The sequence below is a fragment of the Cnephaeus nilssonii genome, assembly GCF_951640355.1.
Source record: "Cnephaeus nilssonii genome assembly, chromosome: 10".
Taxonomy (NCBI): domain Eukaryota; kingdom Metazoa; phylum Chordata; class Mammalia; order Chiroptera; family Vespertilionidae; genus Cnephaeus; species Cnephaeus nilssonii.
The window spans coordinates 14,168,795-14,303,533 of NC_137081.1; the positions used below are offsets into that span (position 1 = coordinate 14,168,795).

At 42.0% G+C, this 134,739-nt stretch overlaps 2 protein-coding genes and 1 long non-coding RNA gene across 14 annotated transcripts; 1 reads left to right on the top strand and 2 right to left on the bottom strand.

The window, feature by feature from the left end:
* Positions 1-15,067: 15,067 nt before the first annotated feature.
* Positions 15,068-26,869, bottom strand: LOC307106152. The gene is made up of 4 exons (XR_013814092.1): positions 26,765-26,869; positions 22,916-22,988; positions 16,828-16,977; positions 15,068-15,727 (listed from the first exon to the last, which is right to left on the bottom strand). It is a non-coding gene; the product is annotated as an uncharacterized lncRNA (long non-coding RNA).
* Positions 26,870-27,076: 207 nt separating this feature from the next.
* Positions 27,077-84,437, top strand: CREB1 (cAMP responsive element binding protein 1). Of its 9 annotated transcripts, none has more exons than XR_013814072.1 (10): positions 27,123-27,324; positions 47,793-47,914; positions 54,656-54,802; positions 55,543-55,584; positions 63,595-63,695; positions 66,275-66,417; positions 70,681-70,863; positions 72,738-72,888; positions 78,244-78,805; positions 82,987-84,437. XR_013814072.1 is itself a non-coding variant. In XM_079782007.1 (10 exons), the coding sequence occupies exons 2-9, from the start codon at positions 47,801-47,803 to the stop codon at positions 74,231-74,233; spliced, it is 927 nt and encodes a 308-aa protein (XP_079638133.1). In that variant the 5' UTR covers positions 27,123-27,324; positions 47,793-47,800; the 3' UTR covers positions 74,234-74,246; positions 78,244-78,376. The 9 variants fall into 9 exon arrangements, 7 of the variants coding, with proteins under 7 accessions (XP_079638131.1, XP_079638133.1, XP_079638130.1 ...); XR_013814073.1 differs by lacking the exon at positions 82,987-84,437 and adding an exon at positions 80,122-80,740; XM_079782007.1 differs by lacking the exon at positions 82,987-84,437 and adding an exon at positions 74,188-74,246 and having other exon boundaries at positions 78,244-78,376.
* Positions 55,597-96,116, bottom strand: METTL21A (methyltransferase 21A, HSPA lysine). 4 transcript variants are annotated; one of them, XM_079782013.1, is made up of 4 exons: positions 96,016-96,116; positions 95,014-95,192; positions 93,079-93,190; positions 55,597-56,519 (listed from the first exon to the last, which is right to left on the bottom strand). In XM_079782013.1, the coding sequence occupies exons 2-4, from the start codon at positions 95,158-95,160 to the stop codon at positions 56,407-56,409; spliced, it is 372 nt and encodes a 123-aa protein (XP_079638139.1). In that variant the 5' UTR covers positions 95,161-95,192; positions 96,016-96,116; the 3' UTR covers positions 55,597-56,406. The 4 variants fall into 4 exon arrangements, with proteins under 4 accessions (XP_079638139.1, XP_079638137.1, XP_079638138.1 ...); XM_079782011.1 differs by lacking the exon at positions 55,597-56,519 and adding an exon at positions 85,381-87,627; XM_079782012.1 differs by lacking the exons at positions 55,597-56,519; positions 96,016-96,116 and adding exons at positions 85,381-87,627; positions 95,909-95,941.
* Between the last annotated feature and the right edge of the window lie 38,623 nt (positions 96,117-134,739).

Below are 134,739 nucleotides of genomic sequence, written 5' to 3' on the forward strand. Positions count from 1 at the left end.
CCTTCCAGTCTAGAGCGCCTCTAATATTTCTGGAAAATGCTTGGGAGGCTGGATAAACGTCTCAGCATTTGTCTGCCCTGCTTAGCCTGTCCCTGTAGAAGGACAGCTAGGGACTGTCCAAGCGCCCTGCAGAGATGCAGCACGGCTGGCTGAGTCAGAGGGAAGGCTGGGCCACATCGCCCCCTGGTGCCGGGAAGCGGAGAAACCGTCCCCTGTGGCTACCCCACCCGGAAGGAATCCCTTGACTTTGGAAAACAGTTTATTTAGAGTGAGGTTCCTCGGGGCTTTTAGAATCTACTTTTCTCGTTATTTTAAACCTATGTATTGGGAAATTCTCTAAAATATATTACACAAAAAGAATAACCATACCGAGTTAATACTGCATAAGAGGACATAATAGCATGAAATAAATTATTCATTTCCTTGCCTTGTAAAGAGTACTCGAAAGGCAATGTTAACAATTCTTTCTGGCTGTGAGTCTCAGTTCTTTTACTGTTCCACAGAGTAGACAGAATACCAATATTCCTTTTTTAAAGGGTGAGGGGGTTGTTTTTTTGTCACTGCTGTTGTTTTGGTCTCTTGCCTCCTCTGTTGCTGTCAGTGGTCACGTCTTGATTTTGAGTTGGCCAGTGTGGCTTCCTTTAAAAGCTTCCTTCCCTTTCTCATTTGCTGTGGAAACAGTAACTAGGATACCAAGCTAGTAAGTTTAAGTAACAATGAGGTTTAAAAGGCCCCTATTAAGCTCTCTCTTACAAGAGTGTGAGATTTAAGACAAAACCCGAGTGACTTTGCGCACAGGACCTCCGGTTCCATCTGGAATTTGTGACAGTTTGACATCTATTTGGCTACTTAGAAGCTATTTTTACCTCGTTTCTATTTTTGCTCTGAATAGGTTAGTGTGAAATAGTTGTTTTGGCAAGACGGACTACTGCTGTATTTTTCCAATTTGCCGAAGATTTGAAAAGGGATAAAAGTTCCTCAGTCCTGGGATCAGGAAAAGAGGAAAAGGATGACCTTCCAATGCTTAGGGCAATTTGATATGAAACCAGGGCTGCATGCGCATTAACAGACTATACAAAGGATGGCTTGTCTGCTAACGGAAAACCATACACTATGAGCTGTGTGTACCACGCATACACTAACTGGAAACTATGTTCATTGTTGTGGGGGAAGTACACTTACGTTTTTTCAATGCTGGTCTCTTTGCCCCCAGGGGACAGTTCTGAGATACACGTCACAAGATCCCTCGGGAGGTGCCAGCAGGACCTAGACATCACCACAGCACTGCCCCACTCCTGGTGTGTTTATATGAGCTAGCTAGCTCGCTCTCTCTCTCTCTCTCTCTCTCTCTCTCTCTCTCTCTCTCTCTCTCTCTCCTCAGTCCTTTCTTCTGCTCCCTGTGATCACTTCCCCAAGTCGCTGCACACAAGCCTGGGTCTCAGGCTTTTGCCTTTGACAGAAGCCACCTAAAGACACTGTTGAGTGAGAAAATGGTGTTTAAAGCTGCTGCACCCACCTTGCAACCATGGGGGGGAAGACCAAGAGAACTGCAAACAATTTGCCCCCAAACCATGGCATCGTTGGGTTACAGAACCAACTGCCTCTATACATCTTGTCCCATGAGAATAACCCTCTGATAAGTCACCTGCAGTTCGGTTTTGTGTTATTTGCAGCCCAAAGTCCTTCAGGGGAACGTTGTATTTAGAGCTGAAGGCAGAGGGCTACGTCCTCTGTGTGGGGAAGCCGGGGGGCGGAAGCCAGAGGTCCAGTGTGGGGACAGTGCTGGTCTGAGAGAAGCAGAGACGGAACACATAGACATCCTTGGGTTTAAATTCTTCTGCCAGTGAATTCCTCTTTTTGCCTGAAACTGTTAATGCAGAGTTTCTATCACTTGCAAACAAAAGTCCTAATTTAAGTGAGCTCATTCTTGTTAAAAAAAAAAAAAATGTTGGTGCATGTGTGTATGTATGTTCATGTAAACATGGATAAAATATAAGTAAATGGACTAAGTGGCTACCAGTAGTTAGTAATTCCCTGGGAGTGTAGGACTAGAGAGGAGTAAGAAGGACATATGTATCATTTTCACTTTATAAGTTTATTGATGCTCAAATTGGTTCTAACCAACTTGTATCCTTTGTAATTTTAAGGCTAAAAACTGCCTGGCAGAGAAGCCTGGCTGCTGTGGCCCAGTGGTTGAGCATAAACCAGGTCACCGGTTCGATTCCCAGTCAGGGCACATGCCCAGGGTTGTGGGCTCAATCCCCAGTGTGAGGCGTGCAGGAGGCAGTCGATCCATGATTCTCTCTCATCATTGAAATGTCTATCTCTCCCTCTCCCTTCCTCTCGGAAATCAATAAAAGTATATCTATTTTGTAAAAAACTGCAGAAACTCTGAGATAAAAGTGTTACTTTATGCATTTAAGTTTGACGTATAATGGCAATTAAAAACTAATACACGAGTCATTACAAACCGGAGAACCACTGCTAACGAACACCCAGCGAAGCTCAGACAACCACAAACGCAGCGTCCACATGAGCCCAGTAACAATGTGCCAGAGCGGGGACTGGTCCTTGGAAGTTGTATCCAATCTGCCTGGGACCACAGCCCCCCCAACTACCTCCATACACATTATTCCCATTTTTTCTCCCAAAATCCAACCCAAATAAGCCCACAGTCTGAGTTAAAAACAAACATAAAAGTGTGCTTGCCATGCACATGCGGCTCCAAAGAAAGCTCATCCACTCATCCCTTCCCACCCCAACCCACTTCCAGGCAGAAAAATCCTCAAGTCTGTGCAAATGGCCTGGAGTGCGGAAGGGGGTGGGACGTATACCAGGCCAACTCAAGCACACAGGCTGAGGGATGGAGCCAGGACCAAAGATGGGGTCATAGAAAAGGAACACAGCTGGGCTGACCATGAACCACGTGGAAGATGGAACAAAGCCCACAGCAGTAGGGACACGACATTCTCAGGGTAGGAAGGGGTCAGCATGTGGAGGCCCAGGCGGCTAAAATAAAAGCAGGGGACAGTTCTGCGTGATGGCAGCAGGACCCCAATGGTGGCTGGAGGATGCCAGGAGGGGAATACAGAGAGAGGACCAGCAACACCTCGTGTGAGGCTCGGGGGTGGGAGGCAGCATCTGACGATAGGTGAGACCTGTCTTCCGGGCAGGGATACTGAGGCAGAAATTCAGGGGTACAAACTACATGTGCCGAGTGCTTTAAACTCATGCTTCAAATAATTCTCTCAAAAACCTTGTGAGAAGGCAAGTTTTATCATTGCCGTTTCCCAGACGAGCAAACTAAGGTAGGTAGATGGTAGGTGATTTGCTCAGCCAACTCGAGCTGCTGTAACAGAATCCACAGGCGGGGTGCTTTAAACCAAGGAAACGTATTTCCTCAGCGTCTGGAGACTCGAAGTCCAGGAACGGGGTGCTAGCAGGGTTGGTTTCTGTTGAGGCTCTCCTGGTGGGCAGCAGGCTGCCGTCTTGCTTTGTCCTGGAACAGCCGTTCTTAAGTGGACAGGAGGAGAGAGATCTCTGGTTTCCCTTATTCTTGTAAGAACACCAGCCGAATGGGATTAGGGCACCACCCTTATTCACTTAACCTTTTACCTTCTTCGAGGCCTTATCTCCAAACGCAGCACATTGGGAGTTAGGGCTTCCACATATGAATGGAGGGCGGGGGTAGGAACACGACTCAGTCTCTAAAAGCTAGTTGGTAGCAAACACAGACAGTGTGACTCCAGAGCTTTTTTTTTTTTTTTAATTAAATCTTGATTGTTGAAAGTATTACATATGTCCCCCTTTTCCCCCCATTAACCCATACTAGCCCACCCCTGGCCCCCACCCCAGGCCTTCACCACCCTATTATGTGTCCATGGGTTATGCATATATGCATACAAGTTCTTTGGTTGATCTCTTCCCACCCACCCTCCCCCCGCCTTCCCTCTGAGATTCATCAGTCTGTTCTATGCTTCTGTGTCTCTGGATCTATTTTGTTCATCAGTTTATTTTGCTCATTAGATTCCACGTAGGAGTGAGATCATGTGATACGTTTAGCATAGTGCTCTCCGGGTCCCTCCATGCTGTCTCAAAGGGTAAGAGATCCTTCTTTTTACTGCAGAGCCTAACTCTTTTTGTGTGTGTATTTTTATATTTTATTGAGGTAAAATTTAAATTTTACAGTTAATAAGGTTTGAATAAACGCATATATCTATGTGATCCACATTCCTGGCAAGAACGATAGTGTACTCCTAACCATTGCTCTCTGCCAGACCATGTGCTGGCAGGAGGTAAGGCCACTGAGTCACCCTGGCCCCGGAGATACAGCCCAGATTAGGAGCTATCTCCCCCACATCCCCACATGGGGCTCCCGCCTGCGCCAGCCCTCCTCCACTCTGGTCAGAAAGCACCTCCTCTCTGTTCCCCTCCAGTTTAGAAGCAGCATCGTCTTCCTGCTGCTGCTATTCTTTAGGTTATCTCGCCATCCACTGTTTGGCTTCTCAGCTCTTCCAGCTCCTGTATAAACAGTTATTTGCATTAAATTCCCCATTTCAAATATTCAGCCTGATGTCTCTCTTCCTGGTCACACTTTCATAGTGCACTGATATCTGCCCACTGGTCAGGACTGGCTCAGAAACTGGGGGTGGGGGAGGGTGGGGGGGGGTCCTGGGGTATGGAGGGGGCCCCTCACAGAGGCTGGGAGGTGGCAGACTCGGAGGCAGAGATTTCTCCAAGAGGATGCGAGATCACATAACAGTTGTTCTCCACACCTTGTTGACATCTTGGTGGCCCATCTTGCTAGCAAGTTAGCACTCTCCTCCAGTTCACTCATTGCCCGTGGCTCACCTGGTTTTCAGGGGGACCTCTGAAAGCTGTCAAGACTAGAGACGCTATTAGCGCACGGTTCTTCAGCTAATGTCATGACACTAAGCTACTAATTGGATCTGTCAAATTGCCACATATTTTCAAAAAACACGTTTGTCCAAATGAGGTGGTTGGGGAGATTAACAGGGACCAAGGAGGGCAAGACGGGGCACTCCAACACTGAGGAAACGTCAACAACCTGTGGGTATCGCCTGGGATGCTGCCAACCAGCTGGGGTCAAGGAGCAAGCGGCCGCAGAGGCTGAAAAGAGGCCAAATGCCTGGTCAGCTGTCAGTCCAGTTTCCAGCGGGCTCAGCTCGCTGTGGAAGCCGTATGGAGCGGGCCCCGGGACTCCCGCAGGACGCCCACCTCTAGTTCGGCTGCACAACTATCTTGTCTTCCAAGAGCCTGTGGCTTTAGGAGGGAGGACCGGGAGGCGGACTGCACCCTGGCTCGCTGCCCCACGTCTGGGACTTCTCCAGAACTGCAATGGGCGTGAGTCAAGCCTCCTGGCCTCAGCTCACACCACCTGAGCAGCCAGCTACTGGCCGGTCCTGATTGCAGGCCTAGAAGCCCCTCCTCGGGGGGTTAAAGGGCACCAGACAGTCCCCACTTCTCCTTCGCTCTGTAAGTATAGATCACTTCGGCCAGGTGTGTCATGAAAGGACCAGGCTGCTAATGGGAGAAACGGAATACACACCCCTCCCCCCACAAAAAAAGGAAAAAGGAAGAAAGAATCCTGTTAGTCACAGAGCTTTTCATCTGAACCGCAGAACAGGCTCTTGCTCTCTGAGAAGAATAAAATCGAGTCTTTGCTCTATATTGGCTCCTCAAACAAAAGCAGCTTCCCGGAATGTAACTCTTGGGAATGTGTGAGCTGGATTTAGTTTTCGCTGGGGAAAGGCGGACATTCAAAGGAGAGACAGAGTGGCCTTAAGCCAGTCAAAGAAGTAAATAGCTTCTATTCAAAAGAGGAAAACCCAGGCTGTGGGCAGGTCCCCTCGCGCTGATTCACACCTGCTGAACAAATAGTACCTCCGCCCAAGCGGGACTTTCCCACAGTGGACCTTGGAAAAGGGGGTGAGAAGAGACACTTACTGCAAAGAAAGAATCACAGAAGTTAAAAATTATTATAAGAGAAGGATCTCAGATAAGATAAAATAAAATAAAATAAAATAAAATAAAATAAAATAAAATAAAATAAAATAAAATAAAATAAAATAAAAGACTGCCCAGCCGGTGTGACTCGGTGGTTGAGGGTCAACCAGGAGGCCATGGTCAAGGCACACGCCCAAGTTGTGGGCTCAATCCCCAGTGGGAGGGTGTGCAGGAGGCAGCCAACTAATGATTCTCTCTCATCACTGATGTTTCTATCTCCCTCTACCTTCCTCTCTGAAATCAATAAAAATATATTTAATAATAAAAAAAGGAGAGAGAAGGACCTCAAAGTAGTTGGTTGGAGCTATTTTAAGGGTAAAGAAATACTCTTTGTGGAGAAATGTTTAAGAAAAAAAAAAAAACACAAGGAGTGCATGAGTATCATATGATAGGAACAGAATGTTCTCTTCAAAACAAAAAGCCGTTATGAAATTTATTGTTTCAACATCACGTAAGCCTAATGCATGCCACCTAAGCAGCAGTCCGTGTGATGTAAAAAAATGTGGGCTCCGGCCCAGCTGGCGTGACTCAGTGGTTCAGCGCCAACCTATGAACCAGGAGGTCATGGTTTGATTACCCATCAGGGCATCTGTCCGGGTTTTGGCTCGATCCCCAGTGTGGGGTGTGCAGGTGGCAGCCAATCAGTGATTCTCTCTCATCATTAGTGTTTCTAACTCTCACTCTCTCTCCCTTCTCCTCTGACATCAATAGTAAAATAAAATAAAATGTGGGCTCAGTACCTGACTCTGTCTACTCTTCATCCACCCCATCCCATCTCACCCAGCTCCTGCCTTCAGCACCCGCTTCCTCCATAGTCATCCAGGACTCTTAGGCATCTCTGAGAGAAGAGTGTTCCTCTAAATTATTCATAGTACAGCGCAACTGACTTCCTACCCGTCCCTTCCCAGAAGTATCTGCTATGTAAGAATCCAGTGAAAATGAGCAAGGCTTGAAACAATGAATCACTCCTGGTAAAACTTCAGGCGCTTGTAAAGATTTCCTTGGGGGCAAGGGGTGAGTCTCTTACGCACGCCCTAAATGATACCACTTATTAAAATATTCTATAAACTTGACCTCTTTTAGAGCATTAATTCACATTGTATCGGTGTGAGACCATTATTTTTAAAATGCTGACTTTCCAAAGTTGAGATCGCAACTTTCAATCAAAATAGCCACGTGTCTAAAGAAGGCCAGCAGAAAAATATGTATGAATTTATTTTTGAATCTGTGTTCTCCTCCTCATGTTTGAACTTTTATATCAATAAAGGCATGAGAAAGCCTTTCTAAAACCCTGTTTGATCTTGCCACGCGTCTTTTCTACTGTGTGGGAAATGTTTTCCCCAGATCACACTCTGGTCCTAATAGGGGTAAAATCCCCTGAATGATAGATCTTCTGTCCACACTTACAATGATAAGGGACTGCTACTGTAATATTGACGTTCTCACTCCTGACTGTGGTAGATACTGCGAGACAGCACGATACAACTGCGTGCTGTTCTTCCATGTGACTTTGCCACTCCTCCCATCAATAGATGGCGTCCACTTCCTATCCCCTGGAATCTGAGCTGGCTTTGTGACTCACTTTGACCAAGAGAATCTGGAAGAAGGGACTGAGTGTGGCTTCTAGGCTTAGGCCTTAAGAAGCCTTTGGACTTTCCTTTAGCTCTCGTGGGGCCCCAGGACTTCACTTAAGGAAGTCCAGGTGGCGGAGCAAAGAGGTGCCCCAGCTGACAGCCCCAGACATGTGAGGCCATCCTGCATCCTCCATCCCTAGTCATGACCAGGCAGCACAAGTAGAGCACAGGCAAGCCTTCTCCACTGAGTCTTGCCCAAATTGCAGATCTACAGAATCATGAGCAAATGACTGCTTTAAGCTACTTTGTTTGGGGGTTATTTGCAACCCAGCAGCAGATAACCAAAACATTGACCTCCTACAAAAATTACTAAATTGTGTAAAAGTATCTAGATTTGACACGTAAAAGGTGAGATACTTGACCTCAGAAAGCATAATATGTCTCAATACAAAAATGTAAATGATTAAAGTCTAAATCATGCTCTGAATCAGACTGCTCCCCCAATAGCCATGCTCCCCTTCTTCTATGGTGTGGTCCTGGACCAACATTGTCAACAAAACATGGGAATTTGACCCTGACTGGTTTGGCTCAGTGGATAGAGCGTCGGCCTGCAGACTGAAAGGTCCCAGGTTCAATTCCGGTCAAGGGCATGTACCTTGGTTGCGGGCACATCCCCAGTAGGGGGTGTGCAGGAGGCAGCTGATCAATGTTTCTCTCTCATCGATGTTTCTAACTCTATCCTTCTCCCTTCCTCTCTGTAAAAACTCATTAACATATATTTGAAATTGGGACTCAAAAGAACTGTTGGCCCAGAAAGAAACTCACTACAGACTGATTCATTTGCCTCTCAGCATAACCATTATGGCTTGTCTCATTTTCGGTTCTTATAAGTATATTTCTTGTATCACATGATCTCACACATCTAGGGGAAATAATGAACAACATAAACTGATGAACAAAAACAGACCCGGAGACAGGGGAGCATCGATCAGACTGTCAAACCTCAGAGGGAAGGTAGGGGAGGGTGGGTAGAAGGGGGAGAGATCAACCAAAGGACTTGTATGCATGCATATAAGCCTAACCAGTGGTCACGGACACCAAGGGGGTGGGGGCATACGTGGGGAGGGGTTTGGGATGGGAATGGGGGGATGAGGACAATTATGTGATACCATAATCAATAAAGAAATTTAAAAAATAAATAAAGAGCACCCAGAATTGAAAAAAATAAATAAAAATAAAATATATTTTTAAAAACAAACAAACATGGGAATTTGTTTACAATGCAAATTCTTGGCCTACTATTGAATGAGAAACTCTAGGGGTGGAGCCCAGCAATCTGTATTTCAACGAGTCTTGCAGATGATTCTGGTGCATGCTGAATTTTGAGAAGCACTGTTCTATAGCAATCCAAGTTCTGATGTTTAACTGGTACACCTGGCCACCTGGATAAAGACTAGTTAAGGTGGCTAGTAAAGGCCATGACTAAGTTCTAGCCACATAGAAGCAGAAATGGGAAAATAGTTGCTCCTTTCCCTGTCCCTTTCACTAGAATTCAGATGTGATGGCTAGAGCTCCAGAAACTGAGATCATGAGATGATCCTGGGAAATAAATGTGTGCATAGCTGAGCAACAAGATGGAAGGAGCCTGGGACCCTGACACTATGGACATGCTACATTAGCTCTAGTCTGACTCCCTAACTTTCCGAACGTGGGAGAGACACTTGTATTTGTTTAAACCCCTGATTTTTAAAGTCCTGCCCCTCACTGTTAAATATGATCCTAACTTCTACACCATCCTAATAAAGTAGTCCCCCTTCCCCTCACCTGAGATATTTTAAAAATTAAGAATAAATTTCTTTTCTTTGCTTGTCACAAGATATCTTTTAGATTATTTCCTAGTTACTTCTTTTAACTGTCTCCCTATTTGACTGGAGGCTCCATGAGGGTGGTTTTGCTTTATCATTCAATCCCCAGCATCCAACATACTTGTGCCCTCCCAGTACAGCCTTGGTGAATATTTACTGAATCAAATGGACAAATGGGAAGAGAAATGTAAGCAAACAAAATTTTGTCCAGACAGTCTTTCAGCACTGATAACTCGACCAAGCCTCAAAATAAATCTTTCTTTTACATATTGAACATGCAGTAAAACTATCCCTCCCTTTTTTAATCTGAATATGAAGCAATAATAACAAGAATAACCAATAGTTTTATATGCCTTAACCTGCGCCAAGTACAAATTCCAGTTGAGGGGCATCTTAAAATATACCTGACCAGTACTCCTCAAAACTGTCAAGGTCATCAAAAACAGGGGAGTCTTGGAAACTATCACAGCCAAGGAAGCCTAAGAAGACAAGATACTAAATATAACGTAGCATCCTGGATGGGATCCTAGAACAGAAAAGGACATAAGGTTGAAACTAAGGAAACCCAAATAAACTACAGACTTGAGTTAGCAGTAATAAGTCAATATTGGTTCATCACTTGTAACGAATGTACCATATTAATGTAAGATGTTAATAATAGGGAGACTGGGCATGGGGTGGGGTAGAAGATATAAGTAGTACATGTTCTCTGTACCACCTGCTCACTTTTCCTGTAAATCTAATACTGTCCTGAAAAATAAAGTCTATTAATAAAAGAAATATGCCAAAGACTTACATATATTAACTTCTATTACATATATTCTCATAAAGACTAAGATAGATACCATGATGAGCCCTTTTTTACAGACATAAAAGTGTATACAAAGTTCAGTTTCCCCAAGTCCTGAGGCTTAGAGTTTGTTTTTTTCCTGGATCAAAATTCATTTGATTCAGTCATTTAAATAATGTGTAATGGTTACTGTGCCATCCAGAGACTGAGCTTAGGGAATTCTATGAAGAATTCTGCAAGACTCGTCAAAACTGGGAAGGCAGATAGGGGTGTGTATCTGCCTACTGAAATTTAAAGGGCACAGGCAAACATTGTAGAGTACACAACTCTAAAATGTGTTATATTTATATATTGACAGCACATACATTCCTCCAACAGCTATAAACAACTAAGCTTGACATCTAATTACCAAGAACAGTTATTTAAATATGAAGCCACCAGATGGCACATGTTGTTAAGAACACATAAATCATACATCCTAAGTGACATAGCTGATTCGAGAGTGGATTTGTGTCTGATCCCAGGTACCAAAATAGCTAAGGCTCTATCTCTGAGGGTAATCCCTGGTCCAAACTGAAAGAACACCTCGAAGGAGAAAGATCTCTATGTCACTGCATTCCTTTCTAAAGATACATACTGTAAACTTCCTTAGCCACTATTTTGGCTAGCAGGCCTGAACATTTTCCTTACTGACCACTATTTGGGCTGGTCAAGCTGACATTCCTGGCCCATGCAGTCTGATCACAGAATGTTATGAGTGCTCACTGATAATGTGGTACACCTGGACATAAATAAGCCATGAAATTTTTTTTGCAGAGTGTATTATCTATGGGCTTTGACTTCCATACCCTGAACAGCAATCAGGTTCAATTTAATAAGCTATCTGAAACAATACCCTATGGTTCCTTCAGCTGCCTCACTACTTATCCTTAAAAGTTCCCCTGACCTTCTTTATAGGAAGACTAGAGGCCCGGTGCACGAAATTTGTGCACGGGGGGGGGGGGAGGTTGTCCCTCAGCCCAGCCTGCACCATCTCCAATCTGGGACCCCTCGAGGGCAGTCGGACATGCCTCTCACAATCCAGGACTGCTGGCTCCCAACTGCTCGCCTGCCTGCCTTCCTGATTGCCCCTAACCGCTTCTGCCTGCCAGCCTGATCACCCCCTAACCACTCCCCTGCCAGCCTGATTGATGCCTAACTGCTCCCCTGCCAGACTGGTCACCCCTAACTGTCCTCCCCTGCTGACCTGGTTACCCCTAACTGCCCTCCCCTGCAGGCCTGGTCCCCCCCAACTTCTCTCCCCTGCAGGCCTGGTTCCCCCCAACTGCTCTCCCCTGCAGGCCTGGGTCCCCCCCAACTGCCCTTCCCTGCAGGCCCGGTCGCCCCCAACTTCCCTCCTCTGCTGGCTTGGTCACCCCTAACTGCCTTCCTCTGCAGGCTTGATTGCCCCCAACTGCCCTCCCTTGCAGGCCTGGTCCCTCCAACTGCCCTCCCTTGCTGGCCAGCTTGTGGTGGCCATCTTGTGTCCACATGGGGGCAGTCATCTTTGACCACATGGGGGCAGCCATCTTGTGTGTTGGAGTGATGGTCAATTTGCATATTACTCTTTTATTAGATAGGATAGATGGTGCTGAAAGCAATGATGGGAACCCCTGCCCCTCCCAAAACTGAAGCCAAAGCAAAGGCTTTGATGGCAAAGAAGGCAGTGCTGAAAGGTGTCCACAACTTCCAAGAAAAAAGATACCCATGTCACCCACCTTCTGATGGCCAAAGACACTGCGGCTCTGAAGGCCTAAATATCCTCGGAAGATACCAAAAAAATAAATAAAAATGAATAAATAAATAAATATCCTCAGAAGATCAATTCTGGGAGAAATAAGCTTGACTACTGTGCCATCAGCAAGTTCCCCTTGACTACTCAGTCAGCCAGGAAGCAGATAGAAGATAATACATTGTGTTCATTGTACATGTCAAGGCCCAATAGACACCAGGTCAAACAGGCTTTGAAGAAGCTCTGTGACACTGACGTATCCAAGGTCAACACCCTGATCAGGCCTGATGAACAGAAGAAGGCATATGTTCGACTGACTATGATGCTTTGGATATTGCCAACAAAACTGGGATCATCTAAACTGAGTCCAGCTGCCTAATTCTAAATATAAAAAATTTACACTTAAAAAAAAAAAAAGGTCAGTGTCCTTGGTGGTCCAGGATCTGTCTTTGCTTCAATAGTGTTTGGATGGAACAGACCCAGGGACGCCCCTTCTTCCAGCCTCCAGCCACCCTCCAACCTTATCCAGTCACCACCTCCAGAACCACCTCCGAGACCAGCCAACACACCGGGGTTTTTTCCACCTTAACTCCTTATTGCCGAACAACCATGAGCTCCCAAACTCCTCAGAACTATCCCACCGACGTGGAGGCTGCGGTCAGCCGCCTGGCCAGCCTGCATCTGCGGCCTCCACACCTACCTCTGTCTGGGCTTCTCTTTCCACTGCAATGATGTGGCTCTCGGGGGCCTGGGCGCTTCTTCCAAGAATTGGTGGAGAAGAAGCAGAAGGGCGCTGAGTGGCTCTTAAAGATGCAAAACCAGCTCCATGGCCGCATTCTCTCCAGGACGTGCTGGAGCCTCCCCAGGGTGAGTGGGCAAAATGCAGGACGCCATGGAGGCCGCCCTGGCCTTGGAGAGGAGCCTGACCCAGGCCCTTGTGGAGCTGCCTGCCCTGGTTCTACCGCGCAGACCCTCAGCTCCGTGACTTCCGGGAGAACCACTTCCGGGGTGAGGAGGTGAAACTCATCAAGAAGATGGGCGACACCTGCCTCACCTCCGCAGGGGGCCGGCCCCCAGGCTGGGCTGGGCGAGTGTCCCTTCTAAAGGCTCACCCTCAAGCACGACTAGGAGCCTATGGAGCCCAGAGGCCTTTGAGGGGCCCCTCTGCATCCCCTGGTGTCTGGCTTTCACCTGAGCCTCTTCCCGAAACTGCTAGCCATTCTTTTAACCACCCTGAAACTCTCTCCCCATGCACTGGACCAAATGAAACAATAAAGCTTTTTACAGGAAAAAAAAAAAAAAAAAGTTCAGTTGAAGCATTAGCTCCTTCACAAAGTCTTAACCTGCTCAGTGGGGGCCATTTCTATACACGCCCATGCACCTGTGCTGACATCAGTCATAGGATTTGTCACAACTGAATACAATTCAACAAGCCTTGAGTGAATGCTAATGCAGCACTGCTCTAGGCACATCGGAATCATCAGTGAACAAATCCAAGGTTCCTGCCTGCCCTGGCCACGAGGCTCAGTTGGTTGGTGCGTTGTCCCATACACGAAAAGGTCATGGGTGTGATTCCCAGTTAGGATTGGTTGTGGGTTCGACCCCTGGTTGGGGCAGGTACGGGAGGCATCTGATTGATGTTTCTCTCTCTCTCTCCCCCTTCCTCTCTCTCTAAAAATTCAATATAAATATATCCTTGGGTGAGGGTTTAAAAAAACGCCTACCCTTGGGAGGAAAAACAGATAACAAACTATAATAAATAAGTACATTTTATAGTAGTTATACTGGTAAGTGCTATGGAAAAAGAAAACGTGGAGTGGATTAAGGGGGATTGAATGGACTGGGGTACAGAAGGAGGTTCAGGTGGCTGTATTAATTAGGATGGCCAAGGTAGGTAGGTTTCAGTGAGTACATGAGATTTCAGCAAAGACTTGAAAGAGGTGAGAGAGTTAACTTTATAAATCCCGAAGAAGGAGGCTTTCAGGCAGAGGGAAGACCAAAGACTCTCAGGCAGGAGCAGGCCTAGTGAGATGAGAAACAGCCTGGAAGCCAGTGAGTGGAAAGCAGAATGCTCCAGAGGGCAGAGGAGGGGCCAGTATAAAGACTCTGCCTTTTACTCCTGGGGAGCCATGCTGGGTTTTGAATAGAGGAGACTTACTTTTGCAAGATTCACTGGGGACACTGTGTTGAGAATAAGATTGTAGGGGGGCCAAGACAGAAGCAGAAAAACCTGTCAGGAGGTAATTATAGGTGAGGTTTGAGGAGGCCTCAGGCTAGAGAAGTAGCAGTCGAGGAGGGCAGATGGAGCCAGATTCGAGTCGCAGTCTTCTGGACGGCATGTGGGTGGAACAGACGGAGGGGAGCCGAGGACTCCAGGGATGCTGCCCTGAGAAACGGCTGCAATCGTGACCGGACGTGGGGACGGCCCTGGAAGGAGCAGGTTAGGGTGTGAGGAGCAGGAATTCAGAACAGAACGTGGATGTGGCGGTTGTCTGAAAATATTCTGCTGGCACCTCCTGGGGAGAAGGGACAAGCGTGAGGAGAGTGGGTGTCGGCGGTTTGAAAGAAAATCTGGGATTTAGCAGAAGACATTTTAAAAGTGCTGCGTTTCTCATTTCTCACAATTGATATCACAGGCAACATTATGAGAAAAAAAACACACACACAGAAATCAAAAAGGGATTCTGAAGAACTAGACTCAGTGATTTTAAAAAGCCATCTATTAAATAAGTCTAAACGTTTTTCAATAAATAAAAATAATTTTGGCCCTAGCCAGTTTGGCTCAGTGGATAGAGTGTGGGCCTGAGAACCAAAAAGTCCCGGGTTTGGGTTCGATTCCAGTCAAGGGCATGCATGTACCTCAGTTGCAGGCTCCTCCCCGGCCTAGGCCCTGGTTGGGGCTCATGCAGGAGGCAACCAATCAAAGTGTTTCTCTCACATGGATATTTCCCTCTCTCTTCCGCTCTAAAGAAAAAAAGGAAAAATATTCTTGGGTGAGGATTAAAAATAAAATAAAATAAATAATATTGATGATAAGAAATCATTGTGCAATAGTTTACTAGACCATTTTTTTCTTAGTGACACAAAATTGTCACTAACTGGATGTAATGAAATACAATAAAAATATCAAATACTTACTAATCACTTACCATCAGCCAGGGACAGTGCTAAGTCACATATATGAAACTTTCCATTTCATCCCCATAACAATCCTATGACATAGTTCCCACGCCCGCCCCCACCCCCAATCCCTTTTCCAGAGAAAGCTCAAAACAGCAAAGAAAACTCAAATGTCTTCTGCATGTCCCCAAAACTTTTTGCACTTTGCTATTTTTTCTCCCCTGGAAAAAAATGATCAGCCTCTTATTGAGTAATTCCTCGCCTGTAAGAATTTTAAGAAGGAAATCCTTAGCATGGTCTTCCATGCCTGCTACAAGCCAGGCTGCTCTCTCTCCTTCCAGTCTTTTCTGTCCCGTGTTTTCGATGTTGTTTGGTTCCCTCCGTTCAGGTCAATAAACAGGCATAGAAGGAGGTGCTGAGCTAAAGGGATCAGTAAAACTTTATCCCTGGCCTTGAGGCACTTGAAGTCTAATGGGCTGGACAAGTACATGAATGGGCGATATATTTCATAACACGCGACGGGTGCTCCGCCTGTGGGTGCAGCAAGCGCCGACAGGGAACCGACAGCGTAGGGCAAGCCCTAATGGAAAGAAAGAGAGGATGTTTTTTTAAACCCCTTTGGCTTCGGGCAGCTCTAGTAAACATTCTTGAGCTGCAGCAAGCCACTTAGGCAGTGTTTTGGTGACAGCCTTTTCATACCTTCTGGCACACAGGCCACAAGGGCATGTGCTACTGGACTAAAGACGATAGGCTATAAGCCCTAAAAATGATTCCGTTCTGGCTACCCGGAAAAAGCACAAGAAACTCTGACACACAATTACAAAAGCATTCTCCGGTTCCACTCAAAACGACAATTACAAAAACTACTTAGCACTGTGCCATAGACCAGATAGTAGACAGTGACATTTACAGAGTATTGCACGGGGACGTGTTGGACAGTAACACTGACGGATTCATTGCAGGAATCTCTACAGGGTAATTGTACTGGGGAGGAGGGGATAGGAGGAAGAAAAGGGTGTACTCAGTCCTGGAAAAAGACAAGTCTAGAGAGACTGTGTGAACCCGGAGGAAAAAGCCACCCTGCTAAGAGCCAGGGCTGTGAGCAAACCAAATCCCAGCAAACTCGATTCCATTTCACTGCTGTCTATAACCCTCACGCCCAGTTTGAGAATATGGGTACGCAGGGACCTCTTATCCTATGAGGATCTCAGAAGCAGTTTTCTTCCTGGTCTACAGACGCAAGACCCTAATGCTATAAAATGTGCTGGGGCAGGGGTGGCGTGGACATGTGTGTGCCCTCTGAGTTGTGTTGGCAAGGAAATGCTTCCTGGAAGAAGCAACACTGGAGCTACTGCAGCACACAGAAACCTATACCGAATCACTGTCATTTCTGACAGGTCCCTTTTTTAAAAGCATGTCCAATACCATGCTGCAAGAATTTAGCTGACAGGGCTAGATCTCTTGCTAGAAAAGTCTATACAGAAAAGGGCCACTGGCAATCATGACATTGGGTTCTTCTTCTCACGTGCTGACTAGGGATGGGTACAGATGAAAAGATTTCTTCTCTCCTTCCCCATCACCCAAACAAGTCACCTCTTTCTCAATTCCTTGTAGAAGGAGGACGAGGAGGGGATAAAAGTCTGGGTGGAAGGAGCTCTTGAAAACAGACAGGGTCCTTACCCCCACGCCGTCTTTGGATGTTAGTAATGTAAATGTGTTCGTTGTAGGAGCTACAGTGACTCCGACCTCAGACGCCACCCATGCGTGGAGAGCCCTTCATGATGCAGAAACGGGGGATGCTTGCTGGGACGTGGTTGGAACCGCTGTATCCTGCGGTAACAAGAAGGGCATGAGTCAGCTGTGTTGTTTCCAGTGTCACCAAGACAACACACATGACTGAACAACTAAACAGAGACCAGAAAAGTTTAACCAAGATGCATGTGAGTCCTGGCCAGTGTGGCTCAATTGGTTTTTTGTCCGTGCACCAGAAAGTCACTGGTCGTTTCACGGTTAGGGCACATGCCCGGTTGCAGGTTCAATCCCCAATAGGGGTTGTACAGAAGGCAGCCAATCCGATGTTTCTCTCTCTCTCTCTCTCTATCCCCCCCCCCCCCCCCGTGCTCTCTTTCTAAAAGATTACTAAAAACTTAAAAAAAAAAAGATGCACGTGAACCTCAGCCTTAGGATTGACAGTTAATGACAACTTCCTACTTTTTACTCATACATTGAAAGAAATGTCACTCTTCTGGAGAAGAACTGTGCTTGGGTACTTCTGAAATACCTCCCCTGACAAACTGTATTCTACTTTATCACAGTAAAGCATCAGTTTTTAAGCCCCAAAGACATTCAGTATAAATGTTTTGTTTCCTTTGAATAAGTACAGGGTAGCATGGGTGTAAAGCCTGAAGGAAAAGGAGTAAGAAACTAATAAGACAGTTTTAAAGGCGAGAGAATTCCTATCTTTTTTATATTATTGTTACTATTTGACTAGCAACACTCGCCTAAGAGTAATGCAGTCAAAAAAATGAGAATTTGGACAGGACTGCAAGAATGAAAGCTTGTGAACCTTACAAAGTCTTGGAAAATGCCAATATTTCCTTTGGGTTCTTTCCAGATATTTTATTGAGAGGACAAGCAAAATGGAGGATGAGGAGAATGTTATGAACATGGGGAATGCTGGCCTCCATATGCTTCTGTTCGTTCTATATAAAATTCTCAAAATATAATTGTGGAGGAAAATGTAGCATTGGTCATTTGCTGATTGTTCTAGCACAATAATTCCCCAAATATATTCAGCCCAAAGCCTTACCTTTATATCCCAAATCAGTGCTTCTAAAATTATCTGTGGCAAAGGACCATTTTTAAAATCCTCAACAGAGGATATTCATTGATTTTTAGAGAGAGGGAGAGGCATGGCCTCTAATTCCCTGAACTGCTCTGGGTTTCTAAAGGGCAAACTGACTTCCTTCTTAGTGATATCCCTCCTGCAGGCACTTAGGTATCCACTTCCTCTTCCTGCAAGTCAGTTGCCTTTCCTCCATCCATCCCATCTTCTAAACATGCATTGAATTCTCTCAACTATTTTATCTCCTTTCCTATTTTGCTCCATGAGGGGCTGCTGTACTGGAATCTTATTGCCACTGTAACAAATTGCCACAGACTTCATGGCTTAAGACAACACCAATTTATATGATCTTATAGTTCTGGAGGTCTGAAGTTCCACATCAGTCCAGGAGGCTAAAATCAAGCTGTTGGCAGGAATGCAATACTTGAGGCCATTCCAGGGAAGAAACTGTTTTTTTGCCTTTTTGAGCTCCTAGAGGCTGTCTGCATCCCTTGGCTCATGACCTCATGTTTTGTCTTCAAAGCCAACACTGAAGCATCTTCCAATTTCCCTCTTCCTGCCTCCCTTTTTCCTTATAAGAAACTTTGTGATGCCATTGAACCCACCCAAATAATCCAGGATAATCGACTATCTCAAAATCTTTATCTTAATTATATCTGCAAAGTCCCTTTTACCAAGTAAAATAACATATTTGCAGGTTCCAGGAATTAGAACAGGAGTATCTATGGGGAACCATACTCTATCTACCAAAAGGGTTTATACTTGTCTTATTCCTTTACTGTGAGGTGTCAGGAATGAGCAAAGCAAAAAGCATGTGTTCAATCACCTTGCTTAACCAGAAGCCCAAATAGTACATGTCCTGGTTCCAATCCCTGGGCCTTTTTTGTTGTTGTTGTTAATCCTCACCCAGGGATATTTTTTCCCATTGATTTTTAGAGAATAGAAGGGAGGAAGAGAGACAGAGAGAGAGAGAGATACATTGATTGGTTGCCTCCTGTACATGCTATGACCAGGGACTGGGGCCAGGGATGAGTTTGCAACCCAGGTACATGTCCTTGACCAGAACTGAACCCGAGACCCTTCAGTCTGCAGGCCAATGCTCTAACCACTGAGCAAAACCAGCCAGGGCTCCCTGGGACTTGTATATCTATTTCTGAAATAAATATAATGATAGTGTGGGAATGATAGAAATAAACAAATATTACAAAAGCCTTCAATCCATACACAGGATTAGGATAGGCCCCAAAAATGTTTTCAAAGGCCCTGAGTGCCACTGTTTGGGATAAAAAATGGCAGAGTGGAAATGGAAAGAAAATGAATAAAAGTGAAAAACAGAACAAAGGAACAAGAGAAAAAGTTTTTGAAGGAGGTACATATAATGCATCTATGAAACATGGTTATTACTCAGTAATATGTGTGATAGCCATGAACTAGTAGCCAAGATCAGAGATGGGAACAGAAAGAAGGGGTGTGTGTGTGTGTGTGTGTGTGTGTGTGTGTGTATTTATATATATATATATACACACACACACACACACACACATATATATATATATATAATAAAGGAAGCTAAATTTAGACTCGGAAGTTCTAAATTCAAACCCCAATTCTCAGACTTTCAGCTTGATCTCCCACAAGTTAATCCGGTATCTTGGTTGTATGGCTGAGGAAACTGAAACCCTAAGAAGTTATCTCACTTTAAAGGAGCAGATATAGATAAAAGACCCTAGGGAAACATATCACATAGCAACTGAATGTTAGCTGAATCTGAAGCCAAGAGAGGCACTAATTGAAAACCAGCATTAGGGCGTAGGCAGTGATAACATGAAAACCCAACAACTGGAAGGCAGATTAAAGGCAAATTACCCTTTCCATTTCTAAAAAAAATGGACTAGCCTGGACACAAGAAAAATCACCTTAATGCATGGTTATAATTGAAGATATTCTATAGAAATACAACTTTTATTCATTTGAAACAACTGTACTGAACTGTGCCCTCACAAAGATTGCAACCTAGTGGAGAACTAGACATTAAACAAATAGCAGGAAGTTGTGATAGGCACTTTGATGGGACAAAAACATGAGTTCAAGCACCTAAACCAGACTAGGGTGTTGTTAGGGACCTGGGGCGGGGAAATGGGGGAAAGGGACTTAGGCAAGGCGCTCAGAAGCAATGCCATACCATTCAGAGCTCAGCTAGAGAGTAGGAGCCAGGGAGGCAGAGATGAAGGGGAGCGGTTTGGCAGTGTTTCAAGGAGCCTACTCCTTTGCCTGGGGAGAGTGAAAAGGTATCTTGGAAGCAACTTAGCCTGATTCCTGTGTCATGCATGACAATGGTAGTAAGGCTGATGCAGAAAACAGTACTTGGGTTACTATGGTGCTTTCAGCATGACAGAGTTACATGGATGGAATTATAATTATTTTGCTTTCTTTTCAATGCAAAGCCCTCCCCCCTCCCCGCTTTATATTCCACAACCAGGCAGTGGAGCACCCTGGCTAAGAATGTAAGCTCTGGGGCCAGACTGCCTGCCACATTGCTTCACCCGCTGTGCTTCAGCCTACTCACCTATACAATGCCTCTAAAAGTACTATTTTCCTCATTGAGTTATTATGAGGATTAAATTAGTTAACACATCAGAAATGTTTAGAACAGTACCTGGCACAAAGCAAGCACTCAGTAAATCTTCACTGGTTCCTGCTCCTGGATTTACTGCCAACCACTGGCCTTTTTGAAATTTCTAGACGGAGAAGAGGCCGGCTTTGTTTACGTGGCATTGCTTTCAGTCACAAGAAAGATGAGACTGCAGCTTACCATTTGGTCATCATCAAAATAGAAATTAAAAGCAACCAGAATCTTGCTGATCGGTTCTTCAATTCTCACCCTGAGACGTGGGGAGATCTGAAAGCTTCAAAGAAGTCCTCATCTCGTTCAGCTTACGGTAGTCGCCCTTCTCCACTGGGGGTGTATGCCAAGACCCCCAGTGGAGGCCTCAAACCACAGAGAGTACCAAACCCCATGTGTACTGTTTGTTTCCTATATATAAATACCTATGATAAAGTTTAGTTTATAAAATAGGCAGAAAAAGAGATTAACAACAACAAATAATAATAAAATGAAACAATTATAACAATACACTGTAATGTAAGTTATGTGAATGTGGCAGTAAGTAAAATGAAGGTTACTTGAACACTTGCAAGACCTGTTTGTTTAAGCTAACCAAATGCCAGGAGATCAGAGAGGAGATGGGGTCTTGTAGGCCTAACGTAAGAATTGTGGCTTTTTCTAAATGAGATAGGGAGTTTCTAGAGGTTTTGAACAGAATCATGGGGTGGTTGGCTTTATGTGTTGAAAGGATCACGCTAACCGCTGTACTGAGAACAGAATGAAGGTTAAGGGTGGCTTATATAAAATCCTAGTCAAAGGTGACAGTGGCTGGAACCAAGGTGGTGTCAGTGGAGAAGGGAAGAACAGGATTTGATGACAAATTGGGTGTGGGGAGTAAAAGAGTTGCTGAGTTGGCCTCTGCAGTGGGAATGATGAAGTTGCCATAAACGGAGATAGACAAGGTTGTAGGTAGAGGTTTTTGAGGGGAGGGCAATTAGGAGTTTAGTTTTGGACATAATAAACTATTATTCAACATCCAAGTAGAGATGCTGAGGTACTTGGATATACAAGTGTGGATCTGAGACTAGGGGCTTGTGAGCATATTTATCATATCGAATGCCCTTGACTGAATGCCATTGACTGAATGAGATCACTAAGGGAGAGAGTACAGAACAGGTCCAGGAATCCGGGGACATGCAATATTAAGAGGTCAGTGAGATTGAGAACAGTGACAGGAGTGTAGGACACAGACCAGGAGAGTGAAGTGTCCTGAAACACAGAAGAAACAAATGTAACAAGTGAAGGAAGCCTTCCAGGGAGGAGAGAGTGATCAACTGTGTCAAATGCTGCTCACAGGTCAAGTGAGATGAAGACTGAGATCAAGCCATTGGATTAAGTAACATGGAGAGTTTTGGTGGAATGCTGGGGGCAAGAGCTAGTTAGAACATGAAAGAAAAGGAATTGGGGAAGTAAATAGGGTACTCTTTCAAAGATATTTAGTGTAAGGAGAGCAAAAATTAATGGGGCAGTAGCTAGAAGAGGAAGTGGAAGTAAAGATGGGTTTTGTTGTGGTTCTTATGTGTAAGATTAACTTCAAGAAGCAAATACACTGAGTGGTCAGATTATTTTATATATATATATTGGAGGCCTGGTGCATGAATTCGTACATGGGTGGGGATTGGCCAGCCTGGCCAGGGGGAGGGGACATGGGCGGTTGGCCGGCCTGCCTGCTGGTCGAACTCCTGGTCGAGGGGACAATTTGCATATTAGCCTTTTATTATATAGGATATATACTGAGTGGCCAGATTATTATGCATTCAGAGATCATAATAATCTGGCCAATCAGTGTATATTAACTTACGTGGGAACTGTAACTGGTAAACAGATCAGGAATAGTTGTAACAGATCGGTGCTTCCCTCTTCTCCTTTGAAAAACTATTCGAAAAGTACAATTCAAATCACAAGATTATTTCATGAGCATTGATAACACTGATGCCCAGTTTCTGAGAGTACATGGCACAAAGCAGGTGCTCAACAGATATTTTTAGAATTAAAGAGAAAGGTCACCATGGCCTTGGGGTTAGATAGGAAAGCAAACTGAGTCATGAGAGGTGATGCACCAGAGGAGGCAGGGTTTGTGGAACTTGAGATTGTAGTGAGAGTGAAAGTTAGGTTCAACAGTGGAAGCAAGAGAGAAAAATAACAGGAAAAGGAAGCCCTGGTTAGAGGAAAGTTCTCAAATGTCACTTTCTCCTTGAAGCCTTTTATAATCATCTCATGAGACCGCCACCTTTTCTGGACCTCTCTCAGGCACTTACCTTATACTATGTCAAATTATATCCACGTGCTGTTCTCTACTTTCATCTCCCCAATATTGACCATATTTTTCGACTGAAAAACAGAGTAAAAAAATAAGGTAATTTCTAAGTCCCAGAGACAAAAAATAGATGCTAAAAGTTTGACATTTCTATGGTTTATGGAGATGCTAGAGTAGAATATATGAAATTGGGAGACTAGGTTTCAAATCTGAAGTATATCCAAAATGTTTAATAAGATCAATTGCATTTGAGTGCCTGGATGATTAAATGAACAAGTGAATGAACAAAGTGAAGCGAAAACTGAGGCCAGGAGAGAAGTCAAGGAGAATACGTGATTTAATAACTGAGGCCCTCTGGTCTGACAGGTGGGGCACAGGTGAATGCGGAAAGTGGGTCTGGAGTCAGAAAGCTCCTAGGAAGTTAGCAAAGTCACTAAGACATGAAGAGATGGGACCTAAAGAAAGGTCAGTATGAGTAGAAAGGAAGGATATGAAGCAATTTTAAACTGAAAAATTACCATATTTGGTGGGTGATAAATATAGGCCATGAGTAAATAATTCCAAGGTTTTGGTATCATGTATAGGGCCAGCATAAGAACAGGGAAATGATAAACTCAATTTTGAAATGTACTTGACACAAGGATGAGTTATGCATGTAAAAGCTAGTAATAGTTCCCGGGTTTCGGCACCAAAAAACAAAGCAAAACAAAAAACCAAAAAAATAAAAGCTAGGAATAGGCAACATTTCAATTAACACTTAGTATGTGCCAAACATTGTGTCAAGTATGTTTTCCATGAATGAATTTAATTATCACAATAATTATCACCTATGATGTAGGTGCTATTATCATCTTTATATTACAGATGGGAAAATCGAGGCACAAGAGTGAACAATTTGCTCAAACTCACACAGCTAGTAAGTGGATGAGCCAGGATTTGATTCCAAAAATATTAAGGAACTCATCCTGGGACCACACACATATTATTTATTCATTAAATATTGAATGAGTACCACTGCATTCTAGACATTGTGCTGGTGCTAGGGAAGGAAGGGAAAAGCTGGAGGCAAATATGACAGACATGGTCCCCACCTGCACAGACCTTACATGGGCATTAAACAAGTAATTACAATATGATATATCAGAAAAGAAAATGGTGTTGCAATTAGGTAAGAGTAGGTGACTGAATTCCAGGGGAAGGGAATGGTGTGTGTCAATGACTTGAGGTGAGAGCCTACAGTAGGAGAGAGAGAGAGAGAGAGAGAGAGAGAGAGAGAGAGAGAGAGAGAGAGAGAGAGAGAAAAGAGCCCAGAAAAAAAGAAAAAAGACTAATATAAAAAAGATTAATATGGCTGGAGTGCAGATAGGGAGGCTGGAGAATGACAAGCCCAGATGGTGGAGGGCCTGGTCTCCATGATAAGGAGCTCAGACTGTGTTCAGTAAGCAAAGGGAAGCCACTGAAGGAATTCAAGCAGGGTAGTGACTTGATCAGATTTGTATTTTTAAAATTTACTGTGGCTGCAGCATGGCAACTGAATTGGAGTGAAAGAAGTTTTGTAGGACCTGCATGGTAGTTATGTGCAGCACTTCAAGCAAGAGATGTAGGTGGCTAGACTGGAGCGGGGTGTGGAAAAGTGGCCATAGGAATGGAGAGTGGCCACAATCCCATTTTTTAAGGCACAGGGGTCTAGGTCAGTGGTTGGCAAACTCATTAGTCAACAGAGCCAAATATCAACAGTACAACGATTGAAATTTCTTTCGAGAGCCAAATATTTTAGACTTCTTCTAATGCCACTTCTTCAAAATAGACTCGCCCAGGCCGTGGTATTTTGTGGAAGAGCCACACTCAAGGGGCCAAAGAGCCGCATGTGGCTCTCGAGCCGCAGTTTGCCAACCACGGGTCTAGGTGATTCTGATGTGTGTCAGAGGCATGCTAGGTTTCTGGCTTGAACTCAGTAGATGAACAGGATGCCCTTTACTGATCCCAGGGCTAAGGGAGGAAGGTTTTGGAGGGACTGTACTATACAGGTTGAGTTTGACATGCCCCAGTCATCCAAACGAAACTGTAGCAATGGCAGTTAGAAATAGGAACCTAGAGTTCAAGAGCAAGATCTAGATTTGAGTTACGGGATGGACAGTCTTTGGCAGAGGGTATGTGAAGCTGCTGGAAGAGGATGAGATCACCTAAGAGAGTATACAGGGTGGGACTCAGGAAGAGGACTCAGCTCAGCAGAATGCTGATATTTAAGAGTTGGATAAAGGAGGAGAAGCAGAGGCAAGAGCATATTGGGTTGAAGGTGTGGTCAGTAGTGCCAAATGCTAGAATCAAGTCTTGTAATATGATGACTGAAGCCTGTCTGTGAAGCTGCTTCTGGTGAATGATTGGAATAGAAGCTAGACAGGAAAGGGATAAGTAGTGGGATATGAGACAATGTCCACAGGGTAAGAGACCATTGGAATTACCCGTTGGAGAAGGATTTAAGGAGATAAATCTTATTTATTTTTAGAAATCTTTATTGTTTAAACTATTACATAGGTCCTCCCCCCGCCCCCCATTAATATCTTCCAGCCCCCTCCTGCCCCTCAAGGCCCTCACCACCCCATTGTCTGTGTACATGGTTATGCATATATCTTTTTAAAGAAATGAGAGACTTAAGCATGTTTATTGATTTATTTTTAAAATATATTTTTACTGATTTTAGAAAGGGAGAGAGAGACACACACACAAACACCAATGATGAGAGAGAATCATCTATTGGCTGCCTCCTACATGTCCCACACTGGGGATGATGGAGCCTACAACCAGGGCATGTGCCCTAACCAGGGAATCGAACCCGTGACCTTCTGGTTCATAGGTCGATGCTCAACCACTCAGCCAGGCCGGCCAGGCAAGCATGTTTATATACCAGGCGGGGAAGCCGGTAGACTAGAAAAGGCTGAGTAACAGAAGGAAAGGTGGCTCTTCTTTGGCCCAAAGTCCCCCTGAGAAAGCAGCAGGTGATGGATCAAGAGAACCAAGAAGGGCAACTGTTTCTAACAGGAAGCCAGTAAGGGGCGGAGCTCAGACTTGTACCAGGTAGATGAACAGCATGGCGCCGCTTCCTAAAGGCAGGTTTGCTTTTCAAAGGGCAGAAAGACAATTATGAAAGAGGACTGCAGAGTTCAATACAAAGGAGAAGGAGAAATCAGTATCGTGGCCTTGGGTGACCTCTGAAAGCGCGATTTCAGTAGCTTTGAGGCAACGGAAGTCACACTGGCGGGTTCAGAGTGGGAGTGGGTGGTGAAGGAAAGGGTGCAGCGGGTGCAAACCTCGCTGTAGAAAACCGGCTGCGAAAAGAAAGCGATACAGGAAGGTGCCAGAAAAAAAAAAAAAAAAGGCGGGCAGGTGGGGGCGGGGGGCGGGGAGAAGACATTTCGAAAAATAGTGGAAGAGCAACCTGGGTCAGGGCAGGTCATTGCTCAGAGGCCCTGGATGACCCTGGCTGCCCACGCCGCCGGGCTGAACCCCGCGAGCTGCCACAGGTCCCAGAGCCTCCCCAGCCCCAGCCCACCCCCGAAATAGAACAGTGAGGCCGGCGGCCGCCAGCTTTCTCAAACGGTTCTCGGAGCCGAGACGGAAAACCCTCCCCGCGGGGGCTCCCGAGCCGCGCCGGGGCAGCTCAGCGGCACCGCGTCCCAGCCAGGCCCTGCCCCGGGCCTTGGGGGCGTTGGCAGCTGCCTTCCTCCCCCGCTCGCCTGACTCCCGCACGCGGATGCGGTCCAGACTCAGCGGTGCGTCTCCCGCGTCCCCACAGCGTTCGAAAGTTCCCGGGCCGAGGCCGCCCGCAGCCGCCCTACAGCCCGCCGCTTACCGCCGCAGGGCCAGAGCCGCGCGGGAGTTTCCATCCAGCCGTCCACACCCCCCTGGATTTCCCCAGCCGGCCGCACACAAGCCCCACTTCCTCCTTCACGTTTCCGCCGCCCGGTTTTTAGCCACCGAAACGCGGCGATGGGGCTTAGATCACTCCCCCCCCCCCCCCCGCCACGCGCGGGTCCCAGCCCACCTTCGCCTTCCCACTCCCGGGAGAACCCCTGCGCCTCGCCCGAAGGAAACCGAAGAACTTCGGCAAGTTCCGCCTCCAGCGCGGGGGGGGGCGGGGCCGCTCGAACTCCTCCGGGCCGACTCGGCTGTTTCCGTGCGCGGCCGCTGCGCACTCGGCACTGGGCGGCGCTGGCTGGCTCCCTGGCTGCGGCTCCTCAGTCCGCGGCGGCTGCTGCTGCCTGTGGCCCGGGCGGCTGGGAGAAGCGGAGTGTTGGTGAGTGACGCGGCGGAGGTGTAGTTTGACGCGGTGTGTTACGTGGGGGAGAGAATAAAACTCCAGCGAGATCCGGGCCGCGAACGAAAGCAGTGACGGAGGAGCTTGTACCACCGGTAAGAGGAGCAGGAGGAGGAGGCAGGAGCCCGAGAGAGCCGGGGGGACCGAGGGGGGACGGGGAGGCGCCGGACACCCGCGCTCCGGGCCTTCCCCTCGCAGGAGGGGCCGCGGTAAAGATGGAGCCTCCGCCCGAGCCCCACAACCTCGCCGCCGCTCGCAGCGAACAAAGAATAATGGCGGCGGACTGGAGCCAGCGGCGGCCGGGCGGCAGCGACTCTGCCTGCAGCCAGCGGCGGCGCTCATGGCGGGGGGCGGCGGGCTGCGGGCGGGGTGGCAGCCGGGGACCGGGCTGCGTGCGAGCGGCCGGCCGGCCGCAGCGAGCTGGCGCCCGCGTTCCCGCCGCCGCCACCGGGCCGGGCCGGGCGCGGAGCCGGGAACCGGGAGCCGCCCCGGGGGAGGCCGCCCGCCCGCCCGGCCGGCCGGCACGATCTGGGCTGGCGCTGCTGCCCCCCGCGCCGCCCGCCTCGCCTCGCCCCCGGCCCGGCCGTCCTCCCGGCTGCGCCGCCGGGTGCCCGCGGGGGGTGGCGGCGGAGGAAGGCGGCCGCGGAGGGCAGGGGAGGTGAAGGCGCCTGCCTCCCCGGGAGCCGCCGTGCCTGCCGTGCCCGCTGCGCGCCGAGGAGCGCGGCAACGTCCGAGCCGCTCTTCCCCGCTCTCTTTGTGCAATAAAGTTCGAAACCCACGGTTTCTCCTCGTTCTGTATTTTATTCGTGCCCTTGCCCCCTGCTCCACGCCATGGGGGGAACACTGTTCTTTTCTGCTCTGGGGAAGCCATGAGAGGGCTTGTGCATTTTTAGATCATTTTGACTCCTTTTTCCCCCCCTCACCTCTTTTTTTTTTTTTTTTTAAGGCAGTAGTCATGGAAATGCATTCTTTTTGGGAGGAAGGGGTTGCTAAGAAAAACATTTCTAATAAGTTTGAAACAGTTGGGATCTTGTAAAAGGGAAGCTGGTGTTTTTGAAAAACAGTTTCGCTTTTAACCCTTTTCAATAAGGTAATCACTGGAGATCTATCATTGTGAAACACTTCGTTTTTAGTCGGTGTACTCTTGCTTTACATCACTTTTTTGTGTTTTTTTTTTTTTTTTTTTTGCCAACCATGCCAACGCGTTTGGGTCCTCTGGATCTCTCCACCCCGCCTCCTGCTGCCGTGTTTCCCACACATGTCTGTCTAAACTTAAACATATTGATGAGTACTAATTCTAAAAACAGGCTATTTTAAAATACCCATTATTTGTCTCCCATGCGGTGGGTAACCCCAACCGGAGACTGACCATTGAAGCCACAAGGCTTATTTTTTTCTTTGTTAGGAAAAGGCATGGCAGAAAAGTCATTGACACATTAAAGATTAAAGGATAATTTTTAGAGGACCTGCAGTCTGACCTATTTAGGTTTGTCATACCCTCTTTTAGAAGTTAGAATTTCACTCTGGCCTTAGCTTACAGCAGTTCTACCTCCTAAAGGTTTAGTATAAGAGAGACTTTTGGTTGCCAGCTATTGAAATCTTTTACACTCACTGCTTATTTCCAGATTTACAAGTGTTTAAAAAAAACACACGGAAGTCTTTTAAAAAAACAAAACACATTAGCAATTTGTCATTGTTGAAAAAATTAAGAAAATGCAATAAAGAGTTTTTTCATAAGAACTGAGAAGATGATTTTATTGACAAACACTGAGGAAATTATAGTATTGATGTTATAGATTACTGTTTTTCCTTAAGAAAGATCTTCTGAAACCCAGCATCAGTTGAGTAATGTTTTTCTCCTACAGAGAATATAGGATAACAACTCTTCCTCTGTGAAAATTTAAACTTGATTTATAAATTCATAATCTGTTAATTCTTAGCAATTCCAGGTGAAACTTTTCAAACTTTTGTATTAATTAAATATGTGAACATTCACATGGAGCATGGTACTAAAAATTATACTTCTACCCCCTCTCACGGACCAGTAAAAAAAATCTCAGTTAAATTTGATTAATTTATTAATGGACACATGTATTCAGAAAATGAATGAATCTTTGACACAAATTGACTGAAAAATGTTAAAAGGCACTTATGGGATTTAAAGCTAGTACCCCTTTTGAATGATTTTTTTTTTTCAAGTAAGAGCCTAAGGAAACTTAGAAACCTAATTTATAAAATGGCAACTTCCTTTTTCTGCTTTCTAAAATTTATATTCTTGATTAGATCTGATAAATAGAAAATTTTCTTCAAAGAGAAGTAACTTTATTTTGTCACATTTTAAGACATTGTGTTTTGTTGTTTTGGAATATAATATGGTTATATTAAAACCAAGTACAGGGTGAGGCAAAAATAGGCTTACAGTTGTGAGGTTATAGTAAAACCAAGTATATGGTGGGCAAAAATAGGTTTATAGTTGTGAGTGCAAGAAAGAGTTTATTCTTGTATTATAATTTATTAATTATTGTATTATTATGTCATTTTCCATATGAGTAACAACCTACTTTTGTCCCACATGTATGTATGCCCCACTTCATGTCAGTTTTAAAATATTTTTCCTCTTCTACAGAAGAAAAAATGTTCTTGTAACTTAATGCTTACAATGTATCACTGAAATTTATAATTTCATTTATTCTATAAATACCTTACTAGATTCAGTTATATGCACTTGTTTATATCAGCCTGTAACACAGTCTTATAAGCATATCTTTCTTGATGTACAGTGTCACTTACAGTGATTGCTTTTTAATTGAATAGTTAAGAGCTCAAATCTGAATGTAAGGATATAGTAGATAGGGAATAGAAAAAGTCAAGGATTTTCATTTTCTTATGTGTGAACTCATTTCTACTGCAGTATCACTTGAGACAACAGTTTGTGGTAATTCAGGTATTTAGTTAGCATTCACTGTGACAGAATGTAGTTAGTGGAAAGAGCATTAGGTGTTAGAATCCCTGCTGACACTATTGTCATGTGCCTACCCTCAAGGGAATTTGTGACTTACCCGGAAATTTCTTGATCTTCCTCAGCCTCAGTTTATTTGTTAAATTAGAATAATACCACCTTTTTAATAGGGTCATGAGATAAAGTACTTCCTTAGAGACTCAGGGATACTCATTTTTAGGCTTTATTTTAACTTCCTGGCTGTGGGGCATTGAGCAAGTTTCTTCTCCATACCTCAATTTGCTTGGTCATAAAGGTACAATATCCACCTCATAGAAATGTGGGAATTAAATAAATTAACACATGTAAACTGTTTAAATAAGTTAATACATATTAAATGCCAGGCATTTCACAAGTGCCCAACAGATGTTTTCTATTTTTAAATTATTCATTATTAATATTACTATGTTTAATACACTGGAGTAGAAGCTGCAGCAAATCCAAAGATGAATTACACTGTTTTGTCGCTACCCTAAAGGAACTTTGAGGACGCCATGACTAAGGCAGAATATCAAAAGAAGGAGGGATCATACTTGGTGAAATAATGGAAAAGAGGAATATTACAATTTTATATTTTCAGTTTTATTTTTTAATGTCATTCAGATAATTCATAATTCAAAACAAAATTTATAGAAAAAGTCTGTGTGTGTGTGTCTGTCACCCCCAGCCAATTGCTAATTATTCTCTCAGAGGTATATATTCATACACAAGCAAATAAGTACATACTCTCCCCTCCTTTTATACAAATGATAGTCTACTATATACACTATCATATATCTTGCTTTTTTCCACTTAATACTGCTTAGCAAAAAGAGCTTCATTTTTGTTTTTAACAGTGAGGCATTGCATCATATGAATGTACCTGTATTTATTAACCAGTTAGTGAGCTGATTTTATTTTTAGGTCTTACCTGACCCTTTAAACTAAAGGAATCTATCATTATGCATTTATTTCTTTAAATGGAAGAGAATTCATTTGACTGATAACAGTTTCTGACAGGGAATTGTCATTTGAACTTCCTCATTACCTTGTTAGCTATTAGTGCATGAAAAGGCAAGTAAGCTGTGTAAGAGTTAACTGTGAAAGTGAATTTAGTCAAGAGAGAGATGGATAGAAACAAACATCAATGAGAAAGAAACATTGATAGGCTGCCTCTTGCTCACCCCCTACTGGGAATCGAGCCTCAATCCAGGCATGTGCTCTGACAGGGAATGGAACCTGTGACCTCTTGGTTCCTGGGTTGGTGCTCAATTGCTGAGCCACACCAGCCGGCTCAGCTGGGCAGTCTTTTTTTTTTAAGCAGACTGTTTTCATGGGAAATTATGACCCAGTAATGCCGATTAGGATACTAGCTTTCTTCCTGTACTTATTTTTTACATAGTCATTAACTTATTCTTCAATGATTTTCTAAATTTTTTAGTGTAATTGTCAGTTTTATATTTGACTAGAGGCCCAATCACGAAATTTGTGCAAGAGTAGACCTTCTTTCCCCCGGCTGCCCGCACTGGCTTCCCTCTGGCACCCGGGACCCGGGCTTCCCTCACAGCCCCGGCTTCATCCATAAGGTCGTCTGGAAGGACGTCCGGTCTAATTAGCATATTACACTTTTACTATATAGAATATAGATGCCTAAATAAACAGTTTCACCTATATGATTCTGTACTGAGATTTTGCTGCTTAGATGATCCCACCTCACCCCCAGAAGTCTTTGGTCAACCAATTAGACCAAGTAATACTTCAAATAGAGCACAAAATTAAGTTTCAGCATCTCTATCCTTTTTTTTTTTTTTTTTTTGGCTCTTCTAAGCAGCATTTAACCATAGTACATTTTAAATAAACGTGCTGTTTATCTTTAAAATACATATGCTATACATTTTTTAGTTGATTAAAGTTAGAAAAAAAATGATAACTAATAATCTAGCAGAAGGGACATAGATAAGCTCCCTGTCTCCCAAAAAACAAATCATTAATTGATGCTGTCTTGGTGCATCTCATTCTTTGTGTACTCAAGTTGACAATTACACATGCTGAAGTTTTTAATGTAAAAATATTGCCTTACTATTATTTTGAGGATTTATTGGTGTTTTATGTAAAATACTAATATGTGCTTTTTTTTAAGTGTTTTTTTTATTATTGATTTCAGAGAGAAAGGGGGAGAGAGACACATCAATGATGAGTGAGAATCAATGATTGGCTGCCTCCTGCATGCCCCCTACTGGGAATCGAGCCTGCAACCCGGGCATGTGCCCTTGGCTGGAATTGAACCTGGGAACCTTCAGTCTGCAGGCCGATGCTCTATCCACTGAGCAGCTTGGTCTAGGGCTGATATGTGCTGTTTTTATCTGAAACATTTACAAAGCACTTTTAAAGATTTGGGGGGCTAATTAAAGTTTGTAAAGGCAAAACATTTTTCTTCTGGAACATATATCTGTGTGTTGCCAGGGAATTAAATAATTTCTCAGAATATGGAATCGTTGAATTGCCTTTTGGAGAGGAGGTAAAGATAATGAATTAAAGTAACAAACTGATAAGGAGAAAATGGCTGTTTTCCTCTGCCATTTGATGTGTATGCTAAATCAGTCATTGTATAGAGGTTGCCCTGGTCAACTTTCTGAAGTCTTAAGAAGAAAGTATGGTTTTAAACTTATTCTACACAATTATATCTATAAATGTAGGTTTCTGAGACATTTGAAACTTAGATAAGAAGAGCCATTTATTTTTCTTATTCAGAATGCTTTTCTCCTCTTAATATACAATACACTGAGTGGCCAGATTATTATGCTCTCTGAACGCATAATAATCTGGCCACTCAGAGTGTGTGTGTGTGTGTGTGTGTGTGTGTGTGTGTGTGTGTGTTTTAAAGGCCCAGTGCATGAATTCGTGCATGGATGAGGTTCGGCCAGCCTGGCCAGGGGGAGGGGCCATGAGCAGTTGGCCGGCCTGCCTGCTGGTCGAACTCCTGGTCGAGGGGACAATTTGCATATTAGCCTTTTATTATATAGGATATACACTGAGTGGCCAGATTATTATGCGTTCAGAGATCATAATAATCTGGCCACTCAGTGTATATATGCCCAGGAGAAATAACTCATGTCTTGTGTCCTGTTTGCTTTGTTTTGCATTCTTTGAGATCTGCCAGACATGGATCTGTAAAGATGTGTTGTTATAATTTACCCAGAGTTTTGTTCACTTGTCTACTAGGTTACCAACAGGAAGAGGGGACAAGATTAATCATTCATATTCTGGTGTTTATCCTAACAGAGAAGGAGAAGACAGTTGTCCAGTGATGAAAAATTACCTTTATATATTTAATCTATTCTTGAAGCTAGTTACATGAATATCAACTTTAAAAGAAAACAAACAAACAAAAAAACACCACAGTAGTACTCCTTGAAAAACTTTTAAATGCCTGAGTTGCTTTTTCTCAGGGTTGAGGTAAGGTAATAAAGGAGTTTACCATAAATGAGATGAGCTGCCTAAACCAAGATGAAAAGCACATTAAGAGTTTTCTTCCTGCTGCTGAATTTATCTAGGATCTCTGAAGAATCTAACAAGGGGCAAAGATTTGGGAGTGTAAGAGATGGATGTTGAGGGTGTGTGTGTGTGTGTGTGTGTGTGTTTTCCCAAAAAGAAAGAAGCAAAGGCTGACATTTGGTTGGAGAAGAGAGAATTTAGCAGAAGTTAAAATAGCTAGGTAGTGACCTGGATAGGAGTGGGGGGTGATCCTGAAAGTTGACTTCTGCCAGTAGTAATAGAAAATGTTTTTCGCAAATATTAATGAATCTTCTCTAAAACTAAGATTTAGTTTTTTAATTTTAAGTGTATTCCTAATGAACTAGTTATCTGCATGTGAGTTTCTGGTTATAACTATCTATACTAATAAAAGGGTAATATGCTAATTAGACCAGGAGACCTTCCAGACAAAGCTATGGTGGCGGGGCCAAGGCAGAGGCGGTTAGGGGCAATCAGACCAGGATGGGAGGGCGGTTGGGGGTGATCAGGCCAGCAAGGGGGGGAGTTGGGGGTGAGAAGGCTGGTGGGGGGGTCGTTGGGGTCAAGCAGGCAGGCAGGTGAGCGGTTAGGAGGCAGTGGTCCCAGATTGCGAGAGGAATGTCTAACTGCTGGTTTAGGCCCGATCCCTAAACCAGCAGTAGGACATCCCCCAAGGGGTCCCAGATTGGAGAGGGTACAGGCCGGGATGAGGAACAGCCCCCCCCCCCCCCCCCCCGCACGAATTTCATGCACCGGGCCACTAGTATGACAATATTAGATATAGCTAAAAATGTTTGTAGTTTAGCCAAAGCTGAATACACATTATTTTTTAGGGTCATTATCTCTGTTTGTATTAAGTGATTGGCAGTAGGAGACTGAGAAGTATCTTGTGTGTTTTTTTTCAATCACTGAAGCAAAAATTATTGCTTGTTCTCACTTTGTATTCTTAAACGGGTATTTTTTTTATATAATATCAGCAGCTTTATTGTTTGCTCTGACCAGTAATAGTAATTACTGGTATTACTTTTATCAATCTAGTCCTTTATTCAATGAACATTTTTTGTTTTGATTTTTTTACAGAGAGGAAGGGAGAGGGATAGAGAGAAACATCGATCAGCTGCCTACTGCACACTGCTTACTGGGTATGTGCCCGCAACCAAGGTACATGCTCTTGACTGGAATCGAACCTGGGACCCTTGAGTCCGCAGGCCAACGCTCTATCCAATGAGCCAAACTGGTTAGGGCTCAATGAACATTTATTAAAAAACTTTTTGTAGTTGGTGAAATAATCACAAGAAAATTTATTCAGTTAAGTATTTTTATAGATATTAAATGAAGGATTGCTGTAGTTGCTATTAAATACTAAAGCCTGATTATGTGCCTCCCACCCTCAAGGAACTTAGGTGTAGTGGAAATGATGAAAATAGTGTAAGAGGGAATGATTTATACAGGGCAGAATATCAGTTTTCACTATTGTGTTGAAGGGCTATAGGAGCTTAAAAGAGAAACAGTTTAGTGAGGAAAAGTTTTGTGAGAAAGAATTTAAACAATACTGAAGAACTTAGATAAATAGAGATAAAAGGGTGTGTATTCTAGGCTGTAGCATGGACAACAAAAATGAAGACATGAAAGTAGAATAAACCTAACTTGCTCACAAGTTGGTGAAGAAAGTATTCCATTAACTATAAATCTCTCATTATGAGGAACCTTGCGTGTGAGGCAGGAAGCTTTAAATTTCATATAAGAGGAGGAACAATATAAACAGGAATGACATGATAAATTGGGCTACAACATAGATTTCCTGACTCATAATTCACTCTCCTTCATGGTAGATTATATTGCTGTGTAAACATTGCACATCATAGTTTTTATTAGTTTTATTTAAATATTCACATACCATACAATCTACCAATTTCAAATGTACAATGTATTGGTTTTTAGCATGTTCAAAAAGTTGTGCATCTACCACCACAGTCAGTTTTAGGTTATTTTCATTACTCCCAAAAGAAACTTAGCATCTCATAGCTATCACCCCTCAATCTCTTCATACCCCCAGCACCAGGCAACCACTAAATCTATTTTCTGTCTCTATAGATTTACTTATTCTGGACATTGCATATAAATGGACTTATACAGTAAGTTTTTCATTGTAATAACCATTTTCACTTAGCATAATGCTTTCAAAGTTCATCCAAGTTGTATGTATTAGTACTTCATTTCTTTATATTGCTAAAAATTCCAATTTATGGATACACATTTTATCAATAAATTCATGACATTTAGACTTTGGGGCTATTTATGAATAAAACTGCCATGAATATTCATTTATTGCATATTAGAGGCCTGGTGCATGAAAATTCATACACTGGAGGGGGGCAGTCCCTCAGCCCGGCATGCCCCTTCTCACAGTCCAAGAGCCCTCAGGAGCGGGAGGCAACCCAGCAATCAGGGGAAGGCAATGCTCCCATCACACCTCGGCTGGCCCTGGTTACCTGCACCTCGGGTGTTGGCTGGGCAGCCGCCATCTGCAGCTTGCCTGCACCTCGGGCCGGCCCTGGGCGGCTGGGGGGCTAAGGGCACCTGCCTGCCAACCCCCAACCCCAGACTCCGGCAGGGCTGAGGGGACTGGGCACTGCCATCTTGTGGCTATGGGCACCGCCATCTTTGTGATGGTGTAATGGTCAGTTTGCATATTCCCTCTTTATTAGGATGTTTTTATTTCTCCTGGATACTAGTATATACTTAGGAGTTGTTGAATTATATGGTGACTGTTTAACCATTTGAGGAACTGCCACACTTTGCCAAAGCTACTGTACCTTTTTACATTCCTATCGGCTATGAGGGTCTAAGTTCTTCACATTCACACCAACACTTGTTATTCTTTTTCATTATAGCCATCTTGGTGGGTGAGAAGTGGTATCTCTGTAGTTTGGATTTCTCTAATGACTAATGATGTCTAGAATCTTTTCATGTACTTATTGGCCATTTGTATATATTTGAAGAAATGTCTATTCAGATCCTTTGCCCATTTTTTTTTTTTAAATACATTTTATTGATTTTTTTACAGAGAGGAAGGGAGAGGGATAGAGAGTTAGAAACATGAGAGAGAAACCGATCAGCTGCCTCCTGCACTTCCCCCACTAGGGATGTGCCTGCAACCAAGGTACATGCCCTTGACCGGAATCGAACCTGGGACCCTTCAGTCTGCAGACGGACGCTCTATCCACTGAGCCAAACCGATTAGGGCCCTTTTCCCATTTTTAAATGGGGGTAGTTGTCTTTTTATTGAGTTGTAGTTCTTACTATTCTAGAAACAAGATATATGATTTACGAAATATTCTTTCATTCTGTGAATTGTCTTCTTACTTTTTTTTTCCCAGGTGAGGAAGTAAAGGTTTATCAATTAAGGAAATGGTGCCACACACAGAGTCACAGGTGAGCTCATGCTCAGACACCTGGCTTCCTGGTGGCTTCCATGTGATGGGTGATACAGAGGACTGAAGTGGAGTTAGGGTCCTGGTTGGGGTCACACACTATTGATTGGTCAGTGTTTTCACTTTCTTTTTTTGTTTGTTTGTTTGTTAATCCTCAATGGATATGTTTTCTGTTGATTTTTAGAGAGTGGAGGAGGGAGGGGAAGAATGAAACATCGATGTGAGAGAGATCTGTTGGTTGCTTCCTGCACATGCCCCAACCAGGCCGGGCATCAAACCTGCAACCCAGGTACATGCCCTTGACCAGGAATTGAAACCAGGACCCTTCAGTGCACAGGCCAAGGCTCTGACCAGTGAGCCACACTGACCAGGTCTTCACCTTGATGATGCCCTTTGAGGCACAAAAGTTTGTAATGTTGATGGTTTCCAGTTCATATATTTTTCCTTGTGTTGCTTGTGCTTATGGTGTCCCTATCTTGGGACATCATAAATTCTTATTTAATTATTACAACATTTTCTAAATATCCCTGAAAGCCCAGACAAACAGGACACCATTATTTGATGAAAATAACTAAAGTCACTAATGCATATTTGCCCCAACAGTCCCTTGGCGTATAGCTGTCCCTCAACTCACAAATAAACACCCGCCCTGCGACCACACACTCTCCTTTCGTTCTCTCACACACTATCTTGCAGTCTGCCTTCCCATCGGCAGCCATCTTCAACTCCGCCACTAATGCATGGTTGGACTTGTACCATGTCTCCTCTGGGCTTCCATTTATTCTGTGTCCAGATCCCTTAGTTAGAGTAACTGATGATGTTTCTTTTCATCAGAAACAAAAATCAAGAAATGACAACTTTAAGTGAAACATTTTACGTACTACATTTAAAAATTATTTGTTATGAGAGAATTTATTATGACACTTGTGTGGGTGTAGTGTATGACTCATAAATTCTACTGCATTTGGGGAATTCATTCTTTACAAACTTTTACCATGAAGAGGGTAGTAACTCCTTTGTTTTTACATATAGCTAAATTGAGCCCTGGAGAATTTTAATAATTTATTGCTGCCCTAGCTTGTTTTGTGCAGTGGTTAGAGCATTGGTCCCTGGACTGAGGGGTTGTAGGTTCGATTCTGGTTAAGGGCACATACCTCGGTTGCAGACTTGATGGAAAAATATCTTTGGGTGAGGGTTAACAAAAAAATAAAAATAAAATAATACCAGAATAAACTGTTTTTCCATGCTCAAAACTGTAAACCTTTTGTTCCACCCTATATTTTATTCATTGTTAGCTTGTAAGCTCAATGAGAGAAAGGTTCTTGTCTGCTTCTTTTTAGTTCCCATAGTTTTTAGCAGAACACTTTACATATGTAACAGGCACAGAACATGTATTTGTTTAATGAATGATTCCCTCTTGCAGGGTCACAAATTTCAAAGGATTAAAAACAGTGTCCCTTTAGAGTTGCACAGATTAAAGGAAGTAGAAATATAAATTTCATATAATTAAAATGTACTGAAATTACAGATTTATTTTTTTTAAGACAAGGAAGTTAGGTTCACTATCCATTGCTTAAAAAGTTTTCATACTTTGAATTTTTATTAACTCTGATGCTTTATTAACTCATCCTGTCCCATCTCTGAGACATGAGAAATAACATGAGATTGTATTAATCAAAATGACCTTACCAGAAATCACTACCAGGCTGGTAAAAAATGGTACACCTACCTGAAAGTTTAGACTTGATGCTGATTCTTTTAGCATTAAAAATAAAGTACCTAAATTTGAAGTGAGCCTTTTATCAAAACTGTTCATAAACGCTTTGCTATTGTCTGCATGCCATCTATCATCTTTATATATTAACCATGGCTAATTTTTAAATATAGTCTCAATATATCCTTGGTTCCATGAATGCTTGGGCTTTTTCTAGTAAGAAAGAAATAGTTAAAATGATTAGGATGTTGCTTAATAGTCCATGCAGTTCCATTGCCAAATGCAAAGAACTCTTAACTTTTTTTAATATTGGAGGCTATGTGGTATAGCCCTGAACAGTATTGTAAATTCCTTACAAATCTTTTAACATCTCTAGTTCTTTATCTAAAGTCAGAGCTAAAACCAAAATTCTTGTCTTACGACTCCTACTATAATGTGCTGACTCACTTCAGGAGAACTGAATTTTCAATCTTCCATGTCTAATTTGTAAATAATTAGCCAAGAATATAGCATTTTAAATTAGTTTAAAACAGAACTATTAAAATAATAAATTGTTGATTTTATAAACTTATTTTTCAAAAGCACTTGGACATTGATTCCCATTTGAATCATGATTTTCACAAAGTCCCTCTGGTTTTGTTGAGTAAGTGGAATAGGTCACAACTTCTGTGGGTCTTTACAGTTTCAGCATTGAGGTAGTTTATGAAGCAGAATTTAAAATATGAAGACAGTTTCACTCTTTAGTCAACACAAAAATTGCTTTTCTAAAAGTAACTATGTAGGAGGTGTATCTTTCCTTGAAAAACAGTTCAGCTCCAGAAATCCATTTAGTAGAATTTCATATGTAGAAGTTTATATAGGATCACTTCTTTGAAAGGCTTATGGTGTAAAAATCTGGAAACATAGTTTCAGGTGGGTGTTTGGAAAGAAAGGAGAATGGGAAGAAATGGGATAAAAGGTTATCTAAAATAATTGGGATAAAAGGTTATCTGAAATAATGCATAGTCATGGTTGCAGTAGTCTTACTTGCAGGAAAACAAAGCATATACATTTTGTCAATACTTAAAAAATAACAACTTTGTTTTAAGAAAGTACTAAAGTTTTCTTATTGAAAGGTACTATAGATGAATTAATTAGCCACATATTCTAGGTGGTTGTCATAAATTGTGCAGTACATTTCTATAAATCAAATAACATTTTTCTAATTCACTTATCCTACATAATAAAATGGTAATATGTAAATTACCATCATCCGCTACGCCCACGATTGGGCCAGCAGGAGGCGCAGGGGGCGGGACTCAGGGTGGCCGGGGTAGCTGATTGGGCCAGCAGGACGCTGAGCCATGGCTGCGCCGGAGGCTTTCGGAAGGCCTGGTGCACCAGCGGACAGCCAGCCAGATGGTGCACCAGGTGCATGATTAAATCATGCACTGGTCCTCTAGTATTAAATACTTTCTTTGAGGGGACAGTATCTTTCCTATAGTGCATGCTATACATTTAAAAATAACTTGGTTTATTAAAAATAGCATTCAAATAATTTGGTATTCACAAAATTGCAATAAATTAGAAAATATAAACATTGAACTTAAAGCAGTTTCTCTGAGTTCAATTCAGTAAATGTACATAGGTAATTAATATTATTAAACTAGAGGCCCAGCGCACGATTCAATCGTGCGGGTAGGGTCCCTAGGCCTAGCCTCCTGCGATCAGGGCCATCTTCTGCCTGTTCGCCAGTCACCAGGCCCAATGCTGCCTCCACCGCCGCCACTGAGCTGCCAGGCTGTTGGGATCACCATCTCATCCCCAGCCGCTGCTGCTGGGGCTTGAGGCGCTGACGAAGGGGAGCTGGGCAGGGGATCCGGGTGTGGACAACCAGCTCCCTGCCTCCGATGGCAGCGGAGCTGGGCAGGGGATCCAGGTGCGGACAACCGGCTCCCCGCCTCCGATGGTAGCGGAGCTCGGTGTCCAGGGTGTCCGAGGCAGCTCCCCTCAGCGGCCGCCAATCCAGCCGTTGAGAGGCGGGGGGGGGGGGGGGGGATCGGGAGTCCCGCGCCTCTCAATGGCCGGATATGCCACCCCGAGTCCCACCCCCCAGCCTCCCACCGCCCAATCGTGGGCGTAGCGGAGTGATGGTTATTTGCATATTGCCTTTTTATTATGAAGAATAACACTGAAAAGATTCCCCTTTGCTGTATGCTGCCTTCGTTTTGAGTAGCATTGATACAGGCATTTTAAAAAATATATATTTTATTGATTTTTTACAGAGAGAAAGGAAGGGGGAGAGAGAGCCAGAAACATCGAGAGAGAAATATCAATCAGCTGCCTCCCGCACACCCCCTACTGGGGATGTTCCCGCAACCAAGGTACATGCCCTTGACTGGAATTGAACCTGGGACCCTTGAGTCCATGGGCCGACGCTCTATCCACTGAGCCAAACCGGTCAGGGCGGCATTTTCTATTAATACAAAGAATTTATAAAAATACATAAACACATTTTCAGATTTTATTTGTCTTATAAATGATTAAATCTTACCAATTCAAGTAATAGAGAATTAACTTCATATATAACTTTTCTTGCCTTCCTTTAATACAAGCATGTCAAACTCGCAGCCCACAACGAATATTTTTGCTGCCCAGTCAATATAACGGTATGTAAGAAATGTTTTAATAAAAATTTTGTAACTTAATTTTTACAATATCCTGTTACACATAATTATTAATAACAAACAAACTACTATGTTCGCTAATGACTGATTACTATAATCGTGTTGCAATTCATTTCCCCTACTGGCTTTATGTGCAGGCGTGCCATTTCTCTCCACCAATACTAGCAATGAATATTTTAACAGCCAATTGCCACGTCATTAGTCTTGTACTGACTTGTTTGGTGTGTGCCACAGGAAATATTTCGCTTCCGGAGATCAAGAAAAATAGGTTTATTTGCATTACGCTTATTAATTTGTGCAGTTATTCAGTGTCTGGTAAGTTAATGTTCAAGAAAAAATATTTTTATTAAAATGTTCTATTATTTTATGTTAACGATTACTCATTCAGCCCTTTGTATTCAGCATGTCTCTATCGAAATAAACCTACATTTCTATAAACATTAAAGCTTTTGTTTTTTTGTGGCCCATATAAACTTAAACCTTGTTTATTTGGCCCGTGTTATCCTTTGAGTTTGACATGCTTGCTCTAATATCTAGACTAGATTCTGAGGTATGGGTTTGTTCTTCAATTAAAGGAGAAAGCCCTTGGTAAGAGCACAGAGAAAATTATTTCTGAAAATTATGTCAGAATACTTAGCTTGATAAAGACACCAAGTTTATTTTATTTATTACATTGCCTGTTCTTTTACTGTTTTCCTAAAAATGTATATAACCTCATTTTGTTAAGGTGTGATCAGTATAATCTAATAAAGTTTTTATAGTTGAAGTTGATATGTGTATTGAGTGTGTGTACATTATATAAATACTGATATGTATGTGTATACATAATTTGAATATGTGGTATAACTACCTGATTTCAGTGAAGATACATTGTATTTAATACCAGAAGACTATTATTAGCATCAGAAACCTGGAGCATTATTAAATTTCCAGTATTGACTTTATAAATCTCATTGTGCTAGATTGGACATCCTATATAATAAAGAGCTAATATGCAAATGGTCATCACACCATAATGGCTCAGACACTCAACACTGGGGAGAGAGGAATGGGGACCAGCCAGGCACAAATGAGCTCATGAGAGAGGAATGGGGACCAGCCAGGCTGCAGCCCGGGAGAGGGACAAGCCACCCACCCCACAGTCCCAGGCGCCAGCGGCTGCACCTGCAGCCCAGGAGAGGGACAAGCCACCTGACCCGTAGTCCCGGGTGCCAGCGCCTGTGGCCTGGGTGAAGCCGCCTGCCCACGGTCCCCTGCAGCTGCGGCCGGCCCGAACGAAGCCAACCAGGGTCCCAGGTGCCTGTGACCAGCCAGAGGAGGGAATCCTGGGTCCCGGATGCGGGGCGAGGCAGAGGTGGTTAGGGGTGATCAGGCAGGCAGAGGGGTTGGGGCAATCAGGCAGGCAGGCAGGCAGGCGAGCGGTTAGGAGCCAGCGGTCCCGGATTGTGAGAGGCAGTCGGACATCCCCCGAGGTTCTTCCAGATTAGAGAGGATGCAGGCTGGGCTGAGGGACTCCTCCCCTGCCCCCCCATGCACGAATTTTGTGCACCGGGCCTCTAGTATCCTCCTATATAATAAAATCCTAATATGCAAATCACCAGAACGGAGGAATGACTGGTCACTATGACGTGCACTGACCACCAGGGGGCAGACGCTCAATGCAGGAGCTGACCCCTGGTTGTCAGTGCGCTCCCACAGGGGGAGCGCTGCTCAGCCAGAAGCCGGGCTCACAGCTGGCGAGCGCAGCGGCGGTGGCGGGAGCCTCTCCTGCCTCTGCTTCAGGCAGGTGGACATCCCCTGAGGGATCCTGGACTGTGAGAGGGTGCAGGCTAGGCTGAAGGGACCCTCCCCCTCCCCCCCAGTGCATGAATCCATGCACCGGGCCTCTAGTGATAAAGGTAAATGACAAGTATTTAAGGTTAACAACCAAAAGAAAAATTGTACAAGGAAAAAAGTAATGGCAAAGGCAGTTGTACTACCTGATTTCAGTGGAACTGAAAATCAATTTCTGAACTATTGATTAGTGGAAAGCTGAAGTCTGTTGTTTAGCACCTCAGCGTTTTACCACTTTCTTTAGTAAGTTAATCTTAACACTTTAGAAAATTAATAAAGACATGTTGAAGGTGTTAAGAATGTGTTAGCAAGGCTTTCAAACAGTTATGATACCCTAAAAACGAAATAATAAGTACCAAATAACTGTAGAGAGTATTATGTGTTGCTCATAGATGTTTCTAGGTATACTTCTGCAAAATATATTTGGTGCTACATTTGAGTATGGCAAAATAGTTATTTAAGTTTTAAAGTCATGTGCCCAAATGTGCCTTTTGCTATGGTTACCCTGGGTATTCTAAACTAATGCTTATGTGATTTCCTTAAATCCTTGGACTTTTGAGTTGGTAAGAGTTCAGGAGGAATGTATAGTACACTATGGAATATTATGCAGCTGTAAAAAAGAGGGATCTCACCCACCCTTTGGAACAGCATGGATGGACCTGGAAAGTATTATGCTAAGTGAAATAAGCCAATCAGAGAAAGACAAATATCACATGATTTCGCTTATTTGTGGAATCTAATGAACAAAATGAATTGACCAACAAAATAAGACCCAAAGCATGGAGGCGTGGAACAGACTGACATACCTTGATGTGGTGGTGGGGGGACGGGAAGAGATAACCAAAGAACATATACTTATATGCATAGCCCATGGACACGGGCAATAGGGAAGTGAAGGCCTGGGGGAGGAGTGGTGAGGAGCTGGGAGGAGGAGGGTAAAAGGGGGGAAATGGGAGATATCTGTAATACTATCAACAATAAAAGGTATTTTAAAAATAAAACTTTGCTCCTACCATTTTTCTTATCAGAAAAGTTATCCTTTCCCCCCACAGTTATCAGTACTATATTACAGAGCACATTCTCTTATTTTAAATGTCATGGAAGTGCTCGTTTGACATTTATTGGGATGTTTAATTAAACTACATTTTAAACTTTTAAATATCTACTGTCTTTACTGTGTAAAGTGATACAGCCCTATTCATAAATTTCTTGAAGGCTTCTAAGATAGAAAGGAAAAACTGCTTTATCTTCTCTGAAAATTAGGAGAAGGGGCTATTAAACTATTTAATAACTATAATAGCAGTTAAGACAAGAGCTATGTAATGAGTAAAAGACCCTCTCCAGGTATTCTGGTCTTTTATCATTTTTTTATTGATTTCTGAAAAAGAAAGGGAGAGCGAGAGAGGGATAGAAACATCAATGGTGAGAATCATTGATCTGCTGCCTTCTGCACGCCCCCTGCTGGGAATCAAACCTGGCTGCCGGCCAGTGGTGGTAGGCGCATGTCATAGCAAGCGGTTGAACTTCTGGTCAGTCGAACTCTTGAGGGGACAATTTGCATATTAGCCTTTTATTATATAGGATTGCTTTTAATCAAATGGTTGCGTGAAAGTATAATGAATGATAGCATAGGCAAAAAAAAAAAAAAAGAAGAAGAAAGAAAGAAGGAGGAGGTGTTTGAAATAAAGTCTTAAAAATGGTTGCTGCCAGGCTGGCATTGCTCAGTGCTTGAGCATGGACCTATGAGCCAAGAGGTCACGGTTTGATTCCCAGTCAGGGCACATGCTTAGGTTGTAGGCTCTATCCCCAGTGTGGGGCATTCAGGAGGCAGTTGATCAATAATTCTCTCTCATCATTGATGTTTCTATCTCTCTCTCCCTCTCCTTTCCTCTTTCTGAAACCAATAAAAATGTATTAAAATAAATAAAAATGGTTACTTACACCCTGTCTACAAAGGAAGTACTGTGATGATAAATTTTATTTATCTTCATTTTCATTAAAATGATGGGAGAAGATGGAGAAAAGTTTGTGGATTTCTGCTTTTATTTGGCTTGACTTAGTATTAATTTCAAATGAACTCATTTACCTATTATTATTAAATTGTTGTAATATTGTTATTACTTTCACTTCCATTTTCTCCCAGACGAAAAGTATGTACAACGTTTAAAGCACGTAAATTGTTACTGTTGCTTTCTATTACTTTTGATGTCTTTCTTAAATTCTTTAGTTTAAAAGAGCACAGATCATTAAGTATACAACTCAATAACTATCACAAATGATAAAATTATTTGATAACTTTAAAAAAGAATTATTTTTACTCTTTGGAAATATAGGGTAAACAGGCAAAATTTAAACAAAAATAGTAATTTCATGTAAAAAGTATCTGGGATTTTTAAAAAAATTGTCAACAGGTATCTCAAAATTATTGAAATACAGTTTTTGGTTCATAGTTTCAAAATGTTATCCATGATTTCTGCTACTATTTTTTTTTTTTTACATTGTACAAGTATTCCTGAATCTTTGATCATGGGAAGAGAAAAGTAATATAAAAAGAGGTAAAAGTCAGCATCCTATACATGTCTACCAAATCTTCCTCTGTTTAGAGCTACCACTTATAGTATACTAGAGGCCCGATGCACAAAATTCGAAGCCCTGCACGCCTGCCTCAGCCGGCCCTCACAGCCCCAGCTTCGTTTTCCGGACAGTTGTTCTGCTGTTCGGTCTAATTAGCATATTAACTCTTTATTATATAGGATAACTTCCCATACCTTTTTCTGTGCATATACCTTTACGACAATATTTTTCCTTGTTTTAAACATAAATCGGGTCTATTTTATAGTATGTTCCATGGCTCACTGTTTCACTCTGTTTGGAAAGTTTTATGTCAATACATTATAGATTTTATTTGTATTTACTGCTATAATTTTTTTAAAGGTCCTCCTAATGATAATACTTGTTTCCAGTTCTTTGCTATTATAAAAAATGTCTACAGTGAATATCCTTGAACATATATTTTTGTGAACTAGTCAATACAGTACGATTTTTTTATTGATTAGTACTTTCTCTGTATTCTAGATGTTACTGTGTTAATTATATGTGGCAGATATTTTCTCCCTGTGCACTTGTCTTGATGGCTTTTGCCATGTTTTAAGTAATTATGTAGTTAAGTCAGTTGACCTTTTTCTTTTTTTATCTGTTTTATGGATTCTGAATTTCTAAATTACTTTTATTCCTTCCCAGAGATATTTTCACTTTAATTTTTAACTGTCACTTGTAAAACATTTTTTTATAGAACCCTGTAAATGATGGCAAAATGTATTAGTATGTGATACATTCTGATGGCATGTAGTAAACACTTAAGGAACAGTGACAATTTTGATTTATCAGTTTCAGAGTTACAAAATATATGTAATGAAGTCTGGAAAAGCATTTTGGGTTTTATGTTATTTATACAATCATTGTAGGTAATTTTTACTATTAATAAATTCATTTTGACAAGTAATATGCTAGGCACTGAATGATAACAGTATTCCAGAGGTAAGAAGTAATCCCTTTCATTGTGAATCCTTTACACATGATGGCTTCCCCAGTTATCAGAAACTTCTCTCATCTCTAGGTAGCTGCTGTTGCCATCCAGTTCTGATAACCCAACAAATATACTAAGTCTTTAGCAAAGCAGGGCTCAAAACTAAAAAAAAACATTAGCCTAATTAAGTTATCCACAATTTTGTAATTTAAAATTTCAAAAGTTTTTTATTTTGTGTGTGTGAGTGTGTGTGTATGCATGGTGTTGCATACTATACATAGTGAGAGGAATCAGAACATTAACATTTTCACTGTTTGGAACCTCCAATTTGGCTGTGTGGCTAATTATTCCACCTCTCTATCTTGATAACCCACAACTTGGGCTCTTGAAATTGGGCTGATTTTGCCCTACATCCAGTAATTTCACATGGGAGTAGCTTATAATTTTTCTGTGTTCCCCCCCCCCCACCCCCCTATAATAGGAGGGAATACTCTTATAGGAGGTACCATGAAGCCAGTATCTCATAGACCCTATCATCAACTCATTTCTCTCTACTCTCTCTTCATACCTGATTGGTACAGTTTGAACAATTACAACTTTGCTCTTCTCCCTCCCCTTGTCAGTAGGGGAGATTCATGGAAGAGAGGAATAGTCTAGTTAGAGTAATCTCTCATTGGGAAGAAATGGCAAGGAAAAAGTGTTTTTCTTTTTTGAAGGGACAAACATTTACAGCTCAGCAAATTTGGACAAGTTTTATAATAATTAAGCTACATTATATTTTAACTAGATTTTTTAGTGTATTTGCTAACCTAACCACCACATAATACCTATTAACTTGAAATTTGCCTTTAAAAGCACAAAGCACTGTAGTGCTTGTAACACTCTTCCATATTATTGTAGGTGGCTAAATGACCATGGAATCTGGAGCAGAGAACCAGCAGAGTGGAGATGCAGCTGTAACAGAAGCTGAAAACCAGCAAATGACCGTTCAAGCCCAGCCACAGATTGCCACATTAGCCCAGGTATTAAATACATGGAGAGATTCCAAGTTGCTTCTCGTCTAAGAGGAATATGTTTCAGACAAGAGAATTTCGTTTTTATTACAGAGATATGCATAGAATGAGCACAGACATTCTTAGAATATCACAATTCCTATTTTAGTATTAGACTAATTTTAGAAATGATAGTATTAATTCAGTTGCATCTCAGAAAGAAAGTGATTTGTTAAACACTGATACCCTATTTGTAACAACATGATTCAGACAATCATTAATTGTCTCTCTTAAACAAGGGAAGAAAACCTTATAACTGCTTTTTTTCATATCACGCAAATTTATTTTGAGACATAGGAACGCAGATAATCTGAAAGGCTAAGTTTATATGTGCTTAAACTAAAAATATAGGATAAGTAAATAAATTGACACACAAGTAAATTTCAAGGATGATAGTTTTTATTTCCTGTATATTTTAAATATAATTCGTGATTCTTTTTAAAAAATATATATTTTATTGATTTTTTACAGAGAGGAAGGGAGAGGGATAGAGAATTAGAAACATCGATGAGAGAGAAACATCGATCAGCTGCCTCCTGCACACCCCCCACTGGTGATGTGCCTGCAACCAAGGTACATGCCCTTGACCGGAATTGAACCTGGGACCCCTCAGTCCGAAGACCGACGCTCTATCCACTGAGCCAAACCAGTCAGGGCCATGATTCTTTCATTTTGTCTTTGTCTGAAAGTCTGTCTCTAAGGTTGTATTCTCTCATCCTTATTTTTTGTTCTTAGATATTTTTCCTTAAATAATTTATTTTATTAACAACTGTTTGAACATATATGAGAAAGATTGCTAATATAAACAGCAAATAGCAAAAATAAAAATGCTAGGTAAGAGTATGATATTGCCTGTTTCATGTGAAGTCTCCAGGAGAAAATAATCCTGGCAGAGGCTTTGGGATATCGTACCTCAGCTTCCCAAAGAATTTTAAAGCTTTCCCAGAGGAGTCACTGAGCAAGAATAGCATCTTGGGAAATAGATGGCTAACCATAGATGGTTACCACACTGAGTTAAAGTGTGAGCCAAAAACTGGACTTCCAGCAGGAATATAATTGGGTTGATCTGTGTTCTCCTGAGAGCACCCAGGCCCACTTCCGGCCTTTAGGAATAGAAGACACTTGAGGATGAAGTAAATGTACTCAGATGAGGCAGGTGCAGGAACAAACCAGGAGAACCAGGGCTTTATCAGTACATGGTTGAAAAACATGCACAGATAAGAATCTGGGCTCATCCAAGCATTTGGCCCTCTAGTAAGAAGATACAATGCCACCAGGGATCTTGATGGTGACAGCGCTCAACATGTCTCTCTCTCACATCACACTATTCTTTCAGGCCTGATGTCATTCTGGAAATTCCTTCCCCCTACTGACTTTCTTGAGAAGTTCGTGTTCTTACCAGTAAGATAGTAAAGCATGATTTCCAGTGGTTTCTTGAGCAAGTTTGGGTAAAGAATTCTTGGTAAAGAAATCATTTTTCTTTCAAATTTTGAAAACAAGTCAACTTCTAGTGTTACAGTTTGAAAGACTAAATGCATTTCTTATTTTGTAACTCTGGTATTTTAAAAAATCTCATCTCTGTTCCTAGTGCTTCATTATTTCATTAATCGGTTATTAGGACCTTGATTTGGACACTTTTTCATCCATTGTCCTATGTATTCAGTGGGCCCTTTTGTAGTGAGAACTCATGCTTTCAATTTTTTAAATTATATGGTTGATGGCCTTTTCTCTCTTTTCTCTCTAGGATCCTTGTGATACAGATGTTATACCTATAGAACTGTTTCTCTAATTTTCTCATCTCTTTCCTGTTTTATATCTCTTTGTTCTGTTTTCTGAGAGATTTCCTTAAACTCACATTCTAACCCATCTGTTGAATTTTTTATTTCTTCTGTCATGTTTCTAAGAGTTCCTTTTGTTCTCGGAATAGTCCTTTTGTGTTTTAATAGCATCCTGTTTATGTTTCACAAAGGAAATATTTTTTCTTATATCAGGATATTAATTAGGTTTTAAGTTTTCATCTCTGCACATAGATTTTCCTTTATAGCTTTCCCCCCCCCCTCCATTTGTTCTGCTCTTCATCTTTCATATTAGAATATGATTTGTGGTCATCTGTTCAGATTTAAAAGTAGGAAACCAAAAAGCTGCATTGGAAGCTCTGTGGATATGTTTGGGGCTTATCATAATGAGTTGTGAGCTTCACTTAGGGTGACTGGCAGTATATTTTAGGTCTTTTTTCTGCCCCTTGGCATTGGTCAAGTTCCCCAGAGAAAGCTTCACTAATACTCTGCTTGTATGCTAAAGGCCTACAAGCCAAGTGAGAGAAGACTGAGGTTTGGTACTCCACCTTCAGCAATGCCTGGTATTAGGCCATCAAGTCTAGAGACACTCTCTATCCAGGAAATCTCCACTTCTCTGGCAAAGTGGGATACCTTAGTTGTTCTCTCCACAGGGGGTGAGGAGGGAATTCAATTGCTTCTGAAACAGCCTTCCTTATCCTCAGCCTCTCCTTTCACTCCACCTTCCAGGGTGTCTTAGATACCAAGCCCTTAAGGATTTTATGGTGCAAACCATGCTTTCCCTGCCTCCACCCTATGAGTTGGCTTTCTGAAGCCTTCTAAGTGTAATACCATTCATCCATCTGCTTTCCAGCCTCCAAATTTCTTCTCTTTTTTAATCCTCACCTGAGGGTATTTTTTTCCATTGATTTTCAGGGAGAGTGGAAGGGAGGGGAGAGACAGAGAGAGAGAAACATTGATGTGTGAGAGACACATTGATTGGTTGCCCATCCCCACCCCACCTGACTGGGCTGGGGATCCAGCCTGCAAATGAGGTATGTACCTGCAACCCTTCAATCCACAGGCCGATGCTCCAACCCCTGAGCCAAACCAGCTAGGGCCAGCCTCCAAATTTCTTATTCTTTTCCATTCTCATGCTTGCATGATTATGCCTGTAAAAACAAAATCAGTTTCATGAAATTTAATTGGAGATTCAGGAAGGAGCAAAATTATTCCACACATGTTCAATATGTCATTCTTAGCAAGCAGTCCTCTAGCACTTAAGACTTTTGAAAACAGAGTGGCATGATATTTGAGTTTTAGAAAAGCTAATTCCCATTTGTATATTTTTTGTCCTTTTTATCCCTAATTACAGTTGTTTTCACTTGCTCATCCAAGTCTGTAACACATCATACATTGTCAACATAATTTCCTCTTGTCATTCCGATATCTGCTTTTGTTTCCATTCTTAGTTGTTTTTTTTTGTGTTTTTTTTTTTTAAAGATTTTTTAATTGATTTTGAGAGAGAGCGGAAGGGAGAGGGGGGAGAGAAACATTGATGTGAGAACAAAACATTGATCGGCTGCCTCCTGCACACCCCCTGCCGAGGATTGAGCCACAACCTAGGTGTGTGCCCTGACCAGGAATTGAACCAGCAACCTTTCTGTGCACGGGACGACTCCAAACCAACTGAGTCACTCCGGCCAGTACTTATTGTCAGTCTTTAACCCTTTGCACTCGCTTGCTTTTTTCTCGATTCCTTTATTTTACTCGGGATTTAATTTTTTAAATACCCCAGATTTTACAAAGCGTGGCAGTAGAATAAAAAACTGGAGTTTCTTTTCATACAAACTTATTTATTTGGATTATTTTATATTTCAAATTATTGATACATTCAAAGAATATAAAAAGAGCTGCTACCGATGCTAACCGTGTCGAGTCACACTCGACATCCGAGTGCAAAAGGTTAATACTAGAAAAATATAATAAAATAGTCAAATCCAAGATCAGTGAACAGGAAAAAACATTTCAGCCTAACTAATGAAGGAAGAAAATCTAAAACAATAATGAGATGTCTTAGTTTACTTTTGGAATTTGCAGAAATTTTTTTAAGTGAAAAAGAACATATTGTTGGTTTTGATTATGAGAATGTAAATTTTTATGAACTTAAGAGTTGGATAAAAGGGTAATTGTTGTAGCTTCTTGAAATAGGCAAATTTGAAAACCTAAATATGGCCCTAGCTGGTTTGGTTCAGTGGATAGAGCGTCAGCCTGCGGACTGAAGGATCCTGGTTTTGATTCTGGTCAAGGGCACATGCCTGGGGTTGTGGGCTTGATCCCCAGTAGGGGATGTGCAGGAGGCAGCAAATCAGTGATTTTCTCTCAGAATTGATGTTTCTATCTTTCTTTCCCTCTCCCTTCCTCTCTGAAATCAATAATATATATATAAAACCTAAATATGTAATAATAAGGAATTTATTGAATAAATTATATACTTTAACTATTATGCAGCCATTAAAACAAAGGAGACTGTTAATGGAATGGAAAAATATTTATAGTGGATTCATATGATAAAGTAGATTCCATGATAATGTATTATAAAAATTGAGTGTATGTGTACCTTTAAAATCACCTAGATCTACAGAAAAATTATAAAAAGTGATTAGCTCTGAGTGGTAGGAATATAAGTGTCTTATATTTTATTTTTGTGTATCTGTATTTTATAAACTTAAAATGAGGGGAGCCATTATGTAGAATGGTCAAGGTAGAAAAGGAATTATTCATTGAGTTACTTAGCATGTTATATTCGCCCTAGAGAATAGTCAGAAGAGAACATAATTCAAATATTAGAAGAGCTTTCATATGGAATTGAATTATTCTGAATAACTTAAGACTGTTGTGGTTCAGTGTAGGGAAACGTGTTTGTGTCCATGAGTGTTTATAAACACGTCCCTATGTAACTAGTGGAGGGGTAGTCCATGGACCACATTTTGAGAACCAGATAAAACTGAACAAGAGAGAAAAATGACTAATTAGCAAGGACTTCTAACTGTCCAAAGATGGTTTTAACCTCTACCTTCAACAGAAATCTCCTCCACAGGCTTCACAGTCAAATATCAGATCAATTCTTCCATCTTCCACCACCACCCCAACCACCCAGAAGTTTCTCCTCACTTCTTGTGTTCTCTGGTTCAGTTGATAGCAGAATCTACCATTTCTTACCCAAACATGAAATATATGGATCATCTTTGATTCCTCTCACCTCCTTCAACCAATCATTCATAAAGCCCTTCTGGTCTGCCTCCTAATTTTTATTAAATTGCTTCTCTCATTCCCTACCACATCTAGTACCTTCTTTCTGCCGTCATCATCTCACTTTAACTACTATTTAGGCTTTCTCAATTGGTCTCCTAGCCTCACTTTTTTCTTCCTGTGACATAAATATTTTTCACACCGCACAAGAGAGATCTGTCTAAAATTTAGCAAACCTCACCATAATGTTCAGGAGTTCAAAACCCTTCTATTGCCTTTCCCAATCTCCTCAAGATAAAGTGCAAGTTCTTTAATATGACATATATAAGAGTTTTCATGACTAGCATATTCACTCCTGCCTGCCTCTGTTATTTCATCTCCTCACTTCCTACATTTTAGAGTAAAACACGTCTCCAGTAGTACTGACTGCTTGTCATCCCTCTCTGCCATGTACAGATCGTGCCGTTTCTCTGCTTTTGCCAGAGCTAGCCTCTGCCTGGAATTCTATACTTATAGCAACATGTCTAACTTGTTTTCTTTGTTTCAAATTTATATTCTTCCCTGGTAGCCTCCTCTCTTAGGTGGGATGGGATAGCTCTCAATGTGTTGATTTTTATCTTTTACAAACCTCATTATTTCACTGAATTATATTTATTTGTGTCCTTTTCCCCATTTCTTCACACACATACCCCAATCTATATCTTTCTCATTTTTGTAGCTTCAGTTCTAACATTGTTCTTGGCATATAGGTCCCCAGTAACTGTTTACCAAATGAGCAAATAAAATTCCTACCCCCAAATTTGTGCTAGCATAGGAATAGTTAAGTACAATCTGATAGACATCGAATAAGAGCCCTTTGTACCTACATATTGACTGATTAATAGTGCCTTCTTTTGTGCCTCGGGGAAAAATGGTTTCCCTTATATTTTCTAAACTCTGCTCATTTATTCCTACAAGAGGAAAATAAATCCTTAAAATATCAACTATTACCAGTTTAGTGATTTATTTGGGAGGGGGGGTGGTAGAATTTTTAGATTATTATAACTATTAATACTTTCTCATTAATGAAAGGCATACTTATAATTAGTTTAAGGTAAAACTATGCTGTGTATTATAAAATGTGTATTTGTTACAGACTAGTAGCTAAGTTTTACCCAAGCTTGAAAGCAATTATACTTGAGAACATGATTTATTTAATACATGATATTAAGAAGACTTATGTTTAAGTCTAACATATTGCTTGACTTTCGGTAAATTACTTAATCTCTTTGAGTGCTTGATCTCTTTCTAAAATAAATAGAATCCTGATTACCCAGGCTTGATATTTTTGAAGAGCAAAATGAGAAATTGGGTATGAAAGCAGGTGGGAAAATGTAAAGCCCCATACAAATAAAGTAGTATTTAGTTTTTAAAGGAAGTCTATTATATATTTTGATATTACATTAAAATAGTATTTTGGTTTTTGTCATTTGGGAGCAGTTGAAAAGTGGGGATGGGGAAGGTATTTGAAGTCTTTTTATTTTTTAATAATATTAAATTTAATCATTAGTTTCTTTCACACCAGTGAAATACTTACGTAGCAAAAAGGTCATCATTTTGCTGCTAAATTTTGCTTTATATTGAACATGAGTACTCCCAAGAAGGTATCTGTGATGGTAATTTTTTTCCATGTTCAACACAATAGGTATCTATGCCAGCAGCTCATGCAACATCATCTGCTCCCACCGTAACATTAGTACAACTGCCCAATGGGCAGACAGTTCAAGTCCATGGAGTTATTCAGGCGGCCCAGCCATCAGTTATTCAGTCTCCACAAGTCCAAACAGTTCAGGTATGTGTATAAAAAGTTCTGCATCTATTTTTATAACTGTGATTTATAGTCATATCTCTCTTTCATTAGTTATGAAAATAGGGGCATTATGTAGTTCAGAATTTATTTTACTTTACAATAAAGGAATATGCTGCATCTGTATAGTCACCTTTATAGGAATTCATATACCCAAGAATAGACATAGAAGAAAAAGACTTTCTTAAGCTATAGAAGAAAGAGAATTAATTGGGGGAAATCTTTAATAAGTACATGGGATAAAATGAAAATGTTTGGGAGAGACTGTAAGGCTCATGTACCTCAATTAAGGAAAATTGAGAAATAAAAATTAATATCTTTGTAACTATTTTCTAAACATGCAACTAAAAAAATAAACCCTTGCCAAAAATTAACTAATAACCTTACCTAAGATATTATTTTAATTTAGAGATTACATAAAGCATATGTTTAGGGTTCTAAGTTACAGAATATAACTTTGAAATAATGATATTTCAGAAAGTGCACCTTAAGAGTCAGGGATTATACTACACATTATCTCATTCTTTAGAGAGATTGTTCCTTTGAGTTGGATCCAAAGGAAATAGAGGCATGTAGACCTCTGAAGGTGACTACTCAATTGTAGGGAAAACTTAGAGCAGTATACATCTTTGCGGTGAGCTTATTGAGGAAAAAAAAAAAACTTGAACATTCATTCAAGTAGGCCATAACCCCAGCCTCCCATTTCATATTTTTTTGCTTCACAGTCTTCCTGTAAGGACTTAAAAAGACTTTTCTCCGGAACTCAGGTGAGTCCTAGGTCCTAGATTTGGAGAGAACTATTTTTAGAAAGGAAGGTGAGAAATTTTTCTTTATGTCTTTGTCCTTCTCTGTAAACATGGGATTCAGCTTTGAATAAAAATCTTAGAGATCTTCTAAGTCTAGGCCAAACTTGTTACTTATCCAGCTCTTAGTCTGTGGCTTAATTTCCCTATATGTCTTTTCTTCCTTCCTCTGAATTGAACCCGGCATTGCTTTCAAAGGAAGGAGGGTCATATTATCTCCTGAGGTAACAGATTTATAATTAGGGATAATTGCTAAAATATTGTTCCATGTGATGAACTAGGTATGCCTTTCTTTTTCTTTTTCTTTCTTTCTTTTTTTTTTTAATCCTCACTGAGGATATATTCTCCATTGATTTTCAGATAGAGACCAGGCATGCCTTTTACCAGGTGATCCCAGTTAAGCAAGTTTTTTTTTTTTTTTTTTAATATATTTTATTGATTTTTTTACAGGGAGGAAGGGAGAGGGATAGAGAGCTAGAAACATCGATGATAGAGAAACATCAATCAGCTGCCTCCTGCACACTCCCTACTGGGTATGTGTCCACAACCAAGGTACATGCCCTTGACTGGAATCGAACCTGGGACCCTTCTGTCCACAGGCCAATGTTCTATCCACTGAGCCAAACCGGTTAGGGCCAGTTAAGCAAGTTTTAACTCCTTTCTGTTAGACTGCTTCCTATTCCCCATTTCCCACCCCTTTCCCATTTAAAAAAAAAAAAAGATCAGACCAAACAATTGCCTATTTTTCTTCAGTCATTTCTTATATGGTGTAGCTTTGATTCCTCATCACCATCCTCGTTGTCTTCTTGTGGGTGAGCTTTGGGTTTTCCTTGGGCATGGTAGCCAGACTGATGGGTGTTTATAGAGGGGAGAAGTGCCTCCTTTGTCCTGGGAGCATTCTGTTAACGTTGAAAGGACTTGTTAGATCTTGTCTGTCATATTATACTTTTGTGTATTGAGCTGCTATTAACGCCCCCCGCCCCCCGTACCCCCCTCCCCCGGCTTATCCCCCAACCATGTTTCATTATGTCCTTGTGCTTTTAGCTTGCTTCAACACTTAGTGGGGAAAAAAGGGTGTTTTTCTATGAAATCATTAAATTGTGGGAATTTCCATACTGAAAGATACCTGGAAGGGAATTTTTTACCAAGTAGGAGTCAGTATTGCCCAGTTAAAAATGGAAGAATTTGATATTTCTGTGGAATCACAGTGGATGAGTTATAGTCTCTTATACTTTGCCTCCGTTTTTATTTCATTAATGTTACCTTACATTCTCCACCCTATGCCATTACTAATTCCCTACTCATATCTTCTTCTTGATAATAGTAGAAAGATTCCAAGGCTCACATTAATCTTTTTCTTTTTCACTTAATAGTAGGAGATCTTTCTATAAAGAACACCAAAAAATTACCAAAATTATACCCACAAAATTGTTAAGATTACAGTTTTTGGTAATAATATGCGATATTTGTTTATTCTTGTTTTTAATCTTTACTTTGTGACAACAATAATAATAATAGTTTAGACCTGGGGGTCATGGCCATTAACTGTAGAAATGGGTTCATATTTTCAAGAACACTTTTTTTCCATTAAGGTGAGTTATGCCTATAATTGAAAGCCTGAATTCTAGGAACAGGGACATAAATATAGTATTTTTAAAAAAGGGCCTAAACCATGGAGAATCTGTTACATTTTAATAGTCACTTCAGCTGGTTAACAGTAAGTAGTATTAATAACTGGGAAATAGTTTACCTCAAAAAAGGTGATCCAACAGGAGAGAAATGGTTTCTCAAACTTCTAGATGGGAGAATAGTATTATTCTAGAACAGCATTTACAAAATATACAAGGCACATTTCTCAGGTGTGAGAATAACATATTAGGACTTACGTTTATACTTTTTAATCTAAGAATATCAGAAACTAAGCTGTAGTAATATTCCATTTATTACTTGACGTTGGTACCCTAACTTTATCTTATGTATAAATAAGAGTCAAATCTCACATATTATGTGAGTGACATAAATGTATAGAAGTTAACAGTGGCGTCCTCACTTTTTATTTGTTGGTTTTGGATGCATTTTAAATACAGTGTAATTTAAACATGTCAGAGGATTTGTAAATTACCTTAAATTATTACATTCATTCCTTCAACAAATTTTTATTGATCAGATGTTATGTGCCAGTCACTATTCTAGGTGCTTTGAAAGACAGCAGTGAACAAATAATACTTTCCTATTCTTATGAAGATCACATTTGAGCGAAGAGAAACAATGAAAAAATAAAATATGTCAGGTGAGGATAAGTACTGGGAAGATGATTAAAGCAAGTGAAAGTGGTGGAGAATGACTTGGTGAGAAGGGTGTTCTGTTTTATGTCGGGTGGTCAGGGAACATGGTAAGCAGAAGGCAGTGAAGGAGGCTAGCCCATCTATATACTGTATATAAAAGGCAAATATGCAATGTCCCCTCGGGAATTCAACTGGAGACCAGGAGTTCGATTGCTCGCTATGACATGCACTGACCACCAGGGGGCGGCATGGAATAAAGGAAGGCCCTGGCCAGCAGCTGGAAGGAAGGCCCTGATTGGCCCTGATCACTGGCCAGGCCTAGGGACCCTACTTGTGCATGAATTTCGTGCACCAGGCCTTTAGTACAATAATAAAAGGAAGTCCAGAGGCTCAGAAGTGAGAGTATGGAATAGCGAGGAATAGTGAGAAGATGTAACTCAGAGTGAGTGAGCAAGGGGGAGAGTAGTTGGAGATGGAATTTTTGGTAGAATCTTTACAATACTGTGTAATGTGATGGGAGCAACGATAAAAATCTCTTGTGCAACATAGAGGTTTAGTGGTTATCATATAGCAAAGTGTGTTGGAGTTATCTAATGAAAGGATGAATTACTTTTTTTTTTTTACTTAAGACACGTGTTCTAAAGTTTCTGGTATTTTTAATGATGGCAAGCAAGGATGTGTAAGGGACATATTACCTAATATATTTTTGGAAAGAAAATCTCTTAACTATCCTTTCTGGGAGAAAGTGACATATTAATGCATGAGATAGTAACTAGTTTTTGAAAGAAACTTGTGCTATGGCAGGAGCATTTTGAAAATAAAAGTTTGGAAATATTTTCATACCTTTTTAAAAAAAAACTGCAAACAATAAAAATTTACTGTAAAACTGTACATTTGGCACCTAAAAAGTCAAATCTATATACTTTTAAAACCTGGAAATAGAATTTTTCAGACTATTTAGAAGTCCTCTAGAGTTTCAGTAGGTGTTGAACTTACTGGTTAAAATATGAAACCATAATACCTTTTATTAGCATATAGTAACTGAGAACCAGCAAAATGAAAATATACTAGATTAATCTCATAAAAAGTTTGTATAACTGATAAATAAAAAGAAAAATGATTGTTTTATTAAGTAAGCGCAGCCAAAAATTCACTTATTTTATAACTACATCTCAAGAGGTCTCTTTTTTCAACAATAGCAGATTTTAAATCATATTTCAAAAGCCCAAGCTTAGAATCATATTTTTGAGTCACTGTTACAAATTATTAAATGACTTTTGACAAAGCACATTAAAGCAAATCATTGACTATTAAAAAATGAAATGATTTAAGAAATTTACAGATACATTTTAATATTTATACTTGCTCTATCTCTTTAAAATATTGTTTTATATGTAAAATAACACTTAAAATTTACAAATAAGAAATACATGCTTATGTAAATTTTTCTTATTTATAAGGGAGATCTGCAGATCAAAAGTGCTTGGAAGTTATTGTTCTAGATTTTTATTAAACGTCTTGATCCACTGAATAAAAAACTACCTGAGCCATGAGTGTGAACTCCCCCCAGGAAAAGTATTTAAGTTTCCAGGGGACTATGTATAGTCTGAGAAAGCATATAATATTATCAGTGCTTTGATTTTCACTGATATTTTATTTTGAAATTAAAAAAAAACATCAAAATAGGAAGTTTTCCCCCTCCATATGAATAGGAGGTAAAAGTTTTTAACAAAGTAAAAGAGAGTTGAGAAACTTTACATCTACAAGTGATAGTTTGGCTTTTGAACATGTATCTATCTAACAAAGGGGGAATATGCTAATTGACCGTCACACCCCCACAAGATGGTGCCACCCACAGCCGATAAAGATAGAATATGCTAATTGACTGCCACACCCCTCACAAGATGGCGGCACCCAGTACCCTCATCCAGCTGGAGTCCACCAGTCCCCTCAGGCCCGCCTCATCTAGCCTCAGTCCCCCAGTCCACTCAGCCCCACCTCATCCAGCCAGAGTCCTCCAGTCCCCTCAGCTCCTCAGGGGAAGGCAGTTGAGGACCATCAGGCTGGCAGGGGAGGGCAGTTGGGGATGATCATGCCAGCAGGGGAGCAGTTAGGTGTCAATCAGGCTGGAAGGGGAGCTGTTAGGGGGCTGTCAGGCAGTGTTTAAGAGCCAGCAGTCCTGGATTGTGAGAGGGATGTCCCAAATTAGGGTACAGGCTGAGCTGAGGGACAACCCCGCCCCCCCGTGCATGAATTTCTTGCACCGGGCCTCTAGTTGACTTATAAGTGGCAAAGGTTAAAGACTTATTTAAGGAGCTCCAGAAGGCGTTTATAAGTGGGGTGATACAGGGTGAGGCTCAAAGGAGGTGGTCTATCATTGGAATGAAGTAGTCTATGATATTTAAAATTGGGATGTAATTTTTCATGTGGTTATTTTTAATAGCCTGTTAAGTATATTCAACTATAATTACTAATCTTATCTAATAAAAGGATAATATGCAAATTGACCATCACTCCAACACACAATATGGCTGCCCCCATATGGACACAAGATGGCCACCAAAAGATGGCCAGCAGGGGAGGGCAGTTGTGGGGAGAGAGAAAGAAACATCGATGTGAGTGCAGAACATCAATCGGCTTCCTCCTGCATGTCCCCCCACCAGGGATCGAGCCCACAACCTGGGCATGTGTTCTGACTGGGAAATGAACCTTGAGGTTCATGGGACAATGCCCAAACAACTGAGCTACACCAGCCAGGGCTCATAAAAAGGACTTTTTGACATGATTTTTATTAGTCTCAGAAAGTGGGTCCACTGGGTGTTTTTGTTTTTGTTTGGTTGGTTTTTTGTTTTGTTTTTTAAATATATTTTATTGATTTTTTACAGAGAGGAAGAGAGAGGGATAGAGAGTTAGAAACATCGATGAGAGAGAAACATCGATCAGCTGCCTCTTGCACACCCCCTACTGGGGACGTGCCCGCAACCAAGGTACATGCCCTTGACCGGAATCGAACCTGGGACCCTTGAGTCCGCAGGCCGACGCTCTATCCACTGAGCCAAACCGGTTTCGGCGGTTTTTTATTTTGAGTAGATGATTCATAGCAATTGGCCTCATAGTTCTAAGTAATTACAATATGGTAAGTTAATTCCTTCTGTCTAAATTTACAAAATCTTTTAGATCAGAGGAAGAGTTGTTTTATTCCTCCTACAAAGAGCAATAGATCCACTGAGTTTGAAAAAATTAAAGGCTACATACAAAAAGTAACATTAATTTATTTCATTTTGAAACTGTCACATGGGTGGTTTACGTAACATGTTTTGAAGTTGTTTTCATGACGTTCAACCTGGGAGAGTGTGCCTGAGTCACTGTATATCCTTAAAAAAAGGTTGTAAGGATGAGAGTCAAACAAGGCAGAAAGAATAATAGAAGACCTAAGATTCTGAGAAATATTAATGAAGGTAAACACTTTTGATACAAAATACTGTCCAGTATGAGTTCTGTCTTGTTATTTCTTGAAATTCTGACCTTCTGTTAAGGCCTTTTCACAGCTTCTCATCTGCTCTACCTATGTGAGAAAGTCTGTGCAGACTACACTGAGTGGGCTAGTTACAGCAGGTCCAGATTAGTGAAAAATTGTTCTGTGTGCTCCTTTGGCAGTAACTAGTGTTATTACTCTGCAGAGAATCACAGAGTAAATTCAGCCTTACCCATCTTTTTATCTGTCATTCTGGATTCCTTAAATGTTCCTGTTATATTTTAGGTCTTAAGGACTATACTTATATTTTAAAGTGAGTGCATATCACAAAGCCCTGTCAAAACGAGTGCCTGCACTCTAACTCTTAGGCTCAGACCCTGTACATCAAGCATGTTAAACTTGCAGCCCACAACGAATATTTTTGCAGCCTAGCCAATATAACGGTATGTAAGAAACATTTTAATAAAAATTTCGCAACTTAATTTTCACAATATCCTGTTATACATAATTATTAGTAATGAACTACAACGTTCGCTAATGACTGATTACTATAATAGTGTTGCATTCATTTCCCTTACACGCTTTACGCATAGGCGCACCATTTCTCTCCACTAATACTAGCAGTGAATATTTTAGCAGCCGATTGCCACGTCATTAGTCTTGGACTGACTTGTTTGGCGTGCGCAACAGGAAATATTTTGCTTTTGGAGAACAAGAAAAATAGGCTTATTTGCGTTACACTTATTAGTTTGTACTGTTATTCAGTGTCTGGTAAGTTAATGTTCAAGAAAAAATATTAACTTTTATTAAAATGTTCTATTATTTTGTTAATGATAACTCATTTATTTCAGCCCTTTGTATTCAGCATGTCTTTTTCAAAATAAATCTTCATTTTTATGAAAATTGAAGCTTTTGTTTTTTGTGGCCCATATAAACTTAAACCTTGTTTATTTGGTCCGTGTTAGCCTTTGAGTTTGACATGCTTGATGTACATAGTACTTTTGGGATTTCTCTTGTTCCTCTGAATATGTTTTTTTCTTATTGTTATTGCCATAAATTTTGACTGAGAGCTAACCCACATAGACCCTTTTGCCCTGTTTAAATCTAAATCTCACTCTGACAGCATCGTGCACACCTAGTTCAGGAGAGAGCAGGAGGCTCCTGTTGGAGCAGACTTAGGGAAACTTGGCAGTGTAAATCTGACAGAAAGCTTGCCTAGGTGAATGAACTTCTAGTCTGAAAATGGTCTAAAAACACCTCTGGGTTGCTGCTTCTGAAAAAACTGGTTTGATATTGGAACCAATAGGATTTTGGTGCCAGTAAGGATGTCTAAAACTGAGATGACAAGTACTGACAGTGACTCCACTACTTCCTAGCTTTGTGGCTTGGGTGAGTTACTTCTTTGTGCCTTAGCTTTCCTGTCTATAAAATACATATAATAATCATACTTATTCAGCACCCAATGTTACTGTTTTAGTGAGTATTAAATAATATATGTATTTAGCAGAGCACTTGGCACATAGTAAGGAATACTAGTTGCTACTTTAAATCCCATGTAAAATCTTTATTCAACTTCATTACTCTTCAGTTCAGGGATACTTTCCAGAAATGCACAGTTCTTTAATTTTGAGTTTGCTTAATAAAAATTGTAGATTACCAATTTTGAACCATATCTATATGTAACAGAGCTTCTTCCTAATTTACTAGCTAGCCATCTGGAATGTGTTGGGGTATCACTAATCTTATTTGTACACTTGTAAATATATTTATAAGTGTTTACACAGTAGTTAAAGGAAAGTATTTGTATAGTCACTATATAGACTTATATGACCAAATATTTAGTCATTTTTTCTTACCTTCATGTCAGACACTTTATTTTACTTGGTAAACTTTTTCTAACTGTAAGAAAACAACTGACAGGTACTATTGATGCATTCAGGATTGATTACATGAAGTCCTAGAAGAGATTAAGCTGAATTTGGATATCACAGAAGTGTGGTTTTGACAATTTTTTTTAGGTCCTCTGACTTTTATAAAATAAGTAAATGGGAGGGGAAGGTGATCGGTGTAGGTCTCTCAAAAAGGGATTTTGTTAATCTACTGAAGCATGTATAAGGCTTATGTATGTCCTTTTTTATTTGACTTTTTCTTGAAATTCATAAATATTTTATGGGAATGAAATTTGATTATCAAGATAAAGTTCTTTATTTTCAGATTTCAACTATTGCAGAAAGTGAAGATTCACAGGAGTCAGTGGATAGTGTAACTGATTCCCAAAAACGAAGAGAGATTCTTTCAAGGAGGCCTTCCTACAGGTATGGAATTTAATAGTCAAAAGAACTTAAAATCAGAGATGTCGGGAAAACAATTAGCTGCTCAGCTCAGGATCCAGTAGCTTACTTTCCTTCATCTTGAGTAAAAGAAGTTGGAAGCTTATTGTACAGGATAAGAGCACTTCTTACTCTGAACAGTCCTGGATAAACACTGATTTTTTTTTTTTCTGCTTCTGTTTTTGTAGATTATGCTGGCTACTGCTTTTCTGTTTAAAAGTTGGAAATACACTTAATAAGGTTATAGTATTTTTTAGTTACATATCACTTCTGACACTGTACTATTCATCTACTTAGCAGCACATTTGCCAACCATTTTCTTGTGCAATGGTACTTGGCAGATAACTGTTAACCCTTTGCACACGCTTGCTTTTTTCTCGATTCCTTTATTCTACTCGGGATTTAATTTTTTAAATACCCCAGATTTTACAAAGCGCGGCAGTAGAATAAAAACTGGAGTTTCTTTTCATACAAACTTGTTTATTTGGATTATTTTATATTTCAAATTATTGATACATTCAAAGAGTATAAAAAGAGCTGCTACCAATGCTAACCGTGTCGAGTCACACTCGACATCCGAGTGCAAAAAGTTAATAGTTGTTTCAGGTTGATGCTTTGCTGATATCCCCTAATTTTAGGGGCACCTTACTGTAGTTTTAATATTCAGTTAGAGAAGTTACCTGGTCCATGCCTTGCCTCCAAGATAGACCAAACCATTTTTTTTTTCTATTTAGACTAGAGGCCCGGTGCACGAAATTTGTGCACGGGAAGGGGCGGGTGTCCCTCAGCCCAGCCTGCACCCTCTCCAATCTGAGACTAATGCAGACTGATTTGTTGGAAATTTAAGATGTCAAAAATTACTTGGGTTAGGGTTTTTTTTTTCTCTTATGTCATTATGTTATTAATTTGAAATATGGTAAAATTCATTTGTTTTTGTTTATATTCCATTTTTAGAATTTCCCCCATCCTTGTTGATATTATTTTCATTTGTTTTGAATATGTGAAACATTGGCATGATTCTGAAAGTTTTTTGTACCAAAAATATATACATATACTCATAAGTGTCCCTGCTCACTCATTTCTTCTACACTTTTTTCCCCAACCATCTCCAGTAGATACTAATTTCATCAAACTCTGTCCTCCCCCCCCCTCCCCCGCCCCCCCCCTCTCTTTCTCGAACAGACAGGGAGATACATGTATATTTTCTTATTTCACTTTCATATACTAAAGATACCATGTGTATCCATTATTGGGATGAACCATAATTATTCAACCATACTCCTATGTGTGGACATATAGATTGTTTCCAGTATATGCTGTTACAAACAGTACTACCATGAATACCTTATGCATACATATTTTCATGCTGTTGGAAGTATATCTTAAGGGTAAATTCCTAGGAGACTGCTATGTAAGCATATAGTTTTGTTAGATGTTAACAAATTCCTTCCATAACGGTTATTCTGATTTTATACTCCCAGCATTAGTGTATGAGTGTCTGTTTTCTCACAGCTTTGATCCCCCCCCCCCCCCATCAATGTTTAAGAGTTCTTTATATATCAGGGATATTGGCCCTTTTGTATGTAATATATGTAAACATTTTCTCCTAGTATTGATGATATCTCTTGACTTAATTTTTTATATTCTTTGCCACACAAAATGATTTTTAATTAATTTCATTAATTATTTTTATTAGTTTCTTCTTATACCTGGATTTTTGAATCACAGTGTTTACATTCAGGTTTAAGAAAAATTCATCTGGCCCTAGCTGGTTTGGCTCAGTGGATAGAGCGTCCGCCTGCAGACTAAAGGGTCCTGGGTTCGATTCCAGTTAAGGGCACATGCCCAGGTTGCGGGCTCCATCCCCAGTAGGGGGCGTGCAGGAGGCAGCCAATCCATGATTCTTGCTCATCATGATTCTCTCTCATCGTTGATGTTTCTATCTCTCTCTCTCCCTTCCTCTCTGAAATAAATAAAAATATATTGGGGGGAAAAAGAAAAATTCATCTGTGTTTATCTGGTCCTTGTCTGGTTTCATTTTGACATATAGATCCCTGATCCTTTGTTAGGTTATTCTTTTTATTTATTTTTTTAATATATTTTTATTGATTTCACAGAGGAAGGGAGAGGGAGAGAGGGACAGAAACATCAATGATGAGAATCATCGATCAGCTGCCTCCTGCATGCCCCCCATTGGGGATCGAGCCCGCAATCCAAGCATGTGCCCCCGACCGGAATCGAACCCGGGACACTTCAGTCCACAGGCCGACACTCTATCCACTGAGACAAACCGGGGCTTTAGTTTACTCTTATAAATTTTTATATTTTAAACTTTAGTCCTATGCACTAGCACAGTGGTTCTCAACCATTCTAATGCCGTGACCCCACATATGGTTGGGGGTCACCACAACATGAGGAACTGTATTAAAGGGTCGCGGCATTAGAATGGTTGAGAACCACTGCACTAGCCTCTTCTTCCCAGTTTTCTGACCTTTTCCTATTACTGTATTTTGCTAATACTAGTAAATGTCACTTTTAATTAATATAATTCTCTATTTTTCTAGGAAAATTTTGAATGATTTATCTTCTGATGCACCAGGAGTGCCAAGAATTGAAGAAGAGAAGTCTGAAGAGGAGACTTCAGCACCCGCCATCACCACTGTAACGGTGCCAACGCCGATTTACCAAACTAGCAGTGGACAGTATAGTGAGTAATAGATATTTCTGTTTTGGAAAGTGAGATGAAAAACTAATGTCTGCATTTTCCTTTAAGGAATTATAAAAATGCCAATTCTTTTCTCAGTCTCGCTGTCATTATTATATTTCCTTTACTATTCAATATGCAAAGTTCTGTAACGGCAGTATTTTCTTTTCTTCAGGGTTTTAATTTGGATTGCTCAAGTATGTAAGCCCTTTAGATGGCTCTATGTTTTATGCCGATGCATGGAGAGTCTTAGAAGTTTTTTGAACCACTACTTCAGGTTTTTAAAATATTTTAAAATATATTTTTATTGATTTCAGAGAGGAAGGAAGAGGGAGAGATAGAAACATCAATGATGAAAGAGAATCACTGATCAACTGCCTCCTGCATGCCCCCACAGGGGATCGAGCCCACAACCCAGGCTTGTGCCCTGAATGGAATCGAACCAAATTGTGACCTCCTGGTTCATAGGTTGGCACTTGACCACTGAGACACCGCGGTGGGGCTATTATTTCTTTTAATATGAAAGGAAGTGTAGTGAATTATGATAATGAAAGCATAAGGGTTGCTGAATTACATCCTTTTTGGCTTATAAAAAGCAAAGGTTTTTTTTGCAAAATTCAAAGTTTCCATTTCTATTATAATACTTATCTTTCACCTAAATCTGTTATAAAGTACTTTTGAGTTCTGCTTTTGTTTGATCAAAGGCATTTGTGTGAGTGGTACTTTTTGTTCTTTTTTCCTCAATGTGCCTCATATTGATGATATCTTCCTTTTGATAAGTTCATTAACTTCAGTACTGCCCGTTATGTTTTCTCCCATCCCTTCCTTAATTATAAATTAAATGTACACCTTGAAACTCCTTCCTGCATTAATTTTCTAATGCCCTGGGGAAGCCTATGTCAGGAATATGTATAAAAGTTTGACTCCCAAGTTAATAGTTTTCCAGTTATAACTCAAACTTGGTTTGCATTTCAGCTGGATTAACAACAAATTTGCAAGTAGCAGACTTTTTAGCTCTCTCAAAGCTGAAACTTTTCATAGTAAGTAGAAGGAAGGCATTTTTTTATTAAGTTTCTTGTCCACTCTGTAAATTTAATAAGAGTTCAGTTATCTTTTTCCTCCTTAAGTTCTTTGTTGGCAGAGATAAACAGGTGCTATCTATGTACATGTACGTGTAATTTGTGTTATTCAAGATGTGTATTCTAAGACATAGATACATGACCTTTATTTTTCTCCTGCTTGAGCACACCTGGGGGAGATAGCATGCTCCTCTTAGTGACAGTGATTTGCTTAGTGAAGCGAGTCTGACTTGAACTGGGAAGCATGCTCTTTAGGAAAGAGGGATATCAGAATCTCGAATAGGAAAGCAAAGTTCAGAAAAGTCAATGTTTATGTTTAATTGGGCAAACTGCTCTCCTCCAGCAACTGAGATTACTAGTTTTTAAAGGTTAATGCTTTGAGGTTTTTAAATCTTCATCATTATCTTTATTATTCTGAGTGTACGTATACACATGGCCTTGATGGAACTGATTTAACGTTATGTTCTTGATTGTCATTAAGAACCAATATAATGCCTGCTTACATACACAACATTTATTTGTATTTCTTAACTTATAAAACAAACACATGTTGTGAGAATTCAAGTGGTATAGGTTCATAGTATTAATAAGAAGTAAAATTCTTTTTCATCCCTTCCCAGTAGTAAGAATTTGGTATATATTCTTTCATTCTTTTTCCTTCTATTTATACAGATACTTGTTATCATGTATTTTTATACAAGTGAGAACTACATTATTTATATAGACATTATATACACTAGTTATGTGTATTGTGTCTTTAACAGCTATATTGTGTTTTATTGTATAAATAGAATATTTATTTAAACAGTCTCCCACACACACATACTGATGAACATACAGAACATCTCTAGTGTTTCAAATAATGCTACATGAACATTCTTATATATGTTGTAATGTCTTGGTGAAGTAGCATCCAAAGAGTAGAATTGTTGAATCCTTCCCAGTTGCCCTTCCCAGTGGCTGCACCAATTTTTGTTCCTTCCATAAATTGGTTATGGTTTTTATTAATTCTGTTACTAATTTAATTCATACTTGGTTCACTGTCTCTGGTAATAAAGTCTTGAAAGATTCTATTTTTAGTTAGAAAACATGTGTTTATCCTTTTGAACTTGAATTTTTTTTTTCACTGAACAAAACTATAACCCATATTGTTTTCCTGTTTATTTTGGCTACTGAGAATCTCAGCTAAGTTTATGTTTAATTACATTCTTTCCATCTAGATTTTCTGGTAGGGTTATTCTATACACCTAGAGACACATCAGTCACTTGACTTCTATCTTTTTCTTCTTGTTTTAATGAATTTAGTTTTATTGAAAGCTATCTGAAATCCTTTTGGAATAATTAAGAAATAATTATTGTATAATAAATATTGAGAAAAACCATGTTTGGTAGAATCAGACTTAAGTTTTCAGAGTACTTTCATATACATTATCTCATTTGATTTTTACAACAATTTTACTTTAGTGGCTAGAACCAGATATTTTTATTTTTACAGAAGAGATAACAGATTCAAATAACAGTTTAGTGATGGAAGTTGGACTAGACCCCAGATCTCCTGATATCTAGTTTTCTACTTCTTTCTCCCATCTTGAGTTCATTGGTAGGTAGCCAAGAAAGCTGTATGTGTTAAATACAATAGAATTTGCTTATTAATAAACTCTATATGAAAAATTGTGGTTTGGTTCTCTTAACCTTCTGATTCTTTCAAGTTATCTTGCTATATTAATCTCAGAATAGTTCTTACATATGCCTTTTTTTTTTATCATTGTCAGAAATAAGTAAAACTTACAGGATTAGCTAAAGTGAATGGGCTGTATTTGCCAGTATCTTAATTTCCACAGGTATCATTTGTAAACCAGATGAAAGCCATTAACTGTTATTATTTCTTGATTGAACAATTGATAATCAATTTTCCATATTCAGATGACTCAGGATATTAGTTACTAGAGCTAGCTGACAGTTAATACCAAGTTAATTCCTTTCTAACACACAAAAAGTAACGTGCTTAAGTCAGACATATTGACTTATTTAGTTAAAAATCTGTTACGCAATTTTATATGTAATGTAATTTTTAGTCTCTTTGGAAAACTTGAACTCAAACAGGGAGAGAGTCTAGAAAAGGATCCAACTATCTCAATGCTGGCATCCAAAGGATTGCTTTTTCCAAATAAAATAATGATCTATTTCTTTTCATTAACTTTATCTATCTACCATAAAGGTGAATTCATCTATAATAATTCTATAATAATAAAAGCATAATATGCTAATTAGACCGGATGAAGCCGCCGAGAGAGAGGCTAGCGGCCACCACGGAGGCGGGGGGGGGGGGGGGGGAGGGAGGTGGCCTTCCCCCTTGCACGAATTTTGTGCATCGGGCCTCTAGTTGCTTTTATAAAGTGAAATATCTAATAGCATGAGCCAAAGTTGATTACTTTGAAACAGATGAATGATGTGTGGTTAGTTAGTAAATAATATTTTAAAAAATCCTATATGAGAATATGGATAAGTAACTTAGAAATAGCAGTCAAGTTATTTTTCTCTAGATGATGATCTTAAGCTCTGATTTTAAAATCCATGAGAGACTCTGATAATTAAGTTCCATGGGACATTTCAGTTGTTTCACTGAGTGGACTTTTGTTACGGTTGTGCATTGCTAGCAGGTTAGAGAAAAGAATGTACTACTGAGCTACTTTATTAATTATGCATTAAGACAACCATTTACTGGGTGCCTATTACATGCCCATTATTGCACTAAGAATATGAAAGTAGAGAAGAAAAACCACATTTCCTATCCTCAAGAAATTTAGTGAGATAGCAAATACTAAACAGAATATTAGGTAGGTAGTGCTAGAATAAAGGAAGTATGGATCACAAAATGGTACCTCCTCTAAACCAAAAAACTTCAAAAGGAATTCTAATATTTTCTCATTTAACTACTTTTTAAAAAATTAACAGACATTATTATAAATTATAATGTGGTACATAGAGTGCATTTATATTATAGAAATTGATTGTGGGTTTCCTGAGCAGAAAGGTACTTCAGAGTACCAAATCCTTCTTACCAGTGTTATTTGCTGTTATAATTTCTCCGAGTTTATGTCTCACAAATTACTTTGAATTTAGTGTGTTGTAAAAGTCCTATATGGTAATAATTAAACTTGTAACAATAAAATTCATTGGGTTTTAGTTGCCATTACCCAGGGAGGAGCAATACAACTGGCTAACAATGGTACCGATGGGGTACAGGGCCTGCAAACATTAACCATGACCAACGCAGCCGCCACTCAGCCGGGTACTACCATTCTACAGTATGCACAGACCACTGATGGACAGCAGATCTTAGTGCCCAGCAACCAAGTTGTTGTTCAAGGTAAGTGAATTCAGATTTCACAGGTATGGTACATTCTTTGAAAGCTTGAAATTTTATAAGCTCAGAAAAAGTAAGTATGATACTGTAAAACACTGTTGAAATGTAAATTTTTCTTCATTATAAATAAATTTTCCACTAACTCTTCCATAATTCTAATTAGACCAAAATGTCATGGCATAAAAACAACTATTTTCAGTTTTAAAAATATAACTTCTATTTTTAACACCTCTAGAATTTGGGGATAGGAGAAACGGGGTAGGTTAAATGGAAAGACAATGAAGTCAGGAGTTAGGAAAGCTAGATTGTAGCTTAGATTCTGCATAGATTTGCTATGTGACCTTGAATAAGACTCCGCTTCTCTGGGCTCATTTTTTTTCATGTGTCAAATGAGAGAGTTGTACTGATAAGAAACTGGAGATTCAAATTTCTGATTCTCTGCTGTTTTATTCAAAAGAAATTTACATCATCATTTTCTAAGATTATCATTTTTTGTTTTAATGAAAGCATTGTATTCTGAAAAAGCTTATACCGGTATGTAACTCTGCTGGTTTGTGTAGAAAAGTAGTAGTAAAATCCTTGATGAATTATAGAAATAGCTTTTTTCTGTTTAATTTAATTTAATTTTGTTTTGTTTTCTTCCGATTTGTTTCAGGAATCTTTATGGATAAGAGTTGATCATTTTTCTTTTAAATTATTTTAATATTTTAATATATGGTTTATACCAGATTGGAAATTTGCATATTGAGGAAATAAAACATGTTTCTAAAAATGTTTTTATTAATAATATGTTTTGCCTCTGTTAGGTAATGACAGTTGTGCCCCATCCCCTCATCATGGAAGATAATTTTTGAATAATTCTAAAACCTCAACTAGAGAGAGTCATAATTTATTTAAAGGGCCCTAATGTATTTACAGAATATATTCTGTTACTAAAAAATAATATTTGAAGAAGATAATACTTTGCTTGTTAATGGGAGTAAAACACCTTTTCACTTTACATGCAGGTACTCAAAAATTGTAAAGCAGGATGTCAGTGAATTTGAATTCTGAACGTCAGTTTGAAGATGGTAACATGTTTAGTATATAAATCTTTTCCACTCAAACTACACATTTTAATTGATATTAACAAATATGGATAATTTTATAAAGACCTTCAAATTCTCTCAGATAATGTTAGGTTCCTTATTCTTAGGAGGGCATATTTCTAAGCTGTTTTTAGAAGCAGTTTGACCAGTAGTGATTGTATTTCTTTTCACAAGTAATAGATCATTTAGTTAGAAGAATAACTAATACATTAAGCGATGTTTACAGATGATATAATTGTCATCACTTGGTATATTTTTTCATACTTAGTTTTGTGTCAATTAGAAATTTATAATAGTTGACCATAATGCTTTATTTTTTCTTCTATTTTGCTATTTGATGAAAAAATCATGGTCGTTTTTATGTCGTGGCAAGAGTCTACTTGAAATTTTTTAATATGAATTTACCATATCAAAGGAAGACATTGAGGACTATATCTAGGAAGATGAACCAAGCTGTGCCCTGCTTACCTTTTAGACTTAAGGTTGGTAAGCATGTTAACAGAATAGAACTGCATTCCAATGAAATATAAATTAAAAATCCAGCAGATGTAGGTTAAGACCTCTTTCCCCCAAGGGTCTATACTAATAAATACATTAAGTTGGGAATTATTTCTCAGTAATTATTTCTCAGTAATGCTGATTCTTTCACCATTTTAGTCAGAATCATCTGTTCCTCCCCACCCCCCCTTTTAATCCAAAATGTATGTTTAGATTGATGATTGCATACCTAGTTTTACCAGGGCACAGTGCTTCAGTGTCTTACACCACATTCACCTGTTTTCTTTTCAGCGGCCTCTGGAGATGTACAAACATACCAGATTCGCACAGCACCCACTAGCACCATCGCCCCTGGAGTTGTTATGGCTTCCTCTCCAGCGCTTCCTACACAGCCTGCTGAAGAAGCCGCACGAAAGAGAGAGGTTCGTCTAATGAAGAACAGGTACATATGTTGTATTTACTGAGATTGTTGTAAGTCGGCTATGTCTTCACATTCTTCCAGATGTGTGTCTTTTACATTTGCTGACAATAAGATATTTGTGCTGAATTTTTTTCTGGTAGAATTGATGGATCTTGCTAAAACTTCTTTATTTAATAAACTGCACTTACAAAATGGCTAGCAGTATTATGGATTAATCTTTGATCATAAAGTAGTTTTCTCTCCTGCAATTTCCCATGAAAGGTTTAGTGCACAATTTGCTATATATTCATTATGCTTTAACCAACTGGCTAGTTTATTTAAAAATTGTTTGTTTTTGCCTTAGATGGTTTGGCTCAGTGGATAGAGCATCAGCCTGGGGACTGAAGGGTCCTGGGTTCAATTCTGGTCAAGGGCACATGCTTGGGTTATGGCTCGACCCTCAACAGTGCAAAAGGCAACTGATCAATGATTCTCTCTCATCATGGATGTTTCTGTCTCTTCCTTCCTCTCTGAAATCAATAAAATATATATATATTCCTATTGATTTTAGAGAGGAAGGGAGGGAGAAGGGGAGATAGAAACATCCATGATGAGAGAGAATCATGGATCGGCTGCCCCTGCAAGTCCCCCACTGGGGATCGAGCCCACAACCCGGGCATGTGCCCTTGACCAGAATCGAACCTGGGACCTTTCTTTCAGTTTACAGGCCGACGCTCTATTCACTGAGCCAGACAGGCTAGGGCTAGAAATATATATTTTTTAAAATTTGTTTCTTTTCATGAGCAGTATGTTTCAAGATCAATAGTTTCATGTATGTTATTAAAATTAAATGTTAAATTTTTTTTGTAATACAGTAAATGTATGATGGCTAATCCATGGCTTAATGACTATTACCTTTACTCAAAATAGTAATAGTTTAATACTTAAATATTCTTTGAAAATAGATTGTCTAAGAATACCTTGTAATTGACAAAATCTTAAAATAGAATTAGTCATCAACAATAAAAAGGCTACATATCATAAAGTAAATTCATAGCTGTAAATGATTTTGTCATTAAAAAACATTTTTATTTGCTTATATTTACCTTAGGATTTTAATATTAATAAAATGAAAATGAGGTATATAAAGATAGAAGTTATAAATTGGTGAAAATATGCCTCTGCTGTTCACCCCAACTATCTTCAAATACTATGAATAAATCGAAAGAAACAGAGATTGAACATCAATGATCTGGATTCAAGTCCTGTATCTACCCCTTTTACTGTGATTTTAGAAGAACATATTAACCTTTTAAATCTCAGTTTTCTCTTATAAAACAGGAACCCACAGCCCACCCAGGGTTGCATATTCCAGTATCTAACATAAATGGAATCATACAGTATGTAGCCTTTTGGATCTGGCTTTTTTCATTTAGCAAAATGCATTTAAGTTTCATTAACTAGTGTTGCATGAATCAATAATTGGTTTTATCTCTGATATTTCATTGTATATATGTACTCTGGTTTACCCTGAAGTTCATATTAGTTGTTTCCAGCTTTGGAGGATTATGAATAAAGTTACTATAAATACTTACATACAGGTTTTATATGAACTTTCAGTTCACTTGAGTACATATCTAGGAGTGGTCTGGCTGAGTGGAATAGTAGTATATATTTAACTTTATAAGAAAACAGCCAAACTGTTTTCCAGAATGGCTGTACCATTTTGCATTCCCACCAACAATGTACGAGATCCAATTGTTCTATGTCAAATGTGAAATTGTTTTACATTTAGGCCTATGATCCCTTTTGAGTTAACTTTTGTATAAGGTGTGAGGTGTGTCAAGTTTCATTTTCTGTATATGGACACTCATTTATCTAGCACTATTTGTTACAAAGACTGTCCTTTCTCTATTGCCATTGCACTTTTGTCGAAAATTAACTGACTGTATTTTTGTGGGTCTGTTTCTGGACTATCTAGCTTTTTTCATTGGTCTGTGTCTCCCCTTTCACCAATATCATGCTGTCTGGATTACTATTAGTAAGTTTTGAATTGGATAATGTGAGTCCTCCAACTTTGTTCTTTTATAGAATTGTTTTAGCCATTCTGGTTCCTTTGCATTTTCATATAAATTTTAGAATCAGTTTGTTGATGTCTATGAGAAAGTTTGCTGAGATTTTTATTAGGATTGTGTTGAGTTTATAGGTCAAATTGAGGAGCATCTTAACAATACTGATGCTTTCATTCTATGAACACAATATATACTCCATTTTCCAGCATACAGGACTTTGCTCCTTTTTGGAGATTCCAGGAGAGAGTGTCTCCTTGCCCTTCCAGCTTCTAGTGGCTACCTAACATTCCTTGGCTCATGGCTCCTTCTCCATCTTCAAAGTCATCAGTGTAGCATCTTGCTATGTCTTCCTTTTATAGTCATAGTAGAGGCCCGGTGCACAAAATTCATGTATGGGGGGAGGGGTGTCCCTCAGCCCAGCCTGCACCCTCTCCAATCTGGGACATCCCTCTCACAATCCAAGACTGCTGGCTCCCAACTGCTTGCCTGCCTGCCTTCCTGATTGCCCCTAACCGCTTCTGTCTGCCAGCCTGATCACCCCCTAACCACTCCCCTGACAGCCTGATTGATGCCTAACTGCTCCCCTGACAGCCTGATTGCCCTCCCCTGCAGGCCTGGTCACCCATAACTGCCCTCCCCTGCAGGCCTGTTTCCCCTCCCACAACTGCTCTCACCTGCAGGCCTGAGTCCCCCCCCCAACTGCCCTTCCCTGCAGGCCCGGTTGCCCCCAACTTCCCTCCTCTGCTGGCCTGGTCACCCCTAACTGCCCTCCCCTGCTGGCCTGGTCACCCCTAACTGCCCTCCCCTGCCGGCCTGGTCACCCCTAACTGCCCTCCTCTGCCGGCCTGGTCACCCCTAACTGCCCTCCTCTGCAGGCTTGATTGCCCCCAACTGCCCTCCCTTGCAGGCCTGATCCCTCCCAACTGCTCTCCCCTGCTGGCCATCTTGTGGCGGCCATCTTGTATCCTCATGGAGGCAGGATCTTTGATCACATGGGGGCAGCCATCGTCTGTCTTGGAGTGATGGTCAATTTGCATATTACTCTTCTATTACATAGGATCATCTGCCTCTTTGCCACTTTTAGAGACCCTTCTGATACATTGGCCCCACTCAGATAATAATCCAGGATAATTTTATTTTAAGATCAGCTGATTAACAACCTTAATTCTGTCTGCAACCATACTTCTCCTTTACCATGTCAGATAACATATTCACAGACTAGTGACTTAATAGCTTGCTAAAAAATATTTATTATTTTTAATATCTTAGATTTTTTTTAAAAATTTATTTTTAATCTTGGTAAGAAAACATGAAGTTTTCCATCTTAGCCATTTTTTAAGTATACAGGCTTAATAGTGTTAAGTATATTCACATTATTGTGCAACAGACTTCCAGAACTGTTTCATCTTGCAAAACTTATACTTCATCATAAACAACTTCCCTTATTTCCCCCTCCTTCTCTAGTCCTTGGCAGTCACCATTCTTCTTTCTGTTTTTATGAGTTTGACTACTTTAGATACTTCATAGAAGTGCAGTCATAAAGTATTTGTCTATGACTGCTTATTTTACTTAGCATAATGTCCTCAGGATACATCCATGTTGTAGCGTGTGACAGGATTTCCTTCATTTTTAAGGCTGAATAATATTCCATTGTTTATATATACACCACATTTTTAAAATGTGTTCATCTGTGAATCAATATTTGGGTTGCTTTCCTTCTATCTCTTGGCTATGGTGGGTGAACAATGCTGTTAGGAACATGGGTGTGCAAATGTCTCTTCAGTATCCTTCTCTAAATTCTTTTGGATATATTCCCCAAAGTGGAATTGCTGAGCCATATGATAATACTCTTTTTAATTTTTTGAGGATTTGCCATAGTGTTTTCTATACTGGCTGTGCTATCTTACCTTCTTACCAACAGTGCACAAGTTTTCAAATTTCTTCACATCCCCATCAACACTTGTTATTTGCTTTTGTTTTTTGTTGTTGTTATTGTTGTTGTTTTATAGTAGTCCTAATGGCTGTGAGGGTATTCCTCATTGTAATTTTGATTTACATTTCTCTAATGATTAGATTGATATTGAGCATTTTTTTATATGCTTGTTGGCCATTTGTATATCTTTGGATAAATGTTTATTCAAATCCTTTGCCCGTTTTTTAATCCAGTTATTTTGTTGTTGAGTTGTAGGCGTCCTTTGTATATTCTGAATATTAACTCCATATGATTTGCAAATATTCCCCTATTCTATAGGTAGCTCTTTTACTCTGTTCATTGTGTTCTTTGATGTGCAGAAGTTTTTAAGTTTGATGTAGTCACATTTTCATATTTGCTTACTTTTACTTTGTTGCCTGTGCTTTTGGTGACATAGCCAAGAAATCACTCCTAACCCAGTTGTTTTAAAGCTTTTCCACTGTTTTCTTCTAGACGTTTTGTAGTTTTAGGTCTTAGTGTTTAGGTCTTTAATCCATTTTTATTTAAATTTAGTATATGGTATAAGATAAGGGTCCAACTGTCTTCTTTTGTGTGTTTTCCCAACATCATTTGTTGAAGAGACTTGTGTTAGATTTTTTAAAATGCCTTGAAATAATGAGTTTGTGAGATCTTTCTATTCAAAGCAGGGATGGGGAATGTCCAGCCTGCGGGCCATATAAGGCCCATGAAATCATTTGGTCTGGCCCTGCCAAGGCATTAAGGGTGAGTTAATTAATTATTTGACCAAATATAGCAGGCTAATTGTTAAGTTGATAATTTTGTGTGGCCTGCAAATGATGTTATAAATTATCTAAATAGCCCTTGGCAGAAAAAGGTTCCCCACCCCTGATTTAAAGGATGATTTTTCACACTAAAATTTGCCTTAATCACTTGATAGTTACTGATATTGATAGAATTTCAGGTTTTATACGTATGATGCAGAACATTTTAATAAACATTTAAAAATACAATTTTTAAGGGATTGTTCAGCCCTTTTGGTTGTGGAGTTTTTACATTTGGGGTGTTTTGAATCAAATTTCTGTGGTATACTAAAATTAAATGTTTTATGTAAGGCAATTTCCAATTCATTCTGTATTTCTTTCTTTCTTTTTTTTTTTTTTTATAATTGAATTTTTCTATTTATTAGTTTTCCAAAAGCATAGCTTTTGTGGGTCAAATGGAAAGTTTTCTCTAGTTTTTTCATATCAATAAAACATTCTGTATTTCTTTCAAATGCTAAATTTATAATATATTAAAATAACATGAGCTAACTTTCTAAAAAAGAAATGTATTCCAACCCAAAATAAGTGATACAGAAATGTTACATAACATTTCCTTTTTTGTTGCTTATAGGGAAGCAGCACGAGAGTGTCGTAGAAAGAAGAAAGAATATGTGAAGTGTTTAGAAAACAGAGTGGCAGTGCTTGAAAACCAAAACAAGACACTGATTGAGGAGCTAAAAGCACTTAAGGACCTTTACTGCCACAAATCAGATTAATTTGGGATTTAAATCTCACCTGTTACATTGGACAAAGAACTGGCTTGGCCACAACCAGAAAGACAAAATAAACATTTTATTTTCTAAACATTTCTTTTTTTCTATGCGCAAAACTGCCTGAAAGCAACTACAGAATTTCATTCGTTTGTGCTTTTGCATTAAACTGTGGATGTTCCTACACCTGCCTCCACTTCTCCCTTCAAGAAGTTTTCAGCACCAGGAATCATGAAGAAACTTTTGCAGTTCATCCCCCATCCTCAAGAAGTAATAATTGATTGACTTTGTAAATTGATGGGGGAAATGAGGAAAAGAAAAATTTTTTTAATTTCAAGGTTTGTGCTGAGCGCCTTGATTGCCTTAGGGACAGAATTACCCCAGCCTCTTGAGCTGAAGTAATGTGTGGGCCACATGCATAAAGTAAGTAAGGTGCAATGAAGAAGTGATTGCCAAATTGATGTTTCTACATTTTCATTGTGAATTATGTAAAATCATTAAAAGAAATACCCTCTAAAGAATGGTGTTGAAGAAAGTAAGAATGAATTTGGAGTGCTTTCTATGTACAATCTCTTCAATACTGAAAACATCCTTGATTCTTAAAAACATTCTGTATTAACTACAGCTCTTCTATAGGGCAGTTGTTGCTTCTTAATTTAGTTCTGTATGTGTTCAACATTTTTGAATACATTAAGAGAAGTAACCAACTGAATGAAAAGGCATGGTATTTTAATTTTAAATTAAATTGAAATAAATGTAAGTACAAATTTTGTTTTAGTTAGTTCAAAATTCTTAGTAAAAAGATGCTTTACTCAAACCAGCCCTCTGAGTTATATAGCAAGGTTTTTAAATAAATGTTTTTGTCATCGCCTTCAAAAATATTTATATTGTCACTCATTTACTTAAAAACAATTTCTAATTAAACTGTTCCCATTTGCACTTACATTATACCACCAATAGGAAAGCCTTCAAAATGTTAAGTAAAGCAAAGCGGTGTTTGTTTATAAAATGTGTAGGAAAATACTTATTTTAAATCTTTTCCGTATTAACATACTTTAACAGAGTATCTCTACTGAATTTTTTTAATGCAGTTGTAAGAATATAGCTCTGAAAAGTACACTATTAGATGTGACAGAAAAGTATACTATTAGATGTGACAAGGGAAGTAATTTTCTTCAGACATGTTTGAATGACTGCTGTACTCTACAACATTTAGATTATCATTCTTGCAAAGCATTTGTTTTCTTCTAAAAAGGATAATTATGCTTTTAGTTTCCAGTAGCTATACTAGTATAGTCTTTGTCATTCTATAAAGGAGATACCTTTTTTAACTCCTGACTAGAACAGTCTGTGCTTGTATGTATCATACATTGTTTCCAATACTACTTTTTGTTAATTATTGATTTGATCACTAAGCCTGATAAATCTAAAAATTATTCTTTAATAGAAAAATAAGACTAATAAAAGAAAAATAAAACTAAGGTGGGTTTTAAAAATTGGAGACTGACCTAATGTTAGATATCATTTCTCATTTGAGAAGGTTGTTTCTTTTAGAAGAGAGTCAAGAAAATTAATATTTTATGTTTAGTTATGGGTTATTTTTTAAAGTTTACTTTGTTAATGTGTTAAAATATGCAGATGGGTGTTAATTATTGGGTCCATTTTTAAAAGTAAAATTTTTAATTAATATTTGTAAAAGGTATATTTTTGTTTGTAACAAACCACTGTCTTTTTTCAAGGATGAACAGAGTTTATGAAGGAGCATCATTCTAAGAATTGAGTGATGTAGTGTATTTGGACAATATTCCATATTCTCAAGAAGGCTTTCAAACAATTGTAAAGATTGATGTTTATCCTGCTGAGCTAATGGGGAATGTTATAGTATAAAAATTACTTCTATACCAGTATAGAGATGTCATTTTCCAAAACTGGTTTAACAGAAACCAAGCAAAATCACAAATTTGTTCACCAACTAGAATTCTTTCGTAATTAGTCCAAGTGAACATTTTGAATGTCATAGCTTTATAAATGAAAATTGCCTAGTATTTAGCAAGTTGTAAATGAAAGTTATACGTTTTTCAAAAGTTAGGCTTTCTATTTAATTAGAAATTTGGTGGTCCTCTTAGTCCCTGATGAATCAAGGCAATCACTTCCATATTAGATGGTTGGATTTGTAAGTTATAAAGACCGGGTCCTTTATACCTTGAGGATGATTGCACTGGTTTGAAGTCAGTTACTTAAATGGTGAGATAACAAATGTATTCTGTTGCTAAATCTGTTTTAGACCCTTGGAGAGACTTGAAGATTTCAGTTTATAGAAATTAAGCATCTTTTGTGCAGACCTTTTTTTTTTTTTTTTTAAACAAGAATTGGGGGAAAGGTTAGTTTTTATGCATGCAACTTTGAGAATTTTTGTTAAGAAAATGACATAATGAAAAAAATATTGTAGCCAAGAACATAAATGGCCATCTTACCAGTAATAGTTGTTTTTTTCTCTTCATATTGGCCAAAAGGGAATGGAAATGCTATCATAGGAATTTGTACATATGCTACTGATTTGCCTAGAAAATAGTTTGGTATCACTTTGCAAACATAGGGCCATGTGGCACTTTTATCTATAGGACAGATTAACTAATAAAAATGAAGTGGGAGGGGTTTATTTTTGATATTACTCTTATTAGTTTTCAAGCTTTGATAGTGTTTAACTGAAAAGTGGTTTAGAAAGGGCTAGATCCAATGTGTTCACATTAAAAAATTGATATCAGATGTAATTTTAAGTTCATTCATTTTCAAACTCAAGTACCATATTGGCAACCATAATACTGTCATAGGTGCTCTGTTCTTTCGAATTTCTTGGGGGGGAATGGCATTTGTATGATATATGTGTACATATATATATATACATACAGTATATAATCTGAAGCTCTGAGAGCTCAAGTCAGGAATGCCGAGTATTATAGTATATTGAGGTTAGGTGAAATTTTACATTTTTGCGTGTTCTATTGCATACCTTTTGATAGTTTCTTGGACTGCATTACTCCAGCACTCATGATTGATTTTTGTCTTCTAATTTTCTTCCAAGTGTTTTTTTTTTTTAATTATTATTATTGTTCGTTTTCTTTGGCTTGATACTTTTAAACATGTTACTAGTCACTTGAAAACTCCCTCCACCCCAGAGTATTTGGTTTTTATGCTTTGTCTCTGGCAGCTATAACAGTGGTAAGAACATTTGAAGATAGCTTCTAGAAGGTACCACTCATTTCAGAAATCATCCTGGGGGAGGAATTTTGGTCTTTTCATTTGAGCAGGGATTTTGTCAGAAAAGGTGTTTTGATGGAAGGTCAGCAGCAGTGCTAGTATCTGAAAGCACAATGCCAGCCAGGCCGGCTGTCCAATCAGAAGTCATCTGGCTGAAGTTTCTCTCTGTCTCTCAGGCCTAATCCCTAGTATCATTCTGACCATTCGGGTGACGTGGAATCATACAAAGGCTTAGGAAGAAGTAAGTTTGTTTAAACCAGGATGCTTTTACTTACTTGAAGTGACTTCAATCTAGATTTCTTCTTTTCATTTTTAAGATGTTTTAAATTCTGTGATCAGATACAGTCAGCATAAATTTGTCTCTATTTTGAAGATAAAAAAGGCTGCTTCATTTTGCAGGATTAAATAAAGCTTATATCTTAAAGTTAAGATTTTTTTTCATTAAAGTGTGTTTTAGAAAGTGACTATATACATTTTTAGTTATTTTCAAGAGGCTTTATTTTATTGCCTTAGTAGCCCTGAAGACTGTTGGTATATTGTTTCCCATTGACTTAATACAAAAGTTGTATATTTGTTTGGATTATATTGACATTATATTCTTTGTAAATGTTTGGTATAACTTGCACTTTTAAAAATTACCCGGTTTGGGTATTATCAACTTGAGAAATTCCCTCATCAATTAATTGTCAACTGACTTTTTATGTCTTTCTCCTTTCTTCAAATAATGGGACTTTTTTTAAATGAAAAATTTTCATTGATTAAAGTATTTTAGCACCTACAGTCTAGCCTTATAGTTATAAAAGAAAAATACCAGTAAATTAGATTTGTCTAGCCCCATTAATTAGAAGATGAGGCCTTTATTCTTTTTCATCTTGGATAAATATAGAAAAGCAACTCAAGTGAATAAATATTTCCAATTTTAAATGAGTGTCTTATCCTCACCCCAACATTAATACTGTCTATAAGATGCCAAGATATCCATGGATTTGTCCAGAATGGTAAAAGAATTTTCAAGGCAATTATTGTCATAGTGGAGGCCACATGTAATCATTTGACTAAATTTATTTCACTTAAAATTGGCCTGGTTAACATCAAAGAGATGCTGCCTAAATTTGACTGATTTCAGATGAGGAGGGAGAAAGAAGTGTGCTTAGTAAGCCTTTAGATGAAGAGTGGTGGGATAAAATTTGCTCACTCCGTTGTACAAAGCACAACCAGAACTTGTGAGTGGCTTACTTGAAGTGACTTCATACATCTTGAATACTTTTAATGTTGATGTGTTGACTTTTTTAAGTTGACTGCACAGTCACTGTATGTACTAGGAACTGGTTTCCTTGACTTTCTAGAATCATTGGCTAAGAGAGGCACTAATCCCTGCGGGGTTGAACATATCCTGAAGCTGAGTCAGTATGGAAGAATTTCAAATAAATCAAACAGGGTGCTGCAGTTCCATCTGTCTCATGCTCATGGTAAGTTCTTACTGATTAGTGAATGTAGCTTAAGCCTTTGTATGTGTCCTCAGGGGCAGACTTCAAGAGGGACCAGATAACGTTTGAATGGAGGGATTATATTTCAGGTGTTTTAGCTTGAAATTTATTTTTTAAAAAAATAAAAATGGGGGGGGGGGGGATAGAACAAAGCCTGTGAAGCAAAATTGGTATTATAAAACAGGCAGAGTTGTTTAGCACAGAGAAAATATTGACCTGTCTGCATTCTGGTACTGTGGGTGCAGGTCCTAGCTTGGTATAACGATACATTTTTAATTCTCACCAGCAAGAAAAAGGAAAAGGAACAGTTTTCAGAAAATGTCTTTGAAAAAGGTCAGCAGTAGGAAATTCAAATGCTACCTACTTTATACAGGCATTATTTAATACTTGCCTACAGAAGTATAGCATTTCCAAGCTTCTGTCTGAGAAGCATTTCAGAGATGTGAAAGTAAATCTGAGATAGTTGAAAAATTGGTAAGGACGGGAGAAAATCCCTGCAGATACGATCTTACGTTATTTGACCAAGTGAAATGATCTAGCATTGTGTTTGGGAGGTTTTATTTTCTTATGTTTTTAAAACTGAATCGGTAAATGCTTTATAGACGTATTTTTATCCAGGTGCCACTCCAATTTGTGTGTGTAATAAAATTATTTATATTAAAAGTGGGAAATAATTTGTCAGCATTTTTCTGTGAGTATAGATTAGGGGTGGCAAAGAAGAGTGCTAGTTAGCAGTTTTCCAATGTAAAGTTGTCCCTAACTGATTTGTCCACATGTTGGTTATCATCCCCACCCCAAAAAGGAATTATCCTAACCTGGATGTATCACTTGAAAATTTTTAGAAACAATAATCAGGGAAGTTTCTAGAGAGAAAGGTGTTTGCTTTTTTTTGGTTTTCCTTTGAGGACTGGGGTAACAAATACCTCCCCCAAAAATTATCAGCACAAAACAGGGTATTGATTTTCAACTCTGATGTTGCTATTGGAGTTGAATACTAAATAAAGAACTATAATGAGGAAAATACATTTCTAATACAATTTCCTACATTCTAGAAACATCCCTGTTTTAATTTTTTTACTTAAATCTTTTTGTGCTTTATCTGTGTAAAGAAATAAAATGTACTGAATTATAAAGCATTTTATTAACACTATGTACATAGCTGCTTTGTGTTCAGAATGGTAGCATTGCTTTGTATATTAAAGTGATCCTTGTGAATTTGTGAAATATTGTCATAAAGTGCTTTTTCTTACTGTAATCTTTGTGGTAAAGACTGTCATTGCCCTTTTACACACATTTATGTGCAGTCACATAAAACTTGCTTTTAAAAACTCAAAGTCTCTTTTTTGGGGATGGGGTCTATCTTGTTTTTTGCTAGTCGTGTTAAGCTATATTTTCTTGGACTTACGTTTATTACTTTTGTTAAATGAGCAAAAGTTATGTTAGAATATATCACAAGCTTGTGTTGCAGAGCAGCAGGAAACTAATTCAACAAGAACATATCTTCAGTTAATTTTACTGTCTTCCTAATTTTTAGCACAAGATTTCTTTGTTCAGTAAGATTGAACAGTGCCTATTTGAAGATTCGGAGATGTTACTGCTCTATTGAGACAACCAATGGGAGACATGTGACCAACTATATCTGATGTCATAAAACGCATGTTTGCATTGGAAGAACAATAATGCTAACTTCTCAGGTCCCCTTATAATTCTGAAGTTCTGTGATCATATAAAAGGAGGGAATGTGTTTAATCTGCTCCTTGCTTAAAGCATATGAATAAAAGACTCATACTATTGACTCAGTTTCTGAAAACAGCAGTTGCATTTATTCTAAGTACTTCTAAATTGTCACGATGTGTTTATGAAGCCTGTTAACCTGCCATTGTATTAAAGGAATTATCTGACTTTTTTTTCTTCTTCTACGAAGAGTGGCCACCACATAATTTATTATACAGACAGACATTTTTTAGAGTGAAAAGGTGATGTTAATAGGGACAATGGACATGAATGAACTGAGCTACCTGGCCAGGGCTTCTAGTGCTTTATGAAAATGTAAAACAACCCTATCAGTGCTTTCTTGGTAGAGCATCTAGGCATCTTGAAGCTCTCCACCTCAAATCATTTTACATATATCATTCAAAGAGTGTGTGTGTGTGTGTGTGTGTGTGTGTGTGTGTGTGTGTGTGTAGATATGTATATATTATTTTATTGATTTCAGAAAGGGAGAGAGAAACACCAGTGATGAGAGAATCGTTAATCATTGGTCAGCTGCCTCCTACATGCCCACATTGGGGATCAAGCCCACAACCCGGGCATATACCCTGACTAGGAATTGAACCGTCACCTTCTGGTTCATAGGTCGATGCTCAACCTGAGCCATGCTGGCCAGGCCAAAGTTTAGGGATTTTAAAGCAAAGGAGGTGAATTCCAATTAATACAATGATTTCTAATAGCATGGCTGAATGTGATTGGCCTTTCGTTAGTGCTGACATTGCAGGGCTCTTGTTTTACTTGTTTTAAAATTCCACGTTCATGTACAATACTGGCATTTTGTGGATTTGGTAAACAATGGGTATTTCTATTTCTTGGGCATCTATCAGAATTGTGTTGAACTGATACATCACAGAATACTCAGAACTTTTAATTCACCTTATTTTTAAATATATTTTTATTGATTTTAGAGAGGAAGGGAGGGAGAGAGAGAAACATCAAATATGAGAATCATTGATCGGCTGCCTCCTGCATGCCCCCCACTTGGGTATCAAGCCCATAATCTGGGCATGTGCCCTGACCAGGAATCGAACCTGGGCCCCTTCAGTCCTGCAGGCCAACGCTCTATCCACTAAGCCAAACCGGCTAGGGCTTTAATTCACCTTTATTAAAATAAATCCTCTATTTACAATATGCAGAAAATAATGTAGCAGGTATTTTCATATCCAAGATACTCTTTCAAAGGTTAAAAGGAAGGAGGAGGTCTTGTTTCTGATGTTTTACAAAGAAAATCTATAATATCAAATACCATACTGAGATTATAATGTTCTTGTGGTCTACATTTGTTAAGCTTTTACATCATAAAAAAGGACGGGGGGATGTTGGTTCATCCATCAAGTCTATCAGAGATAATCATGAAACAATGTAGCAATCATTTAACCCAAAGATCAATATCATCTAAATGGAATGTATCTTTTTTTTCACTCAACAAATTTACTACTAGACATTGGGGAGGCAAAAGGCAGAGCATCCGTGGTCCTCAGGAAGCTGACAGTGTTCTGAGGAATCTAAACAAGCAATGACAAGTACACTACGGAAGGAACTTATCCTTGGAGACTAACCTCTCATGGAGGGGTGAGATTTAAAACTTTTTCATTGTCATCCTATGCACTCTGAGGAGGCAGGGAAAGCCTAAGAAAGAACTACAAAAACATTTGAGGAAGGGGCAAGGTGAAGGGAAAAGCTACGGCTTAGACGATAACCTAGTCACAGCACATGGAGGTCCAAGATTTTACATGCTTTCAAAAGTAACTAAAATGTTACTTTTACCGGTTCCTTTGTTCATATACCTACATCTGAAATTAATCCAAAAAGCATGCTATGGAGACTGTAGAAAACTTGCATCCCAATCTCCAACAACCAAAAGTATTTAAGACCAAAACGGGCAGACAAAAGGTTTCAACAGCATTAACAGCTCAGGGAATGTATGTTAAACCTTGTTTTATATTCAAAAATTAGAAAAATGAGATAAACATATATCTCAGAATGTGTTTAAAGTGATTTGCATGATTTAGGCTCTCACTAAAGCAAAACAAGCTCACTGCTTTGAAGATGCCATTACGCCAGCCCTTCATGGTATCAGTGAAAACCGCTAATCAGGAGGGAGCGTATGGGATACAGAAACAACACGAACCAAAGTTCACACTTCCTCTTAATGTTAATTGAGTTTCAGAGTGAGTGAAATAATAACTATAAACTCACAGTAGTTTGTTCCTCGAGAACCTTTGGTTAGACTTTTTGTACAGTAAGCCATTTCATTAAACATGGTTAGATTCCCCCGGCTACGACCTTAATTGACACATTTAATGACAACATTCCTATAAATTACAGCCAACTACAAGCCCTCCCTCTGGTTTCTCTTCTGGGCTTTGTAAACATGTACATCTTTTTCAGGATCATAGTGAACCTTACTCACGGTAAATTGCCTCTCCAGCATCGCTAGGAAGTTGTTATCCCGTTCATAGCGGATTCGGCAAGCTAAAAGAATCACGGAGTGGTTGCCACAGAGATGCACCAAAGTTTGAAGAAGGTCTGTGAATGTTTCTTCTAAATATATGATATCAGCTCCAAGTATCAAGTCAAACTCTCCAGGTGAAAAGCTCCCCAAATCCTGTCCCCAAGTCAGCTCCTTAACCACGGCTTTGGGTTGGATATGCAGAGGTAAGTTGGCTTCAACATTTGATTTAAGAAATTCTAATGCTACTTTTCGATCCGTGATAGTCACCTGAGCACCTAGAACGTGGGACAGAGAGAAAGTAATTTCACATCAGTACAACTAATAGGTCTCGGTCAAGTTAAACGGCAGGGTGGGTGTCTGTAGATACGCCACCAGATGTGCAGATCATGCCCTTCAGGGTGGCTGCCGATTAGAACAATGACCAGTGGCTCCTGCACAGCCTACTGTGAAAGTGAACCTTATAACATGCAGGGTCCCAAGTGACGGCAAGCGGGGGCTTCTTGATTCTGCAGGCAGAGCTGGCCCGCCCTCCAGAGGCGTCTACCTCTACGTTTCGTTCATTAGGGCGCAATCTCAGAGCCAGAAGGCTTCTGGGTGAAACGGAGTCCAACAATGAAAAATCTGGGAGCAAACGATTATGAAGATGACAAGATAGCAGAAACAGGGCAGGGCTACTTTCTGGGATTAAAGCTTTAAAAAGAATCAAGGAGGAGATTAATTGGCTACTAAGAAATTCTAGTCTACTTCTCCTTATGTTGTTATAAAGCAGCTAACCTATATGTATTTATGTTATGAGTGTGTGTGTGTGTGTGTGTATGTGTGCGCGCGCGCAAGCGCACATGTGTGATTATTGAAAAACTAGAGGCCCAGTGCATGATTAAATGCACTGGGCCTAACCTGCCATCCAGGCCATATCCACTGCCCCACAAAGCCTAGCACGCTCCGCGGACACTGCTGGCAGCCTGCTCCCCGCTTTTGATGGCAGGGGGTCCGCTGGTGCCAGAGCGGACACACAGCTCCCCACTTTCAATGGCCGGGGAGCTGGGTGTCTGTCCGCTGGTGCCGGAGCGGACACCCAGCTCCCCGCTTTTGATGGTCGGCGGCGGGATGTGGGCTCGCTGCCCCAGAGGCCCCTTCTGTGCCGCAGCACAGCCATGGCGCAGATGCTGAGCTTGCGCCGCCATTGGCGACGCGAGCTCAGCATCTCGCCGGCCCAATTGGCCACCCCGAGTCCTCCTGGCCAATCGTGGGCATAGTGAAAGTACGGTCAATTTGCATATTACTCTATTATTAGGTAGGATGGTAAACTTAGAAGTTACTAGATTGTGGTGTACTCTCTGGCTCTCAGAAGCATACCCCTGACTTCCCCTTCCTCCTCTCCCTGCCTGCCCCCCCCCTCCCCCAGGCCTTTTACTTTTGCCTTTCTCTTTCCTAATATCCAAGGGCCCTTCTCCTGCCTCTGTAACTTGTTTCCTGAGCCCACGCAGCCCAGCTGGCTCACTTCTACTACCTCTGTAACTTTCCAAATAATCATTCTCTTGCAATTTGAAAAGAAATTACTAGGTTGTATTGAAGTGCTGTAGGTTACAATGTGGGAGCATGTCCTCTAAGTGCTGGGTTTCCACATGCAGTGTATAAAATTAGTGAGGCAATATTTTACTAATCTCTTTCTTGTGGGTTTTCACTGTGAACAAAAGATCCACCAATTTTTTGAACCAATATATGTGAGAGAGGCTGAACCCTTAAAATGAGGCACCACAAAAATTCAGCCCTGAAACGACCCTGTTCATCTACATTAGAACAACAACATGGCATGTATAATCCTGTTTAATTTTGGCCCTAGCAATTCTGGAATTTGAAATTCTGTTTCATTCTTTCCTAAAGTTCCCATTTGCCCCCTTCTTCAGTTTGTTATCTTCACGGGTAATCTCCCCGGATTCCGGAGCTGCTGTGGTAAGCACCATTTCAGAGGCAGCTATACTTAAGGTTTCTTATCTTGAGCTGCAACACTAGGTTAGGACGGTATGTAATTCATTCTGACATTTACAATCCTGAGTGTGAGACTGTGAGCATGTTCCAGTTGTTAGATGTTACAAGCACAGACCTACCGCTTTGTCTATCCATTGCTAGGCAGCGTGCTGCCTGGGAGCGGGAGTCAGTGATCCTTCATCTCTCCTGAAATCACAGCCAGCCTTTCCCAGTTTGACTCAGAACTTTATCTCTGGATTTCTTACATACAGTATATATGCTGATTGATTTCAAAGAGGAAGACGGAGGGAGAGAGAGATAGAAACTTCAATGATGAGAGAATCACTGATAGGCTGCCTCCTGCACGCCCCCTACTGGGTTTCGAGCCTTCAACCTATATGCCCTTGACCAGAATCGAACCCACAACCCTTCAGTCCGCAGGCTGATGCTCTATCCACTGAGCCAAGCTGGCTAGGGCTATCTCTGGATTTCGTGTGTGTGTGTGTGTGTGTGTGTGTGTGTGTGTGTATAAAATTGATTTTTTACAGAGAGGAAGGGAGAGGGAGAAAGAGCTAGAAACATCGATGAGAGAGAAACACTGATCAGCTGCCTCCTGCACACCTCCGACTGAGGATGTGCCCACAACCAAGGTACATGCCCTTGATCAGAATCGAACCTGGGACCTTTCAGTCCGCAGGCCGACGCTCTATCCACTGAGCCAAACCAGTTAGGGCTCTGGATTTCTTAACAGTCACAGAGCACTGTGCTTGCCATATGGGGCGATCTAGTCATTTGCATATCATCTCGGTGTTTATTTCAATAGTTCTTCGATGTAGGCCTCCTCTAATGCCTGTCTCGGGGATTTCTGAGGCTGCTTCTGACCTGCTCGGCGTTCCAGGAGTCTTAATAAGATCCTGAGGACAGCTGACCGTTCCCCTGTAACATCTATCAACTACACAAACATTCGAGTGGCCACCGGACAAAACCCCACCCTCCCAGAGCCTGCATTCAAGTGAGGAAACAGACAATAACAGGCTTTAAAAAAAGAATATCCATGCAGTACGTTAGTGAGAGATATGGACAATAACAGGCTTTAAAAAAAGAATATCCATCCAGTACGTTAGTGAGAGATAAGCACCAAGGAAAAAAATAAATCAGGAAAGAGATGTGAAATGTCAGGCAGTCAGGAAGGCGGGTGTGAAATGTGAGGCGGGGTGGAAGGGGAAGGCCTTGAGAAGACTGAGGCGAGGCCTGAAGGAGGAGTCGCCGAGGGCCCGGGCACAGGCACGTGGGGGAAGGATGTTCCTGGCAGGCAACAGGGCAAGGGCAAAGGCCCGGGGGGGGGGGGGGGGGGGGCGGGGGGGGGAGGAGGAGACGAGAGCGGCTGGAATGAGTGAATGAGGAACAAAGCAGAAGGAGATGAGGTCACGAAAGTAACAGGAAGGGAGGCAGATCACGCAGGGCCTCGTCGGTCCTGTTTTGAAAAGGCTTTGGGCAAAAGCGGTGAAGGGATTAAGCACAAATTGGTAGTTACAAAATAGTCACAGGGATGTAAGAACGGCATAGGAAATATAGTCAGTAATACCTGAGTATATTATTGACTACAATACAGTGAGGAGGCCAACACAATATCCAGGTGGAGGCTGGTGGCTGGCATCTGGCTGAAACCACCCCAGACACCCTCAAGCCACCTGCAGACACGGCCCGCCACCAGGGAGCACTCCCCGACTCGCTCTGTGATAGTCTCTGAAGAGCCTTATCCTGGCGTTCCCGCCCCACAGGTGCAGGTTTCTAGACCAGAAACAAAAATACTCAGAGAGCCAGTCACACTAGTGAAGCATTTACTTTGTGCCAATCAGTGAGCTAACAGATTTCCACACACATCTCATTTGATCATCAGTATGCAATGAGTGCGACTGTTTCCCTGTGTTAGAGGGAAATTGCAGTTTCGAAGTTAAGCAACTTGCCCAAGGTCACTCAGCTAGTGGAAGTTAAAAAGACGTGTCAAAACCGAGTATCCTTCTAAACCTGTGGGCTTCACCACACTGTGTCACTATACCAGCCAGTGAAGTTTGTGTTTGTTTTAATATATATATTTTTTTATTGATTTGAGAGGAAGGGGGAGAGAGAGAGAGAGAGAGAGAGAGAGAGAGAGAGAGAAACATCAATGATGAATCATTGATAGGCTGCCTCCTGGGGATCAAGCCCGCAACCTGGGCATGTGCCCTTGACCGGAATCGAACCTGGGACCCTTCAGTCCACAGGCTGACACTCTATCCACTGTTCCACACTAGCGAGGGCGGCCAGCCAGTGAAGTTTTGCATGAAGCCCTTGTTCCCCGGAGGAAACAGACGCGGCCTCAGCTCCCCTCCGGGTCAACTCCTCTGTTACTAGCAGCAGAGGGACGTCCGTGTCGTGGAAAGAAGAAAACGTGGGCTGCCGTGTCTGACGAGCCTCATTTGAGCCTCAGGGGCCCGAGGATCAGGACTTCAGAGAGTGGCTTAATCTCCTGGGACCCGTTTCATGTGAAAGATGAAACTGAAGAATAATACCTAACACCCACGGGACTGCCTCAGGGCTAACCCCGAAGAACAAAAGGCAGGGTAGCAGCAAGCGCTCGTCAGTGGCCAGGTGTTGTGTCTCCAGACAGAAGCCTACATCGGTTTCCAAGTACTTTACCCACCACCTGCCCAGGCTCCCCATTACATTTTGGAAGGAAAATTTCAACAGAGAAAGGAATACAGAAGAAGAAGATAGGAGGAGGGCAGAAATCAGTGAGGTGTCGGCATCATCCTCACCTGCAGGCTCTCGGGCCAGACCTTCCTGTTAGAACTGCATTCTAACAGGAGCCCCAAGTGACAATATTGAAGTGTGAATATTACACATGGAATCTCAGAAGCTGGTCTATTCCATCATTGCCTAACGCAAACTATATGAGCCAGATGTTATAGAAATAATGATGAATAATGAATAAAGAAAAATCAAATACTAATGAGGCTTAAAAATACTCCAGGCCTAAATTAATGTCTGTATACCAAACAAACAAACAAATGACAAACCTTGATATTAATTCAAAACTGTATACCATTAAAACAATTTTTTAGTAGCAGGGCCAACTTTGCAATAGGGGAAAAAGACTACCTGCTCTAACCACCTCCAGGGTTAAATCCAACAGTGTATGGGAAAGCACCTAAATTGTAAAAAAAACAACTATGTACATGAATAAGACAATTCTCTTTGAAATCAAGTCACCTTCAGATCATACTATCAGCATCATGAAATTGAGGGGGCAAAGCAATCTTCATGAGAAGTGTAAATAACAAGATAAGATGGGGGGGAGGGCAACTTGCAGGGCTCAGTGGTTGAGTGTCGACCTATGAACCAAGAGGTCACTGTTCAATTTCCGGTCAGGGCACATGCCTCAGTTGTGGGCTCGATCCCCAGTGTGAGGAGTGCAGGAGGTGGCTGATCAATGATCCTCTCTCATCACTGGCATTTCTCTCTCTCTCCCTTCCTCTCTGATCAATAAAAATATATTTTGAGAGAGAGAGTGAGGGAGGGAGAAAGAAGAATTTAGCCTTGTTAGATTGGAGTTAAACGCACCAGCGGGTAGGCCATAACTCCTAATAAAGAAATACGGGGGCAGAAAAAGAATCCAGTCTGGGGTGACACACAGTGGGTTTTACATCAAGAAAACAGCAGACGCACCTCTCGACGAGCTCCACTCACAAGGGCTCGAGCTCGCGCGCCACACTCACCCAGCAGGGCAGCCACGATGCCCACCAGCCCCGTTCCAGCACCCAGCTCCACAGCAGAGCGGCCCCTGAGCTCCAGGGCTCCCATCTCCAGGTACGTGGAGAGGACGACAGCCTGCGTCCAAACACAGGGGGTTATGAGGACGTCAACAAGTGCTGGAGTTTCCGGGGGGCTCTGCGCCGGCAGGAGACATCCTCGCACCCCTCTCCCTCTGCCAGGGTCAACGCCCAGGCGAACAGCACGCAGGGAGGTGACCGCCCAGAGCAAGCGCGGCTCAGCGTCCCACAGAGCGGCTGCCCCGGTGACGGGGACGGCAGTGGTCCACGACACCGCCCACAGGACACAGGGTGCTGCCGAATCTGGGACGATTCGTTCCTTAGGTGTCACTGCTCACACTCGAGGCTGCCGAGCCTCCCTGGCATGAACAGTCTCTGTGATTCTGCCGAAGGGCATGTCCAGTTTCTAAACCGAGCTCAAGGCAGCAAGGCCACGCCGCCGCCCAGGAGGAAAAGCGGAGCAGCACCCGAGGCTCCCGGAGCCGCGTGCCTCCCTCTGGGCATCACCCGGCAGGAGCCCTCGCCACGCGTTACTGGGCATCAAAGGGTGAGTGTTAGCCACATGCTGGACACCTGGCCTGTGAGTCAGCATTCGCATACAATGCTACAGGAGCACGGTCCACTGCTGACATGGTTTTAAAATCGTTGGTTTTCATGGCCACTTACTATTGGTCTAGTCAGCATTTGCTCTTATCCGTGAGCACTTAGGAGGTGCACCCATTCCTCGCTAGTGTCTATCTTTACTACTTGGTCTAGGAAAACTTTTCATGTAGTTACCTTAGACTAGGTTCCTTGAAGTATTACTCGGTTAGGACATATTGATTTTTATTTCTAAATGTGCCTCTAACTTCCTTAATACTTCCTACAGGGAAGGGCAGTTGGGGGGGGACCAGGCCTGCAGGGGAGAGCAGTTGTGGGGGGACCAGGCCTGCAAGGAAGGGCAGTTGGGGGCGATCAAGCCTGCAGGGGAGGGCAGTTAGGGGTGACCAGGCTGGCAGAGGAGGGAAGTTGGGGGCGACTGGGCCTGCAGGGAAGGGCAGCTGCGGGGGACCCAGGCCTGTAGGGGAGAGCATTTGGGGAGACCAGGCCTGCAAGGAAGGGCAGTTGGGGGCGATTAAGCCTGCAGGGGAGGACAGTTAGGGGTGACCAGGCCGGCAAAGGAGGGAAGTTGGGGGCAACCGGGCCTGCAGGGAAGGGCAGCTGCAGGGGACCCAGGCCTGCAGGGGAGAGCAGTTGGGGGGACCAGGCCTGCAGGGGAGGGCAGTTGTGGGGGACCAGGACTGCAGGCTTAATGGAGAGAGCATCGGCCTGTAGACTGAAGGGTCCCGGGTTTGATTCCAGTCAGGGGTACATGCCTGGGTTGCGGGCTCGATCCCCAGTAGGGGATGTGCGGGAGGCAGCTGATCAGTGATTCTCATCATTGATGTTTCTCTCTCTCTCTCCCTCTCCCTTCCTCTCTGAAATCAATAAAAAAATATTTTTTAAAAAAGAAAACACATGATCTTCACTTAGGGCTTTGTCATTTTACAATATCCTTTGTGCAGTACTTTAACTTCCCTCAACTTTCCTTTACCCACCCCTAAAATGCAGTCTCTTTTGGGGAAGACGATCAGGAAAGTGAGTCTAGTGGAGAGATTATTTTTGGAGGGGATGGGGTCATGAAGATATTTAAAAAATTGAGCATGGTGATGGTTGCACCACTCTGAATTTACTTTAAAAAAGCAGTTCAATGTACACTTTAGTTGACATGTACAGTATATGAATTATATCTCAACAAAGCTGCTCTTTTATTTCTTTTTAAATAAAGACCAGTCTTGTAATCAATTGCAGATGTTTTCAGAGGCCCCCCACTTCCCCCCCCCCCCCCTAGGATTTGCTTACCGCGTCCCAAACCACGGCTGTGACTCCCAGTTGCCTCCAGTCCTGGTGGATCTGGATGGTGTGGTTTGCGAAGGAGAAGGTGGCAAGAGGCTTGTGGAATTTCTGCAACCCCATTCCCGCCGTCTCCTCATAGGGCACCAGGGCCATTTTCACTGTGCCAGCTCTCTGCTTCCTTTAACCTGTTGGGCAAAAGAATCCTGCGTGCTCTGGCCAGAAAGTGCAGTCTCTCTTCGCAGGCCTGAATGCTTTCTTTAAGGTCGTTTTATGGATTCAAAGGAATAAACAGAGATGTGGAAAGCTTTTGTCGAATTCCTTTTACATGGTTCTTCCGGTCTCATGGGAAGTGAGATGTGGCTCTGAATTCATCCCAAAGGGTGTCTTTGGCAAAAGAACCCAGAACGGCACAACTCCTGCAGGATGCCCTCCACACTTCGCTGTCAGGACTTGGGGGCGGGGGGGGGGGGGGGGGGGGGGGGGCTTGAGGGTGAGCGAGGCGGCAGGGTGTTTCTGCTGTTTTGTTTTGGTCTTGCCTCCACCCCCGCCCCGGTGGTGCGCTCACTGGTGACAGCCACAGACCGCGCCTGCACTGAGACCGGCTCCATGGTCCTACTTTTTGGAGGACGGTGCACGCACTCCCACCTCCCGGAGACTGGCAGGGAGACACGGGCGGCTTCCGAGTCGCTCTCGGAGAGAGCGCGGCCCTAGGTCCTGAACAGACTCGGTCGCCTCCCCGGGGGCCCCCAAACCGGCCGCCGCCCGCCCCTCTACAGCGCCCACAGGCGCGCACTTCCTTCCCGCGGGCCCCGGAGCTCCCGGAATCGGGGTGGAGGTGGGAGGCGGCGGAGGGGTCCACAGGGCCCTTGGGGACCCCAGGCCAAGCGGGACGCCCACCCACCCCGGGGTGCCGGGAGCTGCCTGGAGAAGGGCCAAAGGTGCGCCAGGCCGCCCCGGAGCGGGGCCCGGACACACTGGGTCCCGAGGCGCGGCCTGGCCGCTACTTACCTCCGGAGCGGCCCGCGCGGTGCGCGCTGCGCTCCCCGCCCCCAGCGGCTGCGGAGACGCCGGGGCAGGCGGGCGAAGGGCGGAGACGCCGGGCGGGGGCGGTGCAGGCGGCGGCGGCGGAGGGCGGGCCGGCCCGACACGCGTTTCCGGATTCCCAGCCGCTGGGACAGGTGCCCGCGGTCGCTGGGGGCGCGAGGCCGGCGCGCGCTGCGCTGACCGGGAGGGGCGGGAGGGGCGGGAGGGACGTGGGATGCTGCCTGCGGGGTGGTCGGCCCGCACCCCGGGGCCCAGGGTATTCGGCTACCAAGTCAGTGTCCGCCGCCAGGGCAGCGCTGGCGGAGAGCGAGGTGCACAGGGGCTGGGGACGCTCGGGCGGCCGGTGAGAGGGAGGCCCCCAGCGCGGCCCTGGCTGCGCTCGCGTGCTGCTTCCCCGCTTCTGTGCGCGCGTTCTCGTGTCTCTGGGTGCGGGCATGCCTTGGTTGGACAGGTGGCCGTTGGCAGGTGTAGGACAAGGTTCACACGCGGCACCAATTGAGGTCAGAGCGCAGACGCGTAGCCGACCCTGGGCGCCCGGCCTGGGCTGTCTGTAGAACGGGGGTGCCACTGGGACCCGGCCCCGACCTTGCCCCGGCGGAGGCTGCAGTGAGCACCCCAGGGTGTGAGCACACGGGGAGGGGGGCAGACTCCAGCTTTCCTTTTCTGCTTCGACCCTGACCCCCGGTTCCTTCACCCCACCCGCCGCCGCTCTCACGGAGTCTCACCCGGGCTGAACGTTAGAGGGAATGAACGCGAGTGCTTTTCCACCCCCGGTACTCAGCTCCGGGAACGCCTCCTGCCGTGTGTGGTGTCGCTGGGACCCCGCACGGGTATTTTGAAGAGCTTTCCGGGTGATTCCGGAGCCGCCGCGAGGCCTGACGCACCCCCTCTCCCATCCCGCAGGGGGCGCGCCAGGCCTCTCCCGGTTTCCTTAACGGTCCAGCCGGAGGCTGGGCCTGGGGCGCAACTGAACTTTGAAGGTCTCCAGTGAAGGTCCTTATTTTTTTTAATTTTTTGCTTTGCTGAGTTTCTTTTTATTTATTTTTAATATTTTATGGGGTATCTTTTTGAGAGCTGCTTTAAGTTCACAGCAAAACTGGAGAGATGATGCTGAGATTTCCCATGCACTCCCCCTGCCCCCACACGTGCATAGCCTCCCATTATCAACATCCCCACCAGAGAGGTACATTTGTTACAATCCATGGACCTAACAGACACATTAACACGCCAAGACCAGTTTGCATGAGGGTTCATGCTTGGTGTTGTACATTTTATGAGCTTGGACAACTGTATAATGACGTATACCCACCATTATGTTATCATGCACCGTAGTTTCGCTGCCCTAAAAACCCTCTGTGCTCTGCCTCTTCAGCTCTCTCTCCTCCACAACTCCTGGCAACCACTGATCTTTTTACTCTTTTCATAGTTTTGCCTTTCCCAGAATGTCATATAGTTGTAATCATATATAATACATAGCCTTTTCCAATTGGCTTCGTGAACGTAGTAGTATGCATTTAAGGTTCCTCTATGTCTTTTCATTGTTTAGTAGCTCATTTCTTTTTAGTGCTGAATAACATTTCATTGTGTGGATGTACCACGGTTTATCCACTTACCACATAAAGAGCATATTGGTTGCTTCCAGGTTTCGGCAATTGTGAATAAAGCTGCTATAAACATCCATGCGCAGGCTTTGGTGTGCACCTAAGTTCTTTTACTCCTTTGGGGAGCCACCAGGGAGCATGATTGCTGGATCATATAGTAGGAGTGTTTTTAGTTTTCTAAGAGACTGCCAAACTGTTTCCCAAAGTGCTCATACCGTGTGGCCTTCCCACCAGCAATGAATGAGAGTTCCTGCTGCTCCTCAGCCTCACCAGCATTTGGTGGTGTCAGTGTTTTGGATTTTGGCCGCCTTATTAGGTCTGTAGTGGTATTTCATTGCTGTTTTTATTTTGTTTTCTTAATATATTTTTATTGATTTCAGAGAGGAAGGGAGAGGGAAAGAGAGATAGAAACCTCAATGATGAGAGAGAATCATTGATTGGCTGCCTCCTGCGCTCCCCCCACTGGGGATCCCGCCCACAACCCAGGCATGTGTCCTTAATTGGAATCAAACCCTGGACCCTTCAGTCCACAGACCGATGCTCCATCCACTGAGCCAAACCGGCTAGGGCTACTTTGCAATTCCTTAATGACATATGATATGGAGCATTTTTTTCCAGTATTTGATATGTAATTGACATATAACATTGTATTAGTTTAAGGTGTACAACACAGTGATTTGATATATGCATATGTTGCAAAATTATCACCATAATAAGTTTAGTTAACATCTATCACTCACAGTTACAATTTTTTCCTTGGGCTGAGAACTTTTAAAATCTACTCATAGCAAGTTTCAAATATACAATACAGTATTGTTAACTAGTCACCATTCTATACATTACATCCCCAGAACTTATACCTGGAAGTTTGTACCTATGCTCATCTCCCCCACCCGCCAACCTCCACCACTGACAACCACTAATCTGTTCTCTATTTCTGTTTGATTTTTTGTTTTAGGGGTGTGTGTTTTTTAGATTCCACATATTAGTGAGATCAAACACTATTTGTCATTCTCTAACTTACTTCATTTAACATAATGCCTTCAAGATCATCCATATTGTCACAATCCTTTTTTATGGCTGGAAGTCTGTGTGGTGTGTGTGTGCATGTATGCGCACACGCTTGCACGTGCACTCGTGTGTGTGTGTGTGTGTGTGTATGTGTGTGTCACACACCACATTTTCTTTTTTTTAAAACATATTTTATTGATATTTTTACAGAGAGGAAGAGAGAGGGATAGAGAGTTAGAAACATCGATGAGAGAGACACATCGATCAGCTGGTTTCTGCACACCTCCTACTGGGGATGTGCCTGCAACCAAGGTACATGCCCTTGACCGGAATAGAACCTGGGACCTTTCAGTCCGCAGGCTGATGCTCTATCCACTGAGCCAAACTGGCTAAGGCAACACACACCACATTTTCATCCATTCATCTGTTGATGGAGCTTAGATTGTTTCCGTATCTTGGCTATTGTAAATAATACTGCAGTGAACATAGGGGTGCAGATATCTCTTCGAGATAGTGAATTTATTTCCTTCAGATATATACCTAGAAGTGGGATTGCTGGTCTTATGTTAATTCTGTTTTTAATATTTTTTAAATCTTTATCTGAGGATATGTTTTATTGATTTTTAGAGAGAGGGGAAAGGAGAGAGAGAAGAAGAAAGAGGGAGAGAAAGATTGATCAGTTGCCTCCCTTATCTACCTTGACTGGGGATAGAACCCACAATCTAGGTATGTGCCCTGACCAGAAATCAAACCTGCAATCTTTTGGCGTACAGGATTATGCTCCAACCAACTGAGCCACCTGGGAGTCATGCTGGGGCACAATTTAAAAGTAAATTATTTTTGATTGTTTGAGGTATCTCCATACTGGTTTCCATAGTAGTTGTACCAATTTACATTTCCACCAATAGTGCACAAAGATTCCCTTTTCTCCACACCCTCACCAACACTGTTTTCACTTGTCTTTTTTATGATAACCACTCTAACAGGCATGAGGTGACAGCTCATTGTGATTTTGGTTTGCATTTCCCTGGTGATTAGTGATGTTGATAACCTTTTCGGGTACCTTTTTCGTGTATCTGTTAAGCACCATTTCACGTACCAAATGGTTTGGACCATTTTAAAATCTGATTGTCTTCATATGACTGAATTTTAAGAGTTCTTTGTACATATTGGATAACAGTCCTTTATCAGATGTGTATTTTGCAGATGGTTCCTCCCAGGGTGGTGTGCCTTTTGTCTGTTCTTTCACTCATACCACACTTGATTGCTGTAGCTTCATAGGAAGACTGAGGTCAGGTAGTATCAGTCCTCCAACTTGATTCTTCGCATTTGATGTTACCATTTTTTTCTTTTTCTTTTTTTATTGTTTAACGTATTACATATAGTAGTACATATATCTCCTTTTTCCCCCCCATTGATGTTACCATTTTTTCTTTATTGATCTTCTTTCTCTTTCCTTTTTCTCTCCTAGTATTGTCTTTCTCTTACCTCCTCTACCTCTCTGTGCTGCTTATCCCTCTCAACTTTCTTTTTTTTAACCTCTCTTTTTCTTATTTTTCCCTCGTTTTGTCCTTTTCCTTTGGGGAGCCATCCTGGGACACAAGAATAAAGTATGTGCTTTGGAGCCAGAGAAAAAGCAAATTTTAATATCGCCTCTGACAGTTTAATTGGGATGACTTTGGGTAATTACTAAACCTTCCTGGATCCCAGGTCCCTCACCCACCAAGCCTGGCTCAGGGATTCTGGCCCCCCCCCCCTCCTCCATCCTTCTCCCCGTCTCCATTGCTTCTGCTGAAATCATCCATAGGACTTTATAAGACAAAACCTTCCCAGCCTCTCCAGCATTCTACAAACGTAGGACATTTGCCTCATCGTATTTACTTGCAGTTTATCTGGAAAGTTATTTACTTTTTCTCAACCATAATAGGCAAGCATGTCCTGAGTCCAGCAGAGGTTCTAACTGCCTGTACCAATTGGCTCCGGGAGCAGCAAATAGAATGCTTAGAAACATATGCAGCTTGTATGGCAGTGTAGACACTGAGTGGAGCTCTGTTTTTATCAAGATAAACCAAGAATAGCCCGTGGTTCCCTGTGAATACTTGAAAATAAAATTTTTAATCCTCAAAAAAAGCTGGGTATAAGATAGATTGTATTATTCAATCACGCAGTCCACCTTCTCCATGGGCCTTGGTGTCCCTGCCTGAGGAAGGGAGATCTCCCCGTCCTGTTGAGGTTAGGCTTGGCCATGTGACTTTCTTTGGCCAATGGCATGTGGGTGGAAATGACCTCTGTCTCCTCTGAGCAGTAACATGAGGTGTCGGGCAAAGCGGAGTCATTGCTCCTTTTCCCTGTGCCCAAGAGCTGCGTGTCCCAGATCGGGGTATTCCCTGACCCTGGGCCCCCAGCTGCAGAGCTGCAGCTGACCTGTGACATACGTGAGCCGTGAGAGACAGGTAAACCTTTGTCGAGGTAACCATTGAGGTTTGGGCGTCACCACTGCAGGATGACTCAGCAGGGGCTGACAGAACACAGATGTGAAAGAAATGTCAAAAACCAGGCAGAAGTTTTCGGGATGGGTGGCTTTGTTTAGCTTCTCGGCGAAGGAGACTCATTTTCGGAGCTCGGCCTCGTTCATCATGACTCCTCATTGCCCTACACCTGGGCCCCCAGGGCCAGCATCGGCCTAAGACTACTGACCACCTTTATCCAGCTGTGATTCTAAGGCTTGAAGACAGTTCACAGTCTTGCTGGGATGTGGGAAAAGGTAGGCTCACCCTTTGTGTTATCTGTCATTCCCAAGTCCAGCTTAATCGTAACGTACCAGTCTGTAAATGATGTGCTTTTTCCTTTAGCAGGGGCACAGGGCTTCTCCCCTGCTCCTCGCCTGGACCCAGACAACTGAAAAGGGGGCGGGAGGGGGCATCTCCATCCTCGTGTTTTCCCTGGGCACCCTCGGGCTATTGGACTCCCCCTACCTCCTCAGCCCTGAAGGGGGAGCAGGCTTTAGGGTGGCGGTAGACTATAAAGAGTGCACCCAGAACCTTTGGTGGATAGCTTTCTATTTTTATCCCCCAGCTAAACTGGCCTTTCCCCAATCATATGGCACCTCACCAGAGCAAAATGGTAGAAGGCACATATTCTCTCCCTCCTGCCTTCTGGATCCAGTCTATGTCTGAGGTCACAGTAGAAGCAGCCGCCTTGGTACAAGGTGACCCCACCCTCGGCCAGGGGTGGGTTCCTAACCCAGGCTGGGTAAATCAGTTTCTCCGCAGAGTGAGAATTCAGAGCGGCTGTTGGACATCTGTTGTTGATATGATCTTTATTAGCCCAACATCGATTTCCATTGTGTTGGTAGCATTTCTCTTCGGCTCATGGTCAAAAGCTCAGTATCTGGGGCCCAAGAGTCTACGTCACTCACATCCCAGCTCTGCAACTCCCTAGCTGTGAGGCCTTGTGGGTAAGACACGCTCACCTGTGCCTCCATTTCCCCATCTATAAGATGGGGATAATGTGCCTTAGCTGGTTTTGCTCAGTGGATAGTGTCAGCTTGCAGACTGAAGGGTTCCAGGTTCAATTCCTGTCAAAGACACATGCTTGGGTCACAGGCTCGATCCCCAGTAGGGGGTGTGCAGGAGGCAGCCAATCAATGATTCTCATCACTGATGTTTCTCTCTCTCTCTCTCCCTTCCTCTCTGAAACCATAAAAATATATTTAAATAAATAAATAAGAAGGGGATAATGTGCTGACTAAATTAGTACACAGATAGTAAACCGAGGTTGAAATGAGTTACTTTATCTAAAGTGCTTAAGACGGTGCCCAGCAAACAGTAAACGTCCTGCAGCAGGAGCTCTTCCTGTTAGGTGTTTGGGTGGGGCTGCCCTCAGCCCGGGCTCCAGTCCCAGGTGCATGTCACAGGCCTGGCCAATGAGCATTTCCTTGTCTCTGGCCCCCGGTGGTTCCGAAGTGGGCAATGTGACCAAAGCTGGGCTTACCCGCCATCCATCCCGAGACTCGCTGGGACTCTCAGAGAACCCGAGTGTCCGGGAAGGATAGAAGCCAGCGTTCCTGTAGGTCACCTTGTCCCAAGAGGGCTGAACCAGCAGCGAGCGGAGCCGGCACAGGTGCAAGTGGAGGGAGAAGCGGCCTCCTTCGTGCCCTGTGAGCACCTGGACCCAGCTGGCTGGGGATGTTTAGTTATTTGAACCATTAAACTCCCTAATGAGCTTAAGCCGGCCTGCGCTGCTTTTACTGTCCCCTGATTCTGATTCCTTCCGTCTGGACTGGTCCCTGAACGGAGGGGATGGGAAGTGGCTGTGTGCGAGTCCCTCCGTGTGCTGAGTATGGGACAGAGCAGCCGGAGCAGAGGGGCCGCGCTCCAGGTGGCTCCTGTCCCGAGCCTTTCGTGGCTGCACCTGGGCTCCCAGGACCTATGGGACACCGTGTAACCCGATCATAAACTTCCCTTTCTTGCTTAAGCTGGCTTGCATGCCTGATTTAGGCAACCAGAATTCTAACGGCCAGTATGTTTTCTGTTGTTTGTCCTTAGGAAGTAATGAAGACAAACACAAATATTCTGTAAGGTCCTTGTATATAATTTGGTGATGGCGAACTTTCTATCATATTTGCCAAACAGCAACTTTGATCCTAAGAGATGGGCCTGTGTTTGAACGACAAATGTCTCCTCTTCAGACTCACTGTCAGCAGATAACTTGAGCTAACACAGCAGATAACTTGAGTTGGAAGCATGAGTTGGCTGCACCTTTCCTGTCTGTTCTAGAATGAAGAACCGGCCCCTTCTCGTCCCCCCAGCACCTCCACACACCCAGCCTGGGAGTTCTGTCCCCTCCCCAGTCCTGAAGAGGCTTGTCCCCAACCTGTTCCTTCAATGACTTCTTTTTGCCAAACAACTCCAAGAGTCCCGTTATCTCAAAATTCGGGGTTTTAAGAGGGGTGCATGCTTACTGCCTTTGGGTTTGTGGGAGAGGAACAACCTTTCTACCCTCAAGGTTCTCCTGGCTGATCTAATAATCACACAGACATGAGACAGAGCAGCAAGAGAAAATAACCAAGTTTAATACATGCATATGGATGGGAACCTTACATACACGAGAGAGTCAGAGACCTCCCCCCCACACACACACATGCACAAGAGGTTCAGAGATAGCAAGGGGGGCTGAGGTGTAGAAGACATCTCAAGATCTCAAGTTAGGGATGAGGTTGGGTGCTTTAGGGACCACAAAGGATCATTGCAGGATGATAAGAACAGATGCTTAGTAAATAGACGTTTTTGTGCCGTATAGATTAGTCACGGCTCCTAATTTAAGGTCTAAGTACTTAAGAGAGAAATTTCTTGAGCCTGCGGCTAATGTGCATTTAGCTCAAAACAGCCTTCATGCAACGGGGGCACATCTTGGGGTTCCTCGTCCTGAACCCCCACTGGTTCTCACTGCTGTCTGCCTTCTGCTCTCTGGCCCTACTGAGATAATACCTCACAGCTACTTCTGGCCAATGCCTTGGTCCCAGATACCAGGCTTCTCTGCGGCCTTGGACTTAAAGAGGGCCTTAAGTTATGGGGGCTTTTGTGCAGGGTGTTGGGGCACCAGCCTCTGGTCTTGCCCCTCTCTGTCGCCTCCACTCTGCCTCTCAGCTCCCCTGGTTACTGCAGCTCCTCAGAAAGCTGGCCTTTTCTTCCTACCCTCTTGCCTGCTTACCAGCTTTCCTGCAACTTCAGCTTCAGTGTATTCAAAAGTACCATCTCCACCCCGGCTGGTGTGGCTCAGTTGGTTGGAGCGTCATCCCATACACTGAAAGGTTGTAGGGTTGATTCCCAGTCAGGACACACGCCTAAACTGTAGGTTCAATCCAGTCAGGGCACCTATGGGAAGGCAATTGATCAATGTTTCTCTCTCTCTCTCTCTCTCTCTCTCTCTCTCTCTCTCTCTCTCTCTCTCTCTCTTCCCCTCTAAATGCAATAAGTATGTCCTCTGGTGAGGATTAAAAAAACAAAAAAACTATCACTTCCACTCAAGCCCAGGGCTCTGCTGAGCAGCCACCGGGGTGCAGTGGAAGAATGGGGAGTTTGAGATTACACAACTTGACCCCCAGCCCCACTTCTGCTCGTCCCTAATCAGGAAACCCTGGGCAAGTCACTGCAACTCCTTCACCGTATCTGTTTCCTTATCTGTAAATGGGAGTCAGAGGGCTGATTCCACCCCGTCGACATCCTTTCCTGCCTGTATGACCGCAACTAGTGAATTCTGTGCTGTGTTTCTGTGCCTCACTGTCGTCATCTGCAAAACAAGGGTCTTACCACTGTCAACGTAAGAAGTGTCCCAGCCTGCAGAGGATTTTTATGAATTTATTTGAGCCAAACTGACGACAATGGCCAGGAAGCACAATCTCAATGGATTGAGAAAACACTCCCGAGAATGGCAGTTTATTTTCACATTAGAATAAAAGGAGAAGGGTTACATGAAATCTATTGGTGGTAGATTAAGAGAGGAAGGAGAGCGGGGAATCTCAGGGACTGGGTAGAGAGTAAAATGGTGGGTACAGGATAGTTCATTTACGGCACAGACAGGTGGTATGCGGGGAAGCAGACAACAATGAGGGGTTCTGTGTGACCTCAGGCTCTGGTGCTCTGAGGGGTCTGGAAAAGCAGATTCCTCTGACATTTCAATGGTGATGTTATCTTAGATGCAAAAAGGCAACAGGCAGGCTCACTGAAGGCAGAGATGGACCTTCGTCCAGGAAGCGATGGGCCTAGGACGTGACTTCCTGCCCTGCCTCATGCTTAGTTAGGAATTTCTGTGTGCAGACCATCACCCGTGGTTACCTTCGGCCTCTGAGTTCGTAAGGCTGCCATGCAGGCCTCCCCCGAGCTTGTCAGGTTTGGGACGTGGCCCCTTCTTTACCCACACGTGACCCTGCCGGGCTCAATGTCAGGAGGAGGGAGGTTGTCACACGCTCAGTGCTTAGACCAGTGCTGGGCGCACAGGGAGCATTTACTAAATGATTGCTGTTGCTTAATTCCTCGTTGTTGTCTGCTGCTCTAGCTTTTTCCGGTCAGCAAGACTTGTAACCTCCCTGCCTTTCAGTGACTATATTTTTCTTTTTAAAAATTAATTCTTTTAATCCTCACCTGAAGATATGTTTTTATTGATTTTTAGAGAGAGGAGGAGGAGGAGGAGGAGGAAGAGGAGGAGGAGGAGGAGGAGAGAGAGAGAGAGAGAGAGAGAGAGAGAGAGAGAGAGAGAGAGAGAGAGAGAGAAACATGGGTCAGTTGCTTTCCACGCGTGCCCCAACCCGGGGAATCAAACTCTCAACCTAAGTATATGCCCTGAATGGGAATCGAACCTGCCACCTTTTTTTGTGCACAGGACGCCGCTCCACAAATGGAGCCACCCAGCCAGGGCTCAGGACCCATATTTTTCAGTCTGTTCACTCACGCTCAGGTGGCTGTGGTGACCAAAGTGTCTTCAAAGGACTGGCTTTGATAGTCATCCCCCACCCCCCGCCCCCTGGGAGAGTCCCGATTGCCCCTCTACTCAGCCTTCTCCTGACTCCTCCACGGCCCAGGCCGCTCGCTCTGGGGCCTGCCTCCGGCCAGAGGATGCTGTGAAGGACTTGCATGCTGCTCAGCCCATGAAGTCAGTGCATGTGTGGCCTGGGGCTGCCATAGCAAAGCACCACAAACCGAGCGGCCTATAAAACACACACCCATGCTCACAGGTGTGGAAGCTGGGGGTCTGAAGTCAGGGCGCAGGCAGGGCCATCCTGCCGGCAGGGATTCGAGGGAAGAACCGCTCCCTGCCTCTTCCAGCTTCTGGCTGTCCTTGGCACTCGGCTTGTGGCCACGTGACCCAAGCTCGGCCTCCATCCTCACGTGGCGGTCTTCTCCCTGCGTGTCTGCCTCTCCAACCTCCCGCTCTTTATTAGGACGCTAGTCATTGGATTCAGGGCCCCTCCTAATCCAGTGTGACCTCTTCTCTACTTCATTACATCCACAAAGACCCGATTTCCAAGTGAGGTCGCATTCACAGGTACCGGGTGTCAGGACTTCAACATGCCGTGTCAGGGGACATAATTCAGCCCACAGCAGTTAGCAACCAAAGCAGAAAGGAAAAATAAACGAGGGCAACATTTTAATGAAAATACCTTCTTTAAAACAAACAAACAAACAAACAAACTATGGCTTTGCTTTAAATTAACCATTTTAAAGTGGAAACCAGAGTAGGATAGTAGTTGGGAGCATGGGCCACTGAATCATATAGCACATGAGTTTAAATCCTGCAAAGATCACTTTCTTGCCTTTTGTAAAAACAAGAGTAATGCCCATGTCATTGGACAGTTGGGAGGTGGTGTTGGTAAATGAGCAAGCAGGCAGCACAGAGTTTGTGTTCTGATTGGGCTCCTGGAGGCTGGTGCCTGGGGCGGGGGGGGGGGGGCGGGGGGTGTCACTTAACCTCATTCAGCCACAGTGTCCCACCCATCTGTAAGATTCGAAGGCTCTTGGAATTTACCTCGGAGGCTTGCTGTGAGCCGTCAGTCATTGAAACAATCTCTGTAAAGGAAGATTTTTTTTTTGGGGGGGGGGAGGGGGGGCATGCCTGTGTTCTGGCCAGTAGGATGGCGGCCATAATGCCCCTGCCTGAAAGCCCTCCTCCCCGAGAGGTGCACCAGCTGGAGGCGCCGGGTCCCCGCGTCACTGGATTGTGACATGAGCAAGAAACAACCCTTCGTTGGGGTAAGCCACTGAGATTTGGAGCTTGTTCCCTGTCGCAGTGTAGCCTGGCCTGTCTTCGCTAACACACAAGGGCAGGTCCTCGGATGCAGTGGAAGGAGAGGGCTCTAAGGGAGCGGCGTTGGAAAGATTAGAAATTTAAAAGATTAAAAGGGTTAGGGTAGGTCGGAGAGGGGAAGGCAGTCCAAACAAGGGAATAGAAAATGCAAATACCTGCAGGCAGAAGAGAGAACCCATCCAGAGAGCAGCCGTGAGCCAGGGGAACTCAAACCCAGGACTGGAGCTTTGGAAGTACCCATGTCTGCATTATCACTACCAAGTCTTCTGTGTGAGTCCAGGAAACCTAGGGAACCCCAGGGGCGAGGCCGACTGCCCTTGCTGACACTAATGTGCAGCCAAAGAGGTATTGTCCTCGGGACATTCAAGAACCTTAAGGTCCCCCTGACCCGTTTGGCTCAGTGGATAGAGCGTCGGCCTGCGGACTCAAGGGTCCCAGGTTCAATTCCAGTCAAGGGCATGTACCTTGGTTGCAGGCACATCCCCAGTAGGGGGTGTGCAGGAGGCAGCTGGTCGATGTTTCTAACTCTCTCTCCCTCTCCCTTCCTCTCTGTAAAAAATCAATAAAATACATATTTTTTTAAAAAAAGAAGAAGCTTAAGGCATAAAGCTCAGTTGGTGCCACAGAAAGGGAACCATATATCGCCGCCTGGCATAACTCTTCACCACCCTTTCCCTAAGTTCTCCTCTAGCTTCTCAATGTCAGCGCTCTCATAGACCTCCCTCCCTGAGGACAGGCCAGAGCCGCCCAGGACTGCCCGGAGGGACCGTGCGGCACCAACAGCAGCCTTTGGACTCCCTGCTTGGCCAGCGCCCTCAGGCTCTCGCAGCTGCCTGGCAGCTGCTGCCCAGGCTCCCGCTCAGCGGCACCGCAGAAGCAGCAGCGTGGGCACACGTGTCCAGGCTCGGGTTCTGGTGGGGTTTGCAGTCACAGCCGTGCTCTTCAGAGAAGTGCTGAGTAAATGTTTGTTGATGAACGTGTGGGGGTGTTCAGAACCAGTCACTCCAAGCTATGCCTCAGTGGTATACAGATTACTCTGAGCTAAGGGCAATTTTAGCTTCAAATGTTAGATCAACCTCTGCCCCTCCCTTTCTGTCACCACCTGGAAGAACCCTGGTGCTTTGCCCATAATAAGAGATGAGCAGAGAGAACTTCTTTTGACCTCTCTGTAGGGCAGGACAAAGTTCTGTTTGTTCAGCCTCTGCTCTTCTTCCCACAATGACCCTTTGGAACCCCCAAGGCACCTTCCTTCATCCCCAGCTCAGGATGTCTTATGTGCCCATGTTCCCTTTCTGTCTCTGCATGTGGGGTCTCTGGCTCTCACGTATGTGGGTTTCCCATACATATGTATGTGTTAAAACGTGGTTATTTTCTCTTGCTGATCTGTCTCATCTCATATAAATGATCGGACCAGCCAGAGGAGCCTTGAGGGCAGAGGGAAGTTTGTTCCTCCTCCCCAAAGGCCGAGATTCGGTGCCATCACACCAAATTACTGCCACCTCACTGTAAGAGTTTTTAAGTTCAAATTCCACGTATTCGATGCCTTTGAGTCAACAATGCTGAAGAATTAGTCATCACTTGCATTTTTTTTGTACATGTTTCATTAAGCTGGGGGGTCAGTAAAATCCGCAGGTGTGCTATCCATTTGGGCAAGAAGCTATTGACTGTTCATCTTTTGATGCTGCCAAGAAAAGGGATGGCGTTGTTACCTGTTCAAAGTCCATGTGCCTGATGCTTCAAGAGGCCAAAACCCAAAATGTCAAAGGTTTGGAGTAAGGGAAGGGTTATTGATTCTCAAGGCGCCAACCGAGAAGATGGGAGCCCTAGTGGTACCTCAAATTCATCTTCAGAAAGTACAGCGTTCAGGCTTCTTTTATGCCCTGGGAAAGAGAAATGGGAGTGGTAAGAGGTGATCGGCCAAAGCAGACATCCGGGTGCCCCCGGGGTCTGAGGAAGATTGTCCTAATCGATGTGAGTCAAAACAAGTTCCTGTAAATCTTTGCTAACCGGTTCATACTTCCTTCATCTCCTCGAGCTACAAGCAGAATTCCTGTAACGATTAGCCTGTCTATATGCCAGACTGAGCGGAAGCCGTGAGCCTGAAGGCCAAGGGAACAAAGCAGGCTTCAACAAGATGCAGGGTTCAAGCATTTCGTTGTCTCAGAGCCTTTGCATACCCGGCATGTTAATTTGTGTGTAACTAGAAAAGTGTGTTTCCTGTTAAGTAAGTCAGACCAAAAGATACCATCAAAAAGAGAGCAGTAAATTATCAATTAAAAATGCTAGCTTTTAGTTCTAAAACAACTCATGTACGTACAGCAGGGCCCCTCCTCAGGTGACACAGGGCATTTGGAGTTCAGCTTTTCCGATGAGATGATGGGAGTGGATGCCTATGCAGGTGAGACTAGGGAGGATGCAGCCCTGAGGGGCCAGGCAGACAGATTTGGGCTGGGGATATATTTTGTTTGTTCCACACCAACTTGGCCCTAATTGTGTTTTGTTTGTTTAGTTTTATTGTCAACTTTTAAAGAGTAGGAAGATGTCAGATAAAAATCAAGATACCTGGCTTTCCTTGAAATTTTGAAATATCTGGGGAAAGTGGGTCTAAATGCCCACAAATGGAGGCAGAAGAAAGCAAAACAGGGAATCACTGGGACTGGATCAAGAACAAAATGGAAAGCCAGGCCAGTGTTGCTCAATGGTTGAACATCAACCTATGAACCAGGAGGTCACGGTTCGATTCCCAGTCAGGGCACATGCCAAGTTGCAGGCTCAATCCCCAGGAAGGAGCGTGCAGGAGGCAGTCGATCAATGATTCTCTCTCATCATTGATATTTCTATCTTTCTCCCTCTCCCTTCCTCTCTGAAATCAATAAAAATATATACACATATTTTTTAAAGAGTAAAATGGAGAGACACTTCTTTTACATTGGTGGGTATGGGATAGTTTATAATGGACATTTATAGCACAGCGAGATGGTATGGAGGAAGTAAGATAGCAGTGAGGGGGTCTGTGTTCTGCTCTGGTGCAGCTAGCCTGCCTGGAGGGGTCTGGGAAAGGAGAAACACTGACATTTCAAAGGTATATATCTTAGATGCAAAAAGACAGTAGACAGGCTCACTTACGGTAAAGATTGACCTTTGTAGGGGGGAAAAATTTGACCTTTGTCTAGGAAGCTACAGGCCTCGGATGTGACCACCCGCCATGAATTGCTTTTAGTTAGGAATTTTTATGGTCAGACCATCCTTTATGGTGACCTAAGTTTCTCCCCTCCCCTGAGCTTGTCAGGTTTAGTATATGCCCTCTCCTCCTTTTTTAAAGACTAGTTTATTGACTTTTAGAGAGAGAGAAAGAATCAATGTGAGAGCGCAACATTGATGGGCTGCCTTCTGCATGCCCCCCACCAGGGATCAAGCCAACAACCTGGGCATGTGACTTTGACCAAGAATCAAATCAGCTACCTCCCGGTGCACTGGATGACACCCAACCAACTGAGCCACACTGGCCAGGGTTGTGGCCCCTTTTTTGTGCCGACTTCCCTGAGAGCAGGAGCAGCCTGAGGTCAGTGAGGTGGCCAAGGAAGGCCACTCTTTTATTACTTAATGTGTGTTTATTGACTCGAGAAGAGAGAGGAAGAGAGATAGAAAATCGATGAGAGCAAAACATCATTCGCCTGCACATTTTCCGAGGGGCCTTCTTGATTCCCGATTTAGTCGTGATACCACTGGCAGGCAAATTAGCCCACACCTGCACAGGGTTGTATCACTCCGTAGTTCTCCAAGAGATCAACTATTGAAAGATCCTTAATAGGAAATGTTTTCAGAAGGGTGTATGGAGAATCAGACGGGCTAAATATAGACCTGTATTTGCAGAACTGAATAAGCAGAAAGGAAACCTGAACAGAAAGAGCTGAATGGAGAAACTTTCTCCTAAAACAGGTTTGTTTGTTTGTTTGTTTGTTTGTTTGTTTGTTTGTTTTTAGCAGGTGTGAATGTTCATTTTGCTGTATGTGTGAATTTCTGGAACACTAGAGTTACCTGTAATTTTTTAAAAATCTGCTAATGATTGTAGGGAGCGGCTATAGGGTTAAGCCTCGGACTGACCTGCTTGCAAAGCCAAAAACAAGTCCCAGCTTAGAGGGCACAGCCCTCTTAGCATAATTAAGCTTGATCTTGTGACTGCTCCCTAGATCTTTCCTGGGTAGCTAATGGGCTATGGGAGGTGCAGCAAGTGCTGCCAAAACAAGTGAAACTCACAAGAACATTGTAACTATGGTGACCACTACCTTGTTTACCTCTGACTATAAAATAAAGGCTCAGCTTGCCGTCTGGATCTGTTCTGTGGTCTCAGCCAGGCACAGAAGGTCCACCTAGACCCAGCTTATTCTCTTTTCTGTCTTGTCTTCATCCTTCGCCGGCCCTCCCTCAGGCTTGCCGAACCCTTGGCTGTGCTGGCACGGCACAAATGATGCTACAGGTACTTCTGATGCAGTCGTATTATGGAAGAACCTGAAGCAGTACCCACTTTCATTAGAGGTAAACCCACTTGGTTGCCTTATAGACTTGGAAATGATCAAATAGAACAGAGACTTTTTGCAATAGAAATTTTAAATTTAAGACATTTTAAAGAGTAAGATTTAAAGAGAAATACACAGCTGGCCGTTCTAACGTTCCTTCTTGCACAATGATTTTTCCTCCGGGCTCCCCCACTTTAGAGCTTACTGCTCTCAGGTGTTTGTAGGAAAATGGGTTGTCTCCTGTCCTGGCAGGAGGGTTGTTTCCACAGTTTTAGGGAGGCAGACTTCCTCCACCACTGACCAGATGGTGAATAGACCAGCACTTTCTGTGGGGTGCCATAGAGGGCACTTTAAGCTGCTGTTTCGTAAACAGAATGCAGTGCCCTCTAACACACCTTTATTTATTCTATTTACTTTTTGGAGATGTTGGTTGTGACTCAATAAATTTATTTTTATGTGCCACTAATCGGCCCCCAAAAGTGGGTCTAGCCCTAACTAGTTTGGCTCAGTGGATAAAGCGTCGGCCTGCAGACTCAAGGGTCCCAGGTTCATTCCGGTCAAGGGCATGTACCTTGGTTGCGGGCACATCCCCAGTAGGGGGTGTGCAGGAGGCAGCTGATTGATGTTTCTCTCTCATTCATGTTTCTAACTCTCTATCCCTCTCCCTTCCTCTCTGTAAAAAAATCAATAAAATATATATTTTTAAAAAGTGGGTCTAAATCATAGTTCATTTGCTATGAGAAAGTATGCGTTCAATTTTTTGTTTTAGAAAAAAAAAGTATTTGGAAAATTTATCAAAAACAATGTATACATGTTCATTAGCATTTTTATGGGGAATAATCAGATGGTACAGTGTAGGCCAACCAAGTAAGTCAAACAATGTAGACATAAAGATAAATAAGAAGAAAATATCTCCGAACAGAGTCAGGAATGGGGCTCCATGGGGATGCTTGCTTATTGAGATGCAGGAGAAATAAAATGGGTGAAGGAGGAGGAAAAGGAAGCACACTGAGAGGAGAGGAGACAGTAATTTCAAGAAAAGCTGTGGGCCAATTATCACCTTCCTTTTACACTTAAGCTTCACTCTGGTGTTCTACTGCAATATCCAATCTTACCGAAGTAGACCGAAATTTGATTCGGAGGGATGGTGACCCAATCTTATTTTGTCTTGATGACATTTTGGGAGGAGCTGAGTATCTCCAGGAAATAATACCAGCATTTTACAATGAAAGTCTAATTGGAATGTGAATAAAAGTGCTATTGGCTAAGGGCCTGTATCCACTGCTTATGTCTTATTTGAAAATCTGACCCAAATATCTGACAAAGACGAATATCTTCCATCTTGTCATTTTTTCCCCCACAGTTATGCCATCTGGCTCATTTTACCAGAAGAAAACTTGGCACCCACATTCAACCAGAATGGCCAGCAGTTCTCAAAACATCTTATTTTCTCTTTGCCAAAAACGAAGTAACAACTGATTTCAAAGTGTAAGTACTTAAGTAAAACAAATGACTTGAGGGTGGCATTTTTTTGAGAAAATAGGATTGGAAGAGCATTTTGGTGTCATCAGATATCTCAAATCATGTTCTCAAGTATAACCTAATTTATATTTCTTTGTGTTGGTCCCTGAATTTTTAATGTAATTTAACAAATACCTTTTGAACTCCTGCTACGTGAAATGGAATGAGCTAAGCACTAAAAGGTGGGTTGTAAAGGCGGAAATGACTCTAACTCTGTAAGAGTTAGATTTCCGTGGCTTAATCCAGTAGAAGTTAAGTTCACGCCTACTTACCAGCTCAACGATGCTGTTCTAGGTCAGCAGACACATTGTTGTACCTGGAGATCCAGGGATAGGGCTCCTTCCATCTTTATTTTTTTAAATAGATTTTTATTGATTTCAGAGAGGAAGGGAGAGGGGGAGAGAGATAGAAACATCAATGATGAGAGAGAATCATTGATCGTCTGCCTCCTGCACGCCCCACACTGGGGATTGAGCCAGCAACCCGGACATGTGCCCTGACCGAAAATCAAACCGTGATCTCCTGGTTCATAGTTCGAAGCTCAGCCTCTGAGCCACACGGCAGGGCGGGCTCCTTCCATCTGGAGTTACTGCCATGCTCCTTTGCTTGGCAGATTCTTCTTCCTCAAGCTGCTGAAGACGTGGAAGGGTAAAGAAGGCAGTGCATGCTTCTTAAAACACCCAGACCAGAGGTGACACCCATCACTCCCACTTACATTCAACTGCTAACAGCAAGTCACTTAGGCACATGTAACTTGGATGTATGACATGTCGGCCAATGTAGTCCCTGGCGGGGCCGCACTTTCCTGCAACAACTTGACCCTCGGGAAGGGAGAGAACACACTTGAGGTCTCTGTCCACATTGTGTAAGGTGTGTAGCTTCTACCTGCAGAGAACCTTCGCCAGAGCAGGGGAAAAAAGTTCACAGGAGAGAAATATTATGGAAGAGGTGGCGTTTGAGATGATCCTCGATTGACAGAACTGCCAGACAGGTTGGTAAGAGGGGCTGTCCGATGGCGTGAGGGCACTGACAAGGCATGGAGGTGGGGAGGGAACGTTGAGTACCTAGTTTTCCTGGAACGAAGCTTTGCATCGGGGAGAGAGCAAGCGTGAAACGTCACTGTTGTGTAAAGCCTTGATTGTCAGGAGAAAGTGAATCCCATGCCTCCGTTATCACGATTGTCATGCATTCTGAACACTGGGCCCCGAACAATGACAGCATTCATCCCTGACAAGTAACAGACAAGACATTCAGTAGGAAGGGGTTTCATTTTCCGATAGCAACAATAATGACCGCATCATATTGCATGTACAGGCCGTGATAGATTTCAGAATTTTGCGTTTGTTCCCCTGTGTCTTGATATTTGGGAAATGCAATCTACACATTCCCACTGCAGTCTTTCTCCTTCTCCCAGGCTTATCTCACATAGTTATCTAGAGATGCCAGGGGAAGCCTGACGCACTGACTCCACAGCCAGGGGTGCCTCCTCTCGGGAGGGACAGAGGACCCTCCCAGGGCTGTGAACTCTGAATGCCGACACCAAACCCTGCACATTCCACAAATGTGATCTCCTTCTCCTTCAGCAGACCATGTGGCCACAATATTAGGGCCAACAATGGCCTGCGATTCAGACCAGAAATTTAACAGGCATCAATGAATATCTGTTTAGAAATATTCAGGTGCAAAGAGACAGGAAGGGCATATACAACAGCATGGGGAGCCTTAGGAAGGGACCTGGCCTAGAAAGTGACCTTTTTCTGAAGGTGTGTAGGTTTCTGTGAATTGTGACTTTGTTCTGTGAATTGTGACTTTGATGTCTATTTCTCCAAGTCAGTGGTGGCTTTAAAATATACCCAGGTAGAACACTTAAGAAATTCTGATTGTAAGTGGGGTCGGACCATTTGCATTGTGCTGATATATCGCTGTTGTCTTCCCATTTTGGAACAGGGTAGGAAAGAAAGAAAGAAATAGATTTCAGAGAAATGCTGCCTTCGTCTCTGCCACAGAAGTCTTATTTTAGGTGCTTTGACCTTACCTGGTACCTTCTTATTCTTTCCATTCCATTTAATGTAATGCAGTTTTGCAAAACTGTTTTTAAGCCATTGTTACTTTGGTTTAAAATAGTCGATGTAGGCATGATACAGAGTTTAGTTATACAGAGCTCTTAATATTATATATTTAATCTTATTGGCTTCATAAAATAAAAATTATAAGTAATAACTTTCACAATAATCAATTTTTTATAAATTCACATTCAAGACAATTTTCCACTATAACATTAACAAAAATTTTAAAAGATAATATTTAAAGTTGGTGAGGATATTGTGAGATGGACATTCTCATTTACTGATGCTATTAATTTAAATAAGAACAAACTTTCTGAAAAGCACAGACCTAGGTTGTGGGTTCACTCCCCAGTTGGGGTGCATAGGGGAGGCAACCGATTGATCTTTTGCACATTGATGTTTCTCTTGCTCTCCCTCTCCCTCCCTCTACCTCCCTCCCCCTCTCTCTCTCTCTAAAATTAATAAACATATCCTCAGTGAGAACAACAACAACAACAAAAAACTTGGTTAGTATCCTGGCTGTGTCTCATTTTTCTCATTTGAAAAGTGGGGATAATAACCCTTCTCTCAAAAGATTTGAAAGGGTTTGAAATGTGCTAACAAATCGGAAGGCCTTCCCATGTCGGCTGGCATGGAGTACCTGCTTCATAAATTATCGTTTTCTCAGTAATCCAACACTCGCTCAGCATGTTGCTGGGTTGCGCTGGACCACCGGTTTGCAGGCGCTGGGTCTAGACCCCCATCCTGAGCCCTGCAGCTGGAAGTAGAGGGGGACTTTTGTGAGGACTGAGCCACTTCAGCTTTGAGACTTGGGACAAGGGGTCAGGTGGGACCTTGGTGCAGCAGCACGTGTGGCCCGGCCTTCGGGGTTCTCCGGACCATGCTGAGGGAACCAGGCGGCACAGGGAATCAAGCAGGGCACAGGCGAACCTGAGCAAATGCTTTTCCTTTGTGCCTGCTTACTCACCTGCCCACCAGACTTTCTTCCTCCTCCTCTCCCTTCAGAAAACAGCAATACAGATTACGTGACAGGTCCATGCTTGGCGTCGGAGTTTGAATAGTAAATAAGCTATTGGGTCTAATTTTAAAAAAACACACAATTTTTTTTTTTTGTATTGATTTCAGAGAGGAAGGGAGAGAGAGATAGAAACATCAATGATGAGAGAGAATCATTGATCGGCTGCCTCCTGCATGCCTCACACTGGGGATCGAGCCCGAAACCCGGGCATGTGCCCTGACCAGGAATTGAACCATGATCTCCTGGTTCATAAGTCAACGCTCAACATTGAGCCAACGTCGGCCAGACTTGGCCACAATTAAAAAAGAAAGAGTTGAAAGCAGTGGGCATTTTAAAGCTGGGAGGGACATGGCCACACCTGCATTTCAGACAGCAGCCTCTGGGGAAAGGATTTCCAGGGTTGGTGGTGGAACGACTGGAGCCTGGGAGAGCAGCGGAGGACCTTTCATGGTCCAGACCTGGGTAGCTGAGGGTGGGATGAGCTCAGAGAAACAGGAAGGAGGTGTGACGGCGCCTGGGAATTCAGGCGTGGTTCTTTGTTCCTGAGTATATAACGGTGGACACTGTCCCCCTGGGAATCCTGGGCATTTCCCAGCTTGGCATGTGGTTAATATTGCCCAGAGAGATCATGTGATTCAAGAGTCAGGATCACATTGACTGCTTGTGATGGTTACCCTGTAGAACTCTGGGATGGGGTTCTCTGCCCCTTCCTCCTCCCCTCCCGCTCTTTCTTTTATTTATTTTTTTCTTTTCTTCTTCTTCTTGAACAGTAGCATTGATTCTCTTGAATACTGTCATTCATATTCAAAGTTGCAATTCTCTTAAAGCCAATTAGAGAAAGTACTGATTCAGGGAATATCTCTAGAAATTCAGTAACTTTCTATTTATCTTTCTTTTATCTCCATTCCATGAAATTTCCCAGCAGTGATATCATTCTCCAGAAATGCATCCTGGGTGAAACCTTTTTGCATCTCCCCAGTTGAGAAAAACAGTTGTAGTGAATGCTTGCTTTGTATCAATGCCATTGACATGTGACTTCTGGAGAATGCGTCATAAGGGATGAAAAAAAAACAAGGCTACCCTGAAATTCAGGTGCTGGGGTCACACAGGGTACTTTCCAGTGAGGGACTGTGAGGCATACCACACTCTTGGCACAATTCAAATTTTCACTCAACAGAGTAACATAGTTCTTTATGTCATTGGCTTTGTGAAATGTGGAAATTATTGAATGCCATAGGCCAAGAATTTCTTCTAAATTAATCATGAATGGCCTTCAGTAAATAATGTTGCTTGTTAAAATCACCCTTCGTATTACAATTTACAAACCATCAAATTCCTTGTTTTTGTCCTTTGTTATTTCATTTACTGCTTCAAGTTTAGATAAATTGTAATTCCTCTGAAGATGTCATAACTGCTTGTTTCTGTTTTCTGCTGCTTTGCTATGACTTGATTTATATTTTTATTATTAAATCTATCTAAAGCTTTTTTGTATAATATAAATTAAATTGTTTTTCAATATTGCTAGCAACCAGAAATAAATCCAGAAGGAGTTTTACTTCTCCATAAAGTAGATAATTTGCATATTTTTTAAAGTACTAAACACAGTATAAATGTGAGGGAATTTAAGCCAAAGGGAAAATTTTTAAAAATATATATATTTTTCATTGCTTCCAGAGAGAGGAAGGGAGAGGGAGAGAGAGATGGAAACATCAATGATGAGAATCATTGATCAGCTGCCTCTTGCATGCCTTCTACTAGGGATTGAGCCCTCACCCTGGGTATGTACCCTGACTGGGACTTGAACTGTGACCTCCTGGTTCATGGGTTGACACTCAACCACTGAGCCATACCAGCCAGGCCAGAGGAAAAAATGTTTTGCCTTGGAAAATATTTCAAGTACAGTAGTCCCATAACTAATTTTCTTTTGAGGTACGTTTGGATAGGATCCAGGAAAACTACTCTTTTGTAAAACAGATGAATGTTTTATCCTGAAAACTTGGTCCACTTAAGAAACAAATTAACTACCAAGCACTTATTTAAGTGTCTGTGTTAGTTACTGCGGCACAAATTACACTCAATAGACGTTTCATGCTAAGAAAAGCCATGACATATATAAGATGAGTGCCTTCCTTGTGATTATTCTCTTCAGGAGCTAGAAAATAACTACTTAGAAAGATTACGCATGAGGGTAATTGTTCTTTAATGGAGAAAAACTAGGGAAATAATTATAAGAATGAAGAAGATATTTCCTAACCATCTGGCACTTAAACAAAAAGGGGAAACTAGTATTTTTTCAGAAAGACTTGGAAGTAATACCACAAGACAATCGTACACACACAAAAGAACTTTCCAAGAAGAAATCAGAGATTATGATATGTTAACGTTCTTTCTAGAGCCATCAGCAAGATGTGTTTTACTATTTCGGTCAATCACCTTTAGTTGACATTCCTACATAGCCAAGGTGGAAGGACACACCCAAATCTGATGTCAGTAATTGGAAGCAGGCGATGTCAACAGAAAGACATTTCCTGCTGGAGGGTGGGCAGAGTGGCAGTGGAGAAAAAGCAATTTTTGAATTTCTTATTTTGTTTAGTGCACTGAAAAAATATTAGTAAGCTAATAAAGGTCTATATCTATGAGCCTACATAGGCTTAATTCAGTTAACATTTCATTGATGTTCTCTTCTGCTAGAGTGGTGGTTATTCTTAAGTCTGTCGATATCAGCCCCTGCACTATGCCTATTGGAGGTCTCCAGCCCTGCCTCAGAGGAGCTGCTGAGCTGGGCAGATGTCAGATGGCTCCTCATTCTTTGTCATTCATCACATCATTCAAGAAGCGGAGTCTGTGTCCCTTCCCTTCAGCCTGGGCAGGTTCCGTGACTGCCCTGATCAATAGGGTACATGGCAGGAGCAGTTTCAGTGCCTAGGTCTTCATAGGCTGGCCGCTTCCACTTTTTGTCTCTTGGAAGGTTCACTCTCGAAGCCCTGAGCCATCCTGCTGTGAGGTCACCAAGCTAGCCCCACGGAGCGGTCCCACGGAGCGGTCCTGTGGAGAAACCGAGGCCTAACCAGCACCCAGCTGTTCTAGCCACCCTGGTCCAAGTGTCTAATCTGTGAGTGAGGAAGTCATCACGTGACCCCTGCCTCAGAAGCCATGTGACTACACCGCCAGCACAGTGGTTAGACAGTCATATATTTGACAATATTTTCAGTACCCACCTGGTACCATACATAGTTACTACAGTATTATTGACTGTATTCCCTCTGCTATACTTTATATCCCCGTGAGTGTTTCATAACTAACAATTGAATTGAGGTTTTTAACAAGCCTCCCAAGCCCAGAAAATATGAATCATCAGTCCTTCATCACGCATTTTTCTTTTACTTTCTATTCTTGAGATTAAGATTCTAGATCCTAGAGTTATCCAAAATAGTATTCTATCTAGTTATCTATCGCCAGAGACATCTTTCATCATTTGTCTACAGAAACCTCTTTGATTAGTCCCGCCCCCACCCCTCCAAATTGGCACAATAGGCATAACGAGAAGCAGGATCTCAAGTCAGAGATTCATAGAAAATCCTTCTTACTACTTTGTATGTTGGTGGGAATTTATATCTATCTTTTCTTGTTAGTGAAAGCATTTAAAGGTAGGAGCGTACCTCTTTGGTTATGAGGAATTTCTTGCCTTTTTCAAAAAACTAGGTTCAAGTTTTATTTGATATTGTATTAAGTAATGTTTAGTTTTTAGTTCTAAATATAAGCAGTAACCCTTAGCCATAGAAAATTATAAAAACCCAAGAAAGAAGGGGAAATTCCAATTTGGAGAATGGTGAGCCAGCTGCTTTATGGATGCCTTTTAAAAAAAAAAGTGCCTTTAAGAACTTATGACAGTGGAACTGGGGCGGGGGGGGGGGGGGCTGCGAGGGGGAAGGGGCGATAGCAGGGCACTCCAAAGGTGGAAGCAGTGGTGTGGAAATGAAAATATTCAACATGGTTCACAGTGTTATCAGAGAAAAGTGTGGATGGTCTTTCTCCATTGCTTGTGGGAGTGGGGTTCTTGGGGTACCGCTGGGAAAAGCTTTTCCGGAGGCCCCCACCAGGGGGCAAGATATAGTAGAAAGCTTTGTTTTCGTGGAATTACATCCCTGTGTCTCTAAAGCCCCATTTCCCTTAGTCCGGTCCTGGAAGATGTGCAGCCGGGGGTTCAGGAGCTAAAAGAAAAGCCGGTGCTCAAGGTTTTCTTTCCGTGCTGGAAACGGATCCGCACGGCATCAGGCTCGTCACAGCCCATCAGTCCCTTGTGTGGGGCCCACGTGGCCATGAGCTATGTGGGCGAATGCAGAGGCTCAAGAGAGCAGGCTCCTGCAACAAGAGTCCCAAGAGTCCTGAAAACACGAGTGCGAGCTTCGTTGTTTAGGAGATTAAATATCTCGAGTCTTCCTGAGCTTGCAGGAGCCATGCCTACCCTGGCCAATAACCTGTTCCCAGGTGTGACTGACAGACAAGTCACCTGGACTTTACTGGGCATGTTTCTATTTTCCCCCATCCAGTCCCTTCCCCCAGAGATCCCGGAGGAATAGATCGGCGGCCGCCTGGGGAGTGTTACACAGCAGCCTCCAGGCAAAACCGCACAAATGACTATAATATCTGGCCTTCCTTTGCTCCTTTCCAGTTATTTATAAGTAGGTTATTTGCTGGGTTCATGGAATGAAGATGGACACAGATAAGGCCAGCAGTGAGCTGGGATGAGATTTTGGAGATCATGAGTGTTAGTCTAATGAATTGGGCATTTATATTCTGCAGGAAGTGAAAATCCAAGTTTCACATTTGTCCTTAAAATCTCAGCTTCCCGAACAGCACATAGAAGCACAATGTCATATTTGAGACTCACTATTTGTTCATTTCCTGTGAGACGTTTTTGAATATAAAATTGGAGGAAAGACTTGTATTTAAGTTCCTTCCTGATTTTTGTTTTCCCGATGGGAAGAGGGAAAGTTATACACTTATCTTCTACAATTGGACACAAGCAGAATTCCACATCTGTGCCCAAGTATAAAACACTGTCACAGAAACAGCACTGTAATTACAAACACAGAAAAAATACTATGTTGCTAGAAGAGCACATTTACAATCAGCAAAGATCCTTTGCATTGTTATCTAAAACCTGAGAAGCTCATAGTTTTGATTGTTTGTCCAGTAAGGTGGAAGAACTTTTTAATTTTAAATCTTGGATTTAGTTTTTCTTTGTCTAAGGCCTGATCCATTGCCAGTGGTGAGTCAGAGGACATGTCTGAACTAGTCCATGTGTCGTTATCTGTGTCATGTCTTATCTTCCTTGGACGGCCAGGACTGTTTCTTATTCACCTACTTATTTCACAAGAACCTAGCAAAGTGTCCCTATATAAAACGTTTGCTGAGTTATATAAAAAGGTTTCCACTATCTGTCAAAAGTGTAAGTCAACAAATAGCATTTTGTGATGTGGATATGGATGTGAACGTTAGGCTGGTGGTTAGAATCATAAGGCCACAAGTAACCCGGAAGTTTCCTTAACCCTTTTCTTAGACTGGGAGGAAGAGCTCAATGAAAACTATTAGCTGAAGGGGAAAGAAATTCTGGTAAAGATATCTTTTCAAAATAGTAATAGAAAAGCAAAAACTTCTACTGACAGAAAGTGGCTATCATTAACTAAAAAGACTGAATAACAGAAGCAATATCACTGAGCCCACTCCCCAAAACCCTAAAAAGAAAAGAAAAGAAGTTGGCCAGTGAATAACCTACCAGGAGTGTGGGGATAAGGAACGCTACATATACCTTTTGAAAAATGTCATCCTGAGTGAGAAGGTTTAAGGAGTCTTCTCACTTTTCATTGCTACCCCACCCTCCTCAGAGGTGCTATATGGATTTCTGTAGGTGTTTCTGTAGGCCAGACACATGGCAATCTAAAGAAGAGAGCATGACAAGTTGGGCAGGAAGTATCCTTCATAAAAGTTGTCATTGACACCAGCCCAAAGAGAAGAAAGGCCCTTGTCCTAGGTATGTTTTTGCAGGAGATAAGTGGGTGTTGTAATAAACTAAGGAAACAGAAGGGATTCTTGGAACTCTTCCTCTCTGGGGTTCCTGGACATTCTTTATCTTTTCATCATTGTTATATATTCCCTGAACTACTCCATAGCACTGGATTAGACGTGTCATAAAACACAGCTCTTAAAGACACAGATTAATGATGGTCAGGGTCTGAGTAGTGGAGTACATGGGGAGATATAGGTCAAAGGATATAAACTTCCTGTTATAAGGTGAATAAGTTCTGGGGACTTAATGTACAGCCTCTATGCGGTCTCCATTTTCCATCCTTGATTATCAGGGTTCTCTCCGGCTAGTCTTCAGTTGATTTTTTTAGAGTGGTTTTCTGTATTTTAGTTGTATTTCCAGTTTGGTTCTGGGAGAGTGTCAGTGTCTAGTTATATATTTTTATTTTATTTTTTATTGATTTCAGAGAAAGGAAGGGAGAGGGAAACAGAGAAACATCTATCGGCTGCCTCCTGGACGCCCCCTTCTGGGGATCAAGCCCACAACCTGGGCATGTGCCTGACCGGGAATTGAACTGGAGACTTCCTGGTGCATGGACAATACTCAACCAACCGAGTCACACCAGCCGAGCTCTAAGTATGTTTTTTAATTTACTGTCAAACTAACTATGACCATAAATTGAAGTGCCATCATTAGAGGACATATTTCTGATCAAATAAAGCCACAAATTCAAGTCATCCAGTCAAGCCATAACACACTCTTTTTCGTTTTTATAGTCATAGGAAGCAATAAATGACAAGCGCTATCATGCAATAAAGCTGTTATCAGTCTGTGAGAAAAGCCCCTTATATTAGTAGTTACATTATAACTACACCAACCTAATAAATTCAGATGCCTTTTATATGTTAGACTATTTTCCCATTTCATTCCTACCGTCCCTGCATGAATCACACTGGTTCATCTGTTATAGTTTAGAAGATTCTGGCCAAGGGTCAACATAAACGTAAGTGATAGCACATGTACACCCATTTCTGAAATAACAGGAAGATTTATGATCATAAGGCAGTGATGCGTGTGGGAATTTCAGTAGCCGTGGAGTTGAGACGCGGAGGAATTGGAATGAGAAGGTTAGACCCACCTACTGAGCTAAGAGAAGGAGATTTTAAAGAGAACCACTGGATCAAGATTCTGGCTGAAAAGGGAGAACTTGACTCACTGAAGGTTTCAGATCAGTGCTAGCCTGGATGCCAAGGTTTGCCCAACGACACCTGAGGGCCTTCGGCACTGGGTAGCTTCTGCTGTGAAATGAGTACTAACTCCTTCTCCTCTCCTTAGGGGACCCTCTGAAAGCACTGAGGTGACAGGTGACAAAAGCTGGTGTGGCTCAGCGGTTGAGTGTTGACCCAGGAACCAAGATATTGTCAGTTTGATTCCCAGTCAGGGCATATGCCTGGGTGGCAGGCTCAATCCCTGGTGGGGGCCGTGCAGGAGGCAGCCAATCAGTTACTTCCTCTCTCATGGATGTTTCTATCTCTCCATCCCTCTCCCTTCCTCTCTCTCTAAAAACCAATAAAAATGTATTTTTTAAAAAGAACTTACAAAAATCTTGGTGATGTCCTACACAGCAAGAAACAAATTGTGTGTGTGTGTGTGTGTGTGTGTGTGTGTGTGTGTGTGTGTGTAAAAAGATAATTCCTGCCCTAACTGGTTTGGCTCAGTGGATCGAGCTTCAGCCTGTGGACTGAAAGGTCCCGGGTTCGATTCTGGTCAAGGGCATGTACCTTGGTTGCGGGCACATCCCCAGTAGCGGGTGTGCAGGAGGCAGCTGATTGATGTTTCTCTCTCATCCATGTTTCTAACTCTCTATCCCTATCCCTTCCTCTCTGTAAAAAAATCAATAAAATATATATATTTTAAAAAAGATAATTCCTATCATGGCTCCCTGTTGAGGTGTCATATAATTGAGGAAAACTCATTTTTAGGGATGAAGATAAAAATCAGAACCTAACAATCGTCGGTGGGTTGTGCTTATCTGTACTCAGCCCCGCTCTACTTTCAATTTGCTATCACCAATGTGGAGAATGTGGGTGCAAATGCCAGAGATCTCAGGCACAAGAGTGGCCACTGGCATGGAGAAGCACCGGTGAGGGTGCCCCATTAAGGTAGGTTTCATTTTTCCTTCGTGTGCTCTTTGCCTAGGTTCAGGGCGGGACTTTTTGTGAGGGAAGAAGCTCAATTCATTTCCCTCTTCTGGTAACTAGGCAACCATGGCACATACTTTACAAATTATGTCTTATAGGGCTGAAGCTGCACTTAAGAATTAATCATAAGAAAAATCTTGGAAAAGATACAGAAAGTAAATCTAGTTTTCTGTTTGTCGTTATGAAGCGTGGTGCTTACTTCTTAAGAATCACATAATGGTTTGGTGTGGAGGGTGGTGAGTACAGTCCAGAGTAACTTTCTAGCTCTTTTGCCCACCTCAGCACACATGAGGGATGATGTTCTTAGAGCAGTTCTGCTAGTAAATAATTTAAGGAAGTTTGATCATGTTATCGAACAGGAAGAGCCTTGGATTTATTTTCAAAGGTGAAAAAGTGAAAACCTTTCATGCTCTAATTCTTGTTAATGACTAATCTCTGTGACTCTCCTCAACATAGATGGCAACACACCAGGTGAGCTAATAATACAGCATGAGACACTCTTGTCTAGAAAACTTTTGAGACTCAAAATCCAGCTGAGGCCGCTCTTCCCACTTCAGAGTTGCAAGCGTTCTGCAGAGCTGTTCCCACTCCAAACAGTAGGATTTCTGGATAACTCCCCCAGTCCCGACAGGAAATACTACCTAGGTGCCAAACTAGAAGATGGAACTCAAGACTAGAGCAATATGTGTATGAGATGATGTCAAAGAAGTGCTGGGGGTCCTACATCCAATCACAGGTCGGAGTGACCGTGGGCTGGCGTTTTAGTATGGTACAAGGATGAAGGCCATGACAGAGGGCTCACTCCAGGTAAGTAGCTGGAACCAAGACCTCTGCGTAAGAACAGAATCCTGGAAATACTGACCCTCTGTGACCAGAGCGTCAGACAGACCACATCCTTGGCCTAAAGGAAGTTTGTGCCTTGGGCACTTGGTGCATAAGAAGTCATTTCCTTTGAGAAATGAAGACTCCCTGCAAAGAACTTATATGCATATATGGACACAGACAATAATGTGGTGAAGGTTTGGGGGTAAGTGTGGGGCGGGGGGGGCGTAAGAGGGGGTTCAATGGCGGGGGGAAGGGGACATCTGTAATACTTTCAACAATAAAGACAAATTAAAAACAACTGTAAAAATTTTCAAATTAAGTTGGAAAGAAATTATATGGATTTAATAATAAAAGGCATAAGGTATAGAGAGACATTTTTGCAGGACAAGAAATTAAATAATTCCAATAATGGTTATTTCTGAATGGATAAAAAAGGTTTATAAAAGGTTGTAAAAAAAAAAAAGGTATAAGGTCTAAATTTGTCCTGTCCACATGGCATGAGAATACCGAGCCCAGATATTAATATAAAATAGATTTTGAATAGAAGGAACCCCTGAGAGCTGTGACAGAAGCAAACGCAAAATCTCTCTCAGCAACACTTCAATGACTCAAGGCCCCTTGCTAAAGATGTGCTCACAATTAAAAATTATAGACTTCATGAGAAAACCGCGAGGGTCAGGACAGTATAAATGGGAGAATTAGCACCCCAAGAAGTTGAGATAATAGTAAATAAAACAACCAAGTGACAAGAAAATAAAACACAAGGAGGAAAAGATGAAAGGAATTGGGTTGCTTAGTAAAAGAAAGAGATGTTAGAATATGACATAAATGGACATATATTCCTCCAAAGTCACTAATTCATAATGGATTCAAATTGAAATCAAAGAATTGAAAGTAAACTTGACATTTTTTATTGTTATACTTTAGAAAAAATTATCTGTAGGGTTTATGGAAACTTGGTTATGAGATTCTCATAAGATTATATTTAAAAGCACCTGATGGGTTTAGTTTAGGTCATAAATGCATAAACATTTCACTGACTTTTCAGCTGCTATATGAATAAATTACTTTCATAGAAATGTTTTTCTAGTTTTTAATTTTTTTCTAATTATAAAAATAATCTTTATTATTTGAGGCAAATTCTGCAATCTGGAAAAATTAATAGTCTCACTATCCTGAAAGGCGATTAGCATTTTAGTATGTTCCCTTCCAGTTCTTGCTGAGCAATGTGTCCTTATGGGGCTGAACTTATACTGAAATACCATGTAGTATATTCTTTATTTTATAAATATAACATGTCATAATCATTTCCCCATAGCCTTAAAACTTGTTAGAAACAAAACTTAAGTGGTTACATAATATTTTCTCATGGATATATCATGTATTTCATATTGCATATTTCAATTGCTTCAATTTTTCATTGCTATAACTCTGCAAGAAATATTTGTACATGTCTTTTTATATGTCCTTAGGCATATAAGGACTATATCTAGGATTTTTTTAAAATCAAGCTTTATCTTCTACAATTTATGTTTTTAAATATATTTTATTTTAATTCAACAAAATTTGTTGAGTATCTACTACATGCCAGACAGCTTTTCCCTATAAACCTATGATGTTGTTTTTTCCTCTCATTGTCAAAATCATTATATGTTGCCCTGACTGGTTTGGCTCAGTGGATAAAGCATTGGCCTATGGACTGAAGGGTCCCAGGTTCAATTCCGGTCAAGGGCATGTACCTTGGTTGTGGGCACATCCCCAGTAAAGGGTGTGCAGAAGGCAGCTAATCGATGTTTCTCTCTCATCGAAGTTTCTAACTCTCTATCCCTCTCCCTTCCTCTCTGTAAAAAAAGCAATCCTAGCTAATAAAAGAGTAATATGCAAATTGACCACCACTCCAACACACAAGATGGCCACCCCCATGTGGTCAAAGATGGCTTCCCCCATGTGGACACAAGATGACCGCCAGAAGATGGCCTGCAGGGGAGGGCAGTTGTGGCCAGTTAGGGGTGACCAGGCCAGTAGAGGAGGGCAGTTGTGGGAGACCAGGCCAGCAAGGGAGGGCAGTTGGGGGGGGACCCAGGCCTGCAGGGGAGGGAAGTTGGGGGGGGGGGGGGTACCAGGACTGCAGGGGAGGGCAGTTGGTGGGGACCAGGCCTGCAGGGGAGGGCAGTTTTGGGGGCGACCAAACCAGCAGGGGAGAGCAGTTAGGGGCAATCGGGCTGACTGGGGAGCAGTTAGGCATTGATCAGGCTGGCAGGGGAGTGGTTAGGGGGTGATCAGGCTGGCAGGCAGAAGCGGTTAGGGGCAATCAGGCAGAGGCAGGCGAGCGGTTGGGAGCCAGCAGTCCTGGATTGTGAGAGGGATGTCCAACTGTCCAGCTAAACGCATGGTCAGACATACCTCAACTGGTCCCAGATTGAAGAGGGTGCAGGCTTGGCTGAGGGACCCCTCCCCGCCCTGTGCATGAAATTCGTGCACTGGGCCTCTAGTAAAATATATTTAACAACAAAAAAAAATCATTACATGCACTATAGAACATTTGGTGTGTGTGTGTGTGTGTGTGTGTGTGTGTGTGTGTGTGTGTAAAAGAGGAAGCATAGAAATGAGGGAATTCAGCTGTCTTCTTATTCAGTTTATAGGATCTAAACCAGCAAATAGAAAACTACAATTAGAAGAGCATTTGCTGGGCACTTACAACATTTGCAAAACAAATTTGCTGGTTAGATGCAAAGATGACCGAGTGTTGGTTTATTTCATTTGACCTTAAAAATATGTTTGCAGTGACCCAGCAAGGCAAATCAGACTACCTCCTTCCCAGACTTTCTTCTCCTATAATTCTAGGATTTGATGACAACTTTTGTAGCTACATTTTGACAATTATGTTAGCTTACCAAAATGTCTACTCAACCAAAACCCACCTATTAGAGCCACAAGCTCCATCTCTTATATATTTCAACTGAGAGAAACAACACTGACCCTGTGATCAAATGAACCAAATTTACTCCACAGCAACCATTTTTTAAAAAATAAAAAAATTAATGTCTTTTGCACCAGGTGGGGCCGGCTCTATTGCCAAATTCTGTCAAAAGATGAGGCAATGAATGTATGTCAAAAGGTAATTTAAAGCAATAGAAATCTATGGAATAGCTAATCACTATGTTGTATACCTGAAGCTAATATAATATTGTAGGTCAACTATAATTGAAAAATAAGAATACTCCACAAGGGAAAAAGATATAGAAATTACTGCAATTTAGGACTTAAATACTGTAATGTTCCTTAACAATGTTCAATGGTGAGGAAGAGGAAACTCAAAATGAATAACAGGAAAACGACAAGCTGGTTTTCATTCTTCAGGAATAGTTTCTCTTCTGTTTCCACCACTAGCCTGTGACGACTCAAAGATCTAAGAAATGGCTGGAATCAGAAGCCACGAGGGTAGATGCTGACCCCATGTCTCCGAGCCCGGGCAAGTCCATACAAAGTGAGGCTTGCTGGAGACCGGTGGATGCCTTTTCGGCAGATTTCTGAAGATGGCAGCTTCTTTACTCTCTGTTTCGGGGCCAGAACCCTGGAAGGTGCAGAGACAAATAGGGCGTGTGCTGTCTCCTCCTTACCTCCTCTGTCTCGTATGTTTATGGGGTGTTTCTCCTGTTTCAAAACCCGATTAATTGGACTCTCACAATGTGTTCACTTTTTCCTTGGAGTCAGTATGCACCTTTCAAACCCATACCCACTTTCCCTGTGCACTAAAATGGAGAGAATATGGAGTTGGGGGCAGGCAAGACCAGGTTTTAAGCCCTGAACAAGTGGCCTGTGCCTCACTTTCCTCATCTGAAAAATGGGAAAACAGTGAGCTCCTCGAGGAAGGATAATTTCACATGAAGCTCACTTGGCACAGTGCTTGGCACACAATAATTGAGCGGCTGCTTAGTAAGGAAGAGACTGAGCTTGGGGCCAGGCTGCCAGGATTTGAGAGCTGGCTGTCACTAACAGCTGTGTGGCCTTGGGCAGGCCACTTCAACTCTGTGCCTCAATTTCCTCATCCCTAAAATGGGAATAAAGAGAGCACCTGCTTTGTGGGGAGATGTGAAGAAAGAATGAGTTAATACGTGGACAGCACTAAGAATGGCGCCTGGCACACGATAAGTCCTCAATAAAAATCTTAGCCATTCCCTATAATAAAAATTAGCAAATTATTTTTCCCATCTCATAAGGTTGTTGGGAGATTTATATAAAACAACCCATAAAAGTACATAAGAAAGCTTCTAGTTCATATTAAGTACTCAAAGTTAGATTAATACTTTGGTGATTATTCTATGATTATTGGTATTTTACTATATTGCATAGTTATGTAGTATAAGACAGATTTTTACATTTCTACCAACAGTGCTGTGTTATTAGTAATTAATTAGATGCTATCATGAGTTGGTATAAACCAGGGGTGGACAACGTCTGGTCCATGGCTGTATAAGGCCCGAGAAATCATTTGGTCTGACCCTGTCAAGGCAACCGCAGGCCATACCCGAAATTCAATAAATCTAGGAGATTCTTCATAGCAACATGAATTTATAATAAGTGAATTATATTAAGCGAATGATGCTATATATACCCAGATGGACTTTGGCAGAAAAAAAGGTTCCCCACCCCTGGTATAAACAGTGTTTTTCATATATGCCTGAGAAAAGATCTGAACTGAAAAGAGTTACAATAATATAATGAAAGAAAACACAACATGGATTAGCCTCTCTTGAAATGCCTTATTTTACTGCTTCCCGGCTCTGTAATACAGACTTTCTGAGTTTTCAACGTTTTACCGTTTGAGTGAGTGAAAGATCTATTTGTTTCCTTCAGTGATTTGAGTCAGGCCCTGGTAATCAGCTAAAGTGAGCTCGGGCACTTTGAAACAGAGTCTGTTGACAGAAATATATTTGGCATCACCGGGGGAATTTCAAACTAGGGACAAACAATGTCATGCTCCCTCAAGCCCAAGATGACAGTATTATTATGGAGTACAAATGTGCCTAAAAAAGTTGTGTGCTATCATTTCTATACTGAACACAGGGTCATGTCAGTGTCTAGTTAGCAGTTACTAAGATTAAGCTCTAGTTTTGCGAATTGGTGAAAATCAGTTCCCTCCCTTCCCTCATCCCGGAGGCATATCTGACTCACTCATCCTGGAAGATGTGGGGTCACACGAGGTTTTCTTTTGGTCTTGCCTCGGTATTTCTGGTGCAGAAAATCTCCTAATGGTGCAATTAAACTAAAAGTCTAAGAATTCAGAAACCGATCAGCCTGGGAAGAACGCGTGTGGCTCTGGGTCTTCTACAAGAACTCTGTGTTTTTCTAAGTGAAGAAGTAACACAGGAGCCCTTAGTGCTGAATAGCCCGACTTTGTCACCTTGCCTGGGTTTCAGGTTTTCCGAAGGCCTTTCCGAGGCCAAGAGGAAATAATAAACTAAACCAATCCAAAAGCAGAAAGAAAAAGAAGAGAAAAAGAAATTCCAAAAGAGGCTTACTAAATTTGTGGGGTTTTTTTTGTTTGTTTTTTTTTTTAAATAAGAGTTTGGGCCCTCGCTGGTTTGGCTCAGTGGATAGAGCATCGGCCTGTGGACTGAAGGGTCCCAGGTTCGATTCCAGTCAAGGGCACATGACAGAGTTGCAGGCTCGGTCCCCACTGTCGGGCGTGCAGGAGGCAGCCGATCAATGATTCTCTCTCATCATTGATGTTTCTCTCTCTTTCCCTCTCCATTCCTCTCTGAAATCAATAAAAATACATTAAAAAAAAAAAGAGTTTGGGCCAAACTGATGACATATGCCCAAAAGCAAGATATCAAATGCTCCTCTGTGGTATATTTTATTTTATTATTATTATTTTTTAAATCCTCACCCGAGGGTATTTTTCCATTGATATTTTTAGAGAGAGTGGAAGACAGAGGAAAAGACAGAGAGAAATATCGATGTGAGAGAAACACATCGATTGGTTGCCTAGGGCCCTGGTGGGAAAGAGCCTGCAACTGAGGTACGTGCCCTTGACCGGAATCGAACCCCTGGATCCTTAGGTCCACAGGCCAACGCTTAATCCATTGAGCCAAACTGTCTAGGGCTGTGGTATATTTGATTTTATTTTTTAATATATTTTATTGATTTTTTACAAAGAGGAAGGGAGAGGGATAGAGAACTGGAAACATCGAGGGAGAAACATCAATCAGCTGCCTCCTGCACACCCCCTACTGGGGATGTGCCAGCAACCAAGGTGCATGCCCTTGACTGTAATTGAACCTGGGACCCTTCAATCCGAAGGCTGACACTATCCACTGAGCCAAACCAGTTAGGGCTGTGGTATATTTTAAATGTCAATATCTAGTAAGTAAACAATTCAACCCACACATGCCCACACAAACACATTTAGTTTAATATAATTACACTATCCCCAAGGTGATTAGCGATTTATTACTATTATTATTATTACTTGTTAGTCTTCACCCGAAGATGGTTTTTCCATTGATTTTTAGAGAGAGTGACACAGAGAAGGAAACATCAATGTGAGAGAGACACATCAATTGGTTGCCTTCCACACCTGCCCTGACCCAGAATAGGGATTGAGCCTACAATTGAGGTACATGTCCTTGACTGGAATTTAACTTTCGACCCTTCAATTCGAGGTCTCACACTCTAACCACTGAGCAATTGGCCAGGGCATTAGGGGATTTATTAAAAATATTGGTCCATAGTTCATGACAGATGTGACCCAGTAATGAGATGGTAAGTCATGAATTAAGTTGGACAGTGATACTGTCTTTCTTCAACCCTCCAACCCTTCCCGTAGCTATAGGTACAGTCTGGTGCATTGAGGCTTTTGGTGACAACGAGGACGCAGGCCAGTGGCCCTCCTCTTGTTCCCCTTCGTAGGCCCGTCTCTGAGTGTCCAGCTCATAGAAGTACCACTGCCTGACTTTGTAATGTCCACTCTCGCCTGTGGTCGAGTGAGTGAGTCAGCCCAAGAGCCTAGGCTGAACTGGCACACTTACTTATGGCATTATTTTTGTTTATGTTTCTAAAAATTTTTCATGTATTGATTTTTTTTAGAAAGAGAGAGAGAGAGAGACATCAGTTTGTTGTTCCACTTATTTATGAATTCATTGATTGATTCTTGTATGTGCCCTGACTGGGGATTGAACCCAAAACCTTGGCATATTGGGAGGATGTCCTAACCAACTGAGCTCCCTGGCCAGGGCCTTGTTTTTTGTTTGTTTGTTTGTTGTTATCAGTTTTATGGGTCTGTTGCTCTTTGAGAAAGATAATCAGTTTGGTCTCTTGTTTTCAATGAATAATAATCAAAATGCAGCCTATAGGAGAATGACAAGTAAATGTTAATAGAATCAGTAGGCCTTGGGTGGGGGGCTGTGCAGAACATGGAAAGACTAAGTAGGAGGCAAGAGTAAGTTACTTACATTCTTTTTTAAAATATGTGTATTGTTGAAAGGATTACAGATGTCCCCTTTTTTCCTTATTGACCCCTTCTAGCCTGCTCCCCATCCCCCACCCCAGGCCTTCACCACACTATTATCTGTGTCCATGGGTTATGCATATATGCATACAAGTTCTTTGGTTAATCTCTTCCCACCCACCCACCCAGTCACTTACACTCTTAAAGGAAGTTACTGATGGGGGCTCTTTCCATGGGAGAGGACTCCTCAGTAACAGGAGGGGGTCAGAAACTAACAAAAGCCTCCTGAGAGGAGCATGCAGTTCAAAGTTCGGTCCAGCACTGGGCTATGTTATTGCTCATGCAGCATTCCCTCTGACTTGATAGGAAATCAGGAGATGTCCACATTGGGCGGGGTAGCCATTAACTTTATTCCCATACTTGAGTAATGGAGATTGTCCACTTCCCTGAATTTTTATTTGCAGATATCAGATGAGGCTTTCATTTCTCCATTCCCTGGGAAGTCAGGAATGAGGAAATGAGAGAGAGAGAGAGAGAGAGAGAGAGAGAGAGAGAGAGAGAGAGGAGTAAGGTGGAATCTTGGCAGTTGGAACGATTGAATTAGGAAGGCTTGAGTTGGGGTGAAGATTGGAACTTGGGTCTAAAACACAGGGAGAGGGAACAGACATAAGGGAGGGGAGGGGTAGCAACCAGCTGGCCTTAAAATAGGGGAGGAGAGGTCCCGCTGAGTGATCCTGTGGAGAAGGACTCATTGAAAAGTCTGGGCTTATTTTAAATGACTGTTTATCAGATTGGGCAGCAGGATGGCCAAGTGGGATGCCAGGGGTACCAAGAGGGCTTAGCACTTGGGGCCAATGTCCCTGATGCCCCTCCCCCTGCTTCTCACGGCAAACTTTTCAGATGCACTGCTAAATAATTCACTTGATTAATAAGAGGGTGACAAATATTTTGGTACATCTAGTCTGGGCTTCACAGGAGCCAAGGACCTCTGTTAAAGTGTCAGGTTTGATGGTTCTCCCGTGGTTTCCTATTTCCCCAGAATATAATCTGAAGTCCTTTCTAAGGCCTTTAGGGTGCTTTGCACCCAGTGGTATCCTGCTTCTCTTCTAACCTCATCGCCTCCCATTCTCCCCTGAGATACTCCTCCGGAAATCTGGCTCCGCTTTCCTCTATTGCAAAGAACCAAACTCCACTTTCCGGCCTTTGCCCTCACTGTGCCTCAGATACCGCAGGGCGCGCACCTTCTCACGTCATTCAGACCTCTTTCTCTGCCCCTGTGTTAGACACGGCTGCCGTACAAAGTACCACAGACTCGGTGGCTTACACAACAGACATTAATCTTCTTCCAGTTCTTGGGGCTGGAGATCCAAGATGAAGGCGCCAGCAGGATTGGTCGCTCCTGAGGGCCCTGAGGAAGGACCTGCTCCAGGTCTCTCTCCTCGGCTTGTAGATGGCCCTACGGGTCCCCTCTGTGGGCCGGGGCCTACACTTCCTCTTCTTAGACGCTCACCAGTCATAAGGGATTACCTTATTCCAACTTGTTCCATTCTAACTTATTACCATACGTTGAGGTCCTGGAAGTTTGGACTTCAACATAGGAATGTGGAAGGGTGGGGAGGAGGCACAGTTCAGCCCATAGCAGCCT

Excerpts from the sequence above, each read along its gene's own strand:
- CREB1 (XM_079782005.1), top strand. The coding sequence starts at position 47,801 with ATGACCATGGAATCTGGAGCAGAGAACCAGCAGAGTGGAGATGCAGCT. Across the intron at positions 55,585-63,594 it reads GACTTTTCTCCGGAACTCAG|ATTTCAACTATTGCAGAAAG; the intron begins GTGAGTCCTAGG and ends CTTTATTTTCAG. Across the intron at positions 70,864-72,737 it reads CAACCAAGTTGTTGTTCAAG|CGGCCTCTGGAGATGTACAA; the intron begins GTAAGTGAATTC and ends TTTTCTTTTCAG.
- METTL21A (XM_079782011.1), bottom strand. The coding sequence starts at position 95,160 with ATGGCCCTGGTGCCCTATGAGGAGACGGCGGGAATGGGGTTGCAGAAA. Across the intron at positions 93,191-95,013 it reads CAGCCGTGGTTTGGGACGCG|GCTGTCGTCCTCTCCACGTA; the intron begins GTAAGCAAATCC and ends GTTTGGACGCAG. Across the intron at positions 87,628-93,078 it reads CATCGTGGCTGCCCTGCTGG|GTGCTCAGGTGACTATCACG; the intron begins GTGAGTGTGGCG and ends CCCACGTTCTAG.